This window comes from Nelumbo lutea, chromosome 1, assembly GCF_056320005.1.
Source record: "Nelumbo lutea isolate HS-2025 chromosome 1, American lotus-T2T, whole genome shotgun sequence".
Taxonomy (NCBI): domain Eukaryota; kingdom Viridiplantae; phylum Streptophyta; class Magnoliopsida; order Proteales; family Nelumbonaceae; genus Nelumbo; species Nelumbo lutea.
The window spans coordinates 94,301,310-94,445,488 of record NC_142684.1 but is presented as its reverse complement, the minus strand read 5'-3'; the positions used below and the strand labels follow the sequence as shown (position 1 = coordinate 94,445,488).

The window sequence follows — 144,179 nt, the reverse complement described above, 5'->3', positions numbered from 1 at the left end:
TTACTGATGTATTTGCGGGATTTATAGAAGTTTCCCTAATGAATTCTAGTGTATGCATATTTTTTTACCATATATATCCAATGCATATCATAATGCATATCCATGTTGATACAATACATGATACTGATATTTCGAGCCTTGCATTCCAACACAAATCTTAGTGCAATGGTTAAAAGTAAAATTAAAAGCTAATGCTTAGTTTGTTTGTAGTACAAATGAAAAATACAATGTGTGCAAATAAACTGTAAATTCTAGTTATTCTGGGTTATTTTTTAACATTTATTTTTGTCTAGTTTATTTGTTAGAAATAAAATAATGTGCTCTCCATCTTATATGAAATGGAATGTAGGTAGGAGGATTATTTGTTTGAAATGGAATGTAGGAGGACGGTGGTTTAAATTTTGCACTAGTTTTTAAGATGTAAAATTTGTAGTACTAGTGAGTGCAAATAAGACAAAAAGTACCAAGATTTGTATCAGGTAATGGTACAAATCATAGTTACAAACAAATAGATGCAAAATCTATATATATATAAAGCAAAGTGGTCTACGTCATAGGGCCTCTCCTTGCTCCAAACCCCCCATAATGCTCTCTCATTAATCCTCTCTCTCTTCCCCCCTTCACACCACTCCCATTTTGCCGGTGCACCCTTTCTCTCCATTCCTTAATTAACTCTCTCTCTCTCTCTCCACCCCCATCACCCCATCCCCCCGACTACTCACGTCTCTCACTCTCTTTAGTCACATAACTACTCTCCTTAATTAGCTAAACTCTCTCTCTCTCTCATGATTCCATGCCATCACCATTTAATATTGGTCATCAATTAATGACCATTACATCTCCATATTAGGATAGTTTATCTCATTAGTGAGATACACATCCCATAGAGTAGAACCAGTTACGAGTCCTTATAAAATTGGATAAGGATAAAGTATTTTGGGAAGATTTTGAACAATTTTCCATTTCCATATTCCTCTTCCATTGTCAATCAAAATCTGAGTTGCATTAAAATTGAGTCAAAAACCTTGCACGGCCCCATTCTTGGGTTGTGTAGAAGATTTACAAAAGGAAGACTAACACGCTTATTTTCCAAGAGCAACAAAGAACCTCAAGAAAGTTACAGCTTGGCCCAAAAAAGTGAATCCCTTTTTGTCCTTTGTTTAGCTAAATCGTCAGTTAGGGAATTAGCCCATCTTTTAACCCAACGTATCTTAACTTCCATCTCTCGCACCAACCACTTGAATTTTCTCCTCTCATTATTGTACTTTTATAAGCCATTGTGATCTTTAAGCAGCCACCCTATCATCACCTCTGAATCCCCTTCAATTAAGAGTTTCCTGATGTTCAACTCCTTAGCTTTTTGGACTCCTTCCATAACTGCAAGGATCTTAGCTCTGAGGGAGTCACCCACTCCAATTGAGCCTGAGAACATGGCAAAAATGACCCCATTTTCATCCCTAAAAGCACCCCCAATCCCTGATTGTCCCGGATTTCCCCTGCTACACCCATCAAAGTTTAGTTTCACGAATCCACTAGGTGGAGGGGTCTAAGCCACACTCATTACTGACTTAGTTTGTGTGCAACTTGCAATTTCACCCCACTTCCTCAACATGTCATCCACAGTGTAATCTGTGAAAAGCTCTAAAGATTTCAGCTACTGTACTGCCCTAATGTGAATGATAGTCCTCAAATCTGCTGCTCCTCTCTGAGCTTTTGAGAATATCCTAGAGTTTCTTTCTTCCCAAAGTGTCCAACATACTGTAGCCCTTAGTCATCTCTACATTGTCCTTCCCATTTTTATCCGCCACCTGAAAAAAGAAGGGGAAAAATGCCTTGTAAGTCTGATGGGGGGTTCCAACTACAACCAAATAGGGACAAAGCCCATTCCCAAATTGACCTCACAAAATGGCAAGACACTAGTAGGTGAAAACCAGTCTCCCCATCTGCTTTACAAAGAACACACCACTGAGGTGACAAACAAGTATTGGGTCTCTTCTTTTGGAGTAAATCACCAGTGTTGATTCTTTCCAAATAAGCTTTCCAACAAAAACTACCAACCCTAGGAGGTATTGTTCTGCATCAAACCTCATCAATAGGAAAAGGAGGGAAGGTAGGACTGGTGGACTGACTTAAGACTTTGAAGAAAGAAGCACAAGTAAAAATGCCATTGGGAGAAGGTGTCCAAATTCTAGAATCCACCCTAGTGGGGTCTAAGACAACGTTATCAAGAATTGCAATAAGGCTTAGAATAATGTCAAAGTCTGAATCCCTCAAATCCCTTCTTAAACCTAAGTTCCACCCAATCCCAGAAATGGAAGAGGACGAGGTGGTAAAAGACGAGATTGGCTCATTTTTCAAATCGGAAAGAGCAAACAAAGAAGAAAACTGATCCTTTAGAAGGGCACTCTCCACCCAGGTTTGTTTCCAAAATTTTATGGAGTTACCAGAATTCAAATCATACTTGATATTAGGGGAGAAAACTTGTAATAGGTCATGAATGGCTTTTCAAGGAGAATTGCTTGTAGTCCTAGCTCTGATTCCAGCATCCCATCCATTATACTCCAGCCCATGAATACTTGCCACTATTTTAGCCCAAAGCTTCTCATTCTCCTTCTCCAAGGGGAATCTCCACAACCACTTTCCCAACAGAGTCATATTCCTTTTCCTAATATTCCCAAGCCCCAAACCACCACATGTCTTACTCCTACAAACTATCTCTCAGCTCACTCTATGATCCATCTTTTCCTCTCCTGGTTCCTACAGGAAATCTCTCATTGACTTCTCCAATCTATTAGCAACCTTCATTGGGATTTTAAACACCGATAGGAAAAATATAGGTAAATTAGCAAGCGTGGCCTTAATAAGAGTAATTCTCCCACCAAGAGAGGTAGTTCTTTTTCTATGACACCAGTATCTTTTTGAACCTTTCCACCATCGGGTTCCAAAAGCTCTCTTTCATGGGATTATCACCTAAAGGCAACCCTAAGTAGTTCAAAGGCCAACCCGAAACTTCACACCCCAACACTTCAACACTCTCCCTGATCTCTCCCTTCTCCAAATTCACCCCCACAACACAACTTTTTCCAAGGTTAATTTTCAAGTTGGATATTTGCTCAAATAGTTGTATCACCGACTTCAAATTCCTAGTAAAGCTCACATTACCGCTTTCACAAAACAGAATCATGTCGTTAGCAAACTTCAAGTGAGTAAGAGGGGTTTCTAGCCTCCCAACTCTAGCCTCTAATGAGCCCCCTAGAATCTGTTATGTGAATCAAATTTCCCAAAACTTCCGCAATTAGAATGAACAAGAAAGTAGAAAGGAGGTTTCCTTGTCTTATACCCCTATTGGTTGGAAAGAAGTCTATCACTGTCCCATTCACTAGCACTGAGTAATAACAATTCCAGACACAACTCATGATCCACTTACACCATCTAGCCCTAAACCCAAATTTAGTCAAAACTTTCCTAAAAAAATTCACAGTCCACCAAGTCATAAGCCTTTTCCAAGTCCAACTTACAAACCACTCCATTCTTCCTATCATTCTTAAAGTTCTCCACACTTTCATTAGCAATTAAAATCTGATCAGTAATTTGTCTTTCGTTCACAAAAGCTCCTTGGTAGTGTGCAATGATATCTGGCAAAACCTTCTTCAGCCTCAAAGACAATACTTTTGCAATGATCTTATACAAGCTATTAACCAAGCTAATTGGCCTAAAATCCTTCGGATGGGAAGCATATTTCTTTTTTGGAATTAAGGCTATAAATGTGGAGTTCACACCTGGATTGACAATTCCTCTCTTGTAAAACTCCCCAAATACCTACAAAAGATCATCTTTCAAAATGTCCTAATAGTCCTGATAAAAAGCCATTGTGAACCCATCCGACTCTAGGGCTTTTGTTCTATCCATAGAAAATATAGCCTCCTTGATCTCTTCTAAACTAAAGCTTATCTCCAACCTTCTCCTATTCTCCAGCCCTACATCTGGCCAATCCAATCCTTCTACCCATACCCTTCTATACACATGCCTTCTTAGGATAGATTTGAAGTGCTCCACACAAGCCCCGACAATCTCCTATTGATGCACTAGCTCAACTTTATCTACTACCAATTTGGAGATCAGGTTCTTCCTTTTCCTGCATTTTGCTAAAGATTGGAAAAATCTAGTGTTTCTGTCCCCCTCTTGCACCCATTTACACCGAGATTTTTGCCTCCATCTAATTTTCTCCTTGTGCAAGCAGTCCTCTAATTGAATTTTTAAATCTCTCCTAAGCTCAATGTCTTCCTCTCCAAGTTCTCTCCTTTCTTCTTTAGAGTCAAGGCTTTCAATCTTATCCAACAGACCTCCCTTTCTTTTTTCTATCCTCCCAAACTCCACCAAATTCCACTCCTTGATTTTTGCTTTCAAAAATTGAAGTTTCTTATGAAATTTCATCCCCTCCCATTCCACCAATGGGTTACAATCATACCACCACTCCCTCACTTTGTTGTTAAACCCTAGGTGGAGTAATTACATATTTTCAAATCTAAAGGGGGTAGGACCTCCACACCTTCTTTCCTCCTTACATAACACTATGGGCCAATAATCGGAGGTCACCCTTGGAAGAGCTCTAGAAGCCAAGGTTCCTCAATGAACTTCCCAATCCAGAGAGAACATGAATCTATCCAATTTAGAGCAAATGGGTATAGATTGGAGATTTGACCAAGTCATCCACAAAGTTGTTAAACTTCCTCATGCTTTTTATCACCCTCTGGTTAACCTTATTGGATTCCTTCGAGAGTCTAATCACATTGAAGTCCCCACCCATGCACTAGGGCCCATCCCACAACCCTCTAACATATGCCAATTCCTCCAACAACTCATTTTTCTTTCTGTAGTCGTTTGGTCCGTAAAAATTTGTGAAAATCCATGTAGAATCACCCTCATGCTGCTTAAACTTCACGAAAACCGAGAATTTTTTGATCAACTCCTTCAGGCCTTCAACCACATCCCTCTTCCACATTGTTACAATCCCCCCGGATGCACCCCAAGAGGGAGCAGTCACCCAAATGATCCCCCTGGCTTCATGAGGCCCTTCTAGTAGATCTATATGCAATTTTTTTTTTATTAACATTTGCATGCAAATGAATGGAGCCTAAGATTAAAACTATAAAAACATACATCACTCTACAACTGTGGTGCTTTCTAAGGCCGTGTTTGATTTGAAACAAAAGGTAAGGAAAATTTGTATATTTTCTTTCAAACCAAACACCTTAAGAAGCATGCAATTGATTTTTAGGTCCCATTCTTTCGGGATAAGTTTGGGGGTGGAAGTGTTAGTCAATGGAAAAGTTGATCAACTTTTTCCTGTTCTTTTATTAGTGAAGTGTGGGACTCATGGAAATAAAACTTTGCCTAGATAAATTGCCAAATTTACCTAATAAAGTTCTATCCACCTATGTGGGTAAGTTAATTATCCTTGGAGAGTAGAACTTGCCCAAATTGTGTAGGAAAATGACCAAAATAAAAAGTTAGGGGTCCTTTAGAAAATTTACTTACCCAATTAACATTTTTTGGCAAAACAATGTATATAAATATATTTAATGATAACACTTTCCCAAGGTAACACTTGTCTAGATAAATGCATTGATGGGGCTTTGATGAAAATTAGAGTTGTGTAATAAAATGTACAAGGGAGTGTTATATAGTGTGTTTGAGACCACACCACACCATAAAAGAATAGGTGTTCTGTACTGTGGTCAAAATTTGGTAGCATGAACCACACCACATCTACATAGGCGTTTTGTAAGGTGTGGTGTGGTTTAGACAACACCTTTTATTTTGATTTTGTATACACAATGTGTCAATCAAGAGTAATATTTATTTGGCATTTTAAGAAAAAATGTAAATCAATAATTTGAAATAATTTAACATGTGATAAAAAGTTAATAGTAATATAATTAAAAAATAAAAATATAAAAAATTGAAAAAATAAAAATAAAAAATTAATATTGATAGAAAGCATTAATAATAAAATTAATAAAATAATAAATAATTTTATTATTTAGTTAATAATAATTAGAGGTGTAAATCGGGGCGTGTTGGGCTGACACGACATGGCTTGGGCTATAGGGTACGGGTCGTGTCGGTTTTGGCTATGGGCCAAGCCTAGGCTTGGGCTGAACCAGGCCAAATTAAATTTTTTTTGTTTTTTTTGGAATTTTAATTTTTTTGCTGGGTAAAACTAAAATACTTTACTTTCCTATGGGAACAAATTAAAAAAATAAAAATTCTAACAAAGAAATGATAAAATACTTAACAAAATACAAAATGGACAATCAATTGGAAAAATAAAAATTTTATTTAATTTAATTTTGAATCTTGAACAATACAATGGTAAAAAAATACTTAACAAAATGGAATAAAGTATACAAAAATATAATACAATTACAAATTGAAAATAAAAATTACATTGTTGAAAAATAACAGGTAATTTAAATAAAATTGAAGAACAAAATTTACAATAATTTAAAAAAGTGCTACAAAACTATTGTGTGTACAAAAAAAATTGTCTTCAACTTCCACCTCCATCTCCATTTTGATTTTGATTATTTGCTTCAGGTGAATCATAGGTGTAGTGTCATGCCCTCATTTGTCTTGCAACCTATCTATAGTATCTGACCAATTTTTTGAAACAAATGCACACCTCTAGATTTTCATCATTCATGCAACACCTTTTATTTTGATTTTGTGTATCTAATATACACAATGTGTGGTGACCTATTTTGTCAATCAAGAGTAATATTTTTTTGGCATTTTAAGAAAAATGCAAATCAATAATTTGAATTAATTTAACATGTTATAAAAACTTAATAGTAATATAATTAAAAAAAATATAAAATATAAAAAATTGAAAAAATAAAAATAAAAAATTAATATTGATAGAAAACATTAATAAAATAATAATTAATTTTATTATTTAGTTAATAATAATTAGAGGTGTAAATCGGGGCATGTTGGGCTGACACGACATGGTTTGGGCTATAGGGTACGGGTCGTGTCGGGCTTGGCTATGGGCCAAGCCTAGGCTGGCTGAACCGGGCCAAATTATTATTTTTTATTTGGGCTCAAGACTACAGGATCCCAACTTTAAGGCCTTTACTTGAGATGCCTTCTCCGGTCCACCATAAAAGGGATCCACTCAATTGGGCCCTTCTTTTCGTCCCACATGACCACTTAAAGAGTCATGCCCCCCAATTTAATGGTCGAACCAACAACCTTCCTTGTCTGAGGTTGTTGGTTCAACTCTCTCCCTTTCGACACTAGAAAATTTTTGTCTATTTCCCCTAACACCACCTGTACAATGGATCTGCCATTTGTCATAACCTTTTCTTACTTTCTCCAGGTTTGACCTTCCAACTGCCCCAAAGCTTTTTGGCTTCCCAGAATTTGTTGCCCTTCTTAGTGAAACATCCCTTCCCATTTGAAATACCCAATCTCACAAATCCACGTAGTGCTTCTTCTTCCTCCTTCTCCCCTCCTACCATACGAGCTTCCTTCCACAACCCTGCTTCAATGGAGGAAGCTAACCACACAGAGACAAAGCTCCCCTCTGTTCATACCTCTACCTTTCATGGAATTTCTTTTGGCTTCACACCACTTAGTAGGATTGCTACTGAATAGAGATCGCCCTAGAAAGCACCTTTCAAGATTCCTCCACACAACACAGCTATAGACTCTGCTATTTCTTGTTTCCATAGATGGAATGGAAAGCCTATTACACGCACCACCACACCATCTTCGACAAAAAAATCCTTGGAGTTGGATGTTGGATTCCATTTGAAGACAGTGAATGATCTGAACTCAGCCTGAAAATTGATAGCTAATATTTCCAAATCATTTTCTATTGGATTTAGGATGGCTTTACATTTATCAAAGGGGGTTACAATGAAAACACTCTTCAACTTCAACCTGGTTTCCAGTAAGTCAGCTACCCTCCTCCAATCATTAACCTTTTCCTTGGCTTGTATCACAAACTTACTATCCCACTCCTCTCTCTCTAGACCTCCCACCATTCTGCAATGGCCTTTTGTTTTTGCCATGACCACTGGCCCTTGTTCTACTCTGTTGTTGCTGAGATATGCCTTCTCCTCCCTTACGGAGGCATTTTTTTCTCATTTGCTACTCTTTGAGCTAAGAACTCTTTGAGCAACCAGTCAACTTCTTCCCAACCTTGGTTCTATTTTCCTGCTAGTAGACACACCAATTGCCTTTGTCCCTTACCAAAAAATTCAGCCAAAGCTATGAAGAACCCCTTTCTATTCCTCTTACATTCAACAACATATCTTCTCCCTTCTAGTGTACTAAAATCCTGCCAGTTTATCTGCTTACCTTTTGAACAGGCTCCAGCTATGAACTCTCTTAGCCACTCGATCACTTCTAATCCTTCCAGCAATATTGTACCCTTTTTCGCTTCCCTTACCTTCAGGCTTACCTTCCCCTTGATTCTCATCTCTTCGAACAGGAGATTTTTTGCTTCTATCTTCAAGGATCTCCTCCACTGACTTGCCTGCACGAACTCCATCCCCTTTTTCTCACATCATAAATCTTCTTTAAAGAGGGGAAATAGAAAGAACTTTGGGACGAAGATCTCCTTTGTCCATAACAATATTTTTATTTTTTATTTTTTATAAATATGATAATAAATAATTTTTATATGTATAATTTTTTATAGGAAGCTCAACTCACATTTGAGCTCGAGCCTAGTCGAGCTTGAACAAATGAGCTTTCGAGCCAAGTCGAATTCAAGCTCAAGTCTCTAGCTCAAATTGAGCTTGAGCTTGAGCCTCATGGATTTTTAGTGACTCGAGCTTAAATAGCTAGATATTCAGCTTGGCTCAGCTCAAATTCACCCCTACCACCATGTTAGCATTGAATCATGTGTACATCTCACCTGTGCAAGGATCATGGCATATGCCTCAATCATCCTTTTCCATGCCATTTCAGATTGAACCTAAGAGTGTGACAAGGAGAGATTTCTTTGTCAACAATGCTAAAGCACCCAATCTCTAACAAAAATGTTATTAAGATGTCTATTAATGATCATTGTACATGTGAGGTGTACATATGATTCAATGCTGACATGGTGCCTTGCGACTAGGAGTGCAGGACACCATGTGTAGGAAATTCAAACTCTTCTAAGTGGCACTAATTTCAACAAATGGAATACGATAGAAAATGGGTCTTCTACAAATAGATGGGGTAAGCAAATGGATAGGTTCTAGTTGGAACTAGATGGAAGCGAACTCCAATCAACCGTACCCAATTTATTACATGCTAGGGCTTGGTTCCAAATTCTTAGAACCAACCCCACCCTCTCCCAGGATGGTTCCAAGGTTTGGGGATTTACCTTACTTGAACTGACCTAGAAAACTTGCCTTGAAATATTGAAATAATTAAGTCCCAAAATATTTTGAGGATGTGAAGATTAATTTCAACCCAAACACTTATGGTTCCAAAAAACATGGTCTCACTTGACCATTAAGCCACTTAAGTGATTTGATCATTTTTCTTCAATTTAATATTTGAATGTGTGTAACAAATAAAAGGTAATATTTTCAAAATTTAAATTATAATGATAAGTTTTGAGTTATATATTAATATATTATGGTAGTGTACACATTAAATTACACAATTTAATCAATAAAGGTAATATAAGTTTTGAACTATATTATTGTTGTTGTTGTTGTTGTTAGTATTATTATTGAAAATAGGTCTTTAAAGTAGGGATGCTCATAAAAAACCAAAAACCGAACCAAATCAATGAAACTGAACCGAAAATGTCCAGTTAACTAAACTGTTCAGTTTGGTTTTGGAAAATTGAAGTCTAAAGGTATTAGTTTGGTTTCCATATATTTATATTATATATTTGTAATATATAATATATTATTTATAATATAATATACTGCACATATTTATAGTATTTATATTACATACTATAAATTATAAATTAAAAAAATGAAAGGTTGAAGAACCAAACTAGTTAACTGGTTAATCAGTTGGTTTTGGTTTTTGATTTTCTAAAATAGAAAGACCAGTTCAGGTTGGAAAAGGTCCATAGTTTGGTTAAGCACCCCTAAATGAAAGAATATGTTCTAAAGGTAGACTTTGGAACCGCCAAAGCTAGGGACTGACCCTAGAATGGATCTTGATAAGGTAGGTTCCGGTTCTAAAAACTTGGAACTACTCCTACAAGGTAGGTTCCAAGTTTTGCCTTGTAACTGAACCTATCCATGTCCATCCTTACTTTCCATGTGGTATTCTACTTGAATTTTCTAGATTTCATGCGCAAAATCATGGCCTTTTGGTTAAAAATGATGAAAATATTCTATATTACTAATAAATGAACTAAAAATGACTTTTATATTGTATTTGATGAAAAATCAATTAAAAACTTGCACGGAACCTGAACCTATAACAATTTAGTAAAAATATAACAATAACATTTCATCAACTTTACTAATAGATAAAATAACACAACACACACACATATATATATATATATATATATATATAGATATATGAATGCACCCCTTCTGATTCGATATAATTCAATTTGATTTATTTAACTTAAATAAATAAATAAATAATATATATATATTTATATATGGATTGAATTTGGGTCACCTTCAATAGGACTGAATTCAAATTCAGACAATATATTGGTTTGCAGCCCTAATAAATTGATAGATGGAAGAAAGATCCTAATTTTATTTTCTTTCTTCTTCTTATTTTACTTGACAAAATACTTAAGGGGGTGCTCACTAATGTAAGGGGGAGGTCAACGCCAGTGGGGCAACGCCCTCCCAACAACATTGAGAAAAACTAAAAAGCTAAGGTCCCACGGCTTCCCATCAACAAACTCCTTATCTCTCTGCAAACCTTTCTTTGCAAGCCAATCATCAACAAAGTTTCCTTCTCTACATGTGTGCACGTACTCAAATCTTGCATGAGAGTTGCGGGCTTGTTGCTTGCACCCTTTGAACGAGTGGACCGCGTCTAGGGAGGTTTCGTCAAGCCTTGTAGAATCCTGATCATGAGGAGGGAATCTCTCTCTATTATTATTCTTGGATCTATGTATTCGTTCATATAGTCTCAGGCTCTCCTCACAATAGTGGGAGGATCAATTGATACGTTCAAAAAACAATTTTCAACTAGTACTCTTTCTCATTGGGATCTTATTTAGAACTAGGAGCCATATGATTTTTTTTTTTATTTTTTCTGGATAAACCACCTTTTTTATGCTTTTAATGACTCTAAGGGGGCGTTCTTTTTTGGATTTTGAGAGGGGGGAAAGTTGGTCAATGGGACTTTGGTTCCTATTGACCAAGAATCCATGTTCATTTTTCAGATTAATGTGAGGATCAGGAAAGTTGCTAACACTTGAATGAGACAAAAATGCCCCTTTTAATAATGGATTTTTATGACTAAAATGGTCGTTATCTTATTTACCTGAGAAACAAAAGAATATGGGTAAATGCACTTACCTGGGTAAGTGTTTCCCAGGAAAAACTTACCCATATAATTGCACTTACCTAGATAAATAACTTACCGAAAAGTAAACGGGGCCCTAAGGGTATTTCTATCGCAACTAGCATTTTCTCTTAAAGTATTAATGTATTATATGTTGATTTAACGAAGAGATTTCCATTCAGATTAAGGCTGCACATGATTGAGTCCTCTTATTGTAATTTAATGCATTAGTAATTAACCGAGAGATTTCCATTCGGATTAAGGCCGGTTCCCAGGGGGAGCTTTTCCAATAAATTCCTCCGATTCCATTCTTTGCCTACATAGTCTATGTATTCTTTAACCTTTTCATCATCATTTATTTATCTGGTTGATGTCATTTATATCAACTTTCTCTTTTAGAGGTTTTTTATTGACCCAAGTATCATTTCAGAATCTACACTTCTCGCCATTTCCAATTTTCCATGTAATTCCCTTTGTTAAATGGGCCTTTTCACTATTAATTTTCCTCCAAGCCTAGGAGCAAGTTTTTGGGGTTTTATCTTTTATAGTCTACGAAGGATATTCCTGCTTGATATATTTATTTTTAACTACTTTGACAGATTGTCGAAGCCCTCAAAATTAATTCTAGTCCCATCTTACTATAAACTTGTAGTAACAATGGTACCAGGTCGAATCCCACAGGGAGCCAGTAATTAATTTCTCAGTCGAATGCACAATATAAAGAGTGGAAAATTCAAATAATTAAATTTCTAAAATAACTAAAGAGCAAATAACAATTAACAAGGAATATTCATTCTTACCAACTTTGATCCAAAGGTTCAATCTGAGTCAATTGATCACCGGTCCTAGGCTAAAAATAGCACTCTTGCAATTCAAGCATTTAACTTTTAGATTTATTAGGATAGCCATAATAAACCTCGTGTTTTCCTAATTTAATTGACCAAACCTAGCATTCGATCAACACTTATCATTGACTGACTGGGCATGATAGTGTTCCATATCAATTAATGATAGCAGTAACCTCCGTGAAAACAGTTAAAGCAAAATAAAAATAATTAAGATAGCTGCAATTATCAAATCTTGTTTCGTTGATTCTCTTTAGGTTAAAACATGCCAATACATTGGTCAAAGGTTGTCGCGAACAATTGACCCAAAAAGATATTAGCCTAATTGCTATTTATACCACTATTCGTGACAATTATGGATCATCAAATTATGGATAGCAGTAGGAAGATCAACATTAATTAATTTGTCAGACTAATCAACATTAACTTCCATAAGAACATGCACAAGAATCAACGAATACTTGAATTAAAAGCAAGAAATTAAATTAAACACATAACCTCACGATGACACAATCAAATCAACAATTCCCCTTGAATCATAAAAGAAAAGCTCAGCCGCTCATGGTTGTCAACTCCTTCTTACTTTGCTTCCAAGATGGATGGACTAATTGACTCCCTGAAGCTAGTCTGCCCCCCCTTTATATAGCTTTAGGATGAAGGCTGTTTTCCAACTCCCTTTAGGAGATTATCCTCAAAAATAGAAACTTGTAATCAATTTTGATCTAATCCTATCCTATCTCTTATCTAGTAATCTCAATATTTTTATCTTTTTAGAATTACATTTGAATTTTAAATCTGATGAGACTCTTCTTGTCTTTCTTGGGATTACATTTGAAATTTAAATCTGATGAGACTCTTTATTCTTAAATTCGAGTTGGGCTTCTTTAATCTATTGGGCTGCTACAAGGCTTTTCTGCGAATTGGGCTTCAGTTGTGAACTGGGCTTTATTACGAATTTTCTCTGACTTTGGTCCCGATTTTGACCTCAATTCAGACCGAATATGTCAAAACACTGAACATGAAAATTGTGGATTCTCCCTTATTTTTCAGATGCATCTTGAATCATCCCAATTGGAGTCCGTATTTGAGAGTTATGCCCAGATTACTGAATGATGCTGAAACTGTGAAAAATTGTCCAATTAGCCTTGTTTTCCTCCTATCACCCTCTTACTTATCCTGAATCGAAATACAAGAGTAATGAGTCCAATTAAGTGCTAATTTAATGTAAAAGAGTGAATATTTGGGAATAAAAATATGATACTTTTTATTCCCATCATACTTTCACCCAAACAATGTTATTGTTATCCTTCAAAATTCTCCATCTTAGGCTCCTTAGGTTGGTCTTGTTCACTAAAGAGAGGTTTTGGATTCCCAAGCTTCCCTTATCCTTGCCTACAAAAGCAATTGTCTTGTTAGAAAAACCAATACCCCCAAAATGAGTAAAGAAAATGGAAATGTTTCTAAATTCACTCTTTTATATTTCACTCTTTTTGTTTGACAAAAAAGTCTTTCTTAATTTATACTCTTTGAATTATTTTTTGGTAAATTACAAAGACCCCCATATTATGGGGTCAATGACAAATACCCCTTGAAATTTTATTTGTGACGGAGACCCTTTGAACTTCCACTTTGCCACAAATATCTTCCTTTGTTAGAGTTTTGTTAGTTGACTTCGAAAAAGATTCTCATTCATAAGTTAAATTTTTTAAATCACTAAACTACCAATTTTCTTATTTATTTGAGTAATTTATGCTTTGATTAGTTCTCTGAATATAACATTGAAGTCCTCTTAGTTGCCCCAATAGATCGTTGAAGATTTCTAGCTGGATGCAATTTTCAAATGAAATGAGAGTTTTTTTCTTGATGGATACAAATTTATGGTTTCGTTTACTTTTCTTGATTTATTGGAAAAAGGAGTGGATAATTTTTGTATTTTAGGATGAAGAGAGACATTCATGTCAATGAAATGAATCAAGATTTAAAAAAACCATTTTTTTCTTTGCTAGTAAAAATTATTATTATTATTATTATTATTATTATTATTATTATTATTATTATTATTATTATTATTATTATTATTTTTTAGCTAGTTTAATTTTGAGGAGGTATTTTTGGTCATCTAGGCTTTAATAGAAAATAGTGAAATAAAAGAAAATAAGGAGATTTAGGTGGGCATTTTTGTAAATTAGTGCATCGGTAATTTTACTTAATGACTAGGGGTATTTGTCACAAAGTGAAAGTTTAGAGGGGTTTAATTGCAACTAAAAGGTTATGAGTGCTTGTCACTAATCCCAAATTACAAGTGTGGGGTATTTATAATTTACCCTTATTTTTTAAAGTTGAGAGTTATCGGAAACTGAAACCTGATACACCTTATTAAATGTCTGCTTTCAGAGATTTAGCATGTATTCGTCTGTTGGTTTGATATTATGTTTTATAAAACATTCCATACTTGAGTAAAGATTTAGATCGATTGAACTGCTACTTGTTCAGGGTTTATAACGGCTTTGAAGGGAAGATGAACAGGTGGTGAATTGGCTTTGAAACCTCTACTCCACCTTTGGCAATGAATGTTGCAGACCAAGGGGAAGTATCTCTTTCCTACTCTTTATGGCTAGTCTTTAATTTAGTAGGCTTTATGATGTAACTCCTTACGGAGTCCCTTCCATGCCTTTTATCTATGTCAGTATTAACTCATTACCTATTGGAGCTATGCTTCTCTCCTAGTTCTAGTGAGATATCCTACACTTCCCTTAAATACTACCCTAGTGCATATCCTTCTACTCTTTCTGAAAGTCTCACTGTTGTCTCCCAAAGCTCTGAGTTCTTCCTCTCAGTGACTGAGTTCTTCCTCTTAGTGACTGAGTTCATGTCTTTTTGGCACTTGTCTCTACGTTTTTCAGGTTTGTTTTCTCTTACCCATCGTTGGGGTCTCTTACATCTGTAGAGGGCTCTTTGTTTCTTTCTTTAATCCTGTCCTCTCTCTTAGGATAATGTGGAAAATCAAACTCTTAATGAGGAAGAAATCCAAGGCGAGCACCAAGATCTGGAAGCTGCCTTCGCTCAACTCCTTCAAAACAATGATAGCTCAAATGTGGACGTTTTGATTTCGCTAGTAACATATCTGAGGAAACTAGGTCTATCTAGCGTCTTTGCATGATAGGAATAGTTTTTCCTAGAGCCACCATTACCATGTAAGACCTTATCAATAGGGTCTATGGTAGATGGGGAGTGAATGAAAACAGTCTTATGGTCCAATCTCTCAGTAGAGGCTATTACAAATTTCATTTTAGATACCAAGAGGACTATGATAACGTCGGGGACAATGGGCCCTGGTATGTCTTTGACCAATGGTTGTTGCTTGCTAAGTGGAGGGAAGGTAGAGACCAGAGGTACTCCATTATAATAAGGGCTGAAGTTTGGGTATAATGTTGAATGAACCCAACAAATAGGCTCATCCTTGCTATCTTGTTAGACTATTGAAACCCATGAAAGTTGTTTGGGTTATGGTTGAGTTGGTCCTGGACGCCATATGTCGCTTATGTGGCCACCTTATCTCCTCGGCAACGTTAGTGCCACACCACCTCCATAGCCCACCTTATCTCCTTGACCACATAAGCACCATGTCACCTCCGCGACCCACCTTATCTCCTTAACCACGTCAGCACCGCGTCACCTCCACGACCTATCTTATCTCTCCAGCCACATCTGCACCACGTCATGTGGATAAGCGCGACCCTGACAAGAGAACGTCATACGGATGAGGACTCCACTAGGGATTAGGTCTTCTCCCGAAGACCTCAACGATTAACCTCATCCCGACAACCACGAAAGCCTCATCCGACCAGGACATGAATCTTCAGCTATAAAAATGTACCTCTTGTTCAAGGTAAGGGATCCAACTTTTGACTTCTATACCTGTTGGGGTCATGGCTGAGCTGGCCCAGAGAAACACGTGGTTGCCCAGTCATAGCTCGACCAAGTTAGCATAGCCCAACCACGTCACCTCAGCTTGGCCATGTCGGCATAGCCCTGCCGAGCTATGTTACTACCGTGGTCCCCCGCCTTATCCCTCCAGCCATGTCAGCTACACGTCGAGGAGTATGACTCTACCTCGGTAACCTCGGTGGAGAGCTTTATCCTGATTATCTTGGAACCCTAATCCAACCAGGAGATGGACCTCCAATTATAAAAAGGTACTCCAAGCTCGAGGTAAGGGCCCCCCAACTTCTAGAACCCATATTGTTACTTTGCTCGGACCAGCACCTTCATTGCTCGGCCCGACCATTTACCGCCCTCTCACTAACTTGAGCGTTGGAGTGTCTACCCGGGGACAACTCCTCGGGCCTCTAACTTCTCTTGATCGCAAGATACATAGCTCGACACTGTCCTTATAAGTTCGGCACCGTCCAATCATCAAGGATTAGCTGGTTGCTCTTCTCAGTTCGTGCACCACCTCGGATTGAGTAGCATTAGATTGGCGCCGTCTATGGGAACACACAAAAAGCTTTCCCGAAAAATCTTTTTCCGCATATCCCCAAAACCAATCAAGATGCCTAAAAACCAGTGCGAATGAGCAGTAGATCGTTCCCCATCTCAGGAGAACCGACATCATGGCTCCTCACATCAAGAAGCCCAACAACCCTTGGTCGTCGGGGACCCATCGTGGTTCTGAGCTATGCAAGAGAAGGTCGACAAGATCTTCTAGTTCATGCAGGCGTTGGGGTATGCCGTGTAGCCTAACAGGGCCGTCCCCCCTCACTTCCCGATGTGCACGAAGGACAATCCTCAGACTGAGGACCCCAAAGTGTGTTGGTTTGATGCGAAGGGAGCATGGTCCGAGCGAGAGAGGTAGGACACAACCCGAAGGCCCGCCTTTACTGCCCGCTCCTGCGAGTAGAATCACCGCAGCCAAACATGCTAGTCGGCTTGGATCCCAGCCAGAGAAAGGCTTGGCAAGAGGACGCCGCCCTTTGTGGTCTCTATTGCCAAGTCAAGTATAGTAAAGGATCACCCTACGCAACCTAAGAAGAAGGCCACACACACTATGGCCCCGGACAACAGAGATGCCAAGATCAAAGAGCTCCAACAATGTTTAGAAGAATTGGAACACATTCAGACTCACAAGAGCATGGCACTTGCTGTGGACTAGCCCGCGCGGGCTACCACGCATATCACCAAGGAGCTGCCCTTCGTCCAGGACATCATGGACAAGATACCCCCTGTTGGATGGCGAGCCCCCTAGTTCGACAAGTACGACAGGAACTTTGACCCCTTCAACCATATCACGGCACTCAAAGCTCAGATGATGTTGCACGGCGCGTCAGAAGGACTGGTGTACGAAGCCTTGTAGCCACTCTACAAGGCTTAGCTCTGGTGTGGTACTCCTCCCTACCACCATGGTCCATAACATCATGGGACTAGCTGGAGATCCAAATTCTAGCGTAGTTCACCGCTGGCCAGAAGCACTAGAAAACTTCGACCAACCTCATGCAGATCCGACAGAAGAAGGCGGAGTCCCTCAGAGATTATTTGGCAAGGTTCAATAAGGAAGCACTCCAGGTTAGAGACTTGAACCAATCAGTCACAGTTACGGCCATACAGAACGGGCTCCGCCCTTCGCCGTTCAACTTCTCCATCTCCAAAAATCCTCATCAGATGCTAGCCACGCTAATGAGCCACGCACAGAAGTATATCAATGCCGAGGAGGCTCAGGCACAACTCATAGACGAAGATGAGAAGCTCGACAAGAAGAGGAGAGACACTGACAAGCGGAAGACTGAGAGATCGGATAGAGATCACAAGAGATAGGATTGCCGACCAGACCATAGACCTTGGACCCCCCACCGATCTACCGGAATTTCACGCCACTCAATATTCCCCAGTTTGAAATTCTGATGCAAATCCATGACCGCAACTATGTTAGGTGGCCCGAGAAGATGAAGATGCAAAGTAACAAGAGGAATCGAGACAAATACTGCGAGTTCCACAAAGACCACGACCATGATATAGAGAACTGTTTTGACCTGTGCAACCATATTGAAGATCTAATTAGGCGTGGTTACCTCAATGACTTCATCGACAGAAGTCAGAAGTTGGCCAAAGAAGAGCGGAGAATGGATGAAGATCAACAACCGCCGCCCCGAGGTCTCTCAGTCAGCGTTATCCACGTCATATCGGGGGAACCGCTGCTGAAGGGGAGAGTAGCATGGGTCAGAAGATATATGCTTGGCTGTGCGAGATCGAGGACCGAGGTCATAGGAAGAAACGTAGCACATCTATCACCTTTACAGATGACGACCTCCGGGGGGTCCAGACACCGCACGATGATGCCTTGGTTATCACGGCCGTGGTGGCAAACTTCGAGTTGTGGCGAATCCTAGTCAATACAAGGAGCTCTACCAATGTACTGTTCGAAAAGCTTGGCATCGATAGAGAGTGGCTCACGCCGGTTAGCACGCCCTTGATGGGATTTTCGGGAGAGTCCCTCCTGCCCATTGGGAGGATAACTCTTCCCCTCTTGTTCAGGGATGGTGACATCACTATGAGACCATGCTAGACTTCATCGTGGTGCATTGCCCCTTCTCTTACAACATAATCCTCGGAAGACCAACCCTCAACGCCCTGCAGGCCGCAGTCTCGACATACCACCTTGCCATGAAATTTTCAACAAAGTACAACATAGGGGTGGCATGTGGAGAGAGTAGTGCGGCATTGCTATCAACTCTCCTGCCGAGGGCCACGTACAACCGCTTAGACACTGATGGCGGAGGCCTATGACCTACGTGATGAGGTAAAGGAACAACGTGGCCAACCCGTGGAAGACCTCATCCAGGTCCCCGTCTCTGAAGAAAATCCCGAGAAGACAGTCCAAGTTGGCTCCCTACTAGACGACCACCTCCAAGAAGAACTTGTGCAACTACTAAGGAACAATGCCGACGTATTCGCTTGGTTGGCAGCGGACATGCTTGGGATCGACCCTGAAGTTATCACACATTGGCTGAACGTCGACCCTCGTTATCGACCTATGAAGCAGAAAAAGAGAAACTTTGCCACAGAATGGTGACAAGTGATCACCGATGAAGTACAAAAAGTGGAGAAGGCTAACTGTAAGACCAACATAGTAATGGTGAAGAAGGCCAATGGAAAGTGGAGAATCAACATTGACTTCATTGACTTAAATAAAGCCTACCCGAAAGGCACCTTCGCCCTGCTGAGGATCGACCAACTCATCGATGCAATGGTGGAGCATGAGCTGCTGAGCTTCATGGATGCCTTCTCAGGCTACAACCAAACCTAGATGCACCCGGATGACCAGGAGCGAACAACTTTTATCACCGACCGTGACCTGTACTGCTACATGGTAATTCCCTTCGGCCTCAAAAATGTTGGCGCCACTTATCAGCAACCGGTGAATGAGGTATTCAAAGAACAACTCAACCGAAATGTAGAGGCATATGTTGACGATATGCTCGTAAAGAGAAAGAAGGTCGAGCATCACTTGGCCAACCTTCGCAAAATCTTTGACACCCTCATAAAATACAAGATGAAGCTAAACCCATCCAAGTGCGCTTCGGGGTTGGTTTCGGAAAGTTCTTAGGGTTCATGGTAACATAGAGAGGGATCGAAGAAAATATGGAGAAGATAATGTTAGACAGTTTTGTATGCCCTTAGCTTCAATCTGATTTGATGTACTTTTGACATTTAAAGTGCATGTTTGATTCATGTTGTTTGGTATGATTCTGTGTAAGACCCTAAAACTAGACACTTATTGAGACTCTTGTTAGTTTTAAATGTTCACAGCCATTGGATAAGTTTGGGGAGATTTGTCCTACCAAGGCTGATACTGGTGTGTCGCCAAGTGATGGGATGGCCTGTCTCGGCCACCAGGGTAAGACCCAAGGCACATGCAGTATGGGATTACTCGAATCCTTGAACTAGACCAGATTTCCAGTATTGCCCTGGACCTTAGAGATAGATGGTTAAAACTGGAAAATTACACCTGACCCCTAGACTCAATTATGATACTTCACTAGGTGTCGGATCGGGTTGTCTTTGACATGCCAATCAGTGAGATCTTTAGAGGGGGTCAAAACCTGGGCATGTTGGGGTAGTCTGAGAATTCATCTGAGTGGGTGATCATAGAGACAGGATCAGCCCCTTCGTCGGACAAAGGTAATGATTGGGAATGCACTCTCTCTGATGGAAACCAAACTGCCGACAGTTGATTTCAATCATTCGAATTTTGTTTTGCAAAATTTATATATATGATATATAGGTATTTTCGCTTTCAAGTTGTTTGCAAATGGTTTTAATTCCCGGGATCCATGTGAGTGGAGAGTGCAACACTGTTCCTTGCAGCCGAGGGAGAGGTCCTCTCTTGTCGGGCAATGCTTGATCATTATGGGCTGAGAGGTTAAGTGTAAGGCCATTTAGGATAATACCTGATGGGCTAATCTTGCACTTGCCCACAGTCCCTGGGATTTTATAAGATGGCTTGGTCCAGGGACCACTTAGTGTAAGTGTTGGGCCCATAGGGTCCATGTGATAGGCTCAGGGGTTCACTGGGCTTTTCAGTGAATTTGGCTAGGCCTTGTAATAAAGGCTGGCCCGAACCCATGTGGTTGGTGTGTAGATCAATGCTTGGGTCCCACGCCATACCAAGAAGCCCAGCTGGGCAGTAGATTGGAAACCATTTGAGCATTGATTACTTAATGGGCCAAAAACCCATTTCGAACTGGGTTGATATGATCACCCACTTATGGGGCAGATCTGGGATTAAGGTTAGCAAAAGGATTGGGCCTTTAACCTAATCCACTCTAGGAGACCAAATTCAAATCAGATTTGAATCTGGTAATCTCCTAATGAGATCAGGAGTAAGCTAACCTAATCTGTAGATAGTATTAGGATCATACCCTGTCCAAATGCTGATTTGGATTGGGATAACTCCTAATGGGATTAGGAGATTTTGTTAATAAAGAAGAAAAAGAGGAGAAACCCTAATTAATATACAATAGAATTCAAACCTAGGGTTTTTGAGCAAGAAATCCTTCTGCAAATTGAGATAGGATCTCATACACTCTAGAGAGAAGAGAAACAATATTCGCCATCTTCATCTCAGGAATTCATCTTCAACCGCCGCCATTCTCTGAAAAGATTTGATATTTGAAGAGAAGAAATCAAGAAATAAGTTCTTGATATCAGTCCTACAGAAGGAACTGAAAGGATTCTGTGCTCAGCGTTTCTAGTGGATTCTTGTGAAGGATTCAGTGTGTTGGACGCACTTTGTTGGTTCCGTTCCACAGATTGTTGTGTCATCTTTAGTAGGAGCAGATCTTGGTGTCCTCTTTGGGTGTGAATACCAACTTTGGGAGATACTGCCTCTCTAGATCAGGTATAATTCCTCCCTTGTCTTTTGGTTCAGATATGGTTCGATTATGGTTCAAGTAGGATCTTTGAATATTGTATTCTAAATTTAAGGAATATGATTCCCAGTTGGAAGAAGGTAGGAAATTTTTTTTGAAATTCGCCCACCCATTCCACAACCTTTTTGGCATCCATACGATGGATCCTACCAATCTTTCAGTGTTATCAGAGCCACAGGTTTGAATCTTGAATCGAGAAAATCATATCTGAACCTGTGCAGATGGGTAGAAGTTGTTCTACCAAGATTTGTGTAGATTATTTTCTTTATTTCAATAAATTGTTTCTTGTCGAGGGTGATTGATTTGAAATTATTTTTTATTAAATCTAAAATTTATTTAGAACTGTTCTTTATTTATTTTGATTTAATGTACTGTTCGAACCTGGAGATCGAAGTGCAGATTTGGCGCAAATGGTCTCTGCAACCCTTTTTTTTATTATTCATTCAATTTGGTCTATAAAATATTTTTTTTCTAGACTGAATGTATAAGATTTGATCAAGAATGTAATTAATTAATAGAAATAGGATTTCTGTAATTTTTTTTCTTGATAGAAGAAGAAGGCGACACTGGAGATTTGCAGATGGAGAAATCGCATTCTGTGTTTTGTAGTTTATGAAACTGCGACCCTTGTGATTAACTCCTGTTTTGCAGGTGATGTGAATAGTCCATACTTGATTTATGATTGTCTAAAATAAAAATTTATTAATTTCAGATCTTTCATGAATTAACTCTTGAATTGAAAATCAGTTTCAGACAATTTCAGACTAGATTGGACCAAAACCGTTTGGACTGAATCTAGGGTTTGAAGGGGACTGCTTTCAGTCCAATTTTCTCACACTTGCAGTTCCAAATATGATGTTCAGTTGTAGGGATTAATTCGGCCCACCTGTAAAGCCCGGTTTTAAAGGGTTAAAACTACAAAAGCCTACTGTGAGAAAAGCTATATGGGATGAACTGCTAACTGCGATTCAGCCCATATACCTAGTCAGCGTTAATAGTTAATGTTATGTTTTAAATGGGCTGGTTTATGGGCTTTACAGTAGTTAATTTGATTGGATCAACTCTTCCATTGCATGTGATGTGTGGATGTATGATGTGTTGCGACCATGAGCCATAAACACTTGGCTCATGATGAATCGTTAGTGGCTCTTACACACAACATGGCTGAATGCACATCATTGCCATGGTGTCCCCTAAGTTCATTGGATGACTCCTTCCTTTCATGGTGGGCCCCACAACCCTGAAAAGGGACATGTGCGGAAACCCTAGCCGATTAAGGCCCACCAGAAATCTGACTTTATGAAAGTCAGTGGGAGCCACTCTAGTTTGACCTAAAATTAACTAGGGCATAATTTTGTTTTCTCTAGAAAATGTGGGTGCATGTAATAGGGAGATCCATGTGATGGACTCTCTAAAGGCCTTCCGTCATTAGCACAATGGTGGGTCATTCAGTAATGAGGAAACACACCATAAAATTGGGCTATCCATTTGTTGTTGGATCTATCAGAGTGTTTCATGAGATGATAGGGGCGTCATAGACCGATGGGGGAGGGGCTTCACCAGAAAATGGGAACTCTCTCACGGTACTTTGGCGTAACCTGAATATCATGGGTAAGCACTCACTGGACAGAAATGTTTACCTAAAAATGGCTCTGAACCTTGTCTAACAGAGGCCAAAGGGAAACTCATATGATGAGTGGGTATAATTCGTCATAGAAAGGTGGCGGGGTTTTGCAGCTGAAACAGTTAGCTTCACGCACCTTATGTGATTTCTCACATTTCTCAGAGATGAACAAATGGAAATGGAACATAGATTAAAAGCCATATCTATGTAGGTAACATGAATCAACTTAAGGTTGTGGACTAACGTATTTGCTGTTTTACTAGAAAATGACAAACAATCAATTCACAAAGCTTCTAGATGATAACAAGCTTAAGGGCCCAAACTATGTTGACTAATACAGAAATCTTATGCTGGTCCTAACTTCCGAAAAGTTAGATAAGGTAGTGAAAAATCCTGCCCCAGAGCGTCCGAGTGATAGGGCTTCTGAGGCTCGAAGGAGGGAGTACCAAGACTGGGAGGATAAGAACTCCCTAGCCCACTGCTTTGTCATTACCTCACTGGACAACTCAATACAGAGGCAGTTCGATCAGATCGAACTAGCCAAGGACATATTGGACAGTCTAAAGATAATGTATGAAGAGCATAATCGCTCTACTTGACAGAAGGTCTTGAAACTGTTCCTGACCGCGCAGATGTCCAAAGGACAGAAAGTTCATGACCATTGTCTTTGGATGATGGGCTACATTAACGAACTCGAAGCCCTTGGATCCGGGCTAGATCTTCGCACACAAGTAGATGCCATCCTAAATTCTTTGCCATCTTCCTTCAATGCGTTCATAATGAACTATAATATGAACAAGCTGAATGTTAGCATCGAGGAACTCATCAATATGTTGTAGAGGGCCGATGACTTACTTAAGAAGGATGAGCCTGTGGTTATGCTTGATGAAGCTAACAAATCGGGCAAGAAAAAGAGAAAGGCAAAGAAGCCCCAGAAGAAAGTTGCCAAGCCCAAGAAGCTGAAGAAGAACAAGGCATCTAATGCCTGTCACTTCTGCAAGCAGTATTGGAACATGCCCTTAGGTTTGAGTTTAAGGCATCCAACAACGAGGTCGAGTATAGGTCCTGATTGCTGGACTCTATCTTGCCTTGAACCTTGTGGCCAAAAGAATCGAGGCCTTCAGTGACTCGTAGCTAGTGGTCAACCAAATCCACAGCTAGTTCGAGGCTCGGAACCCCTTCATGATGAGTTATCTACCAAAGCTGTAGGAGCTCATTCAGCAGATTGAGCACTTCAATATCCAACAGATCCCGTGAGCTAAGAACAGCAGAGCCGATGCCCTTTTGAAGTTAGGCAATTCGCCACAAACCAACCTTTACTCAATTGAACAATTGGACACACTAGACTAGTCGAGCATCACACCAATGACCCTTCTTGTCCTCCCAGTATAGCATGGACCATATTGGATGGACCCCATAATCGAGTATCTTCTAGAAGGTACTCTCCTAAAAGACCAAGTAGAAGCGAAGAAGCTCCAACACAGAGCAGCGTGGAATTGCCTAATATAGGGCCAACTCTATCGCTGCTCTCACACTCTCCCATACCTGAAGTGTCTCCCCCCAGCCAAAGCAGATTACGTCTTCAGGGAGATACATTAAGGCATTTGTGGAGATCACATTGGTGCATGCACAATAGCCCATAAGGTACTTCGGCAGGGATACTTCTGGCTGACGATGAAGTAGGATGCCGCCCAATTAGTTCGAAAGTGTGACAGTTGCCAGCGGCACTCCAATCTCTACCACCAGCCCGTGGCCATTTTCCCAATGGGGAATGGAATTCCTTGGCCCTTTCCCCACCGTGGTTGCACAAAAGAAATTCCTTCTCGTAGTAGTGGACTACTTGACGAAGTGGGTGGAAGCTGAATTCTTGGCACACATCACCACCCATAATGCCCAGAACTTCTTCTAGCAGGATACTGTCTGCCGCTTCGGCATCCCTCGCGTGCTCATCACAGACATTGGGACATAGTTTACCGACAGGAAGTTCGAAACCCTCTGTGCCGACCTAAGAATCGACCATCGGATTACCGTAGTGCACCGACCCTAGAGTAACGGGTAGACTGTGGTAACCAACCGCACCCTGTTACTCGGCTTGAAAACGTGCTTAGATCAAGCCTAGGGAAGGTGGGTTGAGGAACTGTCGAGCATTCTCTAAGCATACAGGATGACCTCACGGACTACCACCGGAGAGACCCCTTTTAGTCTGACCTATGGGGCCGAGGCCATGGTTCCTGTGGAGATAGGTTCCCCAACTCTCTGGACTAAGCTATTCAACGAGGGGCAAAATGATGAAGATCTACGTGCGGAGTTGAACCTAGTAGAGGAAGCTCGGGTCCGAGCACATATAAGAATGGTCGCACAACAGCGAAGGATGGCAAAGCACTATGATTCCAAGGTCAGAAGATGCAAGTTCAAGACAAGCGACTTCATCCTACGCAGAGTCATAGTCCCCACACCGGGAGAAGGCAAGCTTGGACCAAACTGGGAATGGTCGTATAGAGTCACCAGGGTCCTCGGACAGAGTACTTATAGACTTGAAGACCTCAAAGGCCGACCAATACCTAGGAGCTAGAACTCGAAAAATCTTAGGATGTATTACCAGACAATCTACAAACAATAAGAATCTCTTTTCTCAAGCTACATTTTCCAACCTACAAGCACATACACGCCCACCGCACACACTACACATGCACAGACTGAGCCGCACTATCGACCAAGTTGACTTCGCCGACCCAAAAATGGCCGAGCCTATAACGCCCGGATCGACAGCGCATCGCCGGTTTAGCTACAAGACTCAGCTGACCACGACTAAGCCTAAACATGGAGAAAGAACGCCCCCATCCACCAAGGCCTGAGGGCAGTCATGGAACTCCACACAACCACCGATTAACGGTTGAGCTAGCTGTCAAATGGCTAGCCCTAGAAGGGCCCCAAAGGCTCCCAAGACCCGAAAGATCTTGGACAACTACACCTTGGTCAGCAAATTGGGAAAACCAAGGCATAGCTCAGTTGGCCATGCCCCGACTAGAAAAGAAAATTGTGTAAGGCATAGCTCGACTCGGCACGCACAATAGCTCGGCCGGCCATGCTTCGGCTAGAAAAAGAAAAGCACACAAGTGAAAATAGCAATAACAACATGATGCATGTATATAGTCAACACAAAGAAGAGTTGATATTTAACTTAAGAAAGTCCATTACATCGTTTAAGGCTCGGCATACCGAGCCAATACAAAAAAAAAGAGAGCACAGTAAAGACAGAAAAAGCACAACTGGGAAGAAACAACCGCTCAATCCTTGGCAATAGAGTCTGTAGCCCCATCAACAACTTCAACCTCATTCCCATCCTCTTTATTGGATTCCTCGGCCGAACCCTGTAGAGTATCTGGATTGCAAGCTCCCCAACCCTACGATTCCTCGGCTAGCTCCGGGTGGCGATGAAGGATCCTTCAGCGAAAGACGTTGAATCCGGCTGTGAAAGAAGCCTTGACGTATTCGTCCACGTGCAACTGCATCTCCTCTGACACCTTATACCGGTTGACTGCCTCCTCGGCAGCCTCCTGCTTCAGCCTCTCCCACTCCTCCTTCAGCGCAGAGATCTCCTGCCTCAGCCCTCGAACAACGCTGGCCTGCTCGGCTAGCTATGCCTTAAGCTCGGCCACCTCTCTCTCTAGTGTGGCCGATTGTTCTCCCACAGCCTAAAGCTCGGCCAGTTGCACCTTCTATCACATATATTCAGAGTGCTCCCGCTTTTACATTAATCTAACATCCTGGAGGCGATCGACTAGCGTGACTGCTGCATAAGCATTGAAGAGAATGATAAGTATACATCCAAAAGAAAAACACAGAGTGCAAGGGATAAAGGAACTCACCTGGGCAACAGATTGCAAAAGCGCACACTCTAAGGCTCTGCTACCGACCCCAACCGATGCCTGATCCATCGACATAGTCATTATCCCTCACAGCAACAACTCAGGAACCCTAGGCATCTCCAAGTCATCATTGACACGAACCGACCACCGCGACATGTGAAAGCTCGAGCTTTTGCTGCCCATCTCTGTTCCCGATGCAACCGTAGGGTGACGAGCCCCTTCAGAATCAACCACAACAACATCATCATCCTCGGCCTCCCATAGCCGAACTCTCCTTTGTCGATGAGCCGCCCTATCAACAGATCATGGTTGGTCCGCTACCTCGGGCCTAGCCTCCAGCTACATACCAGCTCGCTCCTGCCTTTGCCGAAGTGCCCTCATCTGGCGAACAATCTCTTCTTCACTGGCAATCCTTATACCTGCAACATAGAATGAATGAGGTATGTAGATAGCAAACAAGGGAATAGTGGCTCAGCAAACAAATGGTGAAAGAAACAGACCAAACAACCTCTCCATTAACCCATCGAGCATCAGCATCTCCAAGCATGTTTACGCGATAACATCTATCTCATGGATCATGTTCAGGGCCGACCTCTCCTCCCAAGTAAATGCTGTCCACTCGGGCTGCGATACAGTTGTCCTCAGCTCCCGCAGTCTAGCCGGGAAAAGGGAGACCCCCAGGAATGCACACGAAGAAAAATGACTCCTTCTAGTGCTTTACAGAAGAAGGAGCCTCGACCAATGATCAAACATTCCACCTATTGGAAAAATAGTAATAGCCTTGCTGATGGTGTTTCAACTGAAGCAGAAAGCTCACCATCCCCGGGGTCAGCTTGATATCATGGACCACACAGTAGGACATGAGGCCGAGCAAGAACTTGAAGGAGTTTGGCATAAACTCCACTGGCAGGACCCTATACCATCCTAATACCTCGACAACTCCTTGTTCAATGGGAACCTTAGCCCAGCCTCCAAGCTATTCTAATACACACATATCTTGCAGAGCTGAGCATCGGTGGCCATTTCGCTAGGTTATGGACACCTAATTTGAAACTCCACGGGAATGGCATACATAGCTCGGATCTAAGCCATATCCCCGGGCACCAAGACGTAGGGTGTAGTACCAAACTGGCGACATGATCGCAAGGAGAGTTCCACCTCCCAACCAGAAGGGCCAACCTCAGCCTCCTCGACTCTGGCGGCCACAAAATCCCCCAACTATAGCTCATAGTTGGAGCCATGGGAAGAGCTGGAACCGGAACCACTACTAGAGGACCCATAAGAGGAAGAGGACCGATGGGATAAGGAAGATATACTGAGTTGAGGAAGGCAAGACCGCCAAGCAATCACTACCGAGCAATTACTGTCGAACTACTGCCGAGCAATCGTGCCACATTTCGCCAGGCAATGCGAGCTACCTTCCTCGCAAATGACACAGGGGGGGCCTCCCCCCTTTTCTTTTATAGCCACCACGAGCACAGACCGAGGAGAGATCAACGGTACAGATGAAGAACCTCTAACAATGCCTTGGAAGACCAATTGATGCTACCAATAACGCATGTGCAAAGCATCGAAAACCAAAGGCATCGGTTATGACCAATAATTGTGCCTGTTCGGCCTTCAGTGCTGGTCCAACCACCGACGCGGATCCTCGGTTGGGCCGCCCAAGGACGCCGACCCAACCGGAATGCCTGGTACTGACCTCAATCGAATCCCAACACTAGGCAAAGACTATACGATCACGCAATAGTCTGACTGAGCATTCCCCCTCCTTGACAGTAGAACTGGGGGAGTGGTTCGGGAACCAAAATTTCGGTTCTTACTTAAGTTCTGCAGATGACAAACAGAGGACTCCTCGACAAGGACCGACATGGCATGGACAAGGCAATAGCTCGGAAGTCCCTCGGCAACGACCAGCGTTGCGCTGACAATACGCATGCCTAGAAGTTCCTCAACCAAGCAACGAACCAAAGGAGCCTTGTCCCTCAACTTCGGAACTGGGGGAGTGGTGTTGGGGTCATGGCTGAGCTGGCCCAGAGAGACAGTGGCCACCCAGTCATAGCAAGGCCACGTCAGTTCAGCTCGGCCATGTCGGCATAGCCTGGCCGAGCTATGTTACTACCGTGGTCCCCCGCTTTATCCCTCCAGCCATGTCAGCTACATGCCACGCGGATAAGCCCGACTTCAGATAAGGGTGGGAGGACAACTCCGCCGAGGAGTAGGAATCTACCCCTGTAACCTCGATGGAGAGCTCTTTTCCAATTGTCCCGGAATCCTAATCCAACCAGGAGATGGACCCTCGGCTATAAAAAGGTATTCCATGCTCAAGGTAAGGGCCCGCCAACTTCTAGCACCCATACTATTAGTTTGCTTGGACTAGCACCCTCATTGCTCGGCCTGACCATTCACCACCCTCTCACTAACTTGAGCATCGGAGTTTCTACCCGGGGGCAACTCCTTGGGCCTCTAACTTCTCTTGATCACAGGATACATAGCATGACACTGTCCTTGTAACCTTGGCACCTCTAGTCAGCATGGATTATCTGGTTGCTCTCCTTAGTTTGTGGACCACCTTGGATTGAGCAACATCAATATCGTTACTCTGCTCGAACTAGCACCATCCTCTAACTACTCGGCCCGATTGACCACTTTTCCTCAACTAACTTGAGCATCGGAGTATCTACCCGGGGATAACTCCTCGGGCCTCTAATTGTCTTCTTGATTTTAGATCTTGAAGCGTATCTTCATCCTTCCATCTTAGCTCCGCCCAGTTGGCAAAATTATCTGTCTACAACCTCAATTCATGAACTACCTCGGATCAAGCAACGTCAGAAGCTACCTCCATCTGCGGGTAGTCATTGACATTGACAGACCCCTTAAAGTTGGTGGCTTTGTTAGTCCTACTATTTGGGCTATCTACCGATATGAGTGCCTTCTCAGTGTCTGTTTTCTCTATGGACATGTTGGGCATGGCCCCCGGAGATGTACCTTCATTAGCCATCGCTCTATGAATGTTAGAATTTCTTTAGCTCACGCCCCATGAATTTCCTTGGTCCTTGGATGAGAGTTGAAACCCCATTAAGAGTTGATTGGCAGTTGTCGAACTTTGTAGAATTTATTAGGTAGGAACAAACTAGACGTAGATAAAGTAGAAGGAAGACAAAGAGAGCAAAACTATTGAGAGGAGACCCATCAGTGGGAGAGAGGAGAGTCTTCTGGTTTAGGGAACTTAGGTGAAACCAAAGTAGGTAATAGTTAGGGACAATGTTTTAAAAACTAACTCGGAGGCCGAACTGTTTTGTCTCTGGGTCATGAGTCATTGGTCGAACGGTTCAGACCATGCCACGTCAGCGCGTATATGTATTAAGTATATATATATATATATACATATATACATTCTAGTAAAAAATAATGTATAAATATGTTTTAGATATGTACTATGTATTATTTTATATTTAATTTATTTTTTAATTCCATTTTTATTTTTTATTTATAAAAATATTAAAAATTGCAATTTGATGCCAAAAAAGGGTTTTTTTTTCATGAAAATAGTTGGGCAAGGCAAAGTTACCCAAAATAAAAATACCCTAATTGGACATCGGAGTGCAAGGTTATGGCCTCAAAAAGTTTTGCATGCATTGAGTGTGCAAACTGTGATCTAGTCATCGGGTCGAATGAGTTAACAGTCAAATCGGCCGAGTCAAACGATTCTTGACCAAGGCAACCATTTTTGACTGTTTGATGGGTTGTGACTGAATCGGACCCAAAATCCTAGCCGGGTGACAGTTTGAACGGTTTGATCTGCCGGATTAGCGACAGGTTGAAAACATTGGTAAGGGGAGACTAGGTACAACGAACTGATCACCTTGCTCCAAAAGATGTAGAAGTTTAGATTCAGGAAGACCTCAGTTGGTGGGTTGCAAATCATGACACTCCTTTTTCCCAGGCTAACAGAATCGTCGAACAATTCCGAAGGGCCACGAGTGGAGTCAGACTGAGCCTTCTTACTCTCTTTGCCAGCGGGCAACTTTTTAACTTGATCCATCTAAACCCAAACCAAACTCTTGGTACTTCTAGTTGGGCCATGAGCCCTGATCCAAGCCACAAAAGGCCGAGAAGAGCCTTGGAAGAAGACCTTTCTACCTTAAGAATTTACGAAAACTTGCATGCTAGTGACCTTGGTCCTTCAAGTATCCCATATGAGCAAATTCCTTCGTCCTCTAAAAGACCCAAGGCTACTGATCGTCAGAATGAGAGTGTTGTTGACACATCTATTATAATGGAAGAGGTTCATGAGACAAATCAAAGGCATAACTTTGAAGAGGTATTTCATCCCTTAACCGCTCTAATTGGATTCTCTATATTTTCCTGGAACTGTAGAGGCATCTGTAGGAAACCGTTTAATTTGAATTTTATGAATCATGTGAAAAAGATGTTAGACAGTGTATCCCTTAGTTCCAATCAAATTGATGTACATATCCATTTATTGTAATTGAGTGAAAGTACATAATTGGTTCGTGTTATAATTGGTGTATTTCTGTGTAATTACCCTTAAAACTGGACACTTATGAGACTTGTGTTAGTTTAGAATGTTCTCAGCCATTGGATAAACTTGGGAAAGTTTATCCTACCAAGGCTGACACTGATGTGCTGCCAAGAAGGTTGGGGCAACTTGTCTCAGTTGCCAGGGTTGTACCCAAAGCACATGCAGTGTGTGTTTGTTTGAAACATTGAACCCAAACCATTTTCTAGTATTGCCATGGACCTTGGAGACTGGTGGGAAAAACTGGAAAGTTACACATGACCTTTAGACTCGATTTTGGTACTGTGATAACCCTGCATTTTGATGCCTTAAGGGCATCAATTCAAGGGTATTTTCGGCCTTAGAGTTGTTGATGTGTGGCTCATTGTGACACTAGAAAGTGCACTAGCCACTCAAGTAATAGAGTAGTGAGTAGAGTATCATTCCCACGAGGACTTATGTAGCAATTACTAGTAATAAATCAATCTACTGTTATCTAATCAGTCGAAATGTAAAATTAATGAAAATCTGAAATTCTAAATACAAAGCTATTTCTAACACATTGGACCAAACACCTTATATGCAAGTGAGGAGATAAGCTAAAGATGCATAGAAAAATAAATTCAGAAACTAGTTTTCTAAGTAGTTCGAGTAGAATAGGATTCAGCCTTAGTCTAGTGAAATCCCAAAGCAATGAACAACCTCTCTTGAGCGCATGTTCAATCTATGCATGAGTGATGGTCCTTATATCTCTATCAAGGATTTGATCACCATGCATGTATTCAGATCTAGCAATTCTAGGGCTTCATTTCAGTTGGATGATCATCAACTCAGCTGAATGAACACCAACCAAATTATGCAAGTTATCTCTAACCTTGCACTCAATTCGGCTCATGATTGGCAGATCTGAAATCTTAGAGTCTTTCTCAAGCACTCTAGAAATTCCAAGAAAGATGAACAATTCGGCCAGACTGAATTAAAGCTACCTGAATTCTTTCTCAAAGTAAATAAGGTATTACAAGTTCATGATCTGAAATCCTAGATCTGATTTTATAGAATGGCAGTTTGTACCTCACTATTTCATGATCTGAATTTACAGATCTAAAATTGGAAAATAGCAATTCAGACCTTGTAAATTCATGATCTGAAATTTTAGATCTGAGATTTCAAAATAGCAATTCAGCCAACAATCCACAATTGAAATTCCAAACAAGAAACTTCAAGATTGAATCTACTTTACTCGAATGAACTTAGAAAACAAATTACAGAATTGAATTTGCATAATACATGCTTTGACTACAGCAAAAAAGGAAAATTTGATGGAGAAATTACATAAATCTTAGCCGAATTCAATTACCAATTTGTGCAAAAATCAAGTGAGGATGAAACCTTGATCTCCAATTGCTTTCTCCCCCTTCGAATTTAGCTGCTTCTTCTCTTGAAGCTGCTTGTTCCTCCTCTCTTCTCCTCTCTTGCGCCTATCTCTCTCTCTTCTTCTCTCTTAGAACAAGAGCTCAATGAGAGTTTGAAATCAGATGTTGGACCCCTTTTTCCTTGGCTCTTTTATCTTTTTATAGTATTCTCCTCAACCCTTTTCCTCCTCTAAAAAGTTCTCCCATCTAGAAAGTTCTCTCATCTAGAAAGTTGTACAATGCGGTTTCAGATAATTCGGGCTCGATTTTGACCCCGATTCTGTCCATGTCTATCAAAACTCAAAACATGAAAGTTCTAGAACTTTTCTTTATCTTTTCAACTCATCTTGAACATCTCAATCAGAGTCCGGATGAGAGAGTTATGCCCAAATTACTATTCGGTGCCAAAATTGTCCAGAATTACCCACTTAGCCTTGTTTTTCACTTAACGCCTCCTTTCTCTCTTCTAGAAAGTTTCCCGCATTTAGGCTCCTTGGGCTGAACTTTGGGCTTCTCTTGAGCTGCTCTTAATCTGCAAATGGGCCTCCTCATTGCTGGGCCGAATAGGTTCCATTGGAGAGCTTCAGTTGTGCTCTCTCTTTGGGCTTTCCCAAAGAGTGCAACATGGGTTGCATGGGCCGAATGGCCCTCCTTTGACCTCTCGGCTGGGCCTTGCTCCCAGCTGGGTTGTATCACCTTCTATTTGGCCTCCTTTAGCATGATTTTATGCTCTTTTTCCCTATACTTGTCCCCTTTGACAGTTTCCTGAAATCAAGCTAAATTGGGGTAAGAATTCACACAAATCAGCATTAAAATTATGCATAAACACCAGAATTTATATGTAAATTGTGCACACATCAGTTGTCAACTTGTGTCCTTTTTCCAGTTAATTTCAATGTTGTGACATTTGAGGGTCCCTGTGCAAATTCTATGCAACACTGGGAAGTTTTCATGGCTGAAATGCAGATTTTGGGAAGTTGATGCGAAGTCCAATTGAGAGAGGGGGTGTTTTGGTGAAAAAGTAAAAGTTGGAGGGTGCCTCCTAACTGCTAAACCTAGTTTGGCATCCCTCCTACTATATTGGCATGTTTCCCATGCCTTAGCAAACCTTAGGGCGCCTTTTAATCCATTCTTTTCACTCTTAACAAACCCTAGCCACCCCTAACTGGTAAATCATCACCTTCCATCCCTTTTAATCTCCACCATCCATTCTAGAGCTCTCTCTTTTTAGCATTTTAACTTATAATCTTTACCATTCAATCTTTAGCCATTAAATCTCAGCCTTAGATAATATTGGGTGCCTTTTCCTTTTCTTCTTAGCCCTGGGATCACCCTAAAACCATCATAGCCCTTCATTCTAAACCCTAGGGCACCCATATTTTTGCTAAAACCCAACTATCACCCCCTCTTTCTCTTTAATTCCAATTATATTCATCATTCTCTATAAAAAGGACCCCAAGGGCCCTGGAGAAGGGGTTGGTCAATTCACCCAGTTAACAAGAATAAGGTTTCTTGAGGAGTTCAAGTGTTGTAGAAGGGGAGGACGCCTAGATCTTATCAGGAGGGGTTCCTGCAAGCTATTCAACCATTCTGCAACTACCGCCATTGGATCTGGTCAACCATTCTTTTTTTTTGTTATTTTTATTTTTGCAATATTTTAGATTTAATTCTTGTTCGTTTCTCTGTTTTGCAGATCTAAATTCATTCAGTTCAAGGCTAAGGTGTCTCGAGGGTTGTAGAAAGGATGAACACCTGGTTCTCGTTAGGAGGGGATTCTACAAGTTGTCTGGCCGATTTGCAGCTACCGCTACTAGATCCGGATTCTAGATCATTTTTTTTTATTTCTTTTATTTCCCTTGTTGATTCCCATACTTTATTAAATTCTGATTTTTATTTATTGTCTTATTTAAATCTGAATCAATTAATTTCAGCAATAATAGATTTTATTTTTGTATTTTCTACCATTCCCGATTGCATTCTCTTGTTTGGATCTAAGTATATATTAATGTTTTACTTGCTTCCCTGTGTATACGACCCGTTCTCACTCATTTACTATGTTAGTAGTTGTTTGAGAAACGATAAAAATTATAAATGTTTAAACTGGTGTTCTAGAGTGTTTAACGACACGCTTCCGGACACACTATACTGCATTGGGTTTTGGATCAGACTGTTTTTGATGTGCCAATCAATGAGATCCTTTAGGGTCAAAACCTAGGTATGTTGGGTAGTTGAAGAATTCACTCGAGTAGGTGATCATAGTGATAGGATCAGCCCCTCTATCAGAAAAAGTGAATGATCGGGACTGCACTCTTTTTGATGGAAACCAAAATTACCGGCAGTCGATTTCAAACTTGTTTGAGATTTGTTTTACAATATATATATATATATATATATATATATTATATATATATATTATGTTTTAAGAAAAAGGTTTGCAAAAGGTTTTACTTCTCGAGACCCATCCGAGTAGAGAGTGCAGCACTATACCTTGCATCCAGGGGAGAGGTACTTCCCTGTCGGGTAGTGGTTGATCATTAAGGGCTAAGAGGTTAAGTGTAAGAGACCATTTAGGGTTGTTTTACCTGGTGGACTATATCTCACTTAAGTCCATTGTCCTTGGGCCTTCATAGGATGAATGGACTCAAGGATCATTTATTGTAAATGTTGGGCCCATTAAGAGCCCATACTAATGGACTTAGGGGTTCACTGTACTTGACATTGAATTTGGCCAGGCTTTTTCATAGAAGCTGGGCTGAACGGGCTTATGTGAGGTCATTGTTGGGGTCCCATGCCATACAAAGAAAACCAAATGGGCTAGCAACTATCTAGGGTCATGAGCCAGTTACTTAATTGGCCTAAAGCCCCTGATTAATTAGATTAATGATGTGGTCACATGACAACTTAAGCAGTCATGTGACATGGGCGAATATGGGTTTGGATTGGCAATTAGGATACGAGGATAACTCTTGTTCACTTAAAGAGTCCAGATCCAAATAAAGATTTGGATTAGGACCCTCCTAATTCGATTAGGAGTGCTGGTTCTTAAGGCTTATAAAAGGAGGGCAAACTGCTCCACTTATCTCATTTGCTCTCAATTCTCTCCTTTTGCTCTTGCCACCCTAAACCCTAGTTCAACCTTTAGTTTTTGAACTGATAAAGATCAGTTATGATATCTGATTTTTGTAAGAAAATATCATATCTAATTTGTGCTCACCTCCCTTGCTCGATCCAAGCTGTTGAATTACAATTCTTGCTGAAGGACTGTGTTACTAAACCGACTTCAATTCAGGCTACGCCATCTTCAGTGGAAGCTGGTTTTGGTACCCTAACTGGGCGTGAACTACCACTTTGGGAGCTACACTTGTGGATTCTGTATCAGGTATACTTCTCCCTTTCTTTTGGTTTCAGATTTGGTTCGGTTCGGTGCAAGAATGATCATTGAAAAATACAGTTTTTTCTAAAATTGGGAATACGATTCCCGGAAGGGTAAAAGAAAATTTTTGAAATTTCAACCAGCCGTCTGGCATAGTTCGGCCATCCATATGATGGATTTCCCCTTCCTTGAAAAGGAGGCGCCTGACCTAATATTCCTTTTAGAAATAAAAGTTCAAACTCAAAAAATGACGATTCTACAAAAAAAGAATAAGCTACCCTCACTCATGCTTCGTTGAAGCCATAGGTTTAGCTAGGGGTTAGCCATTTTTTGGAAGAAAAACATAGAAGTTGAGATCCTGAAAACTTCTTCTTGGTTCATAATTGTTAATGTCAAATCTTTCCCTGCCAATGTCCCTTGAACTCTTTGCTGTTTATATGGAGAGCCAAATAAGCAATCAGAAATTGAATTTTGGCAATCATTTAAAGAAATCTTCAATCTCTCAGTCGTTTCAACCCCTCTCACCATAGTTGGAGACTTCAATCTGGATCTTAACAATGACTGTAATAGTGAGGATGAATCCAATTTTACCCCTACAAACTATAGATTGGGCAGGCAATTTAGAAGTTTTATAGACTTCTTCCAACTTCAAGAAGTCAGCATTGCTGGGGGGCCAAGACATGGTTAAATGGGCAATCGAGACTAGGTAAAAAGGAGAAAAAATTGGACCATTTGTTTGTGGTAGTGGACTACATTAACCTTTTTAGCATTCTCAAAGGTCAAGCCTGCCCCAAATGGGTCTCAGGCTACAAGCTAATCCAAGTCTTTCTAAACCCAACTGAGAGTCGAAAGCCAAAACCTTTCAAATTCTTCTAGGGCTAGCTTTTAGAATCTGACAGTGCCAACATCATTCAGAAAAGAGTGGTCTTAGACAACATCAGGGTTTGCTTGTTTTAGGATTTCTAGGAAATTGAGTCGAATCAAGAGAAAACTTAAAATTTGGAACAAACTTTGTTATGATCAACAAAAAAGTGGAAGAATTAAATAAGAAAACCCTAGAGCTTGAGTTAGGAGATGCTAGTGAAAGCCAGACCCAAAAGATAAAAGAGCTAGTCATGATGAGAGAGAAACTTCTTAATCAGCAAGAATCATTTTGGAGACAGAAATCTAGACAATTATGGCTCAAGGAGAGTGATAGGAATACAAGCTATTTTCATAGAGTTGTAAATTTAGAAGGCAAAGAAACCAAATTGATTGGATCAAAGATAAGGAGGACAATTGGGTTTTAGATCAAGAAGGAATAGCTAAAATCTTTGTTGACTACTTTGAGGATCAATTTCAAAGTATAAGACAAAGTAGCTTCTCATGTCTAGATGGTTTCTTTGATATGCTGATTAAGGAGGTAGTCTTTTCTCTAGGGCGGTCCAAAATCTATTGATCCTAATGGCTTCCCGCTCTAGTGTACCAAAATTTCTGGGCTCTAATGGGAAAGGAAATACATGAATTTGTGAGAGATTTTTTCCTAAACAAAAATTTTTTGAATAATATAAACCATACCTTCATTTCCCTCATCCCAAAAACCAAATTCCCTTCCAGAGTCGATCACTATAGGTCAATCAACCTTTGCAATGTCCTGTACAAAATAATCTCAAAGCTCCTAGCAAACAGGATGAAACCCTTGCTTGAGAAATGAAACTCTCATTTCCAATCTGCTTTTGTCAAAGAGAGATTAATTCAAGATAATATCATCCCAGCTCAGGAAATTTTCCATAATCTAAAAGCAAGGAAAACAAAGAAAAGCTACATGGCCTTAAAACTTGATATGTCAAAGGCTTTTGACTCTCTAGAGTGGGACTACATTTGGTGGGCCCTTTCATCTCTTGGTTCTCTCGAAAGAATGGTGTGAGATGATTAAGACTTGTGTCACCTCTGTGCAATTCTATGTCCTCATAAGTGGGTCTTTAGAGGGATTTTTTGCTCCCCCTAGAGGAATTAGGCAAGGCGATCCTTTATCACCTTACCTATTTGTAATTGCTATGGAAGGCCTCTCTAGGCCGATTCTCAAAGCTAATGCTGAAGGCAAACTCCTGGGAATCAAGGTGAGGAAAGATGTCCCTTCCATAAGCCATCTCATGTTTGTTGATGATGTTCTTCTACTGTATAGGGATAATAGGGAGGAAGCAGCAAACTTTAAGGATCTGCTAAATCAATTCCAGGATCTTTCTGGTCTCGCCATAAATTGGAAAAGATCTGGAATCTTTTTCAGTAAAAACACTCCTAGCAAAGGGGAAAAAATTATCAAAAGACAACTGCATATGGCCTCTCTTGAACCATCGTGTAAATACCTTGGTATGACCATCCTCTGGAATAGAAGCAACAGCCAAACCTTTGATTTCTTAGTAGATAGATTTAAGGCTCGCCTAAGCAAATGGAAAGCAAATTCCCTCTCTTATGCTGGAAAACAAACCTTAATCCACTCAATGCTCCACTCAACTCCTATCTATAGCATGAGTGTCTCTAAATGTCCCCAGAAAATGATAAACTCTTTGGAGAAAACTATGAGACAATTTTGGTGGAATGAGAAAGGAGATAAAAAAACATCTCAAGTGGGCTGCTTGGGATAAGCTGTGTGCCCCCAAAACTAGGGGAGGATTGGGATTAGGAAGTCTGTCTTTTAGGAATATAGCTCTCTTGGCCAAGTTTGCTTGGTGCTTTCTAACTGAACTTGATTCCCCTGTGGGTGAGAGTTTTAAAAGGAAAGTATCTTCATGGTGAAAATTCTTTACCTAGAAAAACCCCTGCCTCGTCCTCTGGAGGTTGGAAAGTCCTTATGGAAGCCATGCAAAATCTTTGTCTGGATTTGGGAGTAAAAATTTGCAACAACTCCAATCTTGTAGCCTGGGACTTCAAATGGATCTTAAATAATAGGACCTTCTCAGCTCCTTATGGCCCAAGACAGAAAGAAAATAACCTACTTATGAATTATGATCAAGGGGCTCATCAGCTCATTGTGAGTGACTCTTCTAATTGGAATAGAGAAGCTGTTCAATACCATTTCCCGTACATTTTTTACCTCATCTATAATACTCCCATCACCAGCAATCATCAAGATACTTTCATCTGGACTAAGGCATAAAATGGGCAATTTACAACCAAAAAATTTGATGATGATGCATGGAATTCCAAGAATAACATCTGCCCTATCATCAGCTCCAAATGGGTTAAATCTGTTTAGAAACTAAAAATTCCCCAAAATTCAAGCTTTTCCTTTGGCTTTTGTTAAGAATTTTTTTTTTCCTGTGTAAATCTGACCTTATTACCAGAGGAATAACTGATCATTCAGAATGCCCCATGTGTCAACGCTCCTTAGAAAAATACTATGCATCTTTTTCTCTACTGTCCGTTTGCAAGAGCCATTCTCTTCGCAAGTCCTTGGTCAATTTCGTTCCCTCCAAATTTACTTTCCTTCATTGAAGCCTTAAATTTTCTGATCAACAAATACTCTGATAGGCCTCTAGTGGAACAAATCCTTTCCTAGATAGTGATAGCTTGGTACTTCATATGGGGGGTGGGGAAGGGGCAGAAATAGCGTTTTGTTCAACAATGGTGAGAAAAGTATGTCTTGGAGTTTAAATCAAATTCAAATAAGCCTATGACTTGCTCAATCCTCTTTTGATCCTGAGAAAACTGAAAGTCCCATTCTTAATAGGGAAAATTCCTGATCAGTATCCTGTACTTTGGCTCGAGTGGCAATTTGGTCCCCGAATTTTAAAATGCGACAATCTAGCACTCAAACTTTTAAAATGTGACAATCCAGTATCCGGACTTTCAAAATATGACAATCCAGTACCCACCGTTAATAAGCCCGTTAATCAGCTATTAAGTGACATTTGAAAAGTCAAAAATGCCCTTCGAATGCCATCTAATTTTCTTTATCACCATCCAAACATTGACAAAAAATTGAGCAGTCCCAAATCCTAGCATCTTCTATTCAAAAAAGTTTGGTAATTGTTTAGAAGAATCTAGAATTTGGGACTGTTTATTTTATTGGCAATGTTGGATGGTTGATAAAGAGAATTAGGTGGCATTCTTAGGGCATTTTTGACTTTTCAAATGTCATTTAATGGCTGATTAATGAACTGGTTAACGACAGGTACTAGATTGTTATATTTTGAAAATTCAAATACTGAATTATCACATTTTAAAGTTCGAGGACCAAATTATCACTCGAGCCAAAATACATGGTATTGATCAGGAATTTTCCCTTCTCATATGATAGTTAACATCCCTACTAGGGAATCTATAAATAATGAAAACAATTCTATAAAAAATCATCTGTGATATTGGGGGCTTTCTTGACAATAATATAGGAACCTATGCCATTATTCTTTTTAGACAAGGATTTAAAATCTTTATGTGCTATGGGTAACAAAAATGTGTGGCGGTTCTTCAAAGTTTATGGCTGGACAGACCTCACCATTTTCACGGATGCTAAAGCCCTTGTAGATGCAATTGCAGGATAGAAGAATTTTTTGACTGGGATATACAACATTATCTAGACAAAACTCTGAACTTATTAAACGATTTTGGATTTGTGAATAATTTGTTTAGAACTAGAGATCTTACCCCGTCTGCTCGCTTAAACTGCCTAAGTGGCAAAATCTTCGGATTTCTTTGTGCTGTTGGGAATTGGGATAATATCCCAGCCTGTTTTACCTAAGCTATTGTATTCTACTATTCTCTTTAATTTTAGCTTAACTTTTACCCATAAAAGAAATAATTTTCTTTTTTCACCAATGAAAATTCGAAATCAAGATTACAAAATTAGTCCTCCCCTGAAATTTACAAAGTTAAAAATACCACAAAAAAATTGCATTACCCAAGATCCCGTATCAAACATCAAAACATTTTAAATTATTTTTGATGGATGATGGGCATCCAAAGCCTATCCTACCTTGTTTCTAAAGCGGTGAAAAGCAAGAGTTGCATACATTCGCTGCACGTATTTTCGTACGTCCACCTTGTCTCTGGGTGAAGAAGGAGTTGCATGGTATCGAATATCGATGTTACAACTTACAACTTTACAAGCAGCCTTCCGGAAGAGGTAAAGACTAAAGAAGAAGCAAAAGAGAAAGAGAGATCGAGAGTGAGGAGAGCATCAGAGTAAAGGCATATTTGAGTCTCCACTCTCCAGTCTCTTTCTCTCTTTCCTTCTCTTTCCGCCCTCCGTTTCCCCTCCTAATCGACGGGTGAAATTAATTACTTAATTGGAAGTTAGAAATCGGAAGTTAAAAGCGACGATAGAAAGACATGGCTCCGGCTAAAAAGGGTAAAGCAAAAAGCAAAGAAGATGCCTCTCCTCAGCCCGCCGCTGCAAAGACGAACTTCCCCGCCTGTCTCCGTCTTGTGCCACCCTCTTCGGTTGCAATCACAATCCATGCCAAACCAGGTTCCAAGGTCGCCACGATCACAGGTTTGCCCACTTCTCTTTCATTCGTTTTTACTTGTGTATTCTCTTCTGTTCTGGTAAAATTAAAAAAAAAAGGTTTCTTAATTTTATGTGTTTTGATTTTCAAACAATTGAAACCAGATTTCAATGATGAAGCACTTGGCGTGCAAATAGATGCTCCCCCGAAGGACGGAGAAGCAAACGCAGCGCTGCTAGAGTACATTAGTTCTGTGAGTCCTTCATTCTCAGGGATTTTATTTGCGTGTTCTTCTTTGACATATTTTGGTGAATAAATGTTTTCATGTTTTCTTGTGATCTGGGAGAAAGATTAGTTTGATAAGAAACAGTTTTGATTTGCGTGGAAACTCAAAATAATTTATCAACAGGGAAGCATACCCAATAGGGAATCAGAGATTTTATGGTAGATTTCATTGCTCACCGGCTAAGCATTAAGCAATTGACAATTTCATAAAATTTACTTAAACTTTGACCTGAGCTATTATGATCTTGGCTCATTCATACTTGACCTCTGGATGTTAAAAACAAACAGATATTAAAAAAATGGTAACAACTCTGGAGAAGCAGAAAGAGTGAATGCAAACTAGTTGACATCTTTGATGCATTTTACCATGCATTGTTTTGCAGGCAAAAAAATATTGAACCTTGCAATTGATTGTTCTTCCTTGAACCAGGAAAAAGTTGGGATTTTGTTTGTTGGAAACGGAATGGACTTGCTTCTTGTTCTGTTACAATATATAGTTATGCAAAAAAAGTTATGGGACCAGTAGCAACAACGATAATATTTCATTATACAAATATGAAAAAACAAATAATGGTGCAAAATTCATGCTTATTCCCTTTGATGAGTGTTCATACATGTTGAAGATTAATTAGTTTTATGATATTTTTCTGAGTAGATGTTTTATGGTAGTTGTTAGATAGAGGTGGGGACCACAGTAGTTATGTGAGTCCAAATTTTATTATGTTTTTGAGTGTTATATATGCTGTTTTATGTTTTGCTGCCCTATAAGGGCATAGTTGTCTTTGTACTATTTTATTATTTTAGTAAAAATAATAAGTGAAGGGGGCGGCCAGATCATTGCTCTCTTTTCTTTCCATCTTCTCTTCTTCTCCTTCTCTCTTCCTTCTCTCTTCAAGAAACTACTTTTCTTTTATATTTTTTTAATTTAGCAGATTTCTACTTGGTATCAGAGCATCAACTAGGGTTTCTTAAAGCATTCTTATGCAGCCCTAGATCAGCTGACTGCATGAAATAGTAAAGGGCTGATCAATCTGCTATAGATTGCCCAGTTCTTGGAGTTTTGGGGGGGATCTAGGCATCAGGAAGGTGATCTACTGTTTGACATCAAAATCAGGAAGAACTAGAGTACGGGGAAGAGTCCTAGAAAAGTTGGACTCCTTGTTTTTTATTTGATATTGGATGCTCAGGTATTGTTAGTTTTCTTTAGATTTTCTGAAGATGACGGTTTGGTTTTTGGAATTTTCTAGGCCTCCCGGAGTGATCGATTCATTTTTCTCTCTGTTGGGAGGTGTGGGGAGGAGAGATTTCCCTCCAGCTAGGGTTTTCTTCTTTCGGAAGGGTTGGTTTCTGTGTGTGTGATATTAAATTATTTTTTGAAGGTCTCTAATCTATTTTTTTATTGTTGAATTGTTTGAAGTAAGATGGAGAGTTGGAATACCGAGATGAAATCTACTGGTACTGTGGGACTGGGTGTTGAAGGTAGTAGTGATATTTTTGGGTTTGGGATCATTATTATAGTAAAACTTGATGGTACAAATTATTTGGAGTGAGCATAATCAGCTAAGATGGCTATTGGTGCCTGTAGAAAATTAGGGCATCTCACTGGGGAGGAGAAGAAACTTGATACATACTCTTCCCGATGGGTGCAGAAGAATTACATGGTAATGTCCTGGCTATGTAATTCTATGTTACCTCATATTGCAAAAAATTTCTTATGGGCTAATACTGCTAAGGAGATTTGGGATGGAGTGACTGAAACCTAATCTCAGAAGCAAAATGAAGCCAGAGCCTATCAGTTAAGAAATCAGGTGATAAGTATGAAATAGGGAGAAAAACCTCTTGCTGTGTATTTCTCCATACTGAAAACCCTATGGCAGGAAATAGATCACTTAGAAACTGTGGTATGGGAAAGTGTAAATGATGCAACAACTTATCACAGACTAGTAGAGAGGAATAGGGTTTTTGAGTTCTTGGCATGGCTGAACCCTGAATTTGACATTGCTAAGCAACATATTTTTTCTAGGGAGGGTGTGACACTCTCTCAGGCCTATGCCTTTGTCTCTGGAGAGGAGAGTAGGAGAAATGTAATGCTGAGACAACCTGGGATTGACCAGTCGGCTATGGTTGGTACAACAAAACCTAAGCCGAATGGAGACAGGGGGAATAGTGAGACTAGAAGGGAAGATAAGAAGGACTTGGTGTGTGATTATTGCAAGAAGCCTAAGCATACTAGGGACACTTGTTGGAATATTCATCCAAATCTTATGTCTGATCGGATAAAAAACAAGAAGGGAAATGCAAATGTAGCCATTATAGGAGACTCTTCAGCTCCTCTCTTTCAAACGAATTAGGAATCCATTGCAGTAACAGTAGTGAGAACAAAATTGGAGAGGTTTGGACAGCTTATGAGTAAGAAAAAATTGACCTAGCTCTAGCCTTGCAGATGGACAGCAGAATGCAGGAGCCAACTACACCACTTCCTTTGCACATATAGGTAGTTCATATACAACTGCAAATCTTGCATCCACTTCAGGTAAGGAAGGACCTCCCTGGATTATAGACTCAGGAGCATCTGAGCATATGACTAATGCCCCTACCATTTTTAGTTCCTATCAGTTGTGCTCTGGTAGAGACAGTCTCTACAACAAATGGTTCACATATGCCCATTGCTGGGAAGGGGACAGTTAGAGTGACCAATGATATAACTCTGTCTTCTGTTTTACATGTCCCTAGACTTCATACCAACCTACTGTCTGTTAGTTCTTTGACAAAAAAATTGAATTGTTCCGTGACCTTTATTCCTGGTAATTGTATTTTGCAGGATTTGGAGTCAAAGAAGATGATTGGGAGTGGTCGTGAGGTGAATGGAGTCTACCTTTTGAATGAGATTCTGAGACATCAGGGCCTTCATGTTAGCAGCAACAGTAGTAGTGGGTCAGAGTCAGTGAACCAGATTATGCTTTGGCACAATCGCTTGGGACATTTTTCTTTTAGTTCTTTGAAATGTCTTTTCCCAAAGTTGTTTGAGTCTGTTCAGTTATCTACTTTGGAGTGTGAGAGTTATCAGTTAGGAAAACATTGTAGATAGTCTTTTAAACCAAGTAATAAAAGAAGTACTTTTGCTTTTAATATTGTTCACACAGATGTATGAGGGCCATATCATATCCCTTCCATGAGAGGATTCTGTTACTTTCTCTTGTTTGTAGATGATTATACACGATATTCTTGGATATATTTGATGAAATCACGTGATGAGGTTCCTAACTTGGTACGATAGTTCCACCGGATGGTTCTCACACAATTTGGAGTGAGAACTAAGGCTTTTAGATCAGATAATGCCAGAGAGTACTTTGAGAAGGACCTGACCACGTATCTCTTAGAACATGGTGTAGTTCATCAGAACAGTTGTGCATATACACCGCAATAGAATGAAGTTGCTGAGAGGAAAAATAGACACATTGTGGAGGTGGAAAGGAGTCTTATGGTGTGTGCTTCAGTTCCTATGCAGTCCTGGGGAGATGTAGTTCTTATAGCCGTGCATTTGATTAGCTGTGTTCCTTCATGGACTTTGGGGTTTAAGGTGCCATTTAACATTTTTTTCTAGATGGAGAGATATTTCATATACTTCTGAGGGTTTTTGGTTGTGTTTCTTTTGTTCACATTTTTGGCCCTCATCGCAACGCCAAGAAATGTGTTTTTCTTAGGTATGCTCAGAACCAAAAGGGGTATTGCTGTTATGACCCAGTGTCGAGGAGCAGATTTGTCACTATGGATGTTACCTTCTTTGAATCCACATTCTTCTTCTCGAATGGTTCTCCTCAGGGGGAGAGTTTTGGAGAGGAGAACTCACAATCTGTTCCTCTTCCTGTTTCTGTGGTGCCTTCATCAGTTCAGCCAGCACCTGCACTTCCAGCTTCATTACCTGAGACACTATGGGCAGCCTCACAGAAATATCAGTGCCGACAGATGATGGTTGACTCCATACATCCTCAACCCACACCACTCTCTGTCAGTCCTTCTGAAACTTTAGATTCGGCAGATACAGTTCCAGGTATTCCTCTTGAGCCTGAGCCTATTATGTTTTCTGATGAAATGTTTCTGTCCCTAATACCATTGTTGCAGCTGATCTCACTGACCTTGATCTTCCCATTGCACTTCGTAAGGGGAAGAGAAAGTGTACAACCCACTGCATTTCACACCATCTTTCCTACAGTGCCTTATCACCCTTCTATCGTGCTTTTCTTTCTTCCCTAGATTTTGTGTCTATACCCAAGAATGTTATTGAGTCTCTCTCCAAACCTAAGTGGAAAACAGCCATGCAAGATGGGATGGATGCTTTGGTCAAAAACCAAACTTGGGAAATAGTTGATCTCCCCCTAGATAAGGAGACAGTCGGATGTAAATGGGTATTCACAGTGAAGTACAAGGCTGATGGCAAGATAGAGAGGTATAAGGAAATGTTGGTAGCAAAAGGGTACTCAGACCTATGGTGTCGATTATCTGGAAACCTTTGCACCAGTAGCTAAGATGAGTTCAATTCGTATCTTTTTATCTCTAGCAGCCACCTATTCATGGCCCTTGTTCTAGCTTGATATCAAAAATGCTTTATTCAATGGTGACTTACAGGAGGAGGTACATATGGACATTCTAGTAGGCTTTTATGAAAATGTTGGTAAAGGTGTGCAAACTCAGAAAATCTCTATATGGACTGAAATAGTCACTTAGGGCTTTGTTTGACAAGTTCAAAGGGGCACTCATCCGTTTTGGATACACACAAACACAGCCTGATTACACCCTCTTTGTGAAGAGGAGAGATGCTCTGATGTCAATTCTGATTGTGTATGTGGATGATATAGTGGTGATAGGAAATGATTTGGAGGAGATTGATGATGTTGAGTTGGGCATAGTTGTTTTTATTCTTATTTTAAGTTATTTAGTTAGGAAGTTGTTGGACTTTAGGCCCATTAGTTTATGTTTTTAAGTTGTGACTGTTCAACTACGTTAGTAACCCTACTAAGGGCATCCTTGTAATATCTCATCATTTAAGTTAAGTATAAATTATGAGGGGTTGGCGGCTAGGGTTAATCTAAGAATCCTGGTTGACTTCCTACTCTTTTCTCCTCCTCTTTTCTTCTCTCCTGCTGAAATCTTCATCTTCCTCTTCTTTCCCTTCACAAGGAATTCAACTAAATCTGCAATCAGTGATTTCTACTAATGATCTCAAAAAATCATTGCAGCAAGAATTTGAGATCAAAGATTTTGGTGAGCTCAAATACTTCTTAGGGATTGAAGTTGCAAGATCCAAACATGGGATCTTCATTTCACAGAGAAAGTATGTGCTTGACCTACTGCGAGAGACTGGGAAGCTGGGGACCAAACCAGTAGACACTCCTATTGATTCAAATCACATAATTAATGGTGTGGATGGTGAGTTGGTAAAGGATGTGGGGAGATATCAAAGAATGGTGGGTCGATTGTTGTATTTGTGTATGACACGACCAGATATTTCTTATGCTGTCAATGTTGTGAGTCAGTACATGCATGCACCTCGGGTTCAGCATTGGGAAGCTATTGAGAGAATACTTGTATATCTGAGAAAGCACCCTGACAGAGGCATTCTTTTCTCAAATTGTGAGAATCTGAAGCTAGAATCCTATACAGATGCAGATTGGGCATGATGCTTAGATGACAGGAGGTCTACATCAGGAATGTGTACCTTTGTAGGTGGAAACTTGATCTCCTGGAAGAGTAAGAAGCAAGCGGTTGTTGCAAGGTCAAGTGTAGAGGCTGAGTATAGATCCATGGCTCATGGTGTCTCAGAATTTCTTTGGGTTAGATCTCTTTTGAGTGAGATTGGGGTGAAAGCAGATGAACCTATGATGTTATACTGTGACAATCAGGCTGCAATCAATATTGCCCACAATCCAATTCAGCATGATAGGACAAAACACATTGAAGTTGATAGACACTTTATAAGAGAAAGGGTAACAACCGGAGAAGTTTGTTTGCTTTATGTCTCTTTAGAGTTGCAGTTGGCTGATGTTCTCACTAAAGGGGTGGCAAAGAGCAAGCTTGAACATGATCTATGCAAGTTGGGAATGTGTGACATTTACTCCCAACTTGAGGAGGAATGTTGAAGATTAATTAGTTTTATGATGTTTTTCTGAGTAGATGTTTTATGTTAGTTGTTAGATAGGAGGTGGGAACCATAGTAGTTATGTGAGTCCAAATTTTATTATGTTTTTGAGTGTTATATATGCTGTTTTATGTTTTGCTGCCCTATAAGGGCATAGTTGTCTTTGTACTGTTCTATTATTTTAGTATAAAAAATAAGTGAAGGGGGCGGCCAGATCATTGCTCTCTTTTCTTTCCATCTTCTCTTCTTCTCCTTCTCTCTTCCTTCTCTCTTCAAGAAATTACTTTTCTTTTATATTTTTTTTAATTCAGCAGATTTCTACTATACATTTTTGTTATCTTTCTAATTTTCATGCAAAGAACACCCTTGATTATTTCTTGGATATAAAGTTTGGTGCTTTTCTGCTTATTCTTCTGTGATCTTCTTCTTTTATTTATTGATAAACAACCCATCTTTTATTTCTAGTCTGTTGGATGTGTATATGAGAGAGATTGTTCTCATCATTTCATGTAAAGATTCTAATAATGAAGTTCAATTTGTTGACTGTTCTCTGAGGTACTTGAGACATTTAGGCTGGAAGGGGCTTTTGGAGACTGTTGGTGGTGGGGGGATGATCTTATTTGGTAGGGCCCAAAGAATAATCAGAGTAGAGATCATGGCCTTGCTTCTGGGACTGAGGTTGATGCACTCCTTGGGATCTACTAGGTGGAACTTGAAGGGGATTCCCAAGTGATTGTGTAGGGGATGATGGATGGAGGTGTTGTTGGCTGTTGCATCATCACATCGGGGGGCTAGGAGAGTGAAGGTCTAAGATCAGTGAACTCACTGTCTGATAGCTTGAATGGAGGACTTGAGAGAATGTTGGGGTACAAGCCTCTTGGTTTTGGATTTCTTTGCACATTGTTTCAGTAGGCTAATGGTCTGGCCCGTGGGTTTGGCTGTTCATTCTTTGGGGGCAATTGATTTCTTCTTGTATTGCATTATTTTGTTGTTTGATATCTAATAAAATTCGTTATTACTGATAGAAAAAAAAGGTTTGTTGCACTGACAAAGTATCCTGTTGATTCCCTATTTTTTTAATCAGCAGAAAATATATTTCATTTTATTAAATTTAATTAAAAGCGGTCAGTACAACATGATGACAGAAATGCCAAACCTTACTTTTAAATCCAAATTACATAGCAACTCAGAATAATTGTGTTGATTCCACTACTATGTTGCTTGTGACTTTGTTGTATTCCACTGTGTTGATTCCACAAAGTATCCTGTGATTCCATTTTTTTTTTGATCAGCAGAAAATATATTTCATTTTATTAAATTTAATTAAAAGCGGTCAGTACAGCATGATTACAGAAATGTCAAGCCTAACTTTTAAATCCAAATTACATAGAAAATCTAATTGTTTGATTTCTGGAGGGAACACTTATCTCATTTTATAATTCATGGTGATTACCCTAACTAATGATGTTTTCACCCTGAATATGGTATGTTGCATCTCTAATGGTGCAATGATCTCCGACATTTCTGGGATTTCTTGTATGTGCCGCTTAACATGGCCTAACCTGACCTATCCAATTAAAGGTAACCTAGATTAATGTTGAGTTACAAGCAACTGGGATTAGGCTTCAATTGATCCTTGAGTTGGTGTCTCTGGGTTTACTATTATGCATTTTTGTTGAGCTTGCACCTGAGGAGCACTTTTAGCCATCAATTGACCATAGTTTTCATGGCGCCAAGGCGAGGCTAGGCGACAGGGGGCACCTAGTTGCCTAGGCGATGGATTTTTTTCAAGTAAAAATATGTATCCTAGAGTAGTTCCCTAGGTTCCATAATCATATTTCTTTAATAAACATAATTTTCATAAGAAATGTATAATTTTCAAGAAAAGAAGAAGAAGAAGAAGAAGAAGAAGAAGAAGAAGAAGAAGACCTAGGTCACTCCATGAATTGGTGACTGACCAAGATCCATATCTTTTTTTTTTTTTTTCATTTTTTGATTAAAAACTGAGCATTTTAGTAATGTAGATTAAAAAGTACATATTACAAATATTAGTGGGAGAGACAGCAAGATTTTGTCTCCCCTACAACTTTCCTTACAATTGTGCCTAAAAGATTTGCTCCCTCCCCACCCCTTTCTTGGCTAGTTCATCAGCCATGCTGTTTGCTATCCTTTGAACCCATTGAAGGCATGCTTCCATCTCTCTAGCCTCCCAAGATCCATATCTTTCAATATCCATTGGAATGTCTTTGTTTTGGGTGGTTTTAGAAATGAGAAAAGAAAGCTGCTTTAACAGTTATGGTTGTAAGTGTCACACATTTTGTCTGTAAATGTTATTAATTATGATACCAAACAGAATGGAATGGTGAAACAGGATTTGTGTAGCTGATCCCATATAGTTGGGATAAGGCTTAGATGATGATGATGATGATGATATATATATATATATATGATTGCTTGGCTTTCTGATCACATGGTATGCCATTTTTTTGTAGATAATCAGATAGATTTATATCCACTAAATCATAGTGTTTCAACTGGCATCTTTCTTTCCATGGGAGTGGATATATCTTTTTGCTATACACTGTCCTCTTTTGTAATCTTGTCTCTTGAACCACAGCCAATTATGGGACTTACACAATCTTTGGTTTTTCTTTTAGGTTATAGGGGTGAAGAAAAGGCAGGTATCTATAGGTTCTGGTTCTAAATCAAGGGACAAGGTTGTGCTTGTTGAAGAAGTAACATTGCAGGGTGTTTTTGATGCTTTGAACAAAGCATGCAAATGCAGTTGATGAAGAGATGTGAGACCTGGGGTTTCTGCTTGTAAATGTGATATAGAAGGCAATATGCCTTCTCTCAAACAAGTTAGACCCAACTAGTTGATGGAAGTATGATATTGTCCTTTTTCACCCCAACTTTGGTTGCTTACTCAAGGAAAATAAACTGTGGCGAGATATTTGCAACCTGATTCTTGGGGGTCTTACTTTTCTGTGTGTTTTGGTTGGAAAATAGTTTCCCCTTCATTTGACTGCAGTTGTATCCATGGTCATTTCATGGATAGATGTTTATAAGTCAATCATTATCTTTTAATACATACAATGACTTATTTCTCTTTCTTTATGTATCTAACTCAATGTTTTAAAAAGCGGAGGCGTGACGCGAGGCATTCCACTACCTAAAGGTGTGAGGCGTAAGCCTCCTTAAGAGGGGGGGGGGTTAGGAGGAGGATGAAGAGGAAGGGGGGATCTCATTTTTTTTCTTTATTTTTAATAAAAATCTTTTATATTAAGAAGAATAAAGATGCATAACATTAGTTGAAACACCCCAGCCGAAGGGGCAAGGGGCAAATCACTTTCTTTCCCCTTATCTTTTCTTTCCCTTCCCTTTCTTTTCCTTTCCTTTTCTCTTTTCTCTTCTCTTTCTTTTTCTTTCCCTTCCCTTTCTTTTCTTTTCCTTTCCTTTTTTTTTTCTTTTTTCTTTTTATATCAGATGTGCATGAGGCGCCTGAGGTGTACGACTCTAGCACGCCTCATGAAAAAAGCGCAAGAGGCGTATGCCTCAGAGGTGTCAGTGCCTCTGGCATTCGCCTCCTACGCCTTTTAAAACACTGATTTAACTACATATGCTTTAACACATTATTTCAGGTTTATCTTTCTTTTTCTTTTAAATTCCATGGTTTCTGCTAGGTGGAAGGGTGATGAAAAAAATATTTCATATTTATTGTTCAATCTACATCTCTTTATGCCTACAACCTTTTTGTTTTCTGTAATATATTTCACTCAATTACATGTTTGGTTCATAGAGAATGCAACCATCGTCAGGATCCATGACCATAAGAGTTTGGCAAAAGTTTTAATGCTAGCTGCCAACCTGATGCAACCTCCTTTACCTGGGCTTGGGACAGGCAGTGTAAGTTGGGCTGTTGGAGTTGGGAATATTTCTGTGTCCTTTGATAATAAGGAGGCATCTATGGACCTGATTGTGAGGATCACATAAAATGGAAGATCAGAGACAAAATAGAAGCCAAGGAAGGTGAGAAATCTGGAGCCTTCCATGAATTATGAGGGAAAAAGTTATTGTAATACCAAATGTAGAACATATTCCAAACGGTGCAGCTTAGCAGTCACAGTCCTCCATACAGGCAGCTCTGCAATCATCTTCATTGGCTACAGGTGATAAAGTTGAATACTTCCATCTTGATACGTTCCAGTTTAGACATGTCATATTTGGTCTGTACTTTCTTGCTTCCACAATTCTCAGCATTGAAATTCCCCTTGCAGCCTGAAATATGTTTGGCTCATGTCAATGTAATTGAAACCAGATAGGCAGATGCAAACAGTTTTTTGATCCATGAGACAAAGTAGGCATTTAGGCTGCAGAGACTTTTGGGTTCACAATTATTGATTGATGATACTGGATTGATTGGAAAATTGCTACTCCTACCTGAACTGTTCAAATACATTCAAAAGATTCCATCCCCATCAATCCATCATGCAGTAGACTATCGATCTGTTTGTAGAAAACCCACCATCAGTCACATTCTATATTATACTGAAATCAGTCTTATGGAGAAAATAGAGGTGACTATCAATACTTAAGTGACGTAATCTCCTTTGCCATCTATTCCTGAAGACCAATGAGAGTAGGGGGTTATGTCTGGTGTTTCTATTGGATACTGAACCGGGTTTCTGTCTTTTTGCATCTTGAGACAAAACTTTCCTGTTGAAGGATCAGTTTGAGACACTAGAAAACAGTTCTTTGTGCTAGAAGACACTGACCAGGTAAAGTGGTTTCAATTGGATAATCAAAACTCTGCCATATGATCTTTCTGGGAGAACCTTAAAAATCAAAATTGCCAACTTGAGCATGGAAACTGAAGAAGCAATTTGGGCAGTTGAAACAATGGTTTTGCTTTGGCTTTGCATGGTTTGCAAGACAAGTCTACTATCTCTTGTGAAGAGTAATGTAACATTTACTGGAACCAGTGGGTCATCTGAGTTTGCTGTCCACACAACCAACCTCTGAGGACTTATTGCAATCCAGACTCTTGATAGTGAAGTGATTGCCTAGTGGGTAAAATCGAAATGTAAATTGAACCAAAGAGGAGTGCCATGGTGATGAGTTGGTGGTGGGGGAGGAGATAGGCGCTTAAGCTTATGTTGGATGATCCTTGTTTAGCAGCTGTCACTGAACAAAATGCAGAGGAGAAACAAAATAATAGCGGCCATGGGGACATGGTAGTTTTCCTTTGTATGAGTGGTTTCTTGATCTCTCTTAAAGGAAAATCAGGAAAAGAGTCAACTTGACATTTGAAGGATTCAAGCAAAAAATAACGTTAGAAGTCTGAAGTCTTAAGGCATCTCCTTAGAAGCCAAGCTGTTCATGGTGAATGGTAAACCTTCTAGGTTTCAACTGATCACGATTTCACTGGTATTCTCTCTAAACCTTTCTGATTTCTTTCTGAACCGGGCTACTCAAATTTCATTTTATTTATTTTTATTTTATGCTACATGACTTTCTGAACATATTCTTGGAAGCCATGTCAAGGGATGAGTTAACCAATCCAATATTCTGAATCATTTATTAACCTGTTAAATTGCCTTGTTGAACCCACTTCTTGAATTTTCATTCTTTACACAGGTGTGGCAAAGGAGTTGCCAGTTGCCACAACAATGGAGCCTGAATGCTAGCCCACAAACAGATTTTTCTGAGAAATTCCAAAACGAGTGTTTAAGAAAAATGAAGGAAAGAACCATTGATCCATAATCTCTTGACTCGTTTTCAATCCAAAGAACCTTTTGCTAGAAAACCAAATGGAGATGACTTCTGTGATCATTTCAGTTATTACAAACAAACTTATCTACAAGTGAAGTTGCATAAACTGGATCAAATTGAACCGTGCATATATATAACAGTCTAACTGGATCCTCACCTTCAACTCATTCTGTGTATGAATAACTGAATCCTCACCTTCAACTCAATCCAGCATAACCTTATTACCAAAAGAAAAAAAAAAAAATCCAACATGACTTGGATGGTACTAAAAAAAGGACTAGGAGGAACTGGTATATCTACAGTCCCTTCCAACATCAAAACCACCTTTTTCATGAATGGCCGAAGTGATGGCTCGTCTTGAATGCACCACAGACCCACGCTGACCATCCTCTCCAATCTTTTCTTGTCCACCACTTCATCACCAACTAGTTTCTGTAACTCACCAACCTTGAAACAGTCATAGACCCAATCCGTAAGAACAATCTCATCCTCAGGAACATTAACATCCACACTGCGACGATAACATACTAGTTCTAACAAGACGACCCCAAAGCTGTAGACATCTGCCTTTACTGTTATGGGCATGTTCCGGTGCCATTCTGGTGCCACATATCCCCTTGTCCCTCTGATTGCTGTAAAGGTCCCACTTTGGTCTGGCTTCAACAGCTTTGCCAATCCAAAATCGGCGATCTTTGGACAATTGAACTCGTCCATGAGTATGTTTTGGGGCTTTATGTCGCAGTGGATTAATTGGGTCTCGCATTCATCGTGCAAATATAGAATACCTGTAGCTATGTTCAAAGCAATTCCCACCCTTTCGTCCCAATTTGGTCGTCTTTCCTTTCTGAAGAGATCTGCAAGTGATCCATTGCTCATGTACTCATACACCAGAGGCTTTATTAGGACCATCGTTGCAGTAACCAACCAATCGGACTAAGTTTCTATGATGGGTTTTGGCAATCACGCGCATCTCAGTCTGAAACTCCCCCTCTCCATCCAACATCTTCTCCAGTCTCTTGACAGCGACGGTCCTCCTGGCTTTGGCCATTTGGTAAAGTTCCTTTGATAACTGTACAAAAAGAGCCTCTGCCCGCCTCTTCCTTGAAACCTTCTGTAATTTTTTGTAGTTCAGCGATAGTAAATGACCGTAGAGCAATCTCCTCGGGTAGTCTTATACTTCTCTGATCCAAGATCCTGTTATACAAGCCCAAACACGGTTCCTGTAACTAATAACGACAGACAACGCTAGCAAAATGAATGCACGAACGAGAAATACCACTCCGATTATCAGAATGTCTTTTCGTTGTTCTTTCTTGTTTTCGTGCCATTTCTTTCGCTTCCTCTTCCCACTTTGATATAAACCATGGTCGACTCATCAAGATTTCTTCTCCCATATCTCAACGGAAGCTTCTGCTTCCTCCACTCTTGATTAAAAACTACAGCTTCATAACTGTTTTCCTCCAAACACGCCTTTTTGCAATCTTCTTCAGTGGTAATGGTCCATAAAACAACGTAAGGATCAACTTCCCATGTGGTACGGTCCAAAGCAAACATCTCATACTCGATGTTTTGGCTCTGGATTCCACAACTCTCTGCACTGAATTTCCTCACGCAACCCAGCGTCTGTTGATTTCTGTCAATGAAATCGAAACTGGGCAGACATTTGCATTCAACTTTTTCATCCATGAGAATACAATATGCAGTTATGCCGCACAACCCCTTGCATCACAATAATCGTTCGTTGAATTACATACTGATGATGTGCGATCTGGAAGTTCCTAGCTGGACAACTGCCTGGATCAATCTATAAAACAATGCTGAGAGGGACCGGGGTGGAAGACCTAGTGAGGTTGCTCCGATGCTTAAGTCAGTTGAAAGGATGAGAGATCCATCATAATGGCTAAACCCTATAGGTAGGTTGGCCGAAATTTCAAAAATTTTTCTCTCCTATGTGGGAATCATATTCTCTGTTTTAAAAAATTGCTTTTCAATAATCAATCTTGAACCTAAACTGGACCAAATCTGAAACCAAAAAGTAGGAGAGGGATATATATGATACGGAGTAGCAGTAACTCCCAACGAAGGTGTTCATGCCCAAGGAAAATGCTAGACTTCAAATGACACAGCGTAGGGTGGAGCAGAATTAGCAGGTGGTTCTTTAGCAGGAATCAAACTCTTTAGCAAGAATTTGATGGAGGGTGAGTGTGCACGACTTCAGATAAGTTTTTCACCAAAAACTGATATCAAGAACTTTTTTTAATCACTCCTATAGGTGTAGATCGAACTGGCAATGGCGGTAGCAATAGAAGGAGGCAAGAGCAGAAGATGGCGTTAGTCTAACTGGAGCTGTCTTTTCTCTTGAATTTGTAATCTGATCAGGTGCTGAAGGGTTCACCCTCCTCCTCTATTTATAACTTTAAAGAGAGGTTTTCTTAATCCTATTAAGAGTTTCCTAATCCAAATCTTGTATTTGAATCTGGACTCTCTTTAAGAGATAAGGATAATCTCTTATTTTATTTGCAGATAAAGATCAACCCTCCTAATCTTATTAGGAGTTTCCTAATTCAAATCTTTATTTGGATTTGGACTCTTTGAGTGGATAGAGATAACTCCCTATTCTATTTGCTGATCTAAATCTCAGAACCGCCCCTCTTTAATTAATCATATTAAATCAGTTCGAATTGGGCTTTAGGCCCATTAAGTCCACGTGCTCATTCAGCCTCCAAACTGCTGCCCAGTTGGGTATCCTTGTATGGCGTGGGACCCAAACATTGATCTACACATCAGCCAAATGGGTTCAGCCTAGCCTCTGTTACAAGGCTTGGCCGAATTCACTGTAGGGGACAGTGAACCCCTGAGCCCATCACCATGGGCTCTTAATGGGCCCAACACTTACACTAAGTGGTCCTTGGGTCAAACCACCATATAAAATCCCAAGGACTGTGGGTAGATGCAAAATTAGCCCATCAGGTATTACCCTCAATGGTCTTACACTTAACCTCTCAGCCCATAATGATCAAACACTACCCGACAAGAGAGGACCTCTCACTCGGCTGTAAGGAACAGTGTTGCACTCTCTACTCACATGGATCCCGGGAATTAAAACATTTTTGCAAACATTTTGAAATCATAATTATAATTATATATATATCTATATAAATATATTTTGCAAAACAAATTTCAATGATTGAAATCAACTGCCTACAGTTTAGGTTTCCATTAGAGAGAGTGCATCCCCGATCATTCACTTTGTCCGACAAAGGGGCTGATCCTGTCACTATGATCACCCACTCAGATGAATTCTCGGACTGTCCCAACATACCCAGGTTTTGACCCCCTTTAAGGATCTCACTGATTGGCATATCAAAGACAACCTAATTCGACACCTAGTGTAGTATCATAACCGAGTCTAGGGGTCAGGTGTAACATTCCAGTTTTGCCCATCAATCTCCAAGGTCCAGGGCAATACTAGAATTCTGGTCTGGTTCAGGGTTTCAAGAAAACCCACACAGCATGTACCTCAGGTCTCACCCTGGCAACTGAGACAAGCCACCCCAACCAACTTGGCGGCACATCAGTGTCAACCTTGGTAGGATAAATCTCCGCAAATCGATCCAACAGCTGTGAATATTCTAAACTAACACAAGTCTCATATGTGTCCAGTTTAAGGGTATTGCACAAAAACACACCATAATAAATGAATCAAATATGTACTTTATTAATTTACATTAAATGTCATAAGGTACATCATTCTGATTGGAGCTAAGGGCATACACTGTCTAACATCCGTATTCTATGTTTGTGAGCTAAGTATGAATGCTAGAGAGCTTGAATGTGAGTAATCGCGCGTACCTTCGCCTTGAGGATCGATGCCCTTATATAGTTGAGTAGCCGTGAACCATACGAAAAGGCTCCGGGGTCCCCGAGTTGCATAGATAAGATCCGTTCCATTTTTGAAGGAGTGCGATGCGCCGGTTGATAAGGTTTATCACTTTCCTCTAATTCGGACTGGGTGAGGATGAGCCTTGTTACTAGACGTCGTGATCCTGGGAGATTCGGAGTCCGTTGGGGAAGCTTCTGGAGTCGCTTCATTTTTTTGGTCCCGAACTAGCACCTCAGTTCTTTGGCTCCGAACTGGCACTTCGGTCCTTTGACCCCGAACTGAATTAGGTGCCGAGGTGCTTTTATGCCGAGGTGCTCAAGGTCCCGAGCTCCCGAACTACTAGGGAGGCTCTCTTGTTGAGTTGTCACCCTACTGACTGATCACATCCACGTGTACCTTAGTTGCTAGGTCAGGCCAAATTATCCCTCATCAATTGCCCACACTCCCTGTGCCAGGGGTCGTAACCCCTGTGCGGGGAGTTTACGGTCAGCGCAAGCAGGTTGGCCCGATTTCTTCTTGGCTCACCTCCCGGTTTTATGGTCGGACCGTTAGACAGTTTTGTATGCCCTTAGCTTCAATCAAGAATGATGTACTTTATGAGTTTATTGTAAATGAATAAAAGTGCATATTTGATTCATGTTCCCTTGGTATGTTTCTGTGTAATACCTTAAACTGGACACTTAATGAGACTCGTATTAGTCTAGAACGTTCATAGCTAGTGGATCGGTCTGGGGAGACCTATCCTGACAAGGCTGACACTGTGGTGCCACCAAGTCGGTTGGGGTGGCCTGTCTCAGCTGCCAGGGTGAGACCCTAGGCACATACAGTGTAGGATTAATAGAACCTTTGAACTGGACAAGATTTTCAGTATTGCCCTGGACCTTGGAGATAGATGGGCAAAACTGGAAAGTTACACCTAACCCCTAGACTCGATTATGATTCTACACTACATGTCAGATTGGGCTGTCTTTGATGTACCAATCAGTGAGATCCTTAGTGAGGGTCAAAACCTAGGTATGTTGGGACAGTCCGAGAATTCATCTAAGTGGGTGATCATAGTGATAGGATCAACCCCTTTGTCGGATGAAGGTAATGATCGGGGATGCACACTCTCTGATGGAAACCAAGACTGCCGGCAGCCGATTTCAATTGTTGAGATTTTGTTTTGCAAAATATATTTATACAAATATATATATATATATATATATATATATATATATATATATATATATATATATATATATATCTGTGTGTGTGTGTGTGTGTTATGGATTCGAAATGGTTTGCAAAAAGGTTTTAATTCCTGGGATCCATATACTTAGAGAGTGCAACACTGTTCCTTGTAGTCGAGGGAGAGGTCCTCTCTTGTCGGGCAATGTATGATAATTACGGGCTGAGAGGTTAAGTGTAAGACCATTTAGGATAATACCTGATGGGCTAATCTTGCATTTGCCCACAGTCCCTGGGTGTTAAAAGGTGGTTTGGCCCAGGGACCACTTAGGGTAAGTGTTGGGCCCATAGAGCCCATAAGATGGGTTTTTAGGGGGTGCACTGTCCATAACAGTGTATTCAGCCAGGCCTTGTAATAAAGGCTGGGCTGAACCCATGTGGCTGATGTATAGATCAATGTTTGGGTCCCACGCCATACAAGGAAGCCCAATTGGGCAGCAGTTTGGAAGGCTAATTGAGTACATAACCTTAAATGGGCCTTAAGCCCATTTCGAACTGGGCTGATTTGATCAGTCAATTAAAGGGGGCAAATTCTGAGATGGATCAGCTGATAGGATTGGGCCTAGACCCTATCCACTTAGAGAGTCCAAGATCTAAATGAGATTTAGATCTAGAAACCTCCTAATTAGATTAGGAGATGACTGATCTGATCTGCAAATAAGATAAGGGTTATCCCTTATCAATTAAAGGGACTTCTAACCCAAATATGATTTGGATTAGCAACTCCTAATGAGATTAGGAGTTGATCCCTTTAAGATTATGAAAGAAGAAAGGGGCGAATACAGTTAGTGATTTTGATGTTCAATTCTCTTTAGAGCTGAAAATCACAGAAAGAGAGATTTTCTGCACCCTGCGAATTCTCTCCTGCTGCCTCCTTCCTGCCGTCGCCATTGCCTTTAGTTCGATCTCCAGTTCTTGGGAGAAATCAAGATCTGATCTTGATTCCAATTTTTTGGGAAAAGATTAGTTGGAGTTGTACCCACAAGTCATCCAGTTGATTCTTGCGAGGAGTCAAGTTCTTTTGGAAGAACGTTGCTGATACTGCTCCATCCTTCATTGCGCCATTTTCAGTGGGAGCAGATTTTGGATCATTCATTGGACGTGAACACCTCCATTGGGAGATACTGTTTCTCCGTATCAGTTTTATCCTCCCTCCTGCTCCTTTTGGTTCAGATTTGATTTGGTTCTTGATTCAAGATTGATCATTGAAAATATGTTTTCTAAAATAGAGAATTCAATTCCCTGCAAAGATGGGAGAAATTTTTTAAAATTCGCCCTATCCATTCCGCAAGACTTGGGCGTCCATGTGATGGATATCCCATCCCTTCAGTGGTATCAGAGCCATGGTTCAAATCTTGAATCATTTTAATTCAGATCTGAACCTGCGCAAATGGGCAGAAGGTGTTCTACCCGATATGCGCAGATATGGGTTTTGGGAAATTTATTCCCAAAATTAATGGGAAAATAATATGAAATTAATTTTATATAAATCTGATTATTGTTTATTATAGTTCTTTATGATTTTCTTGATTTATGGGCTGTTCGTACAAGAGGAGATCGAATTCTTGGTTTGCGTAGGGAACCTGCAAGATTTGTAGTTTCTTGATTTATTCATTACATTTGGTATGTAAATATATATATTTTTTTATTTTTAGACTCAATGTATTATGTATTCGATCTGATGTAGTTATAATAGAAATTAGGTTTTCTATTTAATTTATTTTTGGATCAAAGATGGCGGCGCAAGGAAGGAGATTTCACAGATGGGACATTCGCTACCTGCGATTTGCAGTTTATGAAACTGCATTCTGTGATCTAACCTCTGTTTTGCAGGATGGATTGTACGGACAACCCTGGATTAACTGATTCTTGTTTTCTTTTATCAGTTCTTTAATTTCAGATTATTTGCTTGAATTAAAGATTTAATTAAAGATCAACCCTAGACCCATTCGAACCAAGATTGCTTCAAATTGTTTGGACCGAATCTAGGGTTTATTCAAGGCTGAAAATCAGTCCTAATTTTCCCACAAATTGGACTAAGGATTGATGTTTAATTAAATGGTTAATTCGGCCCAACCTGTAAGGCCTAGTTTTAAACTGTTAAAACTGCCAAAAGCCCACTTCAAAGAAACAAGCTATATGGGCCGAACTGGGTAACCCTGATTTAGCCCATATACCTAGATGATATTAATTGTTAATGTTATGAATTATAATGGGCTTCAAATGGGCTATTACAGATAATTAATTGATTGGATCAATTCCTCCTTGCATGTGATGTATGGATGTGTGTGATGTGCTACGTTCATGGGCCATAAGTGCTTGGCCCATGCAGATTCGATAGTGGATCTTGCACACACCATGGCTGAATGCACAACATTGCCATGGTGTCCCTACTGGTCATTTGATGACCTCCTTCAATGGTGGGCCCCACACCTCCTGAAGAGGTTACGTGTGGAACCCTAGCCGATTTAGGCCCACTGAAATCTGGCTTTGTGAAAGTCAGTGGGAGCCACTCTGGTTTGACCTAAAATAAACTAGGGCGTAATTCTTGTTCCCTCCAGTAAGTATGAGTGCATGTGATAGGGAGATTCATGTGATGAACTCTCTAAAGGCCTTCCATCATTAGCATGTGGATGGGCCCTTCAGTAATGAGGAAACACACCTGAAAAGGGCTATCCATTTGCTGTTGGGTTTGTCTAAATGTTTCATAAGATGATAGGGGCGTCATAGACCGATGTGGGAGAGGCTTCACCAGAAAATGGGAATTCTCTCACGGTACCTTGGCGTTCACGAATATGATGGGTGAGCACTCATTGGACAGAGAGGTTTACCTGAAAATGGCTCTGAACCTTGTCTGACAGAGGCCAAAGGGAAAACTCATATGATGAGTGGATATGCTCCTTCACAGAAAGGTGGTGGGGTTTTGCAGCTGAAACAGTTGGCTCCATGGACCCTATGTGGTTTTCCACATTTCCAGAGACAAGTCGCTGTCTCTGTCCCTGAGCAGGAGGGAAAACTCAGAGATGAAAAATGGGAATGAAACATAGATGTGGATTGATATTTGCTGTTTTATCAGAAAATGGCAAACGGACAATTTGCAAAGCTTCTTGACGACAACAAGCTTAAGGGCCCAAACTATGCCGACTGGTACCGTAACCTAATGCTGGTTTTAACATCTGAAAAATTGGACAAGGTAGTCAAGTCTCCTGCCCCGGAACGTCCGGGTGATAGGGCTTTTGAAGCCCGTAGGAGAGAATTCCAAGATTGGGAGGATAAAAACTCCCTAGCCTGCTGCTATGTCATTGCTTCTTTGGACAAATCAATACAGAGGCAGTTCGATCATATTGAACTCGCTAAGGACATATTGGATAGTCTAAAAACAATGTATGAAGAGTAGAACCATTTTACTCGGCAGAAGGTCTTGAAAATGTTCATGACCGCTTAGATGTCCAAGGGGAAAAAAGTTTACGACCATTGTCTTCGGATGATGGGTTACATTAACGAGCTGGAAGCCCTTGGATCTGGGCTATATCTTGGGACACAAGTAGATGCCATTCTGAATTCCTTGCCCTCTTCCTTCAATGGGTTCATATTAAATTACAATATGAACAAGCTGAATGTCAACGTCCAAGAGCTGAGCAATATGTTGCAAAGGGCCGAGGACTTACTTAAGAAGGATGAGCCTGTGGTGATGCTTGTTGAAGCTAACAAAATGGGCAAGAAAAAGAGGAAAGCAAAGAAGCCTCAGAAGAAGACTACAAAGCCCAAGAAGCAGAAGAAGGACAGGACAACAGATGCATGTCACTTCTGCAAACAAACCGGCCACTGGAAGAGGAATTGTCCTCAGTACCTGGAATCCAAGAAAGGTAATTTTGAATCTTGCGTCATAGAAACTAACTTATTGGTGGCTTCTGCGTCCTGGTGTATTGACTCCGGGGCTTCAACTCATGCGTGTAACTCATTGCAGGGGTTCAAGGTAAGCAGAAGGCTGAATGATGGAGAAGTGATGCTCTACTTGGGGACTTCTGCAAGCGTTGTAGCTACGACAATAGGCACTATAGAATTAACATTTAGAGAAGGAAATATTGTACTTAAAGATTGTCTTTTTGTGCAAAATCTAAGAAGAAATTTGATTTCTGTCTCAAAACTGTGTGCGGATGGATATTCTGTCTTTTTCAGTAATACGATTACTTTTAAAAGAAACAATAAATTCATCGCATATGGGGAACTGGAGAACTGTCTCTATGTTCTACATCCTTCTCTAGAAACTAACATAGCCGAAACTACGTCGGCCGAAATCCCCAAGAAAAGAGCACGTGATACAGTTAATCCCACGTGCCTGTGGCATTACTGACTTGGCCATATTGGTATTGACCGAATCACAAGACTGGTAAAGGATGGTCCTTTGGATTTTCTAACTGTAGAAGATCTTCCCACTTGTGAGCTTTGCCTTCAGGGTAAGATGACAAAGAGGCCATTTAACAGTAAGCCTGAAAGATGTACAGGCATGCTTGACCTTATACATACTGATGTATGTGGTCCCCTGAATGTTAGGACCCGTAACCAACACGTGTATTTCATTACATTCACCGATGATTTTTCACGATATGGTTACATGTATCTAATGAGACACAAGTCTGAATCTTTTGAAAAGTTCAAGGAGTTCAGGCAAGAGGTCGAGAAACAGTTAGGGAGAGAAATTAAAGCCCTTCGATCAGATCGAGGTGGCGAGTATCTCTCTAACGAATTCAGGGACTATTTAAAGGACAATGGGATAGTATTACAGTTGGCTCCTCCTGCTACACCACAACTTAACATTGTTTTAGAGAGGAGGAATAGGACCTTATTGGATATGGTCCGGTCACTTCTCACCCGAAAGAGTTACCCACATCCTTTTGGGGATACGCATTAGAGACTGCAATATACGTGCTGAACCGAGTTCCAACCAAATCGGTTCCTAAGACTCCTTATGAGCTTTGGACCAGAAAGAAACCAAGTGTACGACACTTGAAGATTTGGGGTTGTCTGGCTCACGTTAAAAGAATGAATCCAGACAAATTGGAATCCAAGACCAACCGTTGCCTATTCTTAGGCTACCCAAAGGTCTCAATGGGCTACCTATTCTATGATCCAAGTGAGCAGAAGGTGTTCTGTAGTCGGAATGCACAATTCTTGGAAAATGACTACATCTTGGACAATCTATGTTAGGAAATTATTCTTGATGAGGAGAGCTCAGATGCAGTGGGAGGTGTCCCACAAGTTCTAGGTAGTGACCAACCTAGAAGATCTACCCGGGTGTCCAGGCCACCGGTCCGTTTTGGTTACGATCAGGATAGTTACCTGGTCGAAACCTTGACTAGTGAAGAGGATCCCGTAACATATGCGGAAGCTATGTTGGACATAGACTCCCTTAAATGGGTAGATGCCATGAGAGCTGAGATGGACTCAATGGAGACCAATGGAGTCTGGACTCTAGTGGATCCGCCCTCTGGGGTAAAAGCAATTGGTTGCAAATGGATCTACAAAAGGAAGAAGGGCCCCGATGGCAGGGTTGAGACCTACAAAGCTTGTCTGGTGGCAAAATGATACACTCAGAAAGAAGGCATCGATTATGAGGAAACCTTTTCGCCCGTGGCCATGCTTAAATCCATTAGGATCCTGCTAGCTGTAGCAGCTTACTATGACTATGAGATTTGACAGGTGGATGTCAAAACTACGTTCCTGAATGGAGAGCTTACTGAAGATATCTATATCCAGCAACCGCAAGGTTTTGTAGCTGCGAGTCAGGAACACATGGTCTATAAGTTGAATAGATCCATATATGGATTGAAGCAAACTTCTAGAAGTTGGAACATCCGATTTGATTCTATGGTCAAAAAGTTTGATTTTGAGCAAAACCCAGATGAACCCTGTGTTTACAGAAAGACCAGTGGTGACAAGGTTACGTTTCTGGTTCTGTATGTAGATGACATTCTACTCATTGGGAATGATGTAGGAATGTTAAGTACGATAAAAGTATGGCTATCACAACAATCTCCATGAAAGACCTTGGAGAAGCCTCCTATATACTGGGTCTTCGACTCTATAGAGATAGATCAAAGCGGATAATAGGATTATCCCAATCTGCTTATATTGACAAAGTAGTCAAGAGATATAGCATGGAAAACTCCAAGAAAGGAAATGTTCCTTTCAGGCATGGAGTCAATCTCTCCAAGAAAATGTCTCCAAAGACCTTTGAGGAGATCGAGAGCATGAAAGACGTTCCCTATGCCTCAACCGTAGGGAGCATCATGTATGCCATGCTATGCACTCGTCCTGACATCGCCCAGGCAGTGAGTGTAGTAAGCAGATTCCAGGCCAACCCAGGGCAGGAGCATTGGACTGCTGTGAAATGCATACTTAAGTACCTTCGAAGGACAAAAGAGTTTTGTCTGGTATTCAATGGTAGTTAATTACAGATCCAAGGGTATAAAGATGTGGATTTCCAGTTGGATCCGAATGATAGAAAGTCTACATCTGGATATGTTTTCACAATAGGATTGTGTGCTGTTTGCTGGAAAAGCAACAAATAGGGGTCCACAACAGACTCCACAACCGAGGCCGAATACATTGCTGCAAGTGAAGCTGCCAAGGAAGCCGTTTGGATGAAGAAGTTCATTCACGAATTGGGAGTAGTTCCGTTCAGCACATCACCCATCCCATTGTTGTGTGACAACAATGGAGCCATTGCTCAGGCTAAGGAGCCACGAGCCCATTCGAAGTTGAAGCACATCGAGAGGAAGTACCACGTACTGCGGGAGATTGTTGGTAGAGGGGACATCCTGATTCAGAAGGTAGCAGGACCATTGACGAAGCCACTATCATAGAAAGTGTTTGAGAAACACGTGGAAAGCATGGGACTCCGGCTAGTACCTAATTGGACCTAAGTGCAAGTGGGAGCTGTTAGACAGTTTTGTATGCCCTTAGCTTCAATCAAGAATGATGTACTTTATGAGTTTATTGTAAATGAATAAAAGTGCATATTTGATTCATGTTCCCTTGGCATGTTTCTGTGTAATACCCTTAAACTGGACACTTAATGAGACTCGTGTTAGTCTAGAACGTTCACAGCTAGTGGATCGGTCTGGGGAGACTTATCCTGACAAGGCTAACACTGTGGTGCCACCAAGTCGGTTGGGGTGGCCTGTCTCAGCTGCCAGGGTGAGACCCTAGGTATATACAGTGTAGGATTAATAGAACCTTTGAATCGGACAAGATTTCCAGTATTGCCCTGGACCTTGGAGATAGATGGGCAAAACTGGAAAGTTACACCTAACCCCTAGACTCGATTATGATTCTACACTAGATGTCGGATTGGGCTGTCTTTGATGTACCAATCAGTGAGATCCTTAATGGGAGTCAAAACCTGGGTATGTTGGGATAGTCCGAGAATTCATCTAAGTGGGTGATCATAGTGACAGGATCAGCCCCTTTGTCAGACAAAGGTAATGATCGGGAATGCACTCTCTCTGATGGAAACCAAGACTGCCGGTAGCCGATTTCAATTGTTGAGATTTTGTTTTGCAAAATATATTTATATAAAGATATATATATATATATATATATATATATATATATATATATATATATATATATATATATATTGTGTGTGTGTGTGTGTGTGTGTGTGTGTGTGTGTGTGTGTGTGTGTGTGTGTTATGGTTTCGAAATGATTTGCAAAAATGTTTTAATTCCCGGGATCCATATACTTAGAGAGTGCAACACTGTTCCTTGCAGCCGAGGGAGAGGTCCTCTTTTGTTGGGCAGTGTATGATCATTATGGGCTGAGAGGTTAAGTGTAAGACCATTGAGGATAATACCTGATAGGCTAATCTTGCATCTGCCCACAATCCCTGGGTGTTAAAAGGTGGTTTGGCCCAGGGACCACTTAGGGTAAGTGTTGGGCTCATAGAGCCCATAAGATGGGTTTTCAGGGGGTGCACTGTCCATAACAGTGTTTGGGTCCCACGCCATACAAGGAAGCCCAACTGGGCAGCAATTTGGAAGGCTAATTGAGCACATAACCTTATATGGGCCTTAAGCCCATTTCGTACTGGGCTGATTTGATCAGTTAATTAAAGGGGGCAAATTCTGAGATGGATCAGCTGATAGGATTGGGCCTAGACCCTATCCACTTAGAGAGTCCAAGATCTAAATGGGATTTAGATCTGGAAACCTCCTAATTAGATTAGGAGATGGCTGATCTGATCTGTAGATAAGATAAGGGTTATCCCTTATCACTTAAAGGGACTTCTAACCCAAATATGATTTGGATTAGCAACTCCTAATGAGATTAGGAGTTGATCCCTTTAAGATTATGAAAGAAGAAAGGGGCGAATACAGTTATTGATTTTGATGTTCAATTTTCTTCAGAGCTGAAAATCATAGAAAGAGAGATTTTCTGCACCCCGCGAATTCTCTCGTGCCACCTCCTTCCTGCTGTCGCCATTGCCTTTAGTTCGATCTCCAGTTCTTTGGAGAAATCAAGATCTGATCTTGATTCCAATCTTTTGGGAAAAGATTGGTTGGAGCTGTACCCACAAGCCATCCAGTTGATTCTTGCGAGGAGTCAAGTTCTTTTGGAAGAACGTTGCTGATACTGTTCCATCCTTCACTGCGCCATCTTCAGTGGGAGCAGATTTTGGATCATTCATTGGGCGTGAACACCTCCATTGGGAGATACTGTTTCTTCGTATCAGGTATATCCTCCCTCCTACTTCTTTTGGTTCAGATCTGATTTGGTTATTGATTCAATATTGATCCTTGAAAATATATTTTCTAAAATAGGGAATTCAATTCTCTGCAAAGATGGGAGAAATTTTTTAAAATTCGCCCTATCCATTCCGCAAGACTTGGGTGTCCATGTGATGGATATCCCATCCCTTCACGGACCGATGTAACCCATGTTGCTCAATGGAAAAACTAGGTCCTGTGTCGGGGATGCATGGACACAATGCGGTTTATAAACTCCGTGGATGCCAAAAATTATGCTCAACTGAAATCTTTCCTTGGAGAGAGTGTGGCCGGTTTTCACGAGAGCCGTAAGATTGCGTCGATCTGAACCGTCAGTTCCCGAATATGGTGACTATAAATAGGGGGACCCAGGTCCCCTTTCCTTTGTCTTTCGAAGTGCGTCCGAGAGTTGAGGTGACACATCCGTTCTTCAGCTCGTGTCTTGTATCCGGGGTAGTTCACTTCCTTTTTTGTCTTTTAGTGAGTTCGTTTGTTTCCTTTTTATTCATTATGTCTGGCCTTAGTTTAGATTGCCTTCTAGCTGGGAGTGGTGAGTCCGTTGGGGCCGAGGTGGGTACCTCGGTATAGATTGCGGAGCCTTATCCTGCCGAGGTGGGCACTTCGGCACAGGATGAGGATCCCAATCCGTCCGAGCTAGACTCACCTTGGAGAGAGCGAGAAGCTTTTGGTAAATCGGCCTCCTCCTCACACCGAGGTTGCCTGCCAGATAGCTTTGTTCCATCTACGATGACAACAGACATGCTCCTCTCCTTAGTTGATCGCTATAGACTTCGTAACGACCTCGTTTATAGTATCCCCTTTTGCAATTTTCCTTGGGATCATGGTTACGACGAGATCGTGGTTTTCGAGGAACAACTCGTAGCTGGCCTTCGTTTTTCACTCCACCCTTTCATAATTGAGATCGTCAAATTTTTTGACATCGCCATAGAACAGCTCCACTCGAACTCCATTCGTAATATTGTAGGTACCATCTCCCTTTTTCACGACTATAATTGACCTCTTGACCTCGACATTTTTTCCTCGATCCTTTCTATCAAGAAGAATTCTGCCTATGTTCTACTCGAGCACAGGCGTAGTTACTACATGTCTCCTCGCCCCAGGTACAAGTTGTTATACAAGCTCCCCAACAAAGTCCCGACCTAGAAGAGGCGTTACTTCATAGTCCGTATCGTGGAAGGGTGGCCTTTTCCAACCCACTGGAGACTTGCCATCCAGGACTCTAACGTTAGGTTGGATAAAAATGTGCGGGAGGATCCGGGCTTGGGCGAAGCTAGGCTTGAAGTTCGAGAACTTCGTGATCAAAGAGAAGCTCGCATAGGCCGGCCTACTGTTGTACTCTTTTTCTTACTTTGTTTTACTTTGATGTTGCATCTGACTCTGTTCGTTGCTTTCTTGTAGTTATCATGGGTGACTTCTCTGCCGACAAGCTCTTCAAAGGCATGCAGAAGGGCAAGAAGAAGAATAGGGCCTCCAAGAAGGCCCACATTCAAGAGGAGGTTCCCACTTCGGGCGTTGGTGTCACCACCTTTGAACTCCCAGCTGACACTGAACAGCCCCTGGTAATCGACCTGGTCACGGGGGACCAGCATAGGGCTTCCCCACACCAATTGCCGAGGAAACTACATCTTCCAAGGCCCAGCAAGCTCAGGAGGCTGCCCCATCGGGCAACGAGATCCCAGCTCAGAGCGTCTTGAGCCCGAAGCTTGGTCTCCTCAAGAGCAAAGACGTAGTCTTCCCTGAAGAGGTCACTTAGTGGGCCGAACTACTGGCTGCTCAACTTGGGGTAAGAGCAGCGACACACTGCATGGTGGTATGTACCAAACCTTCAATCCTTCTATACTTAGATTATTTTCTCAATACTTATGTTTTGTTTCTTCTCTTGTCAGGTGAACTCTTCGATCCACCCCCTAGTCTACCAGTTCGAGATGAACTTGAAGCGGGCTCTCGAGGCCGAGGAGTCATCTTGCAAGGCTCACTCTGAACTGAACTTAGCTCACATCTAGGAGCTAGTGAAGGAGCAGACTGACATCCTGCTTCGTTCGATGGAGGAGGCGAAGATCAAGGCCGTCTAGGAGTATAAGTCTTTACCGGAACAACATGAGCTGCTCTTCGAGATCAGAATGGTGGGCTACCGTAAAGACTTCAAGCTCAGTAGGTGGTTGACCCAATGTGAATTTCCTCACCTCGACCTCAGCTCCATCACAACATCAAAGGTCACTGAGGAGATTGCCCTCAAGGCAACTACGGACCCCGACTCCAAGGAGGAGGAGAGCGACAACCTCCTTGGAAAAGAAACTGTGGAAGGGGAAGAGGGAGGTGACGCCGCCGCCGACCACTTGGAGACCGATCAGCCTACTGATGTTGCTACTAGGGACGAAGGGCCCTAGATTGATTGATACCTCTTGCCTCTTTTCTTGGACCCCCTGTATATAGTGTATGTCCCGGGCCTCTGAGTTCGGTTGTAGAATTTTTTTTTTTGTTTTGCCATGTACTTGGAACTTTTTGTTAATGAAACATAGTGATTCAAAGAACCTTTTGTGTGAAATTTTTTTTGATAAGTGTTGGTTATTCCAAAGTGCCAAGCTAAGGAACTAGACTCCAAGTAGGAATAACCCAATATTATTGTATGTCGAGGTGGGTGGATACTGTAGGGTACGTACCCAACCTATCTATGCACGAGCTACTCTCTTGCCCAAGCTAAAGAGGTGATTGGAACTTGTCGTGCCTATGTTGAGGAGGCGACTAGGACTTATCTGCCCATGCTGAAGAGGCGACTAGAACTTGTCTGCCTATGCCGAAGAGTTGACTAGGACTTATTGTAGTGCCGAGATCTTTTGTCAGCTCAACACCGTGGCCCTTTGGTTTTTGAGAGTGACTCATAGTCCTCTCTCCAGCTCGTCGTCTTTTTGACCAGTTCGGTGGTCCCATGGACTTAGGGGAATTTTACCTTGGAGTCGTGGACTCATAAGTAGTACCTTCTTAGGTTGTCAATGTTCCATGCTCGATGTACCTGCTTCCCTTCCAAACATACGTGCCTTCTCCAAGCACCCATCTTATACGGTACAGACTTCCCAGTTCGGTCTGAGCTTACCAACGCCGGGCTCAAGTACCATAACTTTCTAGGGAACTATGTTGCCAACAAGAAACTACCGCTTCTTGACCCGGGCGTTATAGTACCGAGCTACTCTTTGCTAGTATGCCACAGTCTGGATGTAGGCCAGGTCTTGCAACTCCTCTACCAGGTCCAGGTTGGTATGAAGCTCGTCATCGTTTGCTTCCTCATCATAGGCCTCAAGTCACAATGTGGGTACCTTGATCTCTGCCGGGATCACCGCCTCTCTACCATACGTGAGGTTGAAGGGGGTCTCACCTGTCATGGTCTTGATAGTAGTTCGGTAGCTAGGCAGGCTTTCAATCCACGAAGTATCGCCCTGTTACTTACTTTTGCTTGTCCGTTCGCTTAAGGGTGTGCCACTGAGGTGAAGTTTTGCTGAATCCCCATCTCGACACACCAGTTTTGGAACTTAATATCTTTGAACTGCTTCCCATTATTGGATATCAGCACCCGGGGTAGTCTGAAGCGACATACTATGCTCCTCCAGAAGAAACTCTGTATGTTACGAGCTGTGATGGTTACCAGGGGCTCGGCTTCCACCCACTTTGTAAAGTAATCTACTGTCACAATTAGGAACCTCCTTTGCCCAGTTGTTGGTGGGAAAGGACTGATAATGTCAGTTCCCCAATGCACGAAGTGCCACGGGCTGGTAAGGTAATTCAAATCGGTAGCAGGTTGATGGTGAATATTGGCATGCTTCTAACATCTGTCACACTTCTTGACGTGCTCAAGTGCATTTCCTTCATTGTAGACCAATAGTAGCCCTACCTTAAACACTTTCTATGCGAGGGCTCTGCCCCCCAAGTGTCTACCGCACAAGCCTTCATGGGTGTTGCGAAGTACGAGCTCAGCTTCTAAGGGTCGCAGGTAGTGCAGGTAGGGGAGTGTGAAGGATCTCTTGTACAACATCCATCTATGAGGATGTACTTGGATGATTGACGCTCTATCCTCCGAGCTGCATTGCGTTCTGCAAGTAGGGTCCCGTGGAACAGGTAATCGGCGAGCGAGTCGATCCAAATTGGTTCCGCTTGCAACACAGGAGTGACCTCTTCTGCCGCCCCCGTCCCCGAGAATGTTGGGCCGAGGTAGGTCCTCTATGTACATAGTTCGCATAGTGTTGTAGCTCATGCTCGCTAGGCGTGATAAGGCGTCGGCCTTAGCGTTCTCAAAACTTGGAATTTGCCTGATGAAACAGGAGCTTAAGCTATACAGGATCTCTCTGACTTTGCTCTCATTTCCTTTGCTAAGTTCAGCCTGACGATTAGCGCTTCTTACTCTACCTTGTTGTTCGACACCTCGAATTCGAACCGCAGAGCATACTCCAACTTCACCTCGCTTAGGCCATATAGTAGCAGTCCCACACCGTTTCCTCGCTGGTTGGATGATCCGTCAACGTGGAGGATCTAGGGCTCCTCATCCTAGGTCAGTACTACTTTGACTGGGTTCAGTGCCACACTGGTTGACACCTCTGACGTGTGAGGGAGCTCGGTCAATTTAGGGGTCGGTGCACCGAATGTGTACTCTGCTACGAAGTCTGCAAAGACTTGGGCTTTGGTTGCTGGTTGTGGCTTGAACCAGATGACGGATTCACTCAGCTCGATGGACCACTTTGCTAATATTCTAGACACCTCGGGCTTAAGTAGAATATGCCTCAGTGGTCTGTTGGTGAAAACAACGATAGTGTGGGCCTGCAAGTATGGGCGTAGTTTCCGGGCTGCTATGACCAACGCGTATGCTAGTTTCTCGATCTCTGGATACCTAGTCTCTGCATCCTGCAAAACTTTACTAACATAGTAGATGGGTCGTTGGACCCGATCTACTTCTTTGATCAGTACCAAGCTAACTACTTCGTCACTTGCGGAGAGGTATAGTTTTAACTCGTCCTCTTCTTCAAGTCTAGTTAAAACCAGTGCGGTACTTACGTACCTTTTCAGCTCGTCAAAGGCGAGTTGGTACTCTTTGGTCGATTCAAAATTTTTGTTCTTTTTTATTGCTCTAAAAAGGGGAGGCATCGGCTTGCCGATTTAGACATGAAGTGGCTTAGGGCTGCTACCTGGCCAGTCATCCTCTGGACTTCTTTTATTTTTTGAGGTGGTCTCTTATCTAGGATTGCCTTTATTTTTTCCGGGTTGGCTTTGATGCCATGTCAGTTGACTATGTATATGTAGCTTACGAATTTACCCGAAGTGACTCCGAAGACACACTTATTCGGATTTAACTTCATATTATATCTTCTTAAAATTTGAAAAACATCATTTAAATCAATTAACAAAGAGTTCGAAAATTGGGTCTTCATGACCATGTCATCAACATAGCATTCTACTTTATTGCTGATCAACGACTCAAACTTTATTTACAAGGCAATAGAATGTTGCCCCAACGTTTTTCAATCCAAAGGGCATAACCTTATAACAATATAGTCCGAGCTCAGTTACAAATGCGGTTTTGTCCTGGTCATCAGGATCCATCCAAATGTGATAATCGTAATAGGCATCTAGAAAACTTAGCAACTCGTGCCCTGAGGTCGCGTCCACTAGGTAGTCAATCTTGGGCAGTGGGAAGTAGTCCTTCGGGCAGGCTCTATTCAAGTCGGTGTAGTCGATGCACATGTGCCACTTGCCGTTGGCCTTCTTCATTAGAACCGGGTTGACCACCTAACTCGGGTAATGGACTTCCCTAATGAAGTCTGCCACGAGGATCTTCCCGACCTCTTCATCGACAACCCTCCATTGTTTTGGGGCGAGGTTGCATTTCTTTTGTCTTACTAGCTTGATTAATTAAGCTTGTGGGTTATTGTTTTGGGTCAATCCCGGGCATCTCTACTGTTGACGAAGAAAAAATATCTAAATTTTTAAGTAAAAAATTACTAGTTGAGTTCGAAGTGGCTCACTGATCGAGGCACTGATTTGAAGAGTTCTGGTTGGTTCGGCATCAGAGACCGGTATGTGGACCGTTTCTTCTTTCGGGGCAGCTCACTCTTCGGCGTACTCCGCTGGTTGCTCGAGCTCGACGTTTTTCACTAGCTTTGCTTTTCCTTTCAGAGCGGCCACATAACATTTACGGGATTCGAGCTGGTCACCTCGCACGACTCCCACACCATAGTCAATTGGGAACTTCATCGATAAGTAGTAAGTGGACACTATCGCACGTAAAACATGTGTGTTAGGCCAACCTATTATCGCATTGTAGGGGACAGAGTCTTGACCACCAAGAATGTGTGCTCAAATCGTATAATATTCGGCCACGTGCCTGCCTCCATGGGTACTGTGACTCGACCAAGAGGTTTGACCTCTTTGCCGCTGAATCTTACCAAGGGTGTATTTGCCGGCTTCAGGTCGCTTTGCTGCAACTGCAATTTGCCAAAGGCCTCATTGAAGAGTATGTCTGTTGAGTTGCCTGAGTCCACTAAAATGCGTTTCACTTCGAAGTCTTTGATCCTAAGCTTCACTACTAAAGCATCATCATGTGGGTATTGGATCCGGCGCGCGTCGTCCTCAGTGAAGTAGATAGGTTCTTCGAGCCGAGGTCACTTTGGTGGGTTTTCGCGGACCAAAGTCCTCCCAGCTACTGATGTACATCCCGCGATGATGGACCCACTAGTGATCATATTGATCACTCCACAAACTGGCCCTCTCCTCTGTTAGCTGCCGAGGTGGCTACTCATTCTACCTGCTAGTCTCGGGGGCATTTCTCCTCTAGTCCCCCTGATGATCCCCCTGTCTGTCTATCTGCCTGCCCTCTCTCCTCTCGTAGGATGTAATTCTTCAGGTACCTGTGGCGGATAAGCTCTTCGATCTCGTCACAGAGATTCTGACAATTTTCTATGTTGTGTCCATGATTTCAATGAAAATGACAGTAGATATTCAAGATTCTTGTTGCCGGGTGTACCCTTAGCCTGAGTGGCCATCTGACAAAGGAGGAGTCCTTAATGGCCATTAAGATCTCTCCTCGCTTAGCATTCAGAGGTGTGTAGTTCGTTCTCTCTACTGGCGGAGTCCTGGAATGCCGACCTGACTTGTGGCCGCGCGAGGGGAACCTGCTTCTTGACTTGTTTTTTCCCCTATTTGGAGACTTACTCTTCTTTCTTTTCTACCCACTGTTGCTCGTCCCTTCATTCTCGTTCTTCCTCTTTTCAGCCGATGGAGAGGGAGGAGCCCAAGCTTACGTTGGATGATCTTTCTTGAGCAGCTGCTAGTGAACAAGATACAGAAATGAGAAGAAACAGGAGTACTGCAGCCATTACAATCTTAGGAATTACTTTTCTTTTTCTTGTTCCCGTCGAGGATTTTATCAAGTTTAAGATCAAGATTCTTACAGTTGATTATGACCCAGCCACGACTCCAAAACTACGCAACACAGTGACAGTCAATGTAAACAATTTTAGTTGACACCGAACATACAAAGTGCAGTCTATCTGACTTCTTGGTGGGGCCACTGTAGTACATTTAAGGCCATGATTTTCTATTGTGGCCTTGTGATACGATAGTGTCCTATCAAAAGTTAAACTCTTAAAACAAAAGTCAATAATTGAAAAAAAAATTGAGAAACATTTGCATACTGTTAATAGTTAGAATGCCGTGTTGATTCGACAATGTATTTGAAAAGAGTATAGATACAAATATAGTGTGCAAACCTTTGTATTTTGTTTTAGTTTGTATGTATTTTTTTCTTTCAAAATAATTTTAATTACTTAAATGGTACTGAACAAAGTTTTAAAAATCGATATATCCGATATATCGGTAGGGGCATATTGGACAAAATCGACTGTTATTTTATTTTCTTTAAACCGGTTCAGGGCCGATTAAAAGCTCCTCCACCCCCTGAACCGGTCATTCTTTGTATGACAAATCATCTACAAAACCAGAGTATGCGATTGCAACATTAAAATCCCATTTCCAACACATTTATAGCATCCATCTCGTAATATAGTTAATGCTTTACAGAGGCCTTTCCAAAATGGCGAACTGCTACTCCCAAGTCCCAATTGAGAATGTTAGGAAATCAACTTTTTTCACATAGTTTCCTATTAGCAGTTTGGTCCATAACGTCTCCTTCTTTGTCATTATTGTACCACCCTACTTTGGCTAGCAAGGCATCGTTAAAGAGTTCCAATCTCCTATTGTCCAACCCTCCACACCTTTTTGGCACACAATCTGTACCCATACTTTAATTCCCATTCCAGAAAGAAAGATTTAATGATATGATGGTTTCAATATTATTGCAGGTTTGGGTTGGCAGTGAATGAATTGACATAGTGTATGCAGGAAGAGCAGACAGTACACTACTTACCAACACCGTTCCCCCCATCTGTGATAATGATTTTACCCGCCATCCAGTTTAGCGTGTCTTCACCCTGTTCCCTACTTCTTGGTAGACTTTAGTCCTACTTTCAAATTAATAGTGGCATCCTAAGAAATTTGTACTATAAATATTTGTATAAATTCCACCAATGTTGAATATACAATATATTTTCTTTATATTTTTTATATATTGATGACATAAATTTTTAAGTTCTTGTTTTCTTTATCAAAAGTTTTAACATAAATAATGATGAGGGCGGATTTGGCCCTTCAGTGAAAATGTGACACCTGGTACCTCATGCAAATCAAGTGTAGCCTCTTGACAACTGGGTAGTTCGGGCAGTTCAGCATAGCTCGCCACAAGCAATTCAGCAGAGCCTGCCATAGCTCGCCACAGGCAGCTCGGCAGAGCTTGCCACAACTCGCCACGGGCAGCTCGGCATAGCTCACCACAGGCAGCTCGGCAGAGCTCGCTACAAGTAGCTCGTCATAGCTCGGGTAGCTCGGTACAGAAGAGCAGTTCGGCATATCGTAGGAAGATCTCCTGCCTGACAACTGTACCTAATAGATCCGGAGACCTGCGCCCATGTCTCTCGCTAGGCAGCGCCGTGCTTGCTAGCTCTGAGAGCTGTCCCTTGCCTGGCAGAGCCGTACCCTGCAACAGCTGCCTGCACCCGCCACCTTAGCTCTGGCAGTAACGGCTGTGGCAGAGAGACAGAGGTAGTTATGCCTGACTTGACAGAGGCAATTACGCCTGATTTGATTGGACACCGCTATATAAGGACTCCGACCCCCAAAGACAAAGGGGGGAGAGAATGAAAAAATAGAGTCCAAGATTTTTGCAATCAGAATGCTAACTTAGGCATCACAGAGTCCCCGCAGGGTAAATACCCCCGGGTCCTCTGATTCAGTTCTCATAGGTCTCTCAGCTCCCACCACTTACAAAGGAAAGGAGATCACCTCATGCAGAGGGAGCTCGTCACCAAGTAGCTCTCCACCAGGGAGCTTGTCACCAGGTAGCTCACCACCAGGGAGCTCGTCACCAGGTAGCTCGGGAGCTCAGCACCAGGGAGCTCGTCACCAAGTAGCTCTCCACCAGGTAGCTTACCACTAGGGAGCTCGTCACCAAGTAGCTCACCACCAAGCAGTTCGCCACCAGGAAGCTCCACCATCCTCTCCTGGGAGTAGGTCAAATGACGAGGTACTTAACAAAAAAAAATTGATACATCACAAAAAATTGGTACGTAACCAGAAATGGTTATATCACATAATACATTTTCTAATTTTTGAAATATATGACAAAATAATATTTAAAACTTCTTCTACATATGAAATATGTAGTAAAATATGGTATACACACTTAATATAGAAAAAAAAGTTTCCTTTTAAAATCGATTTTTATTAGGATTTAAAATATTTGTAATAGAATTATTGTTATTACTAGTATTATCAAAACTAATAGAAAAGAAATTATTTTCAATACCCGTATGTGGCCCTTCAAGTCTTCTAAAACTTAAGATTATTTTTTTGCAAAATCTATGATTTGTCAATAAAATGTCAAGTGACATAAATACAACTAATGTTATACTTTCAAACCCAAGTATCTAAAGCAAGTGCAATTTTAGAATTATGATTTAAGAGTAGAAATTAAATTTTGTTTATAAATTATAATTTATATGAAAGAAAAGAATTTTTAAAGCATCCATTCTTGTAGATTTTCTAGAAAAAAAATTTCATGTGAATATTGAAAATTACAAAAGAAAAAAAAGAAAAACAAGTGCATGTTCAATTTGTGTTTGGTTTGAATTGTCTTTTTCTTTTCAAGTGTGATACCATGTGTCTCTTTAAATGGCTGGTTCCACCACTATAGTTAACAATTTCTAAACTTCACTAGTCCTTCTCTTGCCATTCCTAGGTATACTAGGATAAGCTTTGTCAGTTGTACCATTGGCACCAACATTGGAACTATCATACTGCGATTGGACTTCATTGAAACCATAGGCAAAGAGAGATTGAGAAGGATCATTTTATTGAATATAAAATATTAAAAATTAGCTACCCCTTACCGGTTTATCGATTAAATATTTCAATTTGATTTTAATTGATGAATCTTCTAAGCCTCTCAAATTGCTAATTTAAGACATTTGAGTAAAGCCTTCTTCTTGTTGAAATTTGAAATAAAGTTGAGAATTAAAAAGCGAGAGATTATGAGTGTATGAGAGAGTATGAGAGAATATATGGGAGAGTATAAGAGTTGTTTGTAGTGATGAAAATAAGGGATGATGAGGGTATTTATAGTTCAGAATTATTCAATTGACCAAAATTCCTTCCTAAACTAGTTATTTATAATTGTTAATAGGGATATATAAGTCTTTTATAAAGTTAATTTGTCACTTTACAAAGATGTGCCAAACTAACTGTTATACAGTTGATGGGGGTTATTTAACCCATTTTTTGCCTCCCTAAGGCAAAATAAATAAATGTCCCTATAAATTAGTTGTTTATAATTATTGAGGTATTTTGATGAATTTATGCTCCTAAAGTCATAATACCCATTAGTAGGGCTGCAAGTCGGGTCGGGTTAGGTCAGGTTGAGGCTAATCCTAGCCCAACCCTAAGTTCTAAACCCCAACCCTAACCTTAACCCTAACTAAATACCTTCAACCCTAATCCAACCCAACCCAACCCGAAGTCAATTTCGGGTTGGGTCCAACCCAGCCTTCTTCCCATCCTTTTAAAACCTCGTAGAATTTCTCGATTTTAGATCTTAACTCAATTTTCACTACATATATTATTCCTATGTTTCATTAGTATTTGTTTGTTAATGTTATTTTTTTGTTCATCTAGTACAAAATTCAGAAAAACTAGTGTTAGAAATGACTATAGTTTATTATGAGTTATGTCTTACAATAGATCTTTCTTGGGGGGCAAACATAGAGGAGATGAAGAATAAAATTTTCAAAAAATATAAAATAATGTTATTAAGGTTTTAGTCTTTTTGATTAGGATTAAGTGAAGTGATTATCTTAAAAGAAATATATGATACTATGTGGTGGGGGCTATACAAATATCATGCATCTAAACAAATCAATGTATGTTATATATTACATATAACATTTATATATGACATGTACTATAGAGTCGGATTTGGGTTGGGTCGGGTTGGCTAAGGGGTCAACCCTAACCCAACCCGAAGTAAAATCGAGTTCATGAATTTCACCCCTAACCCTAACTTGAACATCAATCCGACGCAACCCAACCCAATATTTTCAGGTTGGGTTAGGGTTGGGTTCGGGCCAACCCGGCCCAAGTTGCAGCCTTACCCATTAGGTAGGCCAATGGCTATATTCTTGTGAGCTGGCGCATGCCGCACTGTCACATGAGCCATGTCATGCTGGACCATGGACTGCCTGCACGGGCCATTTTTTGTGCTGTTACGTGGACCTAAACCTCCTAGGCCCAGTATGGCTCAAGGTTTTGGACCCCCAATTGTGCTAGGTCGTGCCTTACAGCTCTATTTTCCCATGGCAGGGTCAGTGGACCTTGCGTGCAATTTGTTATGTTCGCAGCCCCTTAATCCTTGTAATTTTTAATTAAATTCATTTCAACTCTCAAACGCAAGACTGGATGAGAATGGTAGCAAAACTAATCTCAACATGACCCTCACTGAATTTCGATGAATTTTCATCGGTAAGCTTCTATTAACCCTGAATCAAAGACCTGAACGTTTTAACAAATCCAAGGAAAGCTGTTTGACCAAACAGTACTTTGCGCGTCATTGAATAATGCATGGGAACTTTTCTGAATAAGCTTCTTGCATTGTCTCATGCGTATTGGGCTACTTTATTCAATTGATAGCAACCTGTTTGCATTAGTTCAAATGTTCTTCGCCAAGACTGAATTTTAGTTATTCGTCAAGTCGTCGCAAGAGAACAAAATAAGGATCGTAACGATTCAAAATTTCTCATCTATTTTAATTTTGCAACACTCTTAATCTCCTAGGTTGGCCTCTGCAGTTCTTTGAAAATTGTTTGCAAGCAATTTTTTTTGACGAGTGATACTTTGAAATTCGAGTTACGACAACTTTTTTTTTTAGAGCTTCTCCTTTTGAGGAAGACTGGACAAACGTAAAAACAAGAAACACGAGAGTTTTCTTGAGAGGGGATCGATCAGCTCCCCATCACTCCAATCCTGCATTTTCCTTGATTCTCTTTCTCCTTTTTTCCTATCAAGCGTCTCATTGAACTACGTGGCAATCATCTCAACTACCTCTCGTTAACCCACCAAACATTCTAAAATCCACGTCTCTAGATCTTTCTTCATTAGCACCTTCCAATTTTCTTGCCATGACGTCTCCAACAGTATTACTTTCCATTATTTCATTCGTTCCTTTCAAAAAGATCACGAGAAGAGAAAAAAGATTTGTTTAAAATAAAATCCACTTAGCTATATGTTGTATAGTTTAGTGTAGCGGTGGCAATTGGGCGGGTTGAGTTGGATTTTGTTTGAGTTGAGTTTCAATCCAATTCATCTAATTAGTCAACTCATTAATGACCCAGTTATATAAAATTAAATGGGTTGGGTTTAATTTAAACCTGCTTTAATTCAATATAATTTTATTGGTTTCGGATCTGGTATGGTTTATGGTTCAAGATTGATAATTGAAAATACAATTTTCTAAAATAGGGGATGTGATTCCCACATGGGAGAGAGAAATTTTTTCAAAATTTGCCCAACCTACCTGCAGGGTTCGGCTATCCATATAATGTATCTCTCATCCCTTCACTCAACTCATCCTCAATAGCAATCAACTAAGACGAGGCCTCATCAGCCCCATTTTGCGTGGTCGCCTCTACAAGTCAAGCTCTTTATGGCTCCCGTAGGATTTGATGGCCAACGGACTGCATGGACGCCCTTGCAGGTCGAGCCTTCCAAGGCTCCCGTGCGAGCTGGCAACCTAAAATCGGAAGTGTTGCCCCCACAGGTCGAGCTCCCAGTGGCTTCTTGTAGGATTGGATGACCGACGTCACTAACAAGGCTGATGCAGTGCAACCGTGGCCCTGAACTGTCGACTCACACCGGCAACAACATTATGCCCTCACAACGGGGGTAGAACATGTACGTTGTGGTCTTGCAAGCACTCATCCAAGAAGATAATTCCACGGGATGATGTAGAAGCAGCCATATGAGAATTTACTACAGAATGACCACTTGCTTAGGCAGAAAGGTCTGGTCGCATGTTGGCTAAATAAGGATAAGGAGAGTGGATCGCGAGTCGCTCCCAGAGCACAATGGCTAAGGTGCCAAGCTGATAAAAGACCTCAGCACCACATGAGACCCAGTCACCTCTTCGACATGGGCAAATAAAAAAGTAGCTTGTGTGCAGGTAGGACGGGCACATACCTTATAATGTCTGTTCACTTTGGCGTACATTGAGATCGGGTTATTCCTATTATAGCCTAGATCATCAGCTCGACACTTTGTTAGTAATCCACACTTATCCACGTTAGTTTAGGCATATACCTAGTCGCCTCTTCGGTAGGGGCAGAATCAAAAAGCAATTCGCATTCAGCCCCATCGGTGTGCAGACAGGTCGGGTACATACCATTCCACCTTAGCCTCATCGGGGTACAGAAGAAGAAAGACAAAAAGAAAGACAAAAAAAGAAGCGAAGGAAGGAAGACTAATTCAGCACAAGAAAGAGAAACAAAGGAAAGACTAGACCATGACAAACGCAAACTTGGCCGATCTCTTCATAGTAGAACTCCACCTCGGTTTTAGACTCCGCATCGAATTCACTAGCTACTCTTTTGAGAACCAGCTTGAGGGATACAACGTCGAAGTCTACCTAGGTGGAGCAACCTGATAAAGAAATCACACAGAACCCCTTCTTGAGGACGACATGATGAGCTTTGCTCTTGAGGTACTTAGTCGGATTGCAGAACCCTTTGATGGTCGCATCCCTAGTAAGGTAGATGTCCTCGGGGTACCTGTTCCACCTCTCCTCGAGTGGATGAATTTGCTCTTGTGCTTCGATAATCAAGACTGCGAGGTCCTGCGTAAGGCTGCAAACACTTGGATTCTTCCGACCTGAGGAGAAAATTGGATTGAAGCCAACGACTACGAGCTCATCAAACAGTTATTCCGGGCCAAAGGAACAATCTACTCCCTTCGCCGATTTTCCCTCAGCTCGGGAGTGGGGGGCAACTGATGAAGGCGCATTTGGCCCTCCAATAACCTCATGACACATGGCATCCCGAAATAGTTGGATGACACCCAGATGCCACCAAAGCGATGATTTGGAGTCCCAGATCGTAGTTCGTCTTCGCCTCGACCTGGTGACCTACCTTTATTGCTGACCTGGTGACCTCGACCATAACTTAGGTCGGCTTGTAGCACATCGTCCAGGGCCGACCTGTAGCACCTCATCACTGGCTGAAGTGACCTCGATGCGAGGCACGACCTTTCTCGAGGGCTTGCTGACCTAACCAAGGACCAGGTAGTGACTTGAAAGATGTGCTCGTTGGAAAATTTGGCATGCATACCCCGACACTCCCAGGTTTCTCTAAAGTCGGCCCGCATACCGAATGTTCTAGAGGATGGTCAACATTTATAGCGGTTACCTCCGAAGATTTCAGACCGGTAAGGCACGACCTCTTGAAAATCTCAGATGCGGTGCGTGAAGCTTACACCAAACAATGCCTATATAAAGGCACCAACCCCAATGACACAGGGTACGTGCAATTATTTGCTCACTAGCGTACTAGCATACAAACTTTTAGCTCGCACAACCCAGTACTGACTTAAGTATCAGAGCGACCTTGTCGAGTTAGCCACCCCAGGCTCTTTAATTCTCTGTCTTGCAGCTTGGTGCAACTCGCTACATGACTAAGGTCTAGATCATCTTCCAGCTAGGAGCTTTCATATCGCACATCATCAATTACTTTAACAAATCTAGAAAGTGCCATTCAAAAACAACTTGACAAGCTTCTAGCTTGTGAAGATGGCGTATTGGGTCCCAAAGATCTTGGTTGGATTGGATTTAGGGGATAGAAACAATACATTTTTTTCACTCAAAGTTATATGGGATTTTAAATCAAACTTTTATTACCCTAAGCCCAAAAAATTAAATACCAAAAATAGTAAATGATTACCACCCCATTAGTTTATTAACGTCATTTATTAAATTATTGCTAAAATCTTACTCAATCTTCTTGACAACATTATCTATCCATACCAAAGTGCTTTCATTTCAACCCACCAAATAAATGATAGCATTCTCATAACTAATGAAATGATACACTCTGAGAAAGAAAAAAGGGAAGTTGGGAATTATGGCCTATAAGATAAGATAGATATGGAGAAGGCATATAACAAATTAGAATGGGATTTCATATAAAGGATTCTCGGAAAATTTGGTTTCCTTGAGAAATGGGTTGCATGGGTCATGAAACGTATTAAATCAGTTTCCTACCGTTTGCTAATACATGAGAGCCTACAGAGGAGCTCAAGCCAAGTAAGGGATTAAACAAGGAGACTCTTTATCCCATTATATTTTTGCCCTTTAGAAGCCTTAGCAATAAATTTGGAGAAAGAGGTCAGGAGTAATGAGAATCAAATAGGATGTAAAATCTCAACGAGTGGTCCAAAAATCCCTAATTTACAATTTGTTAATGTCTACCTTATATTTTCAAATACTACTATTCCTTTCTAAAAAAAAGGATTCTAGCCGATAATGGTAGCTTTTTGGCCTTATTAGCAATTAAAATAACACACTTCATATAATAACTAAAATAAGGCAACTTTTTTGAACAAATATAAAAAAAGAGCAGCTGTATACGAAAGGGGAGCATTGTATGACATACAATTTCTATCTCCTTTTTTTATGACAAAATTACCCCTTTATTAATTTGAACAAAATCATCCCATCCTCTTTCTCTCATACGTGTGGATGTTTTCTTTTCTCTCTCTCTCTCTCTCTCTCTCTCTTGTATCCAATCTCTTCTCTCCTCTCTAATCGCTCAAATCTCCCTACATCTCTTCTCAGTGATTACAGAGAAGGTTCAGCTTGGGAGTTTCTGGAGTTTCTCTTCAGCTTTGCATCTTTTAGTTCTTACTTGCTCGTTCGAGGGAAGGTCTGCACATTTCGGTTCTTTGCTCGGGAGTTTCTATTCACCTCTGCCTAGTTAAATATTTATTTATTCCCTTTTTTCAGTTTCTTTCTTTGCATCTCTTTGCTACTTTTCTGTGTTTCTTTGCCTTGCTTTCAACTGCTAGGGTTTTTCCATTCCAAAACCAAGAAAAGTTACCGATGGAGGGTTTTGCCTTGCTTTCAACTAAGAAACTATGTTTCCATTTCAATGTCGCTAATGGAGGGTCTTTTTTGCTTCTGTAACTATTTTCCTCTTTCTTTTCTTGATTCTTTTTCTTATAGTCTAGAAACATTATCAAGATGAAAAATGTTAAATTAATATTAACTCTAAAACCATATATGGGACTGGGAGAGTCCTAAGTTCACTAATCTAAAATCTTGTCCTTGTATATGCTGAAAACACCATTTGCATGAAAAAGGCCTTATGTCCTTGAATATGTGAAGAAGGCTTTACACTTGAACCGGATTATTTATGCACTATTTGTTGAAAAGTACCAAGTACATGTAATGTCTGGTATATGGTAGGAGAAATGCTAGTACATGCATTATTTAGGTATTCTACTTCTAAAAGTGACTTAATGATCAAATTGTTAATAGATAACATCTAAAATTTGTATAATTAATTTTACAAATGAGACTATATGCTGTATTATTGGCATGTTACCAATGAGACTTTTATAAGGCAGTTATATGACTAATATTGCTTTGTGAAATAAAGTGTTGGGCAACCAAAAAACGTAATTCAATTCGGTTTTCAAGTTGGCTACTGAATATCTGTAATTAGGAATTAACAGTTTTCATGGTGTGATGACTTTTATTCAGTAATTAACTGATATTTGGAAGCAGATAATTTAATTTCTTGCTATCCCTGATTATTATATTAGATATTGACAATCATAAAAAAATAAAAGTTGTTGATAGGAAGCCTTTCTCTTCATAACCATTTTAGTGCTTAGTTTGTCTTCACGTCTTTCTTGAGAACAACCATAAACATAATGCTCTTATCTTGTTTTGCTTTGTCTCAAAGAAAAAAAAAGGATTTTTCTGGTTTACTTGGCTCTTCAAATTGAACAAGAAACTTTATTTTCTCTTCTGATTTGAGGGGTTGCATTTGTAGCTTATTTCTTGAAAGAATATTATCTAGTCGGGAAAGGGAATCTCTTCCTTGTTAGAGGTGGAATGAGGAGTATTGGATTTAAGGTTATTGAGACGGACCCAGTAGAGTATTGTATGGTTGTTGCAGACACTGACATCTTTTCTGAGGGAGAGTCAGTAAGGAGGAAGGATGAAGATGGGTTAGATGAAGTAGGTTATGATGGATGATGTTAGTGGAGTTAGAAAGTAGATGGCAAAAAAATGAGAACTAGTGGAACTTCCTTTGAAACTTGTGCTTTCTTCTTCTATATTAATGGACCAGAAATTATGTCAAAATTAGATGGAGAGAGTGAAGGCAATTTCAGAAAGGCATTTGAAGGAGCTGAAAAGAATGCACCTCTGTTATCTTTATTGATGAAATTTATTCCATAGCTCTTAAATGAGAGAAAACAAATGGAGAAGTGGAAGGGTGGATTGTTTCTCATCTCTTGTCAATTGTGGATGGATTGAAGTCCCAAGCACAAAGAAAGAAACTATCACTTGGCCCCTACATATTAGGATTTAGGGTTCAAAACATTTCTCGATTTTTGAAAACCAAGAAAAGTTACCAAACCCATATGTGGCCAAATTAGAAAGAAAAATTGTCACATTGGCCATTAGTGTGAATGTATGCATCATATGGATTATTCACCCAAATAAGTAGAGAGAAATTATCACTTGTCCCCTAAATCTTATGGTTAGGGATGAGAACCTTTCTCGGTTTCTGAAAACCAAGAAAATCAATGGAACCTATATGAGGCCAAATTAGACTAATTTTTTATTAATCTATCCACTGGTGTCCAAGTTTACTTCCCCCGAGTTTGTAATCCATGATCCTATGTGGACAATTATTAGTATATAATTTTTGTGTAGTTAGTAGGTTTTTTATAACCTATTTGTGTTTATGTTTTCTATGTATTTATCATTTACTTCATCCCATGCTCGTTGCCACATATGTAGGAAAATCTTAACATGGACAATATGAAGTTTTTATTCATCTTTTTCCATACTGGTGGTGAGTTGAAGATAAGTGAAAATAATATAAGACAATATGTAGGTGGTGTGGGCGATGGATTTACTATGGATGATAGAGTGACACATGAAAGTTTTGTTAATGAGATTTTATCATGATTGGAAATAAATGAAGTCCATGTGTCAATGAAGTATATAATACAAATGGACCCCACATAATTGCTTCCTTTATGTGGACCAACCGAGTTAAGGAATTTGATGATGTTTAATGAAGGTTCTACCCATGTTTATATATCATGCAAAAAAGACATGATCAACAATGTAGTAGACATGTAAAGGTATATATTTGTTACATTACCTTTATTTTTCATGATAAATCATTGTTATATATAGAATAAATAATTTTCTTTATGTATGATTTTTAATTGTAGAGTTGAAGTTGGGGGACAAGCTAGTTGTTGGCAATCTAGTACCAATCTTGATGATAATTTGGTATCGGAGTCAAGCAATCATGCACTTGTATCTCATTTATGGAAAAATGAATTGAAATATATAGGACAAATCTTTGAAGATGCAAAGTTTTTTCAAAGTGCACTTATGAAGTATTCAGTGGCTCATTGTTTTGAGTATAGGTTCATCACAGATAAACCTGATTGCATAATTGCATCATGTAAAGTTGATGGATGCCATTGGGTTGTTGGTGCAAATGCTAGTAGAGTAACATCACATGTTATAGTATACAAGTTCATTCACAATCATACTCATACTGCCAGTGACATGTGTGCAATTAACCTCAGTGCATATCATAAGTTTATAGAAAATGTCATAGAGCAAATGCTTTGAGATAGTCATAAATACCCTCTCAGAGAGATTATGAATGACTTACATAGAAATTTTTCTATGGATATTGATTATTTACAAGCATGAAGGGGTAAAGAGACAACAAAAGAAAGAATAAATGGAAAGACCAAAGAATCGAATCCAGGCACAATTGCAAGGTGGATAATAGATGAACGAGGTCGATTCCACCAATTGTTCATAGCTTATAATGCATGTCTTCATGGGTTTTGTGTTGGATGCCGACCTATTTTATCTATTGATGCCATATTCTTAAAATCCCAGTATTTTGGACAATTACTTGGTGCAACAACATTTGATGCAAATGATGGAATGTTTTCGGTTGCTTTCGATATGGTGTCATCTGAGAATGAGGATGATTGGACATGATTTTTATAGAACCCGAAAGATGCATTAAATGAAGTAGGGATATCATCATTCTTTCAGGTCGTAATAAGAACATTTTGGTTGCAGTGAAAAAGGTGTTTGATTCTACTTTATATAACCATTGGGCTAAGAGGTTAAGTGTAAGATCATTGAGGATAATACCTGATGGGCTAATCTTGAATCTGCCCACAATCCCTGGGTGTTACAAGGTGGCTTGGCCTAGGGACCACTTAGGGTGTTACAAGGTGGTTTGGGCCCATAGAGCCCATAAGATGGGTTTCATGGGGTGCACTGTCCATAACAGTGTATTCGGCCAGGCCTTGTAACAAAGGCTGGGCTGAACCCATGTGGCTGATGTGTAGATCAATGTTTGGGTCCCACGCCATACAAGAAAGCCCAACTGGGCAACAGTTTGGAAGGCTAAGTGAGTACATAACCTTAAATGGGCCTTAAGCCCATTTCGAACTGGGCTGATTTGATAAGTCAATTAAAGGGGGCGAATTCTGACATGGATCAGCTGATAGGATTGGGCCTAGACCCTATCCACTTAGGAGATGGCTGATCTGATCTGCAGATAAGATAAGGGTTCTCCCTTATCACTTAAAGGGACTTCTAATCCAAATAAAATTTGGATTAGCAGCTCCTAATAGGATTAGGAGTTGATCCCTTTAAATCTATAAAAGGAGGAAGGGGCGGCTGCCTTTAGAGATGCATTCTAAGACTCTTGTCTTCAGAGCTGAAATCACAGAAGAGAGATTTCTGCAACCTCTGCAAAATCTCTCTTGCCACCTCCTTCCTGCCGCCGCCATTACCTTCAGTTCGATCTCTAGTTCTTGGGAGAAATCAAGATCTGATCTTGATACCAATCTTTTGGGAAAAGATTGATCAGAGCTGTACTCACAAACCATCTAGTTGATTCTTGCGAAGGGTCAAGTTCTTTTGAAGAACATTGTTGATTCTGCTCCATCCTGCATTGTGCCATATTCAGTGGGAGCAGTCTTTGGATCCTTCCTTGGGCGTGAACACCTCCATTGGGAGATACTAACTCTCCGTATCAAGTACATCCTCCCTCCTACTCCTTTTGGTTCAGATCTAGTTTGGTTCATGGTTCAAGATTGATCTTTGAAAAATATATTTTTTTTCTAAAATAGGGAATTCGATTCCCTGCAAAGATGGGAGAAATTTTTTGAAATTCTCCCAGTCCATTTTGAAAGACTTGGGCGTCCATGTGATGGATATCCCATCCCTTCACAACTTCAGTACACAAAGCTACAAGGTCAGCACCAACATATCCACGTGTATCCTTGGCAATCCTTTTCAAATCAACCTACATAGAGGAATCATAACAATAGCTAAATAGAACCATTAACAAATATGAATAGGTAAAGATATATGCTCAATCATATACAAGGTTTAGTCATTGGACTATATCTTCAGAGAGTTTTATGTTTTTGTGCGAATACGAAGAACATCTAATTGTCCAACTTCATCTGGAACCTCAATATCAATTTTCCTATCGAACCTTCCAAAGCTTCTCAAAGTTGGGTCAATGCTGTTAGGCCGTTTTCTAGCCCCAACAACAATAACATGAGCATGGAACTTCAATCCAGCCAAGTGTGAAGAGCTGAGAAACAATCCATCGGTCCACTTCTCCATTTGTTTTCTCTCATTTAGGATCTGTGGAATCAATTTCATCAATAAAGATAACAGAGGCTGCATTCTTTTCAGCTTCTTCAAATGCCTTTCTGAGATTACTTTCACTCTCTCCAATTAATTTTGACATAATTTCTGATCCATTAATACAAAAGAAGAAAGCATCGGTCTCATTGGCAATAGACCTGGCTATCAATGTCTTTCCACAACATGGAGGGCCATACAACAAAATTTATTTTGGTGGCTTTACACCATTAGATTTGAAAAGTTGTGTGTCTCAGAGGAAGTTCCACTAGTTCTTGTATTTGAGCCATCTACTTTCTAACTCCACTAACATCATCATAACCTACTTCATCTAACCCATCTTCATCCTCCTACCTTATTAACTTCCCCTCACAAAAGATCTCAATGTTTGGAGCAACCACACAATATTCTGCTGGGTTTATCGCAATAACCTTAAATCCAATACTCCTCATTTCACCTCATTTCACCTCCTATCTCTATATAAAGTTTTGTCCCCATTTAGAATGTGTGGACTTCGATATTAACAACTTCCCCCACTTTAAGGGGGGCAACGATAAAGCAGGAATCGGACCTGAATTTATAAACACAAGACAATATTAGATGGCTCCAGTTGACTAAGTTGCATCTATCACGGTTTAACTTGGTAAAACCTTCTTCATGGGACCTCCTATCAATTGCATGCTAATCCCTCCAAGTAGAGTTTTTTGCAACTAATTCCTAATTCCTCCCTATATCATTAATGAAAAAATGCGAAAGCAAAGCTAAGGTGTTCACCCAATTTCTGTTAAGAATATGATCATAGACGGTAGCCAAATCTCTCTCATTGTTAGTGAGTTTAGGACTTTCATGAAGAAACCATCCAATTAAGCCTTGTAGGTAGCCAAATCTCTCTCCTTGTTAGTGAGTGCAAGACTTTCTCGAAGAAACCGTCCAATTAATGCTTGTAGGTAGCCAAATCTCTCTCTCCTTGTTAGTTTGTGCAAGACTTTCATGAATGAACAATCAATTAAGCCTTGCATATAGAAAGCAATGGAACAAAAGTTACCAAACCCGAAAGGATTTAATATTAGCCACTTCTCGAAAGGGGCGAATATCATGGTGGATTTCAACCATAAGCCTTTTATCAAACCATTTGCAATTCTCCTCCAATCCCTTAGTGTTTTTTTTAGTAACCACTACTTACTTCCTCTCCTAGTCAACATTGGCAATGTTGATGGTTAATTGGATGTCCTATCATCACTTTTAATATATACTAATGTCAACAGTGCTCCCATCAAAACATTCTTTTCACCATCTTAAATCTATGCACCATCATAATGTTAGGCTACCTAAACTATTAGGACTAAGCAATCCTCTCCCCCACCCCTTCCAAAGCAATTTATTCACTATTTCTCCCAATAGTTTTATCAAAATATTCGGAAAGTTGTGAATGATTTCAGAGAAATAAGTGAAAGTATTCGGCATTCTTGAAGAACTCAAACAATAAATTATATTATCCGCCTTAGCTATGAGAAAAATAGAGATATTGGCATTCTTGAAGAACTCAAAAAGTAAATTATATAATTAGCCCTAGCTGTGAGAAAAATAGAGATATCGACATTATTGAAGAACTCAAAAAATAAATTATATGATTAGCCCTAATTATGAGAAAAATAGAGATATCGACATTCTTGAAGAACTCAAAAAATAAATTTTGTGATTATCCTTAGCTGTGAAAGAGAAATGTTATTGAAACAAATGTCTAGATTGAAGGAGAGAAGAAAAACATAGTTACCTTCCCGAAGTGCTTTGTGTCTAAAAGTGTTATTTCTTAGTACTTGGTTGTACCTCTATGCAACACTCTGTAAGAATTATTATCACCATTATTATAAACATTTGAAGAGTGCTAGTTGATTCAGATGTAGCAAACTTAACCAAACTAATGTGTAAAGTTGTAAAGCTACCATTATCAATAATTCTAATGATAAAGCACTTGGAGTCAAATTTTAGAAGGGAAGACTTATATATTGTGAATCTCTTTATTTCTTTTTCCTAAATATTTGCCATCTTGCTTTAGTCTTATAAGAATCACTGTGTAACTTTCAAGTTAGAAAGGAGAAGGAAAGGAAACAGTTTAATTTAAAGAAAACCCAGTTGACATAAAACCTAAGTAAGAAAAGGGAATAGAACGATCTCATTGATTGTGTATATATATTTTTATGTAGTATTATATGTACAATAATTTCAAAAGTAAACCCATTTGAAACTAAATAATGGAGATCCTATTAAAAGAATAAGATAGTAAAATATCATTATATTTCGTAGAGTTTTCAATCTCCCTAGAGATGGGAAAAAAAGAAAGGAGCAAACAACCTCTTGAGTTTTGAATTGAGACAATTCATAGACCTGGTCATGATTATCTTAACCATTATTACTGAATACATTGGAATGGAAAAACCCTAGTAGTTGAAAGCAAGGCAAAGACACCCAGAAAAGTAGCGAAGAGAGGCAGAGAAAGAAACTGATAAAAGGGAATAAATAAATATCTTACCAGGTAAAGGTGAAGAGTAACTCTCGAGTAGAGAACCGAAATGTGCAGACCTTCACTCGAACGAGCGAGTAAGAACTAAAAGACACCGAGAGATGCAGAGCTTCACTCCAACGATCTGAGAATGATGCAAGGAGACTCGAGTGATTATAGAGGAGGAAAAAGATTGGAGGCTAGAGAGAATGAGAGATGTAGGGAGAGTTACAAAAAACACCTGGAGGGAAGATGTGATAGAAAACTTGCAATTGGAAGAAAAACTCTTTATCCTTGGCAAGAACACTAACTATTCTAAATTTCACCACAAACATGATGCCTCAGTTCATCATGAGTTCTTTTAAGATCCCTAATAATACTATTGATGATATTGACAAAATCCAAAGTGATTTTTTATGGTCAAACTCAAAAGGCAAGAAACCCTTACATCTCCTAAAATGGGAGAAAGTTTGTACACCCAAAAGATGGGGGGATTAGGATTGAGGAAGCTTCATTGGGTGAATGTAGGAATGGAAACGGGGTGGGGTGGGGATGGGGATCCCCATTCCCATGAAAATCCCCATCGCAGTTGGGGACAACGTTATCCCTATTCTTGTCCCCCATAGGGATCCCCACTCCCTGTGATTTTTTATAATGTCAACCATTTTCTTTTTGTTTCTTATTTTATTTAAAAATTTAAAAATAAAATAATTAAAATTTACAAACCTATTAAAAAAGATTCAAACATATTCAACCATATTTTAAAAAGCATTAATAAAAAGACGTACGTGTACATATATACATATATAGATGTATGCGTACATATATACATATATATTAGCAGGGATCCCATCGGGTGGGGTTCGGGGTCACCGTAGGGCAGGGAGTGCTCTCCTCGTACCCGCCAACGAGGATAAAAATTTCCCCATCCCCATCCCCGCAGGTGGAAAATCTTCTCCATCCTTGCTCCATTAGGATTGGGTTCCTGTAAGGATTGTGGTAATGTGGAAAATTTCCATCCCTATGTGAATGAAGCAAATCCAGCAAAGCTGGGTTGGAAGGTTCTAAATGAGGAAGAAAATTTATGGGTTAAAATTATTAAAGGAAAATATTTAAAAAATGATGAAAATTTGTGGACAGTAAAAGTTAAAAAGGGGACCATGGAGAGGTATTCTCCATGCTAGAGACCTTTTAAAAAACGGTATTCGTTAGATAATGGGGAATGGTAATAAGTTGGCTAGACCATTGGCTAGATGGGAAACTTTTAACTGAAGAAATTTACCAAGACTTTATAGAGAATGAGAATCTCCTTGTAGCAGATTTAATTGACCAAGAGAGATGCTATAGGAACAAAGATAAAGTTTGTGCAATGGTCCCGGAGTATGTTTAGAAGAAAATAAAACCAATTTTTATTCCTGCGAATTTAATAGAAGACAAAGTGATTTGGGGATGTAATCCCAAAGGATACTTCACCTTCAAATCAGCCTATATGTTGAAGAGTGCCATGAATACAGGAACCCACATAAATTCTAAATGGATGTCGAATGTATGGAATTTGAAGTGCCCTCCCAAATTCAAATGTTTCCTCTTTCTTCTATTAAATAATAGACTCCCCCAAAAATCCTCTGAAAGGGGATGCAACTTTGATGGCTCTGAATTTTTGCAGAAAGGAGGAAGATATAATGTGCATTTTAGAGATTGCTCCTTTACTAAGCAAATTTGGCAATGGTTAGCCCAAGCCTAAAGGGTCCAGGTGAAAATGACCAATCCTTACTGGATTGGTGGTTAAGAATTGCCAGATATGGAAGTACTAAAAGTCTTCAAATTAAGGAGAAAATCACATCTCTGAAGGTCAATTTGGAAAAATAGGAATTGCAAGATCTTTAATAATAAGGAAGCCCCCTCCTATTATTTTGGACAAAGCGCTCAATCTATTCACAGAGAACGTTGGACGGTCTCAAAGACTTTAACAGCAATCTAGAGATTAAGCGTAGGAAACCAATTGTGTGGAAATATCCAAACACTTGATGCTTCCTACACTATTGATAGTAAGAGCTTGGTTGATGCTATTGCTTGTGACATCGCAGTACAAACTTGGTGACTCCACCATTAACCAAGTGGAGGCATTGGCTGATTGGAAAGCCCACAATCTGGCGTTGAACTTGAAAGACTTTCCTGCTCTCATTGAAGGAGATTTCAAATTAGTCATCTCCTACCTAAACAAAGGGATAGACCCTCCTTGGAGGCTAAAAAGCATTATCTCAAGTTGTTTGCAGATGGAGATTTTAGACAGAGGTGTGACATATCATCATGTATATCGTGAGGCAAATCAGGTAGCAGATTAGCTTGTGCATGAGGTTCTTTCTTTTTCATCGGAGGTTTGAATTTTAGTTTATATTGTTTTCCTTTTTTTTGCCATTTGTTTGTTTTGCTGATGTTTGGGGACGCGCTACACCCTCCATCTTATGTAAGCCCCTTATGATCTTATAAAAAAAAAGATAGATTTTCATGTTTGTTTTTGACTCCGTGGGACTACACAATAGGGTAGCCCATCCCATAAACCCATAACTAGGGGTGTTTACGATTCAGTTAATCGAATCATGGGCATTTTTTTGAAACTGAACCGGTTCTATTGGTTTTTACACTTCATCCAATCAAAACTGAACCGATATCATTGGTTAACCGGTTGATCAGTTTCGATATATAATATATATATATATATACACACACACACACATAAATATATATACCGGTTGGTTTGGTTAACCGTCAGTTTTTTCTAGATTAACTGAAATCGAACTGGTCCTTTGATTATTCAGAAATGCCGAACTAAAACTTCGGTTAACTGCAGTTTTTAATTTTTTTTTCTCCCTAAAAGATGATTCATTAAAGGAAATTTAAGGGAACATTTGGATCCCCTTTTTACATGGTTCCAAAAGGAGCTGAGCTAAGTTAAGTGAGTTGGCATTACTATTTACAAAAGAGTTTCTATGCTAGCTGGTTTTGCTAGTTCATGGGCTGGCACAACTACATCCCTGTTTACATATAAAATTTTAATGTTTTCAAAAAAAGAGAGGAGTTCAAATATGTGATCATATAATGGCTGCTGATCCCATGCAATGTGTCTATCTATTCCTTTGAACTTCATTATGACTGCCTTGGAATCTGAGAACAAAAAACCTGTCTTTTTATCCATAGAAAAAAAAAAAAACTTTCTTAAACCTCTAATTATTGCACAGAGCTCAATTCCTGCTGGTGATCTTGCCAAGCATGATTCTCCTTCTGCAATGATAGGATGAAACCTGTGAATGAATATATATATACCAGTGGATGCAGTTTGTGTGATGGCACTCCAAGAGCCATCCACTAAAATGATCTGGAAGTCTGTGAAAAGAGCTTGTTGCAAATCCCACTCTAGTTGTAGATGTAGTGAATTCGGAATTTTGATCTCAGTTTCTTTATAGCTGCAGTAACTTTCAGCTTTTCACAAAATTGGGACAGAGTCTAGGTTCATTTTCTTAAAAATTTGGTTATTTCTTACATCCCATAAACCGCAGTTTTTAATTCGGTTTTCTCGATTTGATTTGGTTGTTCGGTTTATTATGAGCACCCGTACACATAACCGCCCAACCGTGGATTCGATCCCAAGACTCAAGTCTCCGCTACACGAGACTTACCAAGTAGCCAGTTGTCATCCTGCCATAGGTGTTGATGTTTGTAGGAAATCTCGATGCGTTTTGGGTGGGGCCGCTTGTACATCTCCTCAGTTTTTTGCATGTTCGTTTGTTTTTGGGTAAGTTTTGTTTTGAGTGGGCTGGTTTTTTTATTGCCCGTGTTGTTTTTGTTGCTGGATCAGCCTTGTTGACTTTAGGTGGGCCTTGGTGGTAGGCCTTTGCATTGAGAGACCCCATTGTAGTTCACTTGTCCTCTTTTTATTTTTTAACAATTTTTTATTTACTTTAAAAAAGAAAAGAAAGTACGTATTTTTTATTTACACCTTGACTTTCACTTAAGTCTACTAAAATTTAATACTAAAAATGATGTTTTAGTATGTTGCATCCAAACGTCATCTTCGCCCAATATTCCTGGCCCATGTTGTCAAGAATGAGACAGAAATGGGCTCCCAGAACAGGCCCAAAGGAATCCACTACTCATGGTGAACGGTAAACCTTCTAGGTTTCTACTGATCACGTACGACTCACTTCTACTCTACAAACCTTTCTGAACTGAGCTACTCAAATTTCATTTATTTTATCATTGTCTCTGAACATCGTCTTGATAGCAATGTCAAGGAGTTAACCTGTCCAAGATTCTGAGTCATTTATCATCCTTTAATCTGTCATATTATCATGTTGAACCCAATTCTTGAATTTTCATTTCTTTTCTATGAAAAAGAAAAGGAGTTGCCACATTAATGGAGCCTGAATTCTAGCCCACCAACAGGGTTTTTCCGAGAATAACCAAAACGAGTGTTTCAGAAAAATGAAAGAAAGAACCATTGATCACTAATCTCTTGACTGATTTTCAATTCAATGAACGTTTTGCTACAAAACCAAAGGGAGATGACTTCTCTGATCATTTCAGTTATTACAAACAGACGTTCAGATACAAGCTAAGTGAAATTACAGTAACTGGATTAAATTTAGTTAAACCATGCATGACTTTTTTACCAAATAAATAAATCCGGCAGGACTTAGATGGTACTGAAAAAAGAAGAAGGACTAGGAGGAACTGGTATATCTACAGTCCCTTCCAACATCAAAACCACCTTTTTCATGAATGGCCGAAGTGATGGCTCGTCTTGAATGCACCACAGGCCCACGCTGACCATCCTCTCCAATCTTTTCTTGTCCACCAGTTCATCACCAACCAGTTTCTGCAACTCACCAGCCTTGAAACAGTCATAGACCCAATCTGTAAGGACAATCTCATCCTCAGGAACATTAACATCCACACTGCGACGACAACATACTAGTTCTAACAAGACGACCCCAAAGCTGTAGACATCTGCCTTGACTGTTATGGGCATGTTCCGGTGCCACTCCGGTGCCACATATCCCCTTGTCCCTCTGATTGCTGTAAAGGTCCCACTTTGGTCTGGCTTCAACAGCTTTGCTAATCCGAAATCGGCTATTTTTGGACAATTGAACTCGTCCATGAGTATGTTTTGAGGCTTTATGTCGCAGTGGATGATTTGAGTCTCGCATTCATCGTGCAAATATAGAATGCCTCTAGCTATTTTCAAAGCAATTCCCACCCTTTCATCCCAATTTGGTCGTCTTTCCTTTGTGAAGAGGAGATCTGCAAGTGATCCATTGCTCATGTACTCATACACCAGAAGCTTATTAGGACCATCGTTGCAGTAACCAACCAATCGGACTAAATTTCTATGATGGGTTTTGGCAATCACGCGCATCTCAGTCTGAAACTCCCTCTCTCCTTCATCCAACATCTTCTCCAGTCTCTTGATAGCGACAATCCTTTGGATGTGGCCATTTGGCAAAGTTCCTTTGAAAACCGTTCCAAAAGCTCCCCTGCCCACCTCTTCCTTGAAACCTTCTGTAAGTTTTTGGAGCTCAGCGATGGTAAATGATCGTAGAGCAATCTCCTCGGTTAGTCCTATACTTCCCGGATCCAAGATCCTTTTATACGCCCAAACACGGTTCCTGTAACTAATAACAACAGAAAACGCTAGCAAAATGAATGCACAAACGAGAAATACCACTCCGATTATCAGAATGTCCTTTCGCTGTTCTTTCTTGTTTTGGTGGGATATGGTGGTGCCATTTATTTCGCTTCCGCTTCCTACCTTGACATAAACCATGGTCGAATCACCAAGATTCCTTCTTCCATATCTCAACGGAAGCTTCTGTTTTCTGCAATCTTGTTTATTAAAAACTGCAACGTCGCAGTTGCAGTCCTCCAAACAGGCGTTTTTGCAATCTTCTTCACTGGTAATGGGCGATAAAATAGCATACGGATCATCTTCCCATGTGGTTTGGTCCAAAGAGATCATGCTGTAGTCGATGTTTTGGTTCTCACTTCCACAAGTATTCTCTGCACTAAGTTTCCACGTGCAGCCCCAAGTACGTTGATTTCTGTCAATGAAATCGAAACCAGGTAGACATCTGCAATCAGCTTTTTGATCCATCAGAATACAATATGCATTCATGCCGCATAGTCCCTTGGGATCACAAAATTTACTCGTTGAATTCCATACCATTGACCAATCACTGCTATTTCCATTCAAATTGGTTGAATAGAGCCGGAAGAGCCCATCGACATCGATCGTCATGCGGTAAACCATCGTCTTTCCGGTGGCAAAACCACCGTTCGTTACATTCCTTATGTTGAAACTGGTGCCATTGAGCAAGTAGAGGTGGCCATCACTGTCAAAATTTAAACTAACGTTGTTTCCTTGGCCATCGGTACCTGAAGCCCAATAAGAGTAAGGGGCCGTGTCTGGAGTGTCTACGGGGTACTGCACCAGATTTCCATCGTCCTGCATCTTGAGCCGAAATCTTCCTCTCGAGTGGTCGATTTCTGAGACGCTAGAGAAGAGTTCTGATCCAACTTTTAGAGGCTGACCAGGTAAAAGAGTGTCCGTCGGATTGTCAAAGCTTTGCCATACGACAACCCCGCTTGAAGTATAAAGAACAAAGTTGCCGGAGTCGAGCATAGAAGCGAAAGAGGCCGATTGGGGACCTTCAGCGATGGATTTGATGGTTTGGTTTTGTGCGGATTGCAAGATGAGTCTACCGTCATTTTGCAAGACTAACGTAGTATTTCCTGGCACTGGCGGGTCTTGTCTATTTGCAGTCCAAATGACTGTTTTTTGGGGAATTCCGGCAAACCAAATTCCAACAGCAAAGCTATCGCCGTATGGGTAAAACCCGAAAGCAAATCGGCCAGAAGGTGAGGGCCATGATGGGGTTTTGGTGGGGGAAAGAGACGAGCCCAAGCTTATATTAGATGATCTTTGTTGAGCAGCTGCTAATGAAGAAAATACAGAAATGAGAAAAAACAACAGTACAGCAGCCATGAGAGAGAAGCTCAGAAAGAACTTTTCTCTTCTGTTGAATCTTTTATCAAATTCAACATGTAAGGCTCCAACAACTGCATCCCCAACTACGCAAGACAGTCGATGCCAGTTGAGTTGGCACCAACTTACGCGCTTGTTTATTGCAACTTGCAGTGGACTCAATAATAGCATTAAATAAGAAGTCAATAACGAATAAAATAATAATTTGGTGGAGAAATGTTGCATGCTGTTTGTCCTCATCACGTTGAATTAATGATTCAACCGCGTATTTTCTCTTACGAAGGGAGCTCTTTAGAAAATGTTTATACAAATTTGCCAAAATTTGGTCGGTTTATTTGAATGGTTCAAACTTCAAGCAATGAAGTACAAAAAAAAAAAAACTAAAGCAATTGGTTTGGTAAACATTTAGATGGGTTTTAGGTTTATATATACCCTTTCCATCTATTTATTATCGTAAGGGACCCGGCATGGAACCCCCATTTCTCTCTAAAAAACACAATTTTCTACGCCATGGATGAAAAACAATATTTCTAGGGCCGCAACTTTGGAGGGTTGAAGTCAGAGGTGCAAATGGAGTCGTATTGCCCGCGGCCAGGCCTGGGTTTTAGGTCAAGCGGGCCATGCTGCTTGTGGCCCGTGTGCCGGTATGGCTCAGCCCGTAGTACGACCCAGTATGGCTCATATATATATATATATATATATATATATATATATATATATATATTGATATATAAATTATATGTATATATTATATAAAATAATTATATAATATATTAATATATTATATTATATTATTTTATTATATAAACAATTGTATATATTAAAATTCATATAAATAAAATTTTAAGATCTTTTTAATTTTTTTATCTATTTTGTAATTTAGGTTAAAATTTTCATTATTTCATTTTCAAAGTTTTTAGAGAACATGGCTTGGCCCGTCGACCAGCTTGGCCCATGGCACGACATGGGCCCACACAGGTTTAGGCTGTGGGCCGTGTTGGGCCAATCCCCAAAGTATCCTAGGGGAGAGAAGCACAGCCTAGCTCGGCCATGGGCCAGCACAACATAGCCCATACGGGGTGCACGTAGGCCATGCCATGCCAGCCCAACATGGCCCAATTCACACCTCTGGTTGAAGTTTGGGTTAGGATGAAAAGTGTGCATTTGATTTAACTTCAAGTTGGCTTAGGGTTGAAGCCTTGGCTAACCTGAACCAATTTAACTTTGTTTTTGTATGTGTAAATATCATATATCAGTTTATATGTGTAATTAAATAAATATACATATGAATCTATAATTTTTATATATGCATATAGTGTGTATGCATTTACCTATTTATCTATTTATGTACATGCGTGTATGTTGTATGTATGTGTACATGCATGACAATTGATGTAGGCGCATTCAGAGGAGTATGTGAATTGGCCTGGGAAGAGAAAGAGGAACCCTAAGAGGGGTGATCTAACAAGATACTGCACGTTTCATTGTGGTGCCGACCACGACACCGAGGGCTGCTACGACCTCTAGGACGAGATTGAATCCCTCATCTGCCACGAGTATCTGAAGCAGTACGTTGGCACCAACCTCATCACCAACGTCTCGGCCTCGATTGTAACCGTAGGCCAAAATATGTAAACACAAGAGCTTGGCTTCGACTGACCATGTAAAAAGTTTTTGTAATAAAACAAATTTCTTTCACCTCGCCTCAAACCCTCAGTGTATACATTCTCGTCTCGATTGTGCACCCTTCTGCAGCATACAACCTTCACCAAGGTTACACGCTCGGACTGGACCTCGGTCCAAGGCACACGACCTTAGGAGGTCATACGCCTAGTTGCCAGGTCCTGCACCTCGGCCGACCACCTGGCCATGGCATGCAACCTTCACCAAGGCTACACGCCTAGACCGGATGTCAGCCCAAGGCATACGGCCTATTGGAGGTCACACTCCTACTCATCTCTTCTGACAGGGAACCTATTGGACCTTGGTCGTAGCTGACGAGTCGGCCCTTGATTTTGGATTCGACCTCGGAGAGACCCTCCAAATGAGCGAGTCCTCATCCAGGCTCAAGAGATGGCATCGGCCCACCGCTCGACTCAATTCATGGTAGAATAGACATGCTAAAGGGGACAACACCACCTTGCTGAGACAAGGGCAGTTCATAGTCGGGCGGTGCCGACCGAGCTCTACGCAGCCCCAGCCGTGCATGGGTTCACGCGCCTTGTCCCCCATAGGATGGGTAGCCAGGACAGCTATGGCATGCACCTCCCTTCTCTCTAAGGAAGGAGGCCCCGTGTTTTCGGCGGCGAAGTTAGGCCTTGGCCTTAGCCACCTGGGCGATAGAGCAGATGGGTTATTGAGTGATGAACTTTTGTAACTTGCGACCTCTCGGAAGGGGTTACCGACCCCTACACAGAAGAAATGCAACCTCAAATAGGCACAAAATACACAACTTGGTAACCTCTTCGACGATCTCTTTGGCAACTTGGCTTGCCGACAACCATCAAAGCTTACCTCGCTCCATCACCTCGGACGTTGTTCCCACCTTCGCTGAGAGCGCACCCTCACTGTGGATACCGGCCACACATCACCACCCTGTCTTGGGGTAGATTCACCTTGGACGGCTCCCACACCTAGGCGACTCCTCTCCGTTGGTGACATCGCCTCAGCTCGGATCATCCTCACAGAAAACGTTTGTCGTACCTCGCCTCCTTGCCTCGAAGCATCATTACCTTGGGCGCAAGAGGTGTGCACCCCTTAGCTTGAGGTAGCGTCATCCTGGATGCTTGCAACTCAATGTTTACCGCCCTCATAGAAGTTGCAAGCTAGGGTTAACCCACCTAACCTATAACGAACGCTAGACTTAAGCACCTCACCAAAAAAAATGAGCTAGGTCGGCGGAGGTATCACACACCGCTTCCCAAGCCTCGGCAGTGAAAGAATGGTAGGATCCATCTAATGGACGCTAATAAGGTTGCGGAATGGGTGGGCGAATTTCAAAAAATTTTCCTACCTTCTTCCAACTGGGAATCATATTCCCTAAATTTAAAATACCATATTCAAGGATCTTACTTGAACCATAATCGAACCAGATCTGAACCAAAAAGCAAAAGGGAGGAATATACCTGATCCGGAGAAGCAGTATCTCCCAAAGTTGGTGTTCACGCCCAAAGAAGATACCAAGATCCGCTCCTGCTGAAGATGACACAGCTGTGGATGGAACGGAACCAGCAGGGTGCGTCCTACACACTGGATCCTTCGCAAGAATCCTCTGGAAACTCTGAACACCAAATATTTTTCAGTCTTTCCTGCAAGACTGATGTCAATAACTGATTTCTTGACTTCCTTTTGTTGCAAAGATCCAATCTTGTAAGAGGGGATGGTGGCGACAGGAGGAAAACTCCAGGGACGAAGATGGCTGAACTGCTTCTCTTCTCTCTGGAGTATGAATGAGATCTGATCTCAATTAGCAGGAGGTATGTTTTCTCTCACCAAAAACCCTGGTTCAAAATCTGATATATTTCTATTCTGGGTTTCTCCTCCTTTCTTCTTGATTAAGAAACCTCATAATTAGGAGTTATCCCAATCCAAATCTATATTTGGATAGGGGATTATCTTAATCCTATCTACAGATTAAGTTAGCTTACTCCTGATCTTATCAGAAGGTTACTAGATTTAAATCTAATTTGAATTTGGTCTCCTAGAGTGGATAAGGTTAGAGGCCCAATCCTTTTACTAATATTAATCGCAGATTCGCCCCATAAATGGGTGATCATATCAGCCCAGCTCGAAATGGGCTTTTGGCCCATTTAGTGTTCAGTGTTTAACTAGTTCCCAATCTGCTGCCCAGTTGGGCTTCTTTGTATGGCGTGGGACTCAAGCATTGATCTACACACCAGCCACATGGGTTCGGACCAGCCTTTATTACAAGGCCCAGCCGAATTTACTGAAAAACTTAGTAAACCCCTGAGCCCATCATATGGACCCTATGGGCCCAACACTTACATTAAGTGGTCCCTGGGCCAAGCAATCTTATAAAAACCCAGGGACTGTGGACAAGTGCAAGATTAGCCCATCAGGTACTATCCTAAATGGTCTTACACTTAACCTCTCAGCCCTTAATGATCAAGCACTGCCCGGCAAGAGATGACCTCTCCCTCGGCTGCAAGGAACAGTGCCGCACTCTCCACTCACATGGACTCCGAGAATTAAAACCATTTGCAAACATTTTGAAACCGTACATATACATATATGTATATATTAATTTTGCAAAACAAAATTCCAACGATTGAAATCAACTGTCGGTAGTTTGGTTTCCATCAGAGAGAGTGCATTCCCGATCATTACCCTTTGTCTAACAAAGGGGCTGATCTTGTCACTATGATCACCCACTCAGATGAATTCTCAGACTGTCCCAACATACCCAGGTTTTGATCCCCATCTAGAATCTCACTGATTGGCATATCAAAGGCAGCCCGATCCGACACCTAGTGAAGTGTCATAATTGAGTATAGGGGTCAGGTGTAACTTTCCAGTTTTGCCCATCTATCTCCAAGGTCCAGTGCAATACTGGAAATCTGGTCCGGTTCAAGGATTCGAGTAATCCCATACTGCATGTGCCTTGGGTCTTACCCTGCTGGCCGAGACAGGACATCCCAACGCTTGGTGGCACACCAGTATCAGCTTTGGCAGGATAAATCTCCCCAGACTTATCCAATGGTTGTGAACATTTAAAACTAACACGAGTCTCTATAAGTGTCTAGTTTTAGGGTCTTACACAGAATAGTACCAAACAACATGAATCAAACATGCACTTTATTTATTTCCACTAAATAACAAAAGTACATCAAATCGGATTGAAGCTAAGGGCATACAAAACTGTCTAACAGGCAGCAGACGGGCACCTCGGCTCCACAACTGCGCAACAAAGGAAAGAGGATAGTAGCCCCGACCATCCCAGAAGTTCACCTTAGCACATGATCCCTATCACCTCGGAGGTCCACCTCGGCCTCGTCTAAGGGATTAAGTGTGCCAGGCGAGCAACACCTCAAAGGCATAGCTTGGCCTCGGCCACATCCTCTAACTTCCTAAAGCGAGCGTTTAATGAGCCACTTCGGGTTATTTTTTGTCTACTTGTGACATTTTAAAGAGAAGGGGCATAGACCCCTCGGTAAAAACAGAAAGAGGAAGAAGAAAAGAGAGACAAAGGCACAAAGTATTCAAAAATGCTCATTTCATTTCATAGTTCAGCTTACAAAATTTTTGGCCTTCAAGGCCGAGCACATTTACAATAGAAAAAAAACAAGAATTGAAGTCAGCTAGGCCTTGCCCTCGGTTGGAGGAATGACAGGATCCTCAATGCCTGCGTTTGCAACCTCGGCCTTGTCCTTGGGGGGTAGAGAGTCAAGGAGCACCTGCAATTGATCAATGGGGAAGTTTGGCACCATCTTCAAAAGAGCCTTCTTGGTGTCGTCAATCCCCTCCAAGTGGAACACAGATTCATAGTGCGCCAGGCATTGTTGGTACTCCGGGATCAATTTTCAAAAAGTGACAGCGTCCCAGTATTTCGCCTCAGCCCCCGCTAATGCGGCCTCAGCCTCTGTTGTCTGAGCCTTGGCATCTACAGCCTCCCTCTAGGCCTTGAGAGTAACCCCATCGAGGCGAGTCCTGTCCTCATCGAACCACCCCAATCGGTCCTCGGCCTTGGCAATGAAATACTTCTCGGCCTTCAAGTCATCCTCCAAGGTCTGTTGAAGCCACCCGCACTTCAAGCTGTTTATTTTTCTTCTTAAGTAGAGCCACACGCTTGAGAAGGGGTTTGACATGGTCACTGAGGTCGACATAGTGACGACAGACCTACACCAAGTACACCATCAATAAAACTAGTAAAAGCTAGCGAATAGAAGTAAAAAAGAAAAGGAAATTCACCTCGGCCAAGAAGTCCTTCCCCTTGTCGATGATGGCAAGGGGGTTCGTCAGCATCATGTCGAAGCGGTCCCCCAAATGGACCATCCCCTTGACGAGGGCCCTACTGATGCCCTCGGTATCAGTGAAGTTCCACTCACGGGCACTCCACTTCGGGCAGAAGAGACGGTTCAAGCACTCCCCCCCCCTCGGCAGGCTTGGAAGCTGAGGGAGGAGTAGATGAAGAACCGGTGGTGGGCCCCTTCACAAATAAACTCCTCGGATAAGTCAAGGGAGATTTATCCTGCCAAGGCTGACACTGGTGTGCTGCCAAATGTTGGGGTGGCTTGTCTCAGCCGCCAGGGTGATACCCAAGGCACATGTAGTGTAGGATTAAATGAATCTTTGAACCGAACCAAAATTCCAGTATTGCCCTGGACCTTGGAGATTGATGGGCAAAACTGGAAAGTTACACCTGACTCCTAGGCTCAATTATGATACTGCACTAGGTGTCGGATTGACTGTCTTTGATATGCCAATCAGTGAGGTCCTTAGCGGGGTCAAAACCTGGGTATGTTGGGACAGTTCAAGAATTCATCTGAGTGGGTGATAATGATCGGGGATGCACTCTCTCTGATGGAAACCATGACTACCAGCAGCCGATTTCAATAGTTGAAATTTTGTTTTGCAAAATATATTTATATACTGATAAACATATATATTACGGTTTCTAAACATTTTTAAAAGGTTTTTATTCCCAGGATCCATGTGAGCAGAGAGTGCAATATTGTTCCTTGCAGCCGAGGGAGAGGTCCTCTCTTGTCGAGTAGTGTTTGATCATTATGGGCTAAGAGGTTAAGTATAAGACCATTGAGGGTAATACCTGATGGGCTAAATCTTGCATCTACCAACAGTCCCTAGGTGTTACAAGGTGGCTTGGCCCAGGGACCACTTAGGGTAAGTGTTAGGATCATTAGGAGCCCATGTGATAGGTTTCAGGGGGTGCACTATCCATAACAATGTATTCGGCCTGGCATTGAAACAAAGGCTGGGCTGAACCCATGTGGCTGATGTGTAGATCAATGTTCGGGTCCCACGCCATACAAGAAAGACCAATTGGGCAGCAGTTTGGAAGGCAAAGTGAGCACATATCCTTATTGGGCCTAAAGCCAATTTTGAACTAGGCTGATTTGATAAGTTAAATGAGGGGCGAATTCTGAGATTAGACTAGTAGTTTTAGAAACCTCTTAATGAGATTAGGAGAGGGTTGATCTAATCTACAGATAAGATAAGGGTTTACCCTTATCACTTAAAGGGAATTCTGATCCAAATATGATTTGGATCAGCAACAGCTAATGGGATTAGGAGCTGATCCCTTTAAGGTTATAAAAGGAGGAGGTGGCGGCAACCTTTAGAGATAACTTTTTCACATTCTCTTTAGAGCTGAAATCATAGAAGAAAGAATTCAGCACCTTTGCGCTAAATCTTTATTGCTGCCTCCTTCCTGCTGCTGCCATATCTGCCAGTTCGATCTACTATTCTCAGTGGGAGTGATCAAGATTGGATCTTGATATCAGTTCTTTGTGAAATGATTGATTGGGAGGTGTGCTCATGTGCCATTCTGCTGATTCTTGCGAAGGATCTGATTCTTTTGAAGAACGCTACTAATTTTGCTCCATCCTGCACTGCGCCATCTTCAGTAGGAGCAATCTTTGGTTCCTTCCTTGGGCGTGAACACCTCCATTGGGAGATATTATTTCTCCGCATCAGGTATATCCCTCTCATACTAGTTTTTTTTTAGATCTGGTTTGGTTCATGGTTCAAGATTGATCATTGAAAAATATGATTTTTCTAAAATAGGGAATACGATTCCCAATAGGATGGAGATAAATTTTTTGAAATTCGTCCACTATATTCCACAAGATTTGGGTGTCCAGATGATGGATCTCTCATCCCTTTAGTGGTATCAGAGCATTGGTTCAAGTCTTGAACCAAATTGGATCAGAACCTGCACAAATGGGCAGAAGGCGTTCTACCCAATTTGCGCAAATTTAGGATTTTTTTGGAAAATTTGTTTCCAGTTGATGGGCGATTGATCTGAAATTAAATTTTATAAATCTGATTATTATTTAGAATTGTTCTTTATAATTTTCTTGATTTATGGGCTGTTCGTACACATGGAGATCGAAATCTTGATTGGCGTAGTGAACTTGTGATTTTGCAGTTTCTTGATTATTTTATTACTTTTGGTCTGTAAAATATATATATTTTTTTAATTTTTAGACTGAATGTATAGGCATTCGATCTGATGTAATATTAATAGAAATTGGGTTTTCTATTTATTTATTTTTTTGGATTGAAAATGGCGGCGCAAGGAAGGAGATTTCGCAAATGGGAGAATCACTATCTGCGATTTGTAGTTTATGAAACTGCAAACTGTGATCTAACCTCTGTTTTGCAGGATGGATTGTGCGAACAACCCTATCTGAATGATTATTGCTGTTGTTTTATCAGTAATTTAATTTCAAATTAATTTCTTGAATTAAATCTTTAATTAAAGATTAAACCCTTGACCCATTCGAACCAGATTGGTCCAAACTTGTTAGACCGTATCTAGGGTTCGATCAAGGCTGAATGTCAACCCTAATTCTCCCACTAATGGGCCTAAGGATTGATAGTTAATTGAATGTTTAATTTGGCCCAACTTGTAAAGGCCCAGTTTTAAATTGTTAAAACTGCTAAAAGCCCACTTCGTAGATAAAGCTATATGGTCCGAACTGATCAACCTTAATTCGGCCCATATACCTAGATAATATTAATGGTAAATATTGTGGATTAAAAATGGGCTTTACAGATATTTAATTGATTGGATCAATTCTTCCCTACATGTGATGTATGGATGTGTGATGTGCTACGTTCATGGGCCATAAGTGCTTGGCCCATGCTGATTCGATAGTGGCTCTTGCACACACCATGGCTGAATGCACATCATTGCCATGGTGTCCCTTCTGGTCATTGGATGACCTCCCTCAGTGGTGGGCCCCACACCCCTGAAAAGGGTACGTGCGGAACCTTAGCCGATTTGAGCCCACTGAAATCTAGCTTTATGAAAGTCAGTGGGAGTCACTCTGGTTTGACCTAAATTAAGCTAGAGCATAATTTTTCGTTCCCTCAGCAAATATGAGTGCATGTGATAGGGAGATTCATGTGATGAACTCTCTAAAGGCCTTCTATCATTAGCATGAGGATGTGTCCTTCAGTAATGAGGAAACACACCAGAAAATGGGCTATCCATTTGTTGTTGGGCTTATTTGAGTGTTCCATAACATGATAGGGGCATCATAGACCGATGTGGGAGGGGCTTCACCAGAAAATGGGAACTCTCTCACGGTACCTTGGTGTTCATGAATATGATGGGTAAGCACTCACTAGACAGAAAGGTTTACCCTAAAATGGATATGAACCTTGTCTGACAGAGGCCAAAGGGAAAGCTCTTATGATGAGTGGATATGATCCTTCATAGAAAGGTGGTGGGGTTTTGTAGCTGAAATAGTTGGCTCCATGCACCATATGTGATTTCCCACATTTCCAGAGACAAGTCGCTGTCTCCGTCATTGAGATGGGAGGGAAATCTTAGAGATGAATAAATGGGAATGGAATATAGATTAAAAGCCATATCTATGTAATGAACTTGAATCAAATTAGGTTGTGGACTATTGTTTGTTGTTTTATCAGAAAATGGCAAACAGACAATTTGCAAAGCTTCTTGATGACAACAAGCTTAAGGACCCAAACTATGCCGACTGGTACTGTAACCTCATGCTGGTCTTGACCTCTAAAAAACTGGACAAGGTAGTTAAAAATCCTACCCCGAAGCGTCTGGGTGACAGGGCTTCTGAGGCCCGAAGGAGGGAATTCCAAGATTGGGAGGATAAAAACTCCCTAGCCCGCTGCTATGTCATTGCCTCCCTGGACAATCCAATACAGAGGCAGTTCGATCAGATCGAACTAGCCAAGGACATATTGGATAGTTTAAAGACGATGTACAAAGAGCTGAATCGTTCTACTCGGCAGAAGGTCTTGAAACAGTTCATGACCGTGCAGATGTCCAAGGGGCAATAGGTTCATGACCATTGTCTTCAGATGAGGGGATACATCAATGAGCTTGAAGCCCTTGGATCCGGGCTAGATCTTGGCACGCAAGTGGATGCCATCCTTAATTCTTTGCCTCCTCCTTTAATCCGTTCATAATGAACTACAATATGAACAAGCTGAATGTCAGCGTCCAGGAACTCAGCAATATGTTGTAGAGGGCTGAGGATTTGATTAAAAAGGATGAGCATGTGGCTATGCTTGCTGAAGCTAGCAAATTGGGCAAGAAAAAGAGAAAGGCAAAGAAGCCCCCAGAAAAAAGCTGCCAAACCTAAGAAGCAGAAGAAAGATAGGCATCGGATGCGTGTCACTTCTGCAAGTAGACCGACTACTGGAAGAGGAATTGTCCTCAATACCTAGAAATCAAGAAAGGTAATTTCGAATCTTGTGTCATAGAAACCAATTTATTGGTGGCTTCTGCGTCCTGGTGTATTGACTTTGGGGCTTCAACTCATGCGTGTAACTCACTACAGGGGTTCAAAGTAAGCAAAATGCTGAATGAAGGCAAAGTGACGCTCTACTTGGGGACTTTTGCAAGTGTTGCAGCTACGACGATAGGCACCGTAGAGTTCATTTTTAGAGAAGGATCCATTGTACTTAAAGATTGTTTTTTTGTGCAAAATTTAAGAAGAAATTTGATTTATGTCTCTAAACTGTATGCGGATGGATATTCTGTCTTTTTCAGTAATATGATTACTATTAAAAGAAACAATAAATTCATCGCATACGGGGAACTAGAGAATGGTCTTTATGTTATACATCCTTCTCTAGAAACTAACATAGCCGAAACTACGTCAGCTGATAACCCCAAGAAAATAGTATGTGATACAATTAATCCCACGTGCCTGTGGCATTACCGACTTGGCCATATCGGTATTGACCGAATCACAAGACTGGTAAAGGATGGTCCTTTGGATTTTCTAACTGTAGAAGATCTTCCGACTTGTAAGCCTTGCCTTTAGGGTAAGATGACAAAGCGGCCATTTAACAGTAAGTTTGAACGATGTACAAGCACGCTTGACCTTATACATAGTGATGTATGTGGTCCCCTAAGTGTTAGGACCCGTAACCAGCACGTGTATTTCATTATGTTTACCGACGATTATTCTCGGTATGGTTACGTGTACCTAATGAGACACATGTCCAAATCCTTTGAAAAGTTCAAAGAGTTCAGACAAGATGTCGAGAAACAGTTAAGGAGAGAAATTAAGTCCCTTCAACAGTCCCTTCAACAGTCCGAGGGAGCGGTCCTCCCTTGTCGGGCAGTGTTTGACCATTATGGGTTGAGAGGTTAAGCGTAAGGCCATTTAGGGTAATACCTGATGGGCTAATCTTGCATCTGCCCACAGTCCCTGGATTTTTATAAGATGGCTTGGCCCAGGGACCACTAGTGTAAGTGTTGGGCCCATAGAGTCCATGTGATGGGCTCAAGGGGTTTACTGGGCTTTCCAGTGAATTTGGCTAGGCCTTGTAACAAAGGCTGGGCCGAACCAATGTGGCTGATGTGTAGATCAATGCTTAGGTCCCACGCCATACAAAGAATCCCAACTGGGCAGTAGTTTGGAAGCTTATTGAGCACTGATTACTTATTAGGCCTAAAGCCCATTTCGACTTGGGCCGATATGATCACCCACCTAAGGGGGCGTATCTGGGATTAGGGTTAGCTAAAAGATTAGGATTTTAACCCTATCCACTCTTGGAGACCAAATTCAAATGTGCTTTGAATCTGGTAACCTTCTAATAAGATTAGGAGTGGGCTGACCTAATCTACAGATAAGATTAAGATTATCCCCTATTCAAATACAGATTTGGATTGGGATAACTCCTAATAGGATTAAGAGGTTTCTTAATCACTAAGAAAGGAGGAAACCCTAATCTTGAATTATAAGAATTTGACCTAGGGTTTTGCAATGACTTACCCTACAAGTTTGAGATAGGATCTCATCTTCCTAAGCTGAAATCTGCATCCCTGCCACTTTCAGCCTTAGGAACTCCTCTAGTCGCCGCCACCTTACTGCCTAGTTCGCACTCCTCTAAAGGGACGATCAAGAAGCTGGTTATTGATATCAGTCTTTGCTGAAAGACTGATTTGGTTCGGTGCTCTAAGCCTCCAATGGATTATTGTGAAGAGTTCGGTACGTGGGACGTACACTGTTGGTTCTGCCCCACCGTCCCTGTGTCATCTTCAGCGGGAGCAGATCTTGGATCTTTCTTTGGGCGTGAACACCGACGTTGGGAGATCTTGATTCTCCGTATCAGGTATAACCCTTCCCTTTGATCTTGGTTCAGATCTGGTTTGGTTTGGTTCGAGTAGGATCCTTCAATCTTGATTCTAAAATTAGAGAATATGATTCCAAGTTGGAAGAAAGGTAGGAAATTTTTGAAATTCGCCCAGTCATTCCGCAACCCTTTTGGCGTCCATATGATGGATCCTACCATTCTTTCAACGTGCTGAACCGGGATCCAACCAAATCAGTTTCGAAGACTCCCTATGAGCTTTGGACCGGAAGGAAACCAAGTGTACGACACTTGATGATTTGGGGTTGTCCGGCATACGTTAAAAGAACGAGTCTGGACAAATTGGAATCCAAGACCAGTCATTGCCTATTCGTAGGCTACCTGAAATGCTCTGTGGGTTACCTATTCTATGACTCAAGTGAGCAGAAGGTGTTCTGCAGTCGAAATGCACAATTCTTGGAAAATGATTACATCCTGAACAATCATCGTCAGAAAATTATTCTTGATGAGGAGAGCATGGATGTAGTGGGAGGTGTTCCACAAGTTCTAGGTAGTGACCAACCTAGAAGATCTACTCGGGTATCCAGGCCACCAGTCCGTTTTGGCTATGACCAGGATAGTTACCTAGTGGAAGCATTGACTAGTGAGGAGGATCCTGTGACTTATGCAGAAGCTATGTTGGACATAGACTCTCTTAAGTGGGTAGATGACATGAGTGCTGAGGTGGATTCAATGGAGTCTGGACTCTAGTAGATCCGCCCCCCCGGGGTAAAAGCAATTGGTTGCAAATGGATCTATAAGAGGAAGAAGGACTCCGATGGCAGGGTTGAGACCTACAAAGCTCGTCTGGTGGCGAAAGGGTATACTCAGAAAGAGGACATCGATTGTGAGGAAACCTTTTCGCCTGTGGCCATGCTTAAATCCATTAGGATCTTTCTACCTGTAGCAACGTACCATGGCTACGAGATTTGGCAAATACATGTCAAAACTGCATTCCTGAATGGAGATCTTACTGAAGATATCTACATGCAGCAACTGCAAGGTTCCGTAGCTGCAGGTCAGGAACACATGGTATGTAAACTAAATAGATCCATATATGGACTTAAGCAAGCTTATAGGAGTTGGAACATCCGGTTTGACTCTATTATCAAAAGGATTGACTTTGAGCAGAATCTTGATGAGCCCTGTGTTTACAGGAAGTCCAGTGGGGATAAGGTTACGTTTCTGGTTTTGTATGTAGACGACATTCTACTCATTGGGAATGATGTAGGAATGTTGACTACGGCAAAAGTGTGGCTTTCGCAGAAATTCTCCATGAAAGATCTTGGAGAAGCCTCCTATATATTGGGTCTTCGACTCTATAGAGATAGATCGAATCGGATAAGCATGGAGAACTCCAAGAAGGGAAATGTTCCTTTCAGGAACAGAGTCACTCTCTCCAAGAAGATGTCTCCCAAGACCTCTGAGGAAATTGAGGGCATGAAGGACATTCCCTATGCCTCAGCCGTAGGGAGCATCATGTATGCCATGCTGTGCACTCGTCCTGACATTGCTCAGGAAGTGAGTGTGGTAAGCAGATTTCAGGCCAACCCAGGGTAGGAGCACTGGACTTCTGTGAAAAATATACTTAAGTACCTTCGAAGGACAAAAGAGTTTTGTCTGGTATTCGATGGTAGTTCACTACAGATCTAGGGGTATACTGATGTTGATTTTCAGTCGGATCCAGATGATAGAAAGTCAACATCTAGGTATGTTTTCACGATAGGATCGTGTGCTGTTTGCTGGAGAAGCAGCAAATAGGGGTCCATGACAGACCCCACAATCGAAGCCGAATACATTGCCGCAAGTGAAGCTGCCAAGGAAGCCGTGTGGATGAAGAAGTTCATTCACGAATTGGGAGTGGGCCCATCCAACACATCACCCATCCCATTGTTGTGTGACAACAATGGAGCAATTGCTCAGGCTAAGGATTCACGAGCCCTCTCAAAGTCGAAGCACATCGAGAGGAAGTACCACATACTATGGGAGACTGTTGGTAGAAGGGACGTTCTAATTCAGAAGGTAGCGTCAGCGGAGAATGTAGCAGACTCATTGACTAAGCCACTAACATAGAAAGTGTTTGAGAAACACATGGAAAGTATGGGACTTTGGCTTATACCAGATTGGACCTAAGTTCAAGTGGGAGCTGTTAGATAGTTGTATGCCCTTAGCTCCAATCAGAATGATGTACATTATGAATTTATTGTAAATGAATAAAGTACATATTTGATTCATGTTCTTGTGGTGTGTTTCTGTGTAATACCCTTAAACAGGACACTTATGTGACTCGTGTTAGTTTAGAATGTTCACAGCCGTTGGATAAGTGTGGGGAGATTTATCCTGTCAAGGCTGACATTGGTGTGCTGCCAAATGTTGGGGTGGTCTGTCTCATCCGCAAGGGTGAGACCCAAGGCACATGCAGTGTAGGATTAATTGAATCTTTGAACCGAATCAGATTTCCAGTATTGCCCTGGACCTTGGAGATTGATGGGCAAAACTAGAAAGTTACAACTGACCCCTAGACTCGATTATGATACTGCACTAGGTGTCAGATTGGGCTGTCTTTGATATGCCAATCGGTGAGATCCTTAGCGGGGGTCAAAACTTGGGTATGTTGGGACAGTCCAAGAATTCATCTGAGTGGGTGATCATAGTGACAGGATCAACCCCTTTGTCGGACAAAGGTAATGATCGGGGATGCACTCTCTTTGATGGAACTCAAGACTACCGGCAGCCGATTTCAATCGTTGAAATTTTGTTTTGCAAAATAAATTTATATATTGATATACATATATATTACGGTTTCTAAATGTTTGCAAAAGGTTTTAATTCCCGGGATCCATGTGAGCAGAGAGTGCAACACTGTTCCTTGCAGTCGAGGGAGAGTTCATCTCTTGTTGAGTAGTGTTTGATCATTATGGACTGAGAGGTTAAGTGTAAGACCATAGAGGGTAATACCTGATGTGCTAATCTTGCATCTGTCTACAATCCCTGGGTGTTACAAGGTGGCTTGGCCCAAGAACCTCTTAGGGTAAGTGTTGGGCCCATTAGAAGCCCATGTGATGGGCTTCAGGGGGTGCACTGTCCATAACAGTGTATTCGGCTAGGCATTGTAACAAAGGCTGGGCTGAACCCATGCGGTTGATGTGTAGATCAATTTTTGGGTCCCATGCCATACAAGGAAACCCAACTGGGTAGCAATTTGGAAGGCTAAGTGAGCACATATCCTTATTGAGCCTAAATCCCATTTCGAACTAGGCTGATTTGATCAATTAAATGAGGGGCGAATTCTGAGATTAGACTAACAGATTTAGAAACCTCCTAATGAGATTAGGAGAGGGTTGATCTAATCTGCCGATAAGATAAGGGTTTACCCTTATCACTTAAAGGGATTTCTGATCTAAATATGATTTGGATCAGTAACAACTAATGGGATTAGGAGCTGATACCTTTAAGGTTATAAAAGGAGGAGGGGGCGACTGCTTTTAGAGATAACTTTTTCACATTCTCTTCAGAGCTGAAATCATAGAAGAATGAATTCAGCACCTCTACGCTAAGTCTTTCTTGTTGCCTCCTTCCTGTCGCCACCATATGTGCCAGGTCGATCTCTTATTCTCAATTGGAGTGATCAAGATTGGATCTTGATATCAGTTCTTTGTGAAATGACTGATGCGAATAAAAATTATCATATTTTTATCCCTAAATATTCAATCATTTTTCACTTAATTAACACCTAATTGGACTCATTACTCTTGTATTTTGATTATGGGCAAGGAAAGAAGTCGTCAGAAGGAAGACAAGGCTAATCGGATGCACTGGAAATATAACTCTTGTATTTTGATTCGGCACCGTTCAGTAACCTAGGCCTAACTCTCATATCCGGGCTCCGATTGGGCTGATTCAAGATGCACTAGAAATATAAGAGATAAATCTACAACTTTATTGTTTTGGGTTTTGACATATTCGGCCTGCACCAAGGTCAAAATCGGGCCTGAAGACGAAGTAAATTCATAGTAAAGCCCAGTTCACAGCTGAAGCCCAATTCGCAGAAACGCCTTGTAGCAACCCAAATTATTAAAGAAGCCCAACTCGAATTCAAGAATGAAGAGTCCTATCAGATTTAAATTTCAATGTAATTCTAGAAGGATAAGAGAATTGAGATTAGTAGATAAGAGATATGATAGGATTAGATCAAAACCAATTAGGACTTTCTAATTTTGAGGATAATCTCCTAAGAGGAGTTGGAGAGAGCCCCTCCTCCTAAAGCTATATAAAGGGGGCGGGGACCAGCTGGCGGCATCATTCAATCAATCAATTACTGAAGTTCCCTCTAAAGTAATCAAGAAGACCATCAAGGAAACTTCAAGAAGGAGATTAGCAAGGCAAGAAGGCTTCAAGAAGGCAATGGCGGCAAGAAGAGGAAGATCTCAGCTCCATGGGCGAAATCATGAGTTTTTTCTTTCCTCTTGTTTATTTTATTTCCTTTATCATGAATTGATTTATTTATAGCTAGGGCTGTGGAAAGCCTAACCATGACAATGAATATATTTTTATTATGATTTATACAAGATCGTGATTTCCATATAGTCTATGAGTTATTTTGCTTAATGCGATTAGGAGTGGCCATCTCTTAATTGAATGGGTTTATGTGAATGAATCAGGAGAGGAATTCATATAATGGACTGAATAATTCATGGTGTGAATTGAATGGTATATGGGGATATATACACATGATTCATCTGAATGTATAAGCTTTTCTTGGAACTTAATGCATTTCTATCTTGAGAACTCTAGTAGAGGGATCTAAGGGTTACTTGATAGAAGTAGATTTGATATATCTTGGGAAAGAATATTAAATAAAATTGGAAAAACTTCAGCTTATGGAAATGACAAATTACCTTGGTTATTCTCATCCATTAATATTCATTGGAATGGTTAGGTGGACCAATGGTCCTAGCGATTTCAATTAATCGTTGCATATTCAGTTATTGATTACCCTTGCTTTTATTCTCTTTTTCTATTTTTTCAGTAGTTCTTATTGTTGGATCGGAATTTCGGTTGTCCAAATAATTAAGGAAGGCTGTAGTTCTAATACTTATTTTGTTAAATCCTCATGGGAACTATATTTTTATACTACTTGATAACTAGTGCACTTGCTATGGTTATATAATTATAGCTATCAAGGACTGTTTGGAAGCTGTGCTCACGTGCCATCTTGTTGATTCTTGCGAAGGATCTGGTTCTTTTGAAGAACGTTGCTAATTCTTCTCTATCCTGTACTGCATCATCTTTAGTGGGAGCAGTCTTTGGTTCCTTCCTTGGGCGTGAACACCTCCATTAGGAGATATTAATTCTTTGTATCAGGTATATCCCTCTCCTACTGGTTTTGTTCAGATCTAGTTCGGTTCATAGTTCAAGATTGATCTTTGAAAAATATGATTTTTCTAAAATAAGGAATATGATGAAGGGATGGGATATCCATCACATGGACGCCCAAGTCTTGCGGAATGGATAGGGCGAATTTCAAAAATTTCTCCCATCTTTGCAGGGAATCAAATTCCTTATTTTAGAAAACATATTTTCAAGGATCAATCTTAAATCAAGAACCAAATTTGATCTTAACCAAAAGTAGTAGGAGGGAGGATATACCTGATACAGAGAAGCAATGTCTCCCAATGGAGGTGTTCATGCCTAAGGAAGGATCCAAAATCTGCTCCCACTGAAGATGGCGCAGTGAAGGATGGAGCAGAATCAACAACGTTCTTCCAAAAGAACTTGACCCTTCGCAAGAATCAACTGGATGGCTTGTGGGTACAGCTCTAACCAATCTTTTCCCAAAAGATTGGAATCAAGACCAAATCTTGATTTCTCCCAAGAACTGGAGATCGAACTAAAGGCAATGGCGACGGCAGGAAGGAGGCAGTAGGAGAGAATTTGCAGGGTGCAGAAAATCTCTCTTTCTATGATTTTCAGCTCTGAAGAGAATTGAACATCAAAATCACTAACTGTATTCACCCCTTTCTTCTTTCATTATCTTAAAGGGATCAGCTCCTAATCTCATTGGGAGTTGCTAATCCAAATCATATTTGGGTTAGAAGTCCCTTTAAGTGATAAGGGATAACCCTTATCTTATCTGCAGATCAGATCAGCCATCTCCCAATCTAATTAGGAGGTTTCCAGATCTAAATCTCATATAGATCTTGGACTCTCTAAGTGGATAGGGTCTAAGCCCGATCATATCAGCTGATCCACCTCAGAATTCACCCCCTTTAATTGATTGATCAAATCAGCCCAGTTCGAAATGGGCTTAAGGCTCATTTAAGGTTATGTGCTCAATTAGCCTTCCAAACTGCTGCCCAGTTGGGCTTCCTTGTATGGCGTGGGACCCAAACATTGATCTATACATTAGCCATATGGGTTCAGCCTAGCCTTTGTTACAAGACCTGGCCGAATACACTGTTGTGGACAGTGCACCCCCTGAATCCCATCTTATGGGCTCTATGGGCCCAACACTTACCCTAAGTGGTCCCTGGGCCAAGCCACCTTGTAACACCCAGGGACTATGGGCAGATGCTAGATTAGCCCATCAGGTATTATCCTCAATGGTCTTACACTTAACCTCTCAGCCCATAATGATCATACACTGCCCGACAAGAGAGGACCTTTCCCTCGGCTACAAGGAACAGTGTTGCACTCTCTACTTATATGGATCCCGAGAATTAAAACCTTTTGCAAACATTTTAGAAACCATAATATATACTTTTATATCTCATATAAAATATACTTTGCAAAAACAAATTTCAACGGTTGAAATCGGCTGTCGGCAGTCTTGGTTTCCATCAGTGAGAGTGCAGCCCCGATCATTACCTTTGTCCGACAAAGGGGCTGATCCTGTCACTATGATCACCCACTCAGATGAATTCTTGGACTGTCCCAACATACCCAGGTTTTGACCCTTGCTAAATATATCACTGATTGGTACATCAAAGACAACCCAATCCGACACCTAGTGCAGTATCATAATCGAGTCTAGGGGTCAGGTGTAACTTTCCAGTTTTGCCCATCAATCTACAAGGTCCAGGGCAATTCTGGAAATCTGGTCCAGTTCATAGATTCAATTAATCCTACACTGTATGTGCATAGGGTCTCACCCTGGCAGCTGAGACACGCCACCCCAACCGACTTGGTGGCACTACAGTGTCAGCCTTGTGAGGATAGGTCTCTCCAGACCGATCCACTGGCTGTGAACATTCTAAACTAACACGAGTCTCATTAAGTGTCCAGTTTAAGGGTATTACACAGAAACATACCAAGGGAACATGAATCAAATATGCACTTTTATTCATTTACAATAAACTCATAAAGTACATCAATCTTGATTGAAGCTAAGGGCATACAAAACTGTCTAACATATGATTCCCAGTAGGATGGAGAGAAATTTTTTGAAATTCACCCACTCTATTCCACAAGATTCGGGCATCCATACGATGGATCTCTCATCCCTTCAATAGCGTCATCCTGGACGCTTGCAACTCTACGTTTACCGCCCTCACAGAAGTTGCAAGCTAGGGTTGATGAGACTAAAAAGAACCCTATTTTTGTCCCCTAATATTCATCTTTTTACATCACTTTAGTACTTAAGTGGACTCATTACTCGTGTATTTTGATTCAGGGCAAGCAAGAAGGCAATTGGAAGAAAACAGGGCAAATCGGGTGATTTTGCATAATTTCGGCAACAGTCAGTAATCTGGGCATAAATCTCAATTCCGGACTCCGAATTGGACAATTCAAGAGGCATCAAATGTTAGACAGTTGTATGCCCTTAGCTTCAATCGGAATTATGTACATTATGAATTTATTGTAAATGAATAAAGTACACATTTGATTCATGTTCCTGTGGTGTGTTTCTGTGTAATACCCTTAAACTGGACACTTAATGAGACTTGTGTTAGTTTAGAATGTTCATAGCCATTGGGTAAGTCTGGGGAGATTTATCCTGCCAAGGTTGACACTGGTGTGCGGCCAACTGTTGGGTGGCTTGTCTCAGCTACCAGGGTAAGACCCGAAGCACATGCAGTGTAGGATTAATAGAACCTTTGAACCGGACCAGATAGGATAGGATTAGTTCAAAGCAGATCAAGACTCCCTGAATTTAGGATGATATCCTAGAAGGAGTTGGAAAACAGCCCTTTCCTTTAGCTATATAAAGAGCGGGGCGGACCAGCTCTAGCATCATTCAATCCAAGGATCCAAGAGATCATCAAGCAACTCAAGCTACCAAGAGAGTAGTTCGGCCACTGAGAAGCAAAGCATGGAGAGTTCAAAGATCATGAGCAGCTAAGCTTTTCTTTTTTGGTTCAAGGGGGGAGGTTCGATTTTGCCATTGTGAGGTTCTATATTTAATTTAAGATCTTGCTTTTTAATTCAAGTATTCATTGGTTCTTGTGCATATTTTCATTGGATGTTAATGTTAATTAGTTTGAAAAATTAATTAATATTGATTTTCCTACTGCTATCCATGGTTCGGTGATCCATAATTGTCATGAATAGTGGTACAAGTAGCAATGGTTAGGTTAATATCTTCTTGGGTCAATTGTTTGTGACAGCCTTTGACCAATGTATTGACATGCTTTAACCTAAAGGGAATCGACGGAACAAGATTTGATAATTGCAGCTATCTCAATTGTTGTTATCTTGGTTTAACTATTTTCACAAAGCTTAATGCTATCACTGGTTAATATGGAACGCTATCGTACCCAGTTAAGTAGTGATAAGTGTTGATCGAATGTTGGGTTTGGTTAGCTGAATTAGGAAAACACAAGGTTTATTATGGCTATCCTAATAAATCTAAGGTTAAATGCTTGAATTGCAAGACTACTAGAGTCTACCTATGATCGATGGCCAATTGACTAACCCGAACCCTTGAACCAGAATTCGGTAAGATTGATTTCTCTTGTTTGTTTAGTTTGCTATTACTCTATTTTAATTTCAGTTATTTAATTTTCCTACTCAGTGATAATATTCATTTGGCTGAGAGATTACTGTTAGCTCCCTGTGGGATTCGACCTAGTACCACTTTTACTACAAATATTTTATTGTGGGACTAGTACTAATTTTGAGGGCTTCGACAACCCGTCAAAATTTTGGCGCCATTGCCGGGGAGCAACTTTAATTTCTTAGCTATTTCCTTTTATTTGTGTTAACCTTATTGTTTTATGAATCATGCTTCTCAACGAGGTGAACTCGAGTACAACCCCAAAATTGAGAAGACTACCCGTCCTTTAAGGAAGGAGGCGAAACAAAGGAAGGATCGTTCACTTAAAAGGGTGAATTCAGATTTCGATCTACCAACTTGTGATCAACCCATCTTCGAAGAGGAAGAAAGGATGGCTGATAGAGAGAGAACATTAAGGGAGTTGGCTGCACCGATTATGAACCAACAGCCCTTGTGCATAACATATCCCACTCTTGAGGTAGCCTTTGAACTAAAATCTGGTTTAATACAATTACTGTCTATTTTTCATGGCTTTCTAGGTGAGGACCCTCATAAACATCTAAATGAATTCCATGTTGTTTGTTCTATCATGAAGCCACAGGGTATGACCGAGGACCAGGTAAAACTTATAGCTTTTCCATTTACTTTACGAGATAAAGCAAGTGATTGGTTATATATTCTTCCTCCCGATTCAATACATACATGGGATGAGATGAACAGGATATTTTTAGATAAATATTTTCCTGCATCCCGGGCTGCAAACATTAGGAAAGAAATATGTGGAGTTTGGCAGTTTGGTGGTGAGACACTATACGATTATTGGGAAAGGTTTAAACAGCTTGTAGCTAGCTGTCCACACCACCAAATACCCGAACAGGTCTTAATCCAATACTTCTATGAAGGGCTCCAGCCCATAGATAGAAGTATGGTAGATGCAGCCAGTGGAGGAGCCTTGGTGAACAAAACACCTGAAGCGGCCAGGGAATTAATTTCCAACATGGCAAAAAATTCACAACAATTCGGTGCAAGGACAGATGGCACCATTAAACGTGTTAATGAGGTAAGTCATACTAATTTAGAAAATCATATTTCAGATTTAACTGCTTTGGTTAGGCAACTGGCTGCAGGATAATTGCAAACAGCCAGGGTGTGTGGTATTTGTTCAATCCCTGGTCATCCTATGGACATGTGTCCATCACTATAGGATGGATCGATGCAGCAAGTAAGTCCCGTAGGAGGATTCCTGGGTCAGCCTCAACGCAAATATGACCCCTACTCCAATTACTACAATCCGGGGTGGAGGGATCATCCAAATCTAAGCTACGGGAACCAATGAGGACAACAGAAATATCAGCTCCAATTTTTCAGTCGACAGCCCCAATTTTCAGCACCTATCACAGCACAAGGCCAACCCTCAAATTCAGGTATGTCATTAGATGAAATAGTTAAGGCTCTAGCTACTAACACAGCAATTTTAGCAGGAAACACATTTAGATGAAATAGTTAAGACTCTAGTTGACACGGTCACCGAGGTCAACATAGTGACGACAGACCTACGCCAAGAAGTCCATTCCCTTGACGAGGGCCCTACCGATGCTCTCAATATCAATGGAGTTCCACTCACGGGCACTCCACTTTGGGCAGAAGAGATGGTTCAAGCACTCCCTGAAAGAATGGTAGGATCCATCTAATGGACGCCAAAAGGTTGCGGAATGGGTGGGCAAATTTCAAAAATTTTCCTACCTTCTTCCAACTAGGAAACATATTCCCTAAATTTAGAATACTATATTCAAGGATCTTACTTGAACCATAATCGAACCAGATCTGAACCAAAAAGCAAAAGGGAGGAATATACCTGATCCGGAGAAGCAGTATCTCCCAAAGTTAGTGTTCACGCCCAAAGATGAAACCAAGATCCGCTCCTGCTGAAGATGACACAGCTGTGGATGGAACAGAACCAGCAGGGTGCGTCCTACACACTGGATCCTTCGCAAGAATCCTCTGGAAACTCTGAACACTGAATCTTTCTCAGTCTTTTTCGCAAGACTAATGTCAAGAACTGATTTCTTGACTCCTTGTTGCTGCAAAGATCAAATCTTGCAAGAGGGAATGGCGGCGGCTGGAGGAGAACTCCTGGGATGAAGATGGCTGAACTGCTTCTCTTCTCTTTGGAGTTTTGTATGAGATCTAATCTCAATTCACAGGGAGTTTTCTTGACAGAAAAACCCTTGGTTCGAAATCTGATATATTTCTCTCGGGTTTCTCCTCCTTTCTTTTTGATTAAGAAACCTCATAATTAGGAGTTATCCCAATCCAAATCTGTATTTGGATAGGGGATTATCTTAATCTTATCTGCAGATTAAGTTAGCTTACTCCTGATCTTATCAGGAAGTTACCAGATTCAAATTTGTTTTGAATTTGGTCTCCTAGAGTGGATAAGTTTAAAGGCCCTATCCTTTTACTAACATTAATCTCAGATTCACCCCATACATGGGTGATCATATCAGCCCAGCTCAAAATGGGCTTTTGGCCCATTAAGTGTTCAATGTTTAACTAGTTTCCAATCTGCTGCCCAATTGGGCTTCTTTGTATGGTGTGGGACCCAAGCATTGATCTACACACCAGCCACATGGGTTCGGCCCAGCCTTTATTACAAGGCCCAGCCGAATTCACTGAAAAACTCAGTAAACCCCTGAGTCCATCACATGGACCCTATGGGCCCAACACTTACATTAAGTGGTCCCTGGGCCAAGCCATCTTATAAAAACCCAGGGACTATGGGCAGGTGCAAGATTAGCCCATAAGGTATTATCCTAAATGGTCTTACACTTAACCTCTCAGCCCTTAATGGTCAAGCACTGCCCAACAAGAGAGGACCTCTCCCTCGTCTGCAAGGAATAGTGCCGCACTCTCCACTCACATGGATCCCAGGAATTAAAACCATTTTGCAAACATTTCAAAACCGTACATATATATATATATATAATATATTAATTTTGCAAAACAAAATTCCAATGATTTAAATCAACTGCCGGCAGTTTGGTTTCCATCAGAGAGAGTGCATTCCCAATCATTACCCTTGTCCGACAAAGGGGCTGATCCTGGCACTATGATCACCCACTCAGATGAATTCTCAGACTGTCCCAACATACCGAGGTTTTGATCCCCATCTAAGGATCTCACTGATTGGCATATCAAAGACAGCCCGATCCAACACCTAGTGAAGTGTCATAGTCGAGTCTAGGGGTCAGGTGTAACTTTCCAATTTTGCCCATCTATCTCCAAGGTCCAGGGCAATACTGGAAATCTGGTCCGGTTCAAGGATTCGAGTAATCCCATACTACATGTGCCTTGGGTCTTACCCTGGTGGCCGAGACAAGCCATCGCAACACTTGGTGGCACACCAGTATGAACATTTAAAACTAACACGAGTCTCTATAAGTGTCTAGTTTTAGGGTCTTACACAGAATTAAACCAAACAACATGAATCAAACAGGCACTTTATTTATTTCCACTAAATAACAAAAGTACATCAAATCGGATTGAAGCTAAGGGAATACAAAACTGTCTAACACTCGCCCCCCCCTCGATGGGCTTGGAAGCGGAGGGAGGAGTAGATGAAGAACCAGTGGTGGGCCCCTTCACAAGCAGCCTCCTCGGAGCAATAGGAGCCCCCCTCCTTGGCACACTGCCCTCGGCTGGGTGGTCGTTGTGCGCAGGACTCTTCGTGGGTGGTGTTGGAGGCACCTCGGTTGGCCTTTTCTACCCAGTCCCTTGGCTGATCCTCCTCGGCCCTCTTCTTCCCTCTATCGCCCCCACCAGCGAGGGCTTGTAGACATGGGGTCCCCTAGCGGGCGTGGACCCCCTATCCACTCTTGCGGGTGGTAGTTCGACCACTCTCCTTGGAGTCTCCTTGGCTTTCTTCTTCCCTATGTCAGCCCCACCAGCGGGGGCCTGTGGACATGGGGTCCCCCTGGTGGGCATAGACCCCCTCTCCTCCCTTGTGGGTGGCACCACGACAACTCTCCTCGGAGCCTGCACCCCCAAGGTGCCCTCTGCCTGGCCATTCATCCTAGCTAAAGCGCTCTCCAGCAGTAGTCTCTTGGTGTCCACAAGCATTTCTACAAGATAAAAGAACGGTACCAAAAAACACGAAGAAGACGAGGGCAACGGAGATGAAGGCGGGCAATTGAAACCGAGGGCTCTAGGGAAGTAGGAAACTCTCGGAAGCAAAGGCACAAATGAACAAGTGATGACCGAAGTTGGGGCCGCTATTTAAAGAAAAGTGAATGGCCTAGATTGCGCATCACCAGCCTTGGGTAGAGAAAACGATGCGGGGCGAACCAAAGCACCTCCTCACCGCGACTCACTAGTCAGCCCAACTGTGTTGACTCAGCAAGAGCACAGCCCAGTTCACCCGCGTCCTTCCCTCCCTATGGCGATGACTCAGCAACCCGTAGTGGGTACGGCCCCAACTCACCGAGTCGGGGACCTGCGACCAGCGTGACCCAAATCCGGCTCCAGGAACCGCTTCCTTCACGACCTACAATATTGCAGAAAGAGACTCGCTCACAAAGCGACTAAGTCACCAGCTCGGGCACCCTTGCACTTCCTCCTTAGCACCCTCAGCCGAAGCCGAGGCCTTGCAAGACACACCCAGCATTCATAACACTAGGGGCAAACCTTCCTTTTGCCCACCTTGTGCCATGGCAAACTCAAACCCGAAGCCAAGGCCCCCCTCTATAGGTATAGCTGAGCCGAGGTCCTACGTGAGCCTCGGCCATCCTCACAGTTCAAAGGCATATCGACGCCACCGCAAGCCACGATGCACATGGGCCCATCGACACCTCCTGGTATAAGACAATGCACTCCCTTTGGCCAAAGCCGAGGCCCTTCCTAGCTCAGACCCCCACCATGGCCTCTGGAGTGGGGGACAACCCTATAAATACATTTGATCAATGCTAATGAACCCAATCATTCACCCTCACAATATAGAGGTGTGGGATCAAATTCATGCAACTGTAGAACGGGTAAAAGTTAGGTTGGGTTTATAGTCAATCCAGATCCAATCCTAAAATTTGGGCTTAAGGCTCGATCTCGGACCAAGTCAGAGATTGAGACCTAATTGCCCAACCCAAACCAGCCCACGTTGTATATGTATGTATGGATGTATATAATTAAGTCCGACTCGGGCTGAGTTTGAGCAACCTAAGGGATAATCCAGGCCCAACCCCCAAAAAAGATTCGAATTCTTCGGCCCAAGCCCAACGGACTGAAAATACAAACCCACCCTATCTAAAATTTTCGAGATGAGCACACCGAAGTTGTAACCTAAACTATAGGCTCTCCTTATTGTGGCGGAAAGGTCAATGAACTTTGCGTGCATTCTGCCTTACCCACCCCTTAATCTCCAAGTAATTATGTAATGTTTAATATGTAATATCCAGAAAAATAATAAAAAGGACTGAAGTTTGATAACTAGAATCTGAAATTATGATCCCAAAGGTTTTATTAAATGATACAGGTTTCTCATCATCATCACTTGCCTACATCTCCTAAACTTGTGCATTACACTAAGGAGCAAATTAACCAGTGAAAGGAAAAGGAAGGCATGTATATGCTCATTTCATTTCAACTCTTATGAGTAGACCCTTATGGCATAACGGTCTTCTGTGCATTGTTTAGGCCCCACCATGAATTAATGATGTCAAGATGAAGCCACTGAAAATGAGATAAGAATAGTTGAACCAATCACTATTCAGTGGGGATGGAACCAATAATTATAAAGACTCACAAAAATCATAAAATATATAGGGTTTACAACCATTCAACATCTGGTCGAGATTGGGTCAGTTTCAGTTTGATGATTTGTAAATTGTATAAAGTCGAATTGATCCGATTATATATATATTTTATATTTTAAATTAATATTTTTAATATGAAAAAGTAAAAAAAAAAATTCATACTTCCTAATTTAAAATATTTTATATTCTAATTCTTTTATAAACTTAATTTTTAATAATACCATTATAATTCTTTAAATTTAAATTTAATTTTGTAAGTTTTATTTTTTTAAACTGATTAATTAAACCAAAAATTAACATAAACCAATACAATCTGAATTGATCAATTTCATTATTAGTCAATAGATTTCAGATGACTAACTCCCTAACATGATAAAACCAAACAAAACCAATTAAAACCAACCCATCAACACCCTTATTTATGATTGGCATGGGCTGTGGTCATTGATTCCGCAGCCTCTTCATGGTTTTCTCCAAGGCTAAAATGGTATCATAAAAAAATGATCTCATCATGACTCTGCGTCAACTTTAGTAAATATAGTAAAGTTGATTGTGTGTCATTGAGTAATGTACTAATGTACAGGAACTTTTGAATTTGTAATCTTCTTGCATCGTTTTATGGGTACTGGACTACTATTTTATTCCGATTGATGGGGAACCTCTTAGCATTAGTCCAATACTTCAAATGTCCTTTCTTTTCAAGTTGTCACCAGAAAATAAAATTAAATAAAGATAAGTTCGTTTCAAAGCTATCATTTTCTTCTAATTTATTTTTGCAACACTCCCACGCATTTAGGTTGGGGTAGGGTAGTTTTTCACAAGATAGTAGCTTCTGGGGAAATATGCATTACATGAATTTTATGATGATCTTGAAATTGGAGATAAACTTGTGCAGTTTCTCCTTTCAATGAAGCTAGAGAAAGACTGTAAAACACGAAAAAATATCAGATGAAGGGTTTTCAACAAAGAGGATAGAGCTCCCCCCTTTTTATCAGTCCATAAAAAATGATTCCTTCGACCATAAACTGTAAATTCGTCAGTGAACTCGGTTTGAGGGACATTGGTTTAAGTAGGATTAGCATAATGCAATAGCTATTTAGAGATGTGAAATCAATAATAATAACCATACTAGTTATATAATGCATGGGATTTCTTGACTTTTCTATGAAAATTGCTTCTTGGCAAGTGCCCAAAATGCACCAAAGAGACTAGCCTGAATGTTGTATGTTGTTATTCACGAGATATGTTCCAGAGTGTCATGAGTAGCTTTTGTGCATAGGGGTTCAATATGGATTGGCTTGCATTGAGAATTTTTTAAAATTTGAATGAACTCAACCTGAATGCCCAGGCTTAACACAATATAAATTCATCAAATTGACTACCCAACTTGTGAGTCCCTATTTGTGGATAGCAGATCTAATTCCAAATAGACTTGGGCAGTGTTTGCATTTGTTCTATCATGCTATTTCATATGTTTTGTACTCTTATAAATGAAAGTCTTGATTTACGTACAAGCCAACCATTGGGGGAAGTTTCATTTTAACCTTTCCCCCAAAACAAAAGTGTTTATTTACTGTTCCACTTATGTGGCGCCTAATGACACCTAGTGGCGTCTACCTGTCAACAAATGTTTATTTAATAAACGAAGAACATACTTGATGATGGACCCCTCACACAGAGACTGGAATTGTATGTAAAAAAAACTCTAGCATTGACTATGAATCAAATTCCATTGGTGAAAAGTGGGAGTAATATTGTCAAACTTTGATTGATCCCAAAATCATGCCACTATTTTATTATTTGTGATGAGTGGTAATTTGGTCATTTCAATCATATAGCGACACATAGCTTCTGGATGACACCTCAGCGCTAAGTTAGCGGACCAGCTCGGTAAGTTAGCTTGGAGCACCTCGCTCAGGCCGACCTCCACCTAGGCAAGGCTGAGCTTGAAGACCTCATAAGATTATGATGACCTGTTCTAGAAGCTAGCTGAGCTGAGAGGACATAAGGCGACCTATGAGGAAGAGCTCGCTAGTCGTCCCCATTGCTACCAAACACGACCGACATCCACCTCTGCAAGGCTGAGCTGATAGACCCCGTAAGATTACGATGACCTGTTCTAGGAGCTAGCTGAGCTGAGAGGACCTAAGGTGACCTAGGAGGAAGAGCTCACTTACCATCCCCAGTAGTTCGCTACCAAAGGCGACCGACCACCTCGGCAAGGCCAAGTTGGCAGACCCTATAAGATTACGATGACTTATTCTAGGAGCTAGCTGAGCTGAGAGGATCTAAGGCGACCTGCGAGGAAGAGCTCGCTAACAGACCCAAGCAATTCGTTACCAAAGGTGCCGATAGCACAACCATTAGAACAACTTGTTGTACCATATGCCAGATTCTATGCAAACAAATTGTAACTCCTGCTAAGATTTCTCAATTGACACCTTAATTCTCCTAAAAATAGGGAAACAACTCCACTAAGAGCTCAAGACAATTACTTTAAGCCCCCTGAGTCCAAGAGCCTATATAAGACGTCCAGATCCACCCAAAAAGGTATGTGCATTGATACACTCAAGCTCTCTCACACATTCTCAAGAGATCTCAATATTGACTTAAGCATCGGAGTGTTCTCCTCAGGTAAAACCTACCTGGGCACTCTTACCATTCTCTCTCTATAGCTTATCTTAGCTCAGCACTGCAGATTGGAACCTTGTTGGAGCCAAGTCACAAGACACGAGGGAGTGACTAGAAGCGCATCATCAATTGGTATCGTCTATGGGATACACAACAAAAGCTAAGTTTCCTTTCTTTATTTTGTTTCAGCAGTTCACCAGTGGTATCCTCAAGCAATCTTCCAGCTAACAACATCAATGGCCAACTCTTGACCGTCACTATAGACTAAATCGGTGTCCCCGTGCACACAGCTGAAGTACCAAACAATGCGAACATGCCTCCCCCTGTGGTTGAGCCCCCAGTAGCTCCTATAGTGGTTGACGTGTAGCAGTTCAATGATTTGGTACGGTGTGTACAAGGGATGACCGAACAACACAAATCGTGGAAGAATAGATTCACCTTCATGACTGGGGGGCAACAACCCCAGCACCAACAACAGACACAAGAGCATCGGCAATGATTTCCATAGGTACCCCCCAACAGGTACCTCAGAATAGCCAACAGGATCATCACCGGCAAGCCCCTAGGAATAGTCAACAAGTGCCTTTGAGCAACCAACAAGTACCTCTCAACAACTAGTAATTACCTCTGAACAACTAGCAAGTACCTCAAAACAGTCAACAGGTTCCCCCACAAAACACCGGCTTGAATCAGCCCAATCAGGAAGATCTATCCCCTCCACGAGTTTGCAGCCAGATCCATGTCCATAGCTAAAACGACAACCAAAGTTGCGTCAACAGTGTAGCTCAAAACAATCACCACCCAACAAAGAGGCGAGTTGAGGTCCCTGTTGAAACAAAAGTCGCCATCTCGTCTGAGGAAGTTAGGAAGAATCACATGAAGCGTATGCACCATGCTAAAAAGAAAATCCAGCTCGCCCGAGTAGGGAGCGAGGTCCAGAAAAAAGAGGACAGCATGGCTACAACAGAATAATTTCTATTTCTGAACCACCTCGCCTGACCCAAGAGACCCCGTTAGCCCCAGAAATCCAAGAGGCCCCAAGGCCGAAGAACTTTTGAGCTCCAACACTCGACTCTTACAAAGGCAAGATAGACCCAATTGAGCATGCCAACAGCTTCTAAGCTTTTATGTTACTCCATGGAGTGAATGACAGAAGCATGTACATAGCTTTCCCATCGACCTTGAAGGAAGAAGCTTGGCTTTGGTACTCCAGACTAACTCCAAGCTCCATAAAAATTGAGACCATGTCACCTGAATGTTCATCAACCAGTTCACTGCAAGCAAGAACTCTAAGTCGGCAACTTGTTTGCTGATTGTAATACAAAAACCGAACAAGATGCTAAGGGATTACATCAGAAGATTTAACATGGAATGCCTCTAGATTGCAGACTTGGACTCCGTTGTGCAGGTAGTTGCTGTTAGACAGTGTATGCCCTTAGCTCCAATCAGAATGATGTGCATTATGACATTTATTTTAAATGAATATTGTACATATTTGATTCATGTTCCTGTGGTATGTTTCTGTGTAATACCCTTAAACTGGACACTTATGAGACTCGTGTTAGTTTAGAATGTTCACAGCCGTTGGATAAGTCTAGGGAGATTTATCCTGCCGAGGCTGACACTGGTGTGCTACCAAATGTTGGGGTGGCCTGTCTCAGCCGCCAGGGTGAGACCCAAGGCACAAGTAGTGTAGGATTAATTGAATCTTTAAACCAGACCAGATTTCCAGTATTTCCCTAAACCTTGGAGATTGATGGGCAAAAATGGAAAGTTACACCTGACCCCTAGACTCGATTATGATACTGCATTAAGTGTCGGATTGGGCTGTCTTGGATATGCCAATCAGTGAGATCCTTAGCGGGGGTCAAAACCTAGGTATGTTGGGATAGTCCGAGAATTCATCTGAGTGGATGATCATAGTGGCAGGATCAGCCCCTTGTTAGACAAAGGTAATGATCGGGGATGCACTCTCTCTGATGGAAACCAAGACTGCCGGTAACTGATTTCAATTGTTGAAATTTTGTTTTGTACAGTATATTTATATACTGATATACATATATATTACGGTTTCTAAAATAGGGAATGCGATTCCAAGTAGGAAGGAGAGAAATTTTTGAAAATCACCCATTCTATTCCGCAAGATTCGGGTGTCCATACGATAGATCTCTCTTCCCTTCAGTTGCAACTAAAAATGGAGTACAACACCCCAAACTGAAGTGGGAAATTGAATTGAACCCACTAGCAACCATGGAGATATTTCTCTATGTAGAACATCAGTTTATTAAAGCTAAGGAAGTGGTGGTTTTGAAATCTGACTTGTTTGGAAAGAGAAACCAAGCTGAGGAAGAGACAAGAAACAAAAACAAGAAGAAGAGAAGTAAATCTCCTAGAAGAAGTAGGTCACCTCAGAGCAGGTGCAGCAGCTAACCACAAAGAAAAAGTAGGTCGCCACCTCGGAGCCGATTCAATGACAAGCCACTCCACCTCTATATAGCAGCTTGCCTTTGAATAGCTAAAAAGATACCTTAGTTTACCTCTCCTGTTAACCTGATGAGAGTAGAATTTATCATATTTTTATCCCCAATTATTCTGTCTTTTATACTAAATTAGCATCTAATTGGACTCATATTTCTTGTATCTTGGTCCAGGGTATGAAAGAAGGCATCAAGAGCAAAGAAAGACAAATCGGATGATTTTTTACAGTTTCAACATTGTTCAGTGGTCTAGGCCTAACTTGCGTCTCCGAACTCCGAATGGTCTAATTCAAGATCCACTGGAAAGATAAGAGAAAAAGCCACAACTTTAATGTTTTGAGATTTCACAGATTCGGCCTGCATCAAAGTCAATTCCGGGCCCGAATTCACGGAAAATTCATAGGAAGGCCCAATCCGCAGCTGAAGCCCAACTCGTAGAAAAGCTTAACTGAAGCCCAATTCGCAGGAGAGGCCTATTACGAATCCAAGAACAAGAAACTGAGAAGAATCCTTCTAGATCTAAATTCTTGATGTAATCTTAGAGTGATAAAAGGATTGAGTTCAAGAGATAAAGAGAAAAGATTAGAATTAGGATAGGACTTTCTATTTCTTGTAAAGATCAACTTCAAGAGAAAGTAGGAGACCACCCCCTCCCCTTTAATCTATATTAAGGAGGGGGTGGACCAGCTTTGTTAAGGACTTAATCACCTGATCACTGAATCATTCAATCATTCAACTTCTGATTTGAATCAAGAAGCAATGAGCAATCAGTCAAGAAGGGTTCAAGAAAGGTTCAAGAATTCAAGAATTCAAGAAACTTTAAGAAGAGGAGATCTCAGCATCATGGGCGAATTCAAGAGTTCTCTCTTGTCCTTTGTTTGTTTTAATTCTTCCATCATGAACTGATTTGTTTCTTGCTAGGGCTATGGAAAGCCTAACCATGTTAATGAATGTATTTTTATCTTCTTGATTTATCCAAGATTGTGATTTCCATATAGTCTATGAATTATTGTGCTTAATGCAATTAAGAGCTTGGCCACCTCTTAATTGATTTGGGTTATGTGAATGAATTGAGAGAAGAATTCACATAATTGATAGAATAATTCATAGTGTGAATTGAATGGTATATACATGATTCATCTGAATTTAATGGTTTTCTTGGACTTAATGCACTTCCATCTTGAGAGCTCTACTCGAGAGATCGAAGGGTTACCTGATGGGCGTAGGTTTAGTATATCTCGAGAGAGAATATTAAATAAATTTGGGAAAATCTTGGCTTATGGGAATGACAATTAGTCTTGGATAATTTGACCCATCAATATTCATTGCATTGGTAAGGTGGACCAAAAGTTCTAGCGATTCCACCATTTGCATATTCGATTAAGTGATCACCCTTGTTTTTATTTTCTTTGTTCCAGATTTATTTTCAGTAGTTCTTGCTCAATTCTAACTTTTGAATGTCCAAATAATTAGGGAAAATTATGATTCTAATACTTATTTTGTTAAATTCCTGTGGGAACGATATTATTATACTACTTGATAACTAGTGCACTTGCTAGGGTTATATATTTATAGCTATCATAGCCCAACCTGAGACTAGGGACGAGCTCAAACTTTACCTCTTTACCAGTGATGAGGTGCTTAGCTTAGTCTTGGTAAGAGAAATTGACAAGATACAGCGACCAGTGTACTACGTAAGCAAGGTCCTACATGCTTTTGAGACAAGATATCCTAACATAGTGAAGCTCGTCTGTGCATTAGTGTTAGCCGCCCGGAAGCTAAGGCCTTACTTCTAGGTCCATACCATCGTCTTCTTGACCAATCGACCCCTAAGGCAGGTCCTTTAGAAGCTTGAGGTCTTAGGGAGGCTGACAAAGTCGGTAATAAAGCTCAGTGAATACGATATCTGTTATGAGCCGTGGCTGGCAATAAACACATAGGTCTTGGAAAATTTTATTGTCAAGTGCACTTTCAGCTCATCAATCCTTGAAACGACTGAGCCCGCTAAAAAATCGGAGGCTTTAACCAGTGCGACACCACTCTCAGCTTGCAAAAAAGCTAGCTGGGACAAGGAGCCTTGGATACTCCATGTGGATGACTCGTCCAATCAAGGTGGAAGCGGAGCTGAGTTGATACTCTACGAACCTAGTGATGTAAAGTTGGAATACGCACTCCAGTTTTAGTTCTGAGCTTCAAACAATGAGGTCGAGTACGAGGCAATAATAGTTGGGCTAGCACTAGCAAAGAAGATAGGAGCCAAACATCTCGTGGCTTGTAGGGACTCGTAGATAATAGTCAACTAGGTAAACAAGGAGTATAAGGCTCAAGAGCATGCCATGGCAACCTATCCAGCTAAGGTCAAGGAACTCTTGCCCAACTTCCACTTCTGGTACCTCTAGCAAGTTCTGAGAATGGAAAATATAGAGGTTGATGCCCTCTCAAAACTATTGAGCATGATTGACTCGACAAAGAGGACAGTTTACATAAAAGAGATACCTCGCCTATCAATAGAAAAAGGGGCAGAAGAAGTCGCCCACATAGAAACTACTGAGCTGAGCTAGATGGACCTAGTCTTTAGCTACTTGAAGCATAACACATTGCCAAGAGAGAGAAATGCAACTCAGCAGATAGAACAACAAGCAGCTCGCTACGTAATAGTGGGCAAGCTGCTCTACAGAAGGTCTATTACACTGCCCTACCTACGATGCCTACGATGAACTGAAGTAGACCAAGTCCTCTGTGAGATTCATGAAGGGCTTTGTAGAAGACACATAGGAGGCTGGGCCCTAGCTCAGAAAGCCTTATGACAAGGGTATTATTGGCCCACTATGAAAGTAGATGCGATCAAGCTAGTCCTGCAATGTGATAAATGCCAACAATATGCCAACATCCTGTTAGACAGTTGAATGCCCTTAGCTTCAATCAGAATTATGTACATTATGAATTTATTGTAAATGAATAAAGTACACATTTGATTCATGTTCCTGTGGTGTGTTTCTATGTAATACCCTTAAACTGGACACTTAATGAGACTTGTGTTAGTTTAGAATGTTCACAGCCATTGGGTAAGTCTGGGGAGATTTATCCTACCAAGGCTGACACTAGTGTGCGACCAACTGTTGGGGTGGCTTGTCTCAGCTACCAGGGTGAGACCCGAAGCACATGCAGTGTAGGATTAATAGAACCCTTGAACCGGACTAGATTTCCAGTATTGCCCTGGACATTGGAGATAGATGGGCAAAACTGGAAAGTTACACCTAACCCCTAGACTCGATTATGATACTACATTAGATGTCAGATTGGACTGTCTTTGATGTACCAATCAGTGAGATCCTTAATGGGGGTCAAAACCTGGGTATGTTGGGACAGTCCAAGAATTCATCTGAGTGGGTGATCATAGTGATAGGATCAGCCCCTTTGTCGAACAAAGGTAATGATCAGGGATGCACTCTCTCTAATAGAAACCAAGACTATCGGCAGTCGATTTTAATTGTTGAGATTTTGTTTTGCAAAATATATTTATATAAAGATATATATATATATATATATATATATATATATATATATATATATATATATATATATATATATTGTTATGCTTTTGAAATGATTTGCAAAAGGTTTTAATTCCCGGGATCCATGTAAGCAGAGAGTGCAACACTGTTCCTTGTAGTCGAGGGAGAGGTCCTCCCTTGTCGGCCAGTGTTTGATCATTATGGGCTGAGAGGTTAAGTGTAAGACCATTGAGGATAATACCTGATGGGTTAATCTTGCATCTGCCCACAGTCCCTGCGTGTTACAAGGTGGCTTGGCCCAGGGACCATTTAGGGTAAGTGTTGGGCCCATAGAGCCCATAAGATGGGTTTTCAGGGGGTGCACTGTCCATAATAGTGTATTCGGCCAGGCCTTGTAACAAAGGCTGGGCTGAACCCATGTGGCTGATGTGTAGATCAATGTTTGGGTCCCATGCTATACAAGGAAGCCCAACTGGGCAGCAGTTTGGAAGGCTAAGTGAGTACATAAACTTAAATGGGCCTTAAGCCCATTTCGAACAGGGCTGATTTGATCAATCAATTAAAAAGGGCGAATCCTGAGATGGATCAGTTGATAAGATTGGGCCTAGACCCTATCCACTTAAAGAGTCCAAGATCTAAGTGAGATTTAGATCTGGAAGCCTCCTAATTAGATTAGGAGATGGCTGATTTGATCTGCAGATAAGATAAGGGTTATCCCTTATCACTTAAAGGGACTTTTAATCCAAATATGATTTGGATTAGCAACTCCTAATGGGATTAGGAGCTGATCCCTTTAAGATTATGAAAGGAGAAAGGGGCATAAATGGTTAGTGATTGATGTTCAATTCTCTTCAGAGCTGAAAATCACAAGAAGAGAGATTTTTGCACCCTGCGAATACTCTCTTGCCGCCTCCTTCCTGCCGCCGCCATTACCTTCAGTTCGATCTCCAGTTCTTGGGAGAAATCAAGATCTGATCTTGATTCCAATCTTTTGGAAAAAGATTGGTTGGATCTGTACTCACAAGCCATCCAGTTGATTCTTGCGAAGGGTCAAGTTCTTTTGGAAGAACATTGCTGATTTTGCTCCATCCTGCACTGCGCCATCTTCAGTGGGAGCAGATTTTGGATCCTTCCTTGGGCGTGAACACCTCCATTGGGAGATACTGTTTCTCCGTATCAAGTACATCCTCCCTCCTATTCCTTTTGGTTCAGATCTAGTTTGGTTCATGGTTCAAGATTGATCCTTGAAATTTTGTTTTCTAAAATAGGGAATTCGATTCCCTGCAAAGATGGGAGAAATTTTTTCAAATTCGTCCAGTCCATTCCGCAAGACTTGGGCGTCCATGTGATGGATATCCCATCCCTTCACATCCTACACTAGCCAGCGTGCGCTCCCTTCTTTCCAAGATTTGAAATTTGAAAATGAAGCCACGGTCCACTCAACTTCAGACCGAGTTACAAAGCAAGCCGAATAACCTATGAACTAGTCAAACCAATTACCCTTATTAAGAGCTACTCTCTACGCCGAGCTAACACTGCCTCGAGAGTGGGGGGAAATTGATGAGGGGTAATTTGGTCCTTTGAATCATACAGTGACACGTAGCTTCCGGATGAGACCTTGGTGCTGAGTTAGCGGACCAGCTCGATAAATTAGCTTGGAGCACCTCGCTCAAGCCGACCTCCACCTCGACAAGGCTGAGTTGGCAGACCCCATAAGATTATGACGACTTGTTCTAAGAGCCAGCCGAGCTGAGAGGACATAAGGTGACCTACGAGGAAGAGCTCACTAACCGTCCCGAGCAGTTCGCTACCAAAGGCGACTGACCTCCACCTCGGCAAGGCCAAGCTGACAGACCCCCCCCCCTAAGATTACGATGATCTATTCTTGGAGCCAGCTGAGCTGAGAGGACCTAAGGCGACTTGCGAGGAAGAGCTCACTAACCGTCCCTAGCAATTCGATACCAAAGGCACCAATAGCTTGACCGTTAGAACAGCTCGCCATACCGTATGCATGATTCTACGCGAACGACTCGTAACTCCCGCTATGATCTCCCAAGTAACACTTTAATGCAACTGAAAATAGGGAAATAGCTCCACAAAGAACTCAAGACACCAATAGCTTGACCGTTAGAACAGCTCGCCATACCGTACGCATGATTCTACGCGAACGACTCGTAACTCCCGCTAAGATCTCCCAAGTAACACTTTAATGCAACTGAAAATAGGGAAATAGCTCCACAAAGAACTCAAGACAGTTACTCTAAGACCCTGAGTCCAGGAGCCTATATAAGACGTCCAGATCCACCCAGAAAGTTATGCGCACAAATACACTCAAACTCTCTCGCACATTCTCAAGAGACCAAAATGCTGACTTAAGAATCAGAGTGTTCTTCCCAGGTAAAACCTACCTGGCACCCTCACCATTCTCTCTCTACAGCTCGTCTCAACTCGGACACATAGACATCAGCTTAGTCGTGTAGTTCAGCACTACCAGATTGGAACCTTGTTCAAGCCAAGTCACAAGACACGAGGGAGCAACCTAATAGTGCATCATCAAATTGAATTGTTGATTAAGAGTTGCGTCAGACATAAAATGTTTTGTTCCCTAGTTTATAAGAGAGAGAACCAAGGAAGTTAGAAGGTGGTATAAATTTTGCATCAAATTTGGAGAATATAAAATTTTCAATACTAGTGAGTGAAAACGAGACAAAATTATGCATCTTATTTCAACTAGCAATTTATGGTTAGAAACAAGTGGATGCAAAGTTGAATAAAAATGCAAATAAAAATTTTTATTTATTTCAGATTTTGCATTACAAACAGATTGATCCTTAGGCTGAGTTTGGAAGGAGTGCAAATTCAAATATGTAGGGTACAAATACATACAAAATAATAGAAAATGTAAGGTTTTGCACTCTATATATTTGTATTTGTACTTCTTCCAAACTGAGCCTTTATGTCAAATTGTATGTAGCTAATGTCTGCATTAGAATTTGCACTCAATCCATTATTGCATTTCCTTGCATTTAGTTAAAGGCAAATGAAATTCATAATTCAAACAAACAGCACCTTTATTTCATACCCATATTTGAATCAAAGTCCTTCACAAACTAGGTATATAAAACTCATACAGCTTGACAAATATGTTCATATGAGCTAACATAATCGTCAAATTTGTGAGAAGGATTGTTTGCACATTTTATGCCCAATGACCAATTAATTTCTCTATAGTTCATCCTTGGGAATGTATGTATCAGTAGGATTTGGAGAGAACTTGATAGGATATGAGGCCTCCATGGCTATACCACATAGTCCTTCTTTAGAGGAGATACTGCGCTCCATTCTTATATAGCCTTTTTCTCCCCAATCAGGTCCCCAAGAGTTCTTCACTATCCAGTATTTAGTCCCATCAATAGTTGTTCCATAGCCCACAATTGCCACTCCATGGTCAAGCTCTGTGCCACATTTTCCAGTAAATACGCCCTAAAATCACAATTGAGCCAATTCAAAATTTTAGATTTGAATTGATAACATATAATTTGATTGAATTGGATCCAACTTAAACAAATCGGGTTCGAGTTTGAATGGGATTAAATATTCTGATCCAATTACAACCCTATAAACAGAGATGAGCAATTGGATTTGAAATTAGGCAGTTGGTACCTCTGAATAGAATTGAAAGTCTGTACCACTAGCTTCAATGGCAACAGACACAGGTTGGTTTGCAACAGCCTTCTTCAATGCATATTCATTGTTAGCTGGTACGTTCTCGTGCCCATCAATGGTTACAACTGGAGCATTTTTCTGCAAAATCAACAAACACAATCCCCATAAAGACACAAGTTTTCACCAACAATCTAAATAGCTAGTCTGGAAAATAAGGGCGTCTAGTTTTACCTTTGCTTCCTTACAAGTTCCTTGTTTAGCTGTGTAGGGATAATTTTTCTCAGTAGTTATTCCTCCAGTTTTCTTGATGAATTCAAATGCATATTCCATTAGTCCTCCATTGCAACCTTGATTATAAGTGGTATCACAGTCTACCAACTCCTGCTCGGACAATGAAACTAGGTTGTTCGTTTTGATTTGGTTTATACCTTCAACTGCAGCCACAGTTGAAAATGCCCAACAACTGCCTACAATATCAACAAGATGAGGTAAGTTTCTAGCTAGAGAAATGAAAGCCGTAAAATCTGTATTAGACTACAAAGTTAACTTTATCTTTAAATTAGTGTTGGGGAATTTAGGGGTGTTCATGGTCCAATTTGGTGCAATTTGGAGAAGATCTCAGTGCAAACTTGTAAACTACGGTTTGAGAAATTTTAAAACCAAATCAAATTAGACCAAACTATTTTTTTACAGTTTTGTGTAGTTTTTAATATGATTTGATGACTTTGGACCATTCTATGATTCTACTGGGCTCAACCCAATTAGAAAGCCCAAATAGATCCCCTAAAACTTAGAACTTTTATTTTATTATTTTATTATAAAATAAAGAGTTCATTATATATTTATAAGTTTATGCATTCAATTTAGATATATTATATTACATGTAATATTTATACATCATATATTCATATGCCATTTATACATTTACATTGTTTGTGTGTGATAAACTTTTGGTTTACAGTTTATAAAATCTAGTAAATCAAACCGAAACTGTAAACCGCAATTTAGAAAATTATCAAACCGAACCAAACCACAAATTCCATTAGGTTTGGTTTGATTTTATGAATTGAACTGTATAATGGACATCTTATTGGCGATACATGTCTATTCTGGTTTTGATGTTATAGACAGTAAGAAACTGCAAACAGATTTTGTTTAAATTTGGATATGGGTATATATAAATCTAACAAGATTAAGATTTAAATTTGATCTGATATTTAATGGATATGTAAAATGCTTTAACATAGACTTGAATTTGAGTTGTACATATCTAGATATTTGATTCAATTGAAGTATATCAATTGGTGTGTTTTTTTTGGCATGTCTTTTGGATTGTAGAATGCTCAAAAGATCAGAAAAAGGTTTTTTTTCTCTTTGCTATCATGTAGATGGAAAGATGCGAAGATGCATAAAGATCAAAAAAGACAAAAATTCATAAGCTTCAAATGAAACTTTTGGTCTTTACATATTGAAAATGACCTTCTCAATTGTTTTTTAGGGTTGCAAGTAGATCGGATCAGATTCAAAAAAGGGTATATCTTATCTGATCTGATAAGAAATCCGATTGATCTGAATATGATAAGAATGCGTTAGATTTTTAAGATTATGATTTGAATTCGAATATCATACCGATTATCCGATTCAAATCTGATTTGATTAGAATTGTAATAAAGAAATATGATATAATATAAATTTATATTATAGTATTTATATAATATATTATTATATTGTAATATAATACATAATTATATAAATAACATATGGACCATACATATATAATATATAATATTTTATAACTAATGGATCATATCGGGGTATATCCAAATTCTATTAGTTAACTAAACGGATTGAATTTTTAGATATGATCCGATATGTTGGGATCAAGGGAGATATCTGAATTCGGCTCTTATTGGATTTGATTCAGATTCGAATTGGATCTGATCCGATTTATTTACAGAACTACTGTTTTTAACAGCCATGTAGCCCATGACTATACCAAATGGTCTTGATCTTTAAAGATGAGACCCCCAAAGCTCAATGCGTCTTCTTATTTACTGTGTTGTTGAAAGATAAGACCCCAAACAGCTCCTAAATCTACATAATTTTTCCATTTCTCTTAAACCTACCTTGACTTTTCAAAATCTCTAAGACCCCTTATCAAAGAATTTTTGTTAATTAAACTTATGGTTTATTATGTCAATGTTAATGACCACTAACATGTATGAGTTTGTCAGGCAAGGTTCCAACTAGATGCAGGTTGGTAAGGGCTCCTCCTCGTAGTGGAGACTTGGGATTCTGTCCCGCCTACACTTGGGTGATTGGGGGATGGGTTATTCCACGTTGTATAGTCCTTCAAAAGAAATGAAAAACAATTTAATAAAACATAAATCCGTCACCTAAGCCATTCATTATTTCTAATAACCAAACTAATCCTCATCCTCTATTAAACAATTGTTTAAAAAAGAAAACAAATTAAAAACAAAAAAAAAATGTTTCTTCTTTTATCCTCCACCAACCGAGAGTCCCAAGCCCATTTGGATGAAGAGATAGAACCCTCGAATCTCATATGGAGGGTTAGTATAATGAGTTTCATTATCGCATAATTTTTGTTCATGGTAAGTTCAAAGGGAAGGGTAATATAGTAAACTTACAAACCGTTTATCTCCCAAGGAAAGATCTTTGACGGGGTCTCTGGAGGTTTTAAAAAAGTCAAATAAATTTATAAGAAATGGAGAATAGTGAAGGAAGGTTTTAGATAATAACGCTAAAAATTATTTTTTTCAAGCAACCTTCGAATTTAGAGGTATGGACTTCTAGATATATGCAACAAAGAGAATTAATCAGACTTCCTCACAAAGTTGGTGTAAGGGCCAAATTTGTGAAAAGAAATCCGAACTCCAATAATAAGGTGTGTCAAATCATTCTAAAGCATAAGATTAAGCTTACCACATTGCCCTTGGTTCTTCACATCAGTGACTGCTCCATTCTTCCTCCAGTCGACTGAAGCGGGTAGGTTGCTCTCTTTCTCATACCGGAAGCCCTCTGTTCCACCACGTTGGCTTCCTCGGAGCATCCTGTGATGGTTTACTTTGGAGCCAGCGTACAATCTCCTGAACTCATGGTTAGTCAAGTCTGCAAACTTGTTCAGTTTCAGCTTGTAGGGGTGATCCTTCTTATTGAATTCATGGATGTATTTCAAGTTCTCTTTGAACACGTTGAAACGCTTCCTCTTCTCTGTCAGGTCTCGAGAAACAGTGTAATGGCTTCTCCACCTCTCATACAAGTCCCAGAGGCTTTCTTCCGACGCCAACTCCTTCTCATGATAATCAAAGCTCTTGGCAAGGCCAAGAACCAGAGCAAGTGACAGGCCAAACAAAACAATCTTCCCAACGTCCATTGCTTCAATCTCCACAAGATGGAACAAGTCTACAGGAAATTGGCTTATATAAGAGAATGGCTTTACAGGTCCCCATCAAATATATAATTAATTAGAACGAGACATCTAATACGTGAAAAAGCTTGTTTGTGGGGCTGGCTGGGTCGGGCAGAACTCAACCAATTAAATAACCCAATTTTTAGGGTCTGGTTCTGTATTACCTGTCCCCTTTATATTTGGGTTGTAATTGGTTTTGGATGTTCTGAACCGAACCGATTGTATATGGTTATCTATATGCATTATATTGACATTGCATAAAGGTACCGCCAGTGTAATTACCTGGCTTTTTTTTTTTAATTTTACTATAACAAGAATATATTTTTCTCTTGATATACTATCTAATACTATAATGTATGATGTCCAAATGTAATTTAACAAATAAGGACCCGATTACAGGCCCGGGTTCTGTACTAGTTATATGATCAATCTGTTGGATCTGGACCAGACCGATCCATATTGACAGCATTGTTATCTGAGGATTTCTTATGGGTAAGAAGCATGGCTTTTAAAAGCGAACCGGTGATCGAACCAGTCAGGGGTCCTGTTACTGGTTTGAATGGTCTGACTGTTTGATCCAAACGACCGGCCTGTTCTGACAAAAAATAAAAAAATTTAAAATAAAATTAAAAAATTGGAAAGCAGTCAAAACTGTTTGAACGGTTCAAATGGTTCGAACGGTTAATTGGCCGGTTCAGCGGTTTGTTGACTAAAATCAACGGTTTTGGGGGAAAAAAAGGTTTTAGATGAAAATGGAACTTGTCAGGTGACCGATTCCGGTTTTTCCGGTCCGACCATCCAGTCCGGTCCGATTTTGAAAACGGTGGTAACAAGTATCATTAAGAAAAAATGTTGACGAAAAAAAAGTTAATAAAAAATGGGTTTTTCAAGAAAAGTCTTATGACATGAGAAGACGTGTTAATTAACGGGATCAACTCATGCAAGCAAAGGGGGAGTTTGACATATTGGAGTTGGTTGACATTCTTTAAAAAGATAAGAACTATGAGGTTCCGTTAGCGATTATTCCGTTGTTTTAATTTTTTAACACTCGTTTGGTACATTCTGAGGTAATCTCTACATACCAAACAAGCCTTGCGGAGTTTATGAATTTCCTGACAGGGGCATTCTGCAGTTCGAGACCTATACACAATCTAGTTGCAAGTGTGCGTGTAATGGAAGTCCCTGTTTGGTTGATATAAACAAAACAAAACAAACTCACGTATAATAGAAGAGACCCATTGAATGGTAGATTCATTTCTTTAACGAGGAAACTGAATTGATTGTGGTTTTGGTTTGAATAGCCCCCTGTTTTAGAAATACCACAATTTTTAAGGGGATTGAGACGCTAGTATGAGAGGAGAGTATAAATTAATATGAAGCTGACACGGATGATTGGAATGACATTTGCCTAGGCTTCACGTCCAGGACATTAATCGGAATATATATATATATATATATATTAGTAGTATCATATAATATAGTCGATAATTGCGAAGGGTGGTTGCCCAAATACTTTAGTCTTCAATCATTCTATTAAGACATTTGAAAAGATTTCGTTTGTGCAATATTACATATGGCTCAGTATGAAAGAGTACAAACATAAATATATATGTATTTTATATTATTTTATATGTATTTATATTGTATATATTTATATTTATTCTCCTTCTAAACTGAACCTACAATACATATTTTAGGGGTATTAGGGTTAGGAATAAAATCGGGTGCAAATCCTGAGTTGGACCAAAAAGGCCTGCCCTCTCAATAGCGTTTGTCTTTGTTGCCAAGGCTTAGGCCTTGAATCACTAGAGTCCCATGCCTAGCTTCAAGCCTTCGGTCTCGTGATATGCAAGGGTAAGGCTTAAATAGATGAGGAACACCATTAATGGAAGTTAGTATTAAATTATTAATAGAATCGTTTTAATTAGTAACTGATTCAAGTTTTGTTAATCTTAAAAATAAGGCAAAGGTACAGAACATGTCTACAAGACTATGTTATGGATCATAAAATAGAAATGATAAATTTGGCACTTTGATTTTTAGTTTGGTCCCTGCATCGGGTCAAATTCAAATTGGGTTGGGAAATGTAAATCTAGAAAGAAG

At 40.8% G+C, this 144,179-nt stretch overlaps 3 protein-coding genes and 1 pseudogene across 3 annotated transcripts; 1 reads left to right on the top strand and 3 right to left on the bottom strand.

The window, feature by feature from the left end:
* The first annotated feature begins 41,512 nt into the window (after nt 1-41,512).
* On the top strand, nt 41,513-51,535 carry LOC148876219 (uncharacterized). Its single transcript, XM_088966338.1, has 3 exons — nt 41,513-42,054; nt 42,172-42,260; nt 51,086-51,535. Exons 1-3 carry the CDS (start codon nt 41,892-41,894, stop codon nt 51,215-51,217), a joined length of 384 nt encoding a protein of 127 aa, XP_088822464.1. The 5' UTR covers nt 41,513-41,891; the 3' UTR covers nt 51,218-51,535.
* A 1,006-nt stretch (nt 51,536-52,541) lies between these two features.
* LOC148876218 (G-type lectin S-receptor-like serine/threonine-protein kinase RLK1) lies at nt 52,542-89,659 on the bottom strand (annotated as a pseudogene).
* A 7,019-nt stretch (nt 89,660-96,678) lies between these two features.
* On the bottom strand, nt 96,679-99,330 carry LOC148876217 (G-type lectin S-receptor-like serine/threonine-protein kinase LECRK1). The gene has a single exon (XM_088965144.1). It carries the CDS (start codon nt 99,220-99,222, stop codon nt 96,874-96,876), a length of 2,349 nt encoding a protein of 782 aa, XP_088821270.1. The 5' UTR covers nt 99,223-99,330; the 3' UTR covers nt 96,679-96,873.
* Nucleotides 99,331-138,052: 38,722 nt separating this feature from the next.
* On the bottom strand, nt 138,053-142,043 carry LOC148876216 (vignain-like). The gene is made up of 4 exons (XM_088964867.1): nt 141,590-142,043; nt 138,875-139,110; nt 138,641-138,781; nt 138,053-138,460 (listed from the first exon to the last, which is right to left on the bottom strand). Exons 1-4 carry the CDS (start codon nt 142,038-142,040, stop codon nt 138,203-138,205), a joined length of 1,086 nt encoding a protein of 361 aa, XP_088820993.1. The 5' UTR covers nt 142,041-142,043; the 3' UTR covers nt 138,053-138,202.
* Between the last annotated feature and the right edge of the window lie 2,136 nt (nt 142,044-144,179).

What these genes read in the sequence shown, in the direction of transcription:
- LOC148876219 (XM_088966338.1), top strand. Translation starts at nt 41,892, where the DNA reads ATGGCTCCGGCTAAAAAGGGTAAAGCAAAAAGCAAAGAAGATGCCTCT. An exon ending in CAAGGTCGCCACGATCACAG is followed by an intron (nt 42,055 to 42,171) that starts GTTTGCCCACTT and finishes AATTGAAACCAG; the next exon opens with ATTTCAATGATGAAGCACTT. An exon ending in TGCTAGAGTACATTAGTTCT is followed by an intron (nt 42,261 to 51,085) that starts GTGAGTCCTTCA and finishes TTTTTCTTTTAG; the next exon opens with GTTATAGGGGTGAAGAAAAG.
- LOC148876217 (XM_088965144.1), bottom strand. Translation starts at nt 99,222, where the DNA reads ATGGCTGCTGTACTGTTGTTTTTTCTCATTTCTGTATTTTCTTCATTA.
- LOC148876216 (XM_088964867.1), bottom strand. Translation starts at nt 142,040, where the DNA reads ATGGACGTTGGGAAGATTGTTTTGTTTGGCCTGTCACTTGCTCTGGTT. An exon ending in GAAGAACCAAGGGCAATGTG is followed by an intron (nt 139,111 to 141,589) that starts GTAAGCTTAATC and finishes TTGATATTGTAG; the next exon opens with GCAGTTGTTGGGCATTTTCA. An exon ending in ACTTTCAATTCTATTCAGAG is followed by an intron (nt 138,461 to 138,640) that starts GTACCAACTGCC and finishes TTGTGATTTTAG; the next exon opens with GGCGTATTTACTGGAAAATG.